This window comes from Phoxinus phoxinus, assembly GCF_949152265.1.
Source record: "Phoxinus phoxinus genome assembly, chromosome: 6".
Lineage (NCBI taxonomy): Eukaryota > Metazoa > Chordata > Actinopteri > Cypriniformes > Leuciscidae > Phoxinus > Phoxinus phoxinus.
Window position 1 is genome coordinate 27149659 of NC_136881.1, and position 144179 is coordinate 27293837.

The window sequence follows — 144179 nt, forward strand, 5'->3', positions numbered from 1 at the left end:
CTTTGTAATTTTCTGTACAGAGGTAGAGAGGTAGACAGACAGGCGTCTTATAATCATTGTGTAATATGAACCATCACAGCAGTGACCCTTCCACTGATGATGTAGTAACTTTCTGGAGCTTCTGATGTAGCATTATTATATTTAAAAAAACATTATAGTAAAATATTATTATAACCTTTTCACAACTCGAAAAAAGGCTTTTACAACCTAGTTGTTTTTGTCGGGTTGATAAGGTTGATAAAACTCTAACACAGATAAAATAATAATAATACTAACATTAACATAATCACACCTTTCCATTACAAAAATCACAGCTGACTACAAATCACTACTGTCACAAATTATTCAAAGACAACATCAAACAATCATATGTTTATTTAAAGAAGGTGAGAATATTGTTAGCCTCGTTTTATTCCAAAGCGAATAGGGACTTTTATTTTGAAGAGGGAAACTTTTATTTGAAAGAACATTGACATCCCTCACTTACACGACCTCGGTGTCCACTGGTTTGGGGAATCCATGAGATACATGACTAAAGATTACCATTTGTAAGCAATCTGTTCAAATGACGATAAACAGACGGTTTCAGAAAACTTGGTGAGATTTGATCGATGCTGTTTTCCATTCCAGATGGTCAGTTTTGTCTTGTCTGATTTCTATGATCGGTTTGAAATGTATTATGAAATGATGTGATCTATCTAATGTTAAGTGGATAACAGAGATCAGCTGCTCCGATAAAATAGCCTCTATATTATATGATATTGGTTACTACAGTTTTTCTTATCACTGTGAAATCATCATGAGCTAATATTGCATTTCCACATTGCCATAAGCTTTCAGAATGTATAATTTTGTTTAATCTGTAACGTTATATCTGTGGTGGCTATCTAATAGCAAGCTTACTATAACGTTAACTATTAAAATGTTAATCAATTAAAATGACCAAACAAACATTGCTTTTTAGCTTATGCTGTATAAATTGATCAGTAAACATTGGTCCCAAACTAGGCTAAGAGTGACATCTTAATTTAGTCTATAGGCCTATTTGCAACTTTGTTGTTTGCCATAATTGTTGTTTTGTTTTTTTGTTTATTTGTTTATTGATAGAGAATAATAAAGATAATAGAATATAATATAATTCAATTTGGCTAGTTACTTAATTTACTTAAGGTTAAACACTGCCTTTCAATGACCATTTATTGGGGGATAATAATAAAAAAAGCGTTTTTAAGAGTTTCAAGAAAAGAATTTCTCGTTTTTTAAGAATTTTTCATGGAAAATATATTTTGCATAGACTATGGTAAATTTTAATAAGGCTGTAATGTTCACCAATTGTAAGAAGGTAAGGTTTACATTTGAAAGCTATTCACATAGATATTCTTTGCTGTTTTTACAGAATGAGTTCTACTCAACAGGAAAAGGAAGATGGGTCCGACTAGAGTTTTTCCTATTCTTCATCATTCTGCTGTTCTTTTTCCTATACACAGTACAATGGCTTTGAGACATTCCCTTTGTAAGCGTACTGCAAAACTGTGCTATGCCTCCCTCCAACAGACGAGATCTGTTTCAGGTGAGACTGCCATAAGCCCTCACATTTCAAACTTGACTGACAGGGAGAAAAGACTACTGACCAAGCTTTATGATGGACTTATCGGGGGTCAAAGGGCAGCTCTCGCTGAATCGATAACCCTTGTAGAAACCCAGCACCCGAGGAAGAAAGAGTTAGCCCAGGTTCTGCTTCAAAGAGTGCTGGCCTTTCGTCAGGAGCAGGAGAGATGCAATGGTGGAAAGCCAGCGGCCTTCAGAGTCGGTCAGTAAGGTGATGTGAACTATAGGAGTGAAAATGAACTGTGTTCCTGTTTGCATGAATGCCCTCAATCCTCAATCACCTCTCTGTATGTGTGACATCAGGACTGTCTGGTCCCCCTGGTGCTGGGAAATCTTCATTCATTGAGGTTGTTGGGAAGATGCTGACAGGAAGAGAACATAAAGTGTCCGTTCTGGCTGTGGATCCTTCTTCATGCACAACTGGAGGTGAACAGGCACTCACTTTAGTAATTTAAAATGTAATTTTGTTTTCTATTTTAATATATAATTTATTCCTGTGATGGCATAGCTGAATTTTCAGAAGTCATTACTCCAGTCTTCAGTGTCACATGATTCTAATACGCTGATTTATTATCAATGGAAACATTGGACAGGATTATTTGAGAAAAAAAAAAAAAAAAAAAGAAAGAACAGTACGCATTTTAAATAGAAATCTTTTCTACCAATATACACTACTGTTCAAAAGTTTTTAATAAAAAAATAATCATTTACATTTTTAATAATTTTATTCTGCAAGGATGTGTTAAATTGATAAAAGTGATGGTAAAGATTTCTATTTTTAGGAAAGATTTATATTCTGAATAAACTCTGTTCTTTTTAACTTTTTATTCATCAATGAATTCTAAAAAAAAAGTATCTCAGATATAAAAAAAATATTAAGCAGCACAACTGTTTCCAACATTGATAATAACTGAGTATCAAATCAGCATATTATAATGATTTCTGAAGGATCATGTAACTGAAGACTGGAGTAATGCTGATTAAAATTCAGCTTTGGATCACAGAAATAAATTATATCTTAAAATCTATTAATATAGAAAACCATTAGGCCTATTTTAAATCGTAATAATATTTCACAATATAATGCAGGCTTGATGAGAAGTGACTTTCTTCAAAAAGCATAAAAAATAGTAATGTTTCCAAACTTTAATTCTAATCATTGCTAACCTTTAATGCAGGTTCACTGATGGGAGACAAAACACGAATGACAGAACTCTCCAGAGACATGAGCGCTTACATCCGACCATCTCCCACATCAGGAACCCTCGGTGGTGTGACGAGAACCACCAACGAAGCCATAGTCCTCTGTGAGGGTGCCGGCTATGACACTGTATTAGTGGAGACTGTAGGTAAGCCTTTGTTCCAGGTTTTCATAGTATTTTCAGTTTTGTGAAAAGCTCATCTTAAAAACAATGGTGTATGCAATGTAACTTTAAATGTTTACACAGGTGTTGGTCAGTCTGAGTTTGCTGTGGCTGACATGGTGGATATGTTTGTGCTGCTGATCCCACCAGCAGGGGGCGATGAACTACAGGTTTACACACTTCCTTTACTTGATCCCTGTTGCCATGATTTAAAATTTGAATATATATTTTTAATTTGAATTAAATTAAATTTGAATACATTTTAACTGTTATTTTTAGACCTGGGTAAATATTCTAAAATGTTTTTTTTTCTTGTAAATGAATAAAATCTTAATACTCAATTGGCATTTTATATAAAGAATTAGCCTGGGAAAACCCAGACCACTTCCGGCAAATTTAGATTTGCTCTGCAAGTGGGTCTGGCAAAGAGCCCATTGAAACCCATTTCCAATCCGTCGAAATCGCGGCACCAATCAGAAACGTTGGGGCGGGCTTTACACGATGACGACAGAGCAGAGACGGTGACGCAGATTTTGTACATTACAAAGATGGATGCCGCCGTGGAACATCACAACATCACTCGTTCGAATCAGGTATCGCGTCTGTTTCAAGCGATTTAAAATTGTCATTTTGGTTAACACAAACAGAATTTTTGAGAGTCTCGAGATGTTTCTCCGTCGCTCTGCCTACGTCATGTCATTCATCGCTCTGATTGGTTTTTAGTTCTATCCGACGTCCGTTGGTGACGCCCCTGTGGAAATGAATTGTCTATGGAGCTTTGCCAGACCCTTACTCAGTTACAACTGAGAGTGGTCTGGGTTTTCCCAGGCTAATAAAGAATTGGAGTCAAAAAAGTTAGAGAACCACTGCCATTGAACATTATCGGAGTTATCTGAACTGATTGTTTTATATTATAGGCGATTCTTATATTTTAAAGAAATTTGATTAAATTCTATTTTCAACAAGGGAATCAAAAGAGGAATTATTGAGATGGCTGACTTGGTGGTGGTTACAAAATCAGATGGTGAATTGGTTGCTCCCGCACGGAAGATACAGGCAGAATACACAAGTGCCCTGAAGTTACTTCGAAAGAAGTCCAAAGTCTGGAAACCAAAGGTGTGTGACTTTATAATCATGCTTTACATTCCTATCTTGCACATATACTACAAAAAAACAAACAATTGTAATTAATTTATTGTAATTAAATATAAGATGACCATCATATATGCAAGTCTTGTTTTGGAGTATACTAGAATCGTTTTTTTAAATGCTTGAACGTTCAAAAAATAAATAATTTTTCACATTACATTGTTGCAGCACCCCTCTTCCCAGTCTGTCACGCTCTGTTTATTTCTCATCTCTATGAAGCCCCTCCTTCCAAATGGCGCAATGTGCTCTTATTGGTTGGCTGGATCAGTGTGTTGTGATTGGTCAACTGCTTCGAGCGTGTTTCTGAAGTGTCACGGCCCTTACCACAAGTTTCAACACACTACTAACATAACTCCACCAGGCCTCTCCACTTTTCTTTTTTTTTTGCGTATACCTTGGGTGGGAATTATTTAAATAAGGAATTTGATGACGTGTATGTTCCCCGAAAGAAAACTTAAGACTACAATTAAGGCATTTCAGGGAGTTCAGAAATGAGCTTACTGGTATAGAGAAATAACTTCTGCTTTGTAACTTTACAGACCTTTTTACCGGTATACCGGTAATCTTTAAAGAAAATGGCCATTTAAAGATTTTTTCGAATACTTGTTTTAGTTCATTTTAGAATAAACAGCCAGCATATTTAAGGGAACGTTTGGAAAAATTCACATATACACTACAGTTAAAAAGTTTCAGGGTCAATAATAATGATAATAATACTTGAATTCAGCAAGGATGTACTAAATTGATCAAAAGTGAGAGTAAAAACCTTTACCTTGTTGCTAAAGATTTCAGGTTAAAAAATAAAAACTCTGTTTAACTTTCTATTCATTAAAGAATCCTGAAAAAATTTATCAGGGTTTTTTCCGTATCTTATTGACACACTCTTTTGGGTTTTATATGAATGACAAGAATCTAATCAACGTAGGTTTTTATATTAACCTCCTTTTATTTATTGGAAAGTTTTATATCCATAAATGTAAATATATAAAGAGTAAACCCTGCTTTTACACATTTCAAACAAGAATTGAAGTTGTACTTAAAATACAATTTCAACGTCTGTAAATAAGAAAGCTATGAAAACATCTAGAATTTGTACCATGTTTAATTCATTCATAATATGCTTTTCTTTTCTTTTTTTTCCTCTTGGCAAATCATTTTCAATAGATAAATCAGGCTTCTTTATATAATTTTTCTTGTTAACTATTGAACTATAACTTGTTTATTGTCTAAAAGTTTGTCTGTTTTTGTATCTTACGTTTGAAAAAATTAGCAATTAAAAAGAAAAAAATGTATCAGGGTTTCCACAAAAATATTAAGCAACTGTATTAAACTGTTGTCAACAATGCAAAATGTTTCTTGAGCACCAAATCATCATATTATAATAATTTCTGAAGGATCGTGTGACACTGAAGACTGGAGTAATGATGCTGAAAATTCACTTTTGCCATCAAAAGAATAAATAAAACTTTAAAATATATTAAAATGCAATACAGTTATATTTTAAAATGTTATATTTCACAATTTTGTGTTTTTATTGTATTTAAATCTAATAAATGCAGATTTTGGTTAACATTAGAGGCTTCTTTCAAAAACATTAAAAATCTCACAGACCCCAAACTATTAAATAGTAGTGTATATAGCCCTGCCTTTATATGATCACTTTTCCTTCTTCACCTCCCTCCTATTTAAGAATTACTTGCATGTTAAATGCATATTATTTATATATCTTCATTCTCTGTTCAAAAGAGCCCGTCCTGGCCAGTGGAGTAGTTCGTGTTGTCATTTCCCATCATGCTCTGCGTTGTCAAGTCTTTCCTCTTTGTCCCCTCACCCCCAGTATTACTTCTACCCAGAGGGCACAGAGCCAGCATAGGCAGCCCTTTGAATGGCCAAATGCTGCCTCATGCATTTGACTGATTAGAGGCCACCCACATGGATGAGAACCGCTAAAGCCTTTGTCTCCTCTGAGCAGCATGATTTCTGAGCTTCATCCCTGTAGAGGATGCGACAGTCATATTGATTTTTTTTCGCTCTCCTAAAGGTCATATATAGGTCTTTCACTGAAACAAGGATGGAGTGATGTGTGTGGGCGAACACCCTTTACATTTCTGCATTGTGGCTGCTCATATGTAAAACATCTTTACATATCTTTCTATTTAGTCTAAAGTTATCCACACCAACACATTTTATACTCTCTCTTTCCCATGTGTGGTCAGGTGGTCCGCATATCTTCTCAGACAGGGCAGGGTGTGTCTGAGCTGTGGGACACCATGCTACAGTTTCGGGATGCAGTGCTGAGCAGCGGGGAGCTTCAAGCCCGACGGCAAACTCAGCAGAAGGTGTGGTTGTGGAATCTGATCCAGGAGAACGCTCTACGCCACTTCCAGCAGCATCCAGCGGTGCGTGCCGAGCTCCCGGAGCTGGAACGAAGGGTCACGTGTGGAGATATCTCACCTGGTCTTGCTGCTGACCTCCTTCTGAAAGTCTTCTCCACCACACTGTAATGGAAGGCCTTTCCGTGGGAAAACTATAAGCCGAGGTGTATTGGAAAGGAAATGATCGAGTCTTGCAACCTTTGATTTCTAATTATCGTGTTTCACCTGGTTTTAAAGGATTTTAATAACTGATGACATTTGATAATTATTGTAGGTGAGATAACCATTGCTCATTGTCCCTGTATTATCTTGCAAAGGTGGGGAAATTGTATTTAAAGAAAAAGAAATTAAATGATTAAGAATTGTTACACCCTATGACCTGAAATATGTTACTTTTACAGAACTCAACAATAAAAGTATTTTCTTCTGCGACATTTGGAAGTGAATATTTATTTGATTTTTACTTGCCTGCAAACATTTACACTGATCGCATAAAATAAATACAATTATTAGAAAAAAAAGATGTCTTAATACATTAATAATTATATTAAACAAATATTAAATTCTTTTAGCTTTTTGTAAAAAAAAAAATAAAAAAATTGTATTCTAAAAAGCTATAATATAACAACACTGGTTGGAAAATGGCATTTGGTTAAATACATTAGGCTACTTTTTGGTTAATATGTATTTGTTCTTTGCACATTGACTTCGCAACAGTCGTGTTCAATACATTCCAGAAAACTAAATGTTTAAAGTCACCATGGAATCAAAATAGACGATTATTATTTTTGTAGAATATTGCAGTATGTAGCTATTATAAATGATGTATATGTACACATTATTTATGTGTCCTCGTAATCTTTAAACAATATAAATTCCGCTGTGTCTACTGGCATGAGGGCGGGGCACCTGTCACTCACGTGACAGCACAACAATAGCGAACCACAACCATCCAATCAATTCCTGAAGGACAAAATCAAGTCCCACCCAACATTTATTTTTTCTTTGAGAAGCCGTTTCTCTGAAGAAAAGACTATCACAGCTTAGGAGTACAAAATGTAAATAGAAGCCCTATAACTGTACATGGTTGCTATGTAAACTACTAACATTACTTGAGTAATGTTACAACTGATTGTTAAATGTTTCCCTGTAAAAAAAAAAAAAAAAAAAAAGATAATTACAAATATGCTGATGTTCACCTTTTATTAATCTTGGGGTGTTTGTTCTGAATCAACCAGAGGCAGGCCAGAGTTATTTTTACAATTACATTCTCTGCAAGTCAGCTAGAGCTATTGCTGATCTTACATCAGAGCTCCAGTGCATGCATTTAAATGAGCTCATACAGTAGAATGTTTTCCAGTAGTTGGTGTTCTCTTGGACTGACACTAGATGGACCTGTAGACCTGGAGAGATCTTTGTCCATTATGTAAATAAGCTCCTCTGCATGCCACTGCTGTTTGTCTCAACCTACAATAGTGTGTCGTTGGCCTGCCCCTTACAGACTCAGAATATGCTGACTGCGTTTCCAGTCTTGTTGATTCCTGTCCTGATGCTGTTCAACAACTGAGATTTACAAACTCATGCGAGAATATGCCATGTTGAACAACACTGCCATGTTGTAACCCAGCATTGTTCTGTTCAATAAATCCCAAGTTCATGTGACCTCATCTCATCGCTATTGTCCTGCAAGCTGTGAGTGTTTGCGTACAGACACGTTCTGCCTCCTGTGCACATGCTTTATAGTCATTATGCCTTGTGCTTCTGTCTTATGAGTCAGACTGGAATGCTTTGTGAATACTGATGAACTCCAAAGACCTGAGGGCCGCCCTCTCCATCAATCACGAATAAAAGCTCTTGGCCCTTCTCTGTGAGCGGAGATACTTTAGATCTGAGCGTCTGCACTGTACCCACAGAGTCCAGAACTGTGGTTTGTCTGGAGGAAACCTTCAGTCTATGATATCATGTTGCAGGCTAAACAGTGCTTATACATACACATTTAACATTTAGACAGATTGGTTTTGTGTGAGCACATGCAGGACCCAAAGTCTCTTATATGTGCTTGGAGCTTTATGCCCACCAAAGCTGCATTTTTTTTTTTTTAAATAGGCTACAGTAATATTTTAAAATATTATTAACATTTTTAAATAACTTTTCTAACAGATTTTATTTTTAACAGTGTAAAAATCATTACGATAAATGTAATGGTAGTGTTATATTTTAGTATATATATATATATATATATATATATATATATATATATATGTATCATTTAGTTTTTTGGATCACATGACTTTGTGACTTTGATAACTTGATGAAGTTATCAAATAGTACAAAGCAGTGAAGCAGTTTTGTTACAGTATTATCTTTTTTTCTAAAAAATTATATAATACCAAACTAATTAATAAGGTTTTCTTTTCAAAATGTTCATTATTTTGAGGATTGTGTTCTTCATTGGTCCCCAGAACAGTTGTATAACCATAACTTTGGGCTTTATGCCCCCTAAAAAAAAAAAAAAAATCAGAATACATTTTAATAATTTACTTTTACAATGCTTACGATAAAAGAGATTAAAAAAGGCTGAATTGTGGTTTTAATGTATTTTTGAATAAATTAATAGGGAAAAATAAATGTCATAAAGCAACATTTTGCTTGCAATGCAGTGTTGTGGAGGCATTCACAGCCAGGCATGCTGAGATAATGTTTGCATTCAAATGAAAAAGAATAACAAACTCAACAATGACATGCACTGCTATTTCAGCCCCATTTAAAAGAAATGTAACCTTAGCCCACCTATAAAGCAACAGTTGTTTGTAGTTACGCCAGTCTGATGCATTTCTGCTATTAGCCTCCCTAACATCTACACACATGTGCACAGCTGGCTGCCTCGCAGTCTCTCTAGTGACTGGTGAGAGTGTAAGGCATTTCCTTCAGGGCTGTGAGCTCGGTTTCTGCAAAACGATCCTATGAGTGACAAACTAATGGGACAAGACTGGAAGTGTGTGTGTGTGAGTGTGTGTGTGTGTGTGTTGGATACAAACTCCTGTTAGCACACTTAGACTAGAGCAGCCCTTTCAACTGCTACTGAAGTGATTTCAGCCCTGTTGCGATAAGCCTTTTGTATTTCCTGTGGCCATATCTGCAAATTACAGTATCATTCTGCAGGGTGCTGCGTATTGTTGTAGAATAAGTATTATATTTACAGTTTACCTCAAAGTGATAGTTTGCCCAAAAATGAAAATTCCAAACCTGTCATTCCAAGCCTGACTTTCTTTTCTTTTCTTTTCTTTTCTGTGGAACACAAAAGAAAATTTTGAAGGATATTTAAACTTACAATGAAAGTCAATGGGGTCCAAAAACAACATTGAGAAAAAAAAAAAAAAAGAGTGTTCTACAGACGAAGGAAATGCATGCAGGTTTGGATTGACATGAGCATGATTAAATTATGACAGTTTCATTTTTTTTGGTAAAATATCCCATTAAGACTGTAAGGGGTAAGCTTTTTTTATTATTTTTATTATGGAATGGCAAATGAACAATATAATATTATATTGTTTTTTGCGCGGAAATGGACAGCTCCCTAGGCTAGCACTCTTTTGAAAAGAAAAATTCTGCTTCAAAAATGAGAGAAGAGGAACTCAATTGACCTGTGGTAATGTATTTCAGTGAATAATTATTCTTAGCTACTATTGATGGTATCGAGTAGAGATGAATTCCTTTGAATAACTTGGTGAAAGGCAGGCTGCAGCCAGTGTTCGCTTAATGAATTCCACCTGGTCTCTGTCCCAAAATCAAGGTTTGATCAGGCCATGGTCCCACTGGTTATAGCCTACTATTGCCTTCACAATGTTGACGTCAAAATCAAGCTCTTTACATACAAATGTATTTTCTGGCAGTGCCGAGTGGCTTTTTTTCTGCCTACCCTCAAGCAGTAACTCAGCATGGCTTGTATTCTTGATGGTAATGGAGTGTCTCAAGATGGCAGGAAAATTCTCCTCAGGCCTCTAAAATTCAATCCTTTTTAATCCCAGGTCTAATTGCTCGCTTTGCCAGCCAAAGTGAATTCAGCTGCTGGCTGTCTGTGAGACCAACAGTCCCTCTAGAGCACAATGTAATAACATCATAGATTTACAGAAATTTTAAATTTAAACAAAAGACAGGAAAGTGGCAGCTTGCCTGTCAAAGAGGCCGACGGCCTTCATACTTGCGTTAAGACAAAGGGAAAAAAAGACATCAAGAGCCATGTGCCATCCGTCTCCCTTGCTGCATTGAACGTTATAGGAAAGAGTGGGTATTAATATGAAAGGAACAGACACACAAATAAAAACTCCATACACCTTTCTTAACTGAACAACTGGCCCCCTTTACCTGAATGTTGTGCCGTGGCTCTAGAAGGTATGTGCTGATACTCTCATAATTTTAGAACAATTATACGTTTTCCACATTAATAATATATATTATATTATTAAAAATATCATTAGTTCACATGCTTATTTGATGGTTAATTTAGTTGTGGCCCATTTTAGCTGATTTCCCCCATCAGTCTTTAGTAGGCCTGTAAGTGCTGTTGAATTGACTGAAATGTAAAAAGTAAATTGACTTACATTTGAAAACATTTATCATCAATGGGCTCCCAAGAGAATTTGTTGAGTTGTTGGGTGCTTTGTTTTACAATAAATTACATACAGCACAGTCCCACACAAACGTAGATTAGAACAGACCATTCTAAACCCCAGCAGAGGACATCCCTGGATTAGGTCCAGTGGCACCGCAAACCTGCTCAATCACTTCCATCTCAGATAGGGTTTTAATTATTCTTATTTCTTTTGATTATTTTAATTTCTTCTATGTAAAGCACTCTGAATTACCACTGCTTAGCTTTGCATTTACTGAATGAGCACTGTGCCACTGTTCGTCCGACTGTTTGCACTGTATTTTATTTTCTAAACTGTTTTAATTATTCTTATTTCTTTTATTATTTATGTAATTATTTAAATTGATTATATGTAAAGCACTTTTAATTACCACTGTGTATGAAATGTGCTATATAAATACACTTGCCTTGCCTAGATTATGAGCCAATTTCAGTGAGTAAAAGCGATTAATTGAAAGGATAGGCTCAAAAGAACGGTTCCTTTATCGTCACAAAGCAGACCAATCAGCCACACCTGGAGTCTGGGGATGAGTTCATTAAAACACTTGCACTACCAGCCGGTGACATAGCCAGAGTCCTTCCCAATTTCACAAGCGTTACATACTTTTGTTAAGAGCAGATCGCTTCGTTCTCATAGGCCTACTGACTTGTTCCATTTTCATCTTCTCAAAAAACAAAAACAAAATATGTCAAATCCGTGTCACAGATGCTTATTCCCACAAGAGAGAGAGAAATTGCGTTAAATACTGACAATTACCAGTGCACAGAATAATCTGGAGTGCTGTTCTTTTGCGTGCGGACAGCTGTATGTTTCCTTCCACATCTCTCTTCGATGAAATAGATTGTCCCCGTTTTCGATGGGGACGATGCAAGCGGCCTTATTGTGTGTACAATCACCGCAACGACGATTCGTCTGGCGTGATGACTTCGACAGGTATGATTCATATTTTAAATTAAGGTCTGGAAACTGTAGTATGCACTACACACTGTTGACACATGTGGGCTGCGTTAAGTCATATAGTAGCTGCCCTTTAATTAATCTTTGAATATGTGGTTCTGGTTTACAAACAATATCTATACGATCTGAATTGGTGCTTGTTGACTCGAGAACCGACTCATTGCAATTTAAACTGTTGAAACTCCGTTTCGGTTTGCTTTATCCATGGCTTTATCGTGTGTTTGATAAAGCGAAAGTTGCCTTAAAGGGATCGTTCACCCTAAAATGAAACTGTCATCCCTCAAGTTGTCTCAAACTTGTATGAATTACTTACTTCTGCTGAACACAAAAGAAGATATTTTAAAACATATAAACAAAACAGTTGATGGGGCCCCATTGACTTGAATAGTATGCCAAAAAATACTTTGGAAATGGGGCCCATCAACTGTTCGGTTTCTGACTTTAAAAAAAGATTCACATTTTTGTGTTAAGCCGAAGAAATAAATGCATACAGGTTTGGAACAACTTGAGGATGAGTAAATAATAAATAATTTTTGGGTGAACTATCCCTTTAATAGTGTATTAGCTGTAATGTTAGCTACTTGGTGATGGTTTTATCAACATGGGCAGGAATCAATGTTGTTTTTTAATAACTATTAGACTTGTATTAGTTGTAAATCATGTAATATATACAATAATGTAACTGCATCATCATGCCCAAGAATTGCCGATTCATTTTAACTGGTTCTTAAAAATAACTAAAGAAATTAATGGGATTAACTATAGGCCTATGGTCTACATGCATTCACAGTTGATTCTCACTTCATTTTATTAAACTGGCATTTTGATAAAATTAGCTTTTTTCTCATTTGTTTTCCCCTCTTATTAAAATGTTTTTCTTATTTCCCAACACCTTTGCTCATTGCTCTATCATTACGGCAGAGACAAATGGCTGATTGGTGAACAACTGTGTAACAATTGTGCACTTCAAATCTTTTTTTGTGTGTTTTATGCTCTACTTCACATTTATATCTTGCAGATCCAAAAGTGGCTCTTGCCAATGGAGATTCTCACACCACTGAGGACAATTATGCTTGTCTTGAGGAACTGGAGAGGATCAACAAAGAAATAGAGGCTGTAAGGAGTGAGGTGGAAAAAGAACAAAAAAGACTGTCACAGTATCAGACATCGCAGACCCTCACACAGACAGATAATGCAGGTCTTCGCTCTGAGAAATATTTAAGAACCACCAACAATCAGGCTAAAGACCAGAATGGAAACCATTTGAAATACAAAAAGCCTGTTTCCTCAAACAGTGGTTGTAAGTATGTGGTTGATCGTGCCAGACCTAAGACTGATCTGGAATATGACCCTTGTTCAAATTTCTCTGCAGACTTGCTATCCAGCAGCTCGGTAGACTGTAAGTTAAAGTCAACTGATAAAGTGGATATTGAACATTGCCTGAAGAATGACCGAACAGGAAAAAATGTTCAGCATATGTCCTCTCATTTTGACAACTCTGATGATGAAGGTACCTTGGTCATTGATATTCCACCATCAAATAATCAGGGAAAACGTAGGCCCAAACAGAAAGGCAAGAGTACAATGATTAAACCACTGCATTCACTTGAGGGGAATTGTGCAGCTAATAATGGCCAAACAAAACCCAGGCAGCACAAAGAAAAGGTTTCTTCTGATGGAATTCCAAGTCATGAAATTAAACATATTGTGAGTGACCAGGAGAAAGAAAGGACCTCAGTGAAACCTGTGATAACTCAGGAACAAGAGTCTTCTGAGGGGGAACTTGTCATCGATGTGTCACCTATTGAAGATGAACACAAGCTATCAAAGCAGTGTGGAATTATAACCAAGGAACTACTTGACTCACCCAAATTATGTCCTATTAGCGATGCCCCAGCTGAGGGTGGTAATGAGGCTAATGAAGGGCCCTTAAATAAACGGGTAACAATTGCAAAGCACTCTGTAAATGAAACCAAACCTTTTCTGGAGGATCTAAGAGAAGAACCTGTGACTGAACTAATTAACTTCACAAATCTCAAAATGGAAGCTTTTGTTACACAAAAAGAGCAAAACGTCCTGGATGACATTTCCACGTGTCTAGACAATCTGAGAAATGAGAGTGAGCGGATCAAATGCATTCAAGATGTTCCGATTTTTCCTGTTAGTTCAGTTTATGGAGATGAAGATTTTTCCTCACATTCTCCTGCGAGTCTAGGACAAAATGCAACTTTTAGGGCAGAACCACAAATCGACTGCATCTCAACTTATACTCAAAAGTCAGAAATTGTATCTTCTAAGATCCTCTCCCAAGAGCAAGCACAGCAGCGGTACTTCCCCATGGTCTCGTCTCAGTCCTTTCCTTCATCCTTACATAAGGTAGAAGAGCATGGATGCGGTACACTCACTCAAAGCCTGGCTGAAACATCTTGGCCAACTATTCAAAAAAGTCCCGTCAATACATTTGCTCAGAACATACCTACATATGTTTCAGAGATTGACACCAGAACTCTTTCAGCACCATCAACTAGTCAACTCAACCTGAAAACAAATGTGGCCTTTGAAAGATTTCCTACATCAGATGCATCATTCCCTGTTCCCTGTGACATGCCTCTTCTTCCACAGACCTTTGCATCTGCAGCGATGACGGGAAGTAATAATGAAGCCGTTGTAGTTGACTCTAGTTCTGATGAGGAGCTCAGGTATTCAGACCTAGATCTTTCAGAAACTGACCCAATGGAAGAGTGCTACAGAATCTTCATGGAAGCCAACCAAAATGAAGCTCCTGCTGTTCAATGTGATCCATCTGTAAGTAAATTCATCCAATATGTAATTTTGTATTTAGATCTACTGACGCGTGACCATATGCATTACTGTTTTAAAGTTTGGGATCATAACAAAGTATCTTATGCTTACCAAAGCTGCATATGTTTGATAAATTATACAATAAAAAAGTATATTGTGAAAATGCAGTATATTATGAAAAATTATTACAACTTTAAATAACAATTTATTCCTGTAATTGCAAAGGTAAATTATCTCCAGTCGTTAGTGCTACATTATCCTTTAAGAAACATTTATTATCATCAGTGTTGAAAAAAATGTGCTGCTTTATATTCAAAGAATCCAGAAAAATATTAAGTTCAAACGAACAGCATTTATTTCAAATGTAAATCTTATGTAACGTTGTAAATGTCATTTTGATCAATTGAATGCATCCTTGCCGAATAAAAGTATTAATTTTCTTTAAAAAAAAGAAATGAAAATCTTACTGACACCAAACCTTTGAGCAGTAGTGTACACACCTCATGTTTTTTTTAGGAAGAAGTATTAGAGAGCCAAGAAACTGAGATAAAGTCCAATCCAACAGCTGTGCTGAAGAGAAGGGTGGCACATGTGGCGAGGTTTGAGGTATGAGATGATTTATCCTCTTATTTTTAATATGAAAGTACATATTGTATTCCTTTGAAAACATTTACTTAATTTAACAAATGAATATTCCATCAGTAATTATTTGCTCTCCAAAGTAGTTCCAAACCAGTGTTATTTCTTCTTCTTTTGATGAACAAATAATGACTGAAGTTTAATTCAGAGTTCAACAAAGGTGTTTTCTGACTTCATCAATCCTCTTTATTCAACAGCCATCAACTACAAGTACAAGTAAAAGCAAGGCACAGATTATTGTCCCTCTTCGAGAGGGAGGCTCCCATTTGACCGTTCCCTCCAGAACTCAAATATGCCAAAGAAGAGCAGCCATTTTGACTACTGCCATAAAAGGGTGTCAGTCCCAAGTCATAAGTAGTGCTCCAAAAAAAGTTTATATACCCAATGTCATTCATTCAAACACCGTGCAAAACAGTAAGCATCATGTACAGTTTCTTTTATAAGATTGGTTATTCATATTTTAGGGAATTGTCATTAACTTCTGTTTTTTGTTTTTTTAATAGCCTTTAATAGTCTTGGTATCTTTCCGGTTGGTGCTGCTGTACAGCTGGGGACAAATCTGCACTTCATCGTACCTGAAGGAAATTGTGCTTTACCTCTGACACTGATTCCAACCACAATGTCCGTACAACGGACACCTCAGCCTTCCCCATCTGTTCAGTTTTCACAAACTCCACACATTCCACATATTCCACATACTCCACATCCTCCACAACCAGCCAACTACACACCAGCTAAGGTTTGCTTTGCACTTTACTCTACTAGTCTGTCCGTGTTTTTTTTGTAACCCTTTTCTATTGGCTATTTTTCTTTTGTAGTCTATTTGTGGGGTTAAAGTTGGCATGCAATGATATTTAACCATATATGTTTTAATTTACATCAAAAAGATCTGTCACTACTTTTATTTACTTTAAGATGAAGTAATAGGAAATTTCATGAATTTTGTAGGCAATGGGCATCAAAAGAAAGGCAAAAGTACATCACGAGGTTGGGGCAAAGGTACCACATGATGTCCGTCAACGCTACGTGAACCTCTTTGTGGAGGAGTTGCTGAGATCATCTGTGACGGTGCAAGATGCATTTGAGAAGGTCTGTGTTTGAGAGCTCCAATTTACACTTCTAATTAATTTAATTCTCTGATTTTTTTTTTTTTTTTTTTATGTTTTTCTTTCCCAACATATCTATTTAAATTCTCTAGGCTCTGGCAGAAGAAAAAATTGTTTATGACCGCAGTATCAATAAGCTCAAGTATCTAAGCATAGCCGTCAATGCACTTAAGAGACTTAAAAACCAAAACGTCTTGCCTGCCAAAGGTAGGTTTGGTATATTTATACATGATGTGCTTTTGTTCAAATTACTGCAGCCACTTTTGTTTACTGCACCTATCAGGTCACCCTCCTTATATGTACTTACAGCTCCCAGTGAGAGAGATCAGCATGTGTCTAGAGGCAATGTACCACTAAATACTCAAGCACTTCAGGGATCCGGTAAGAGCTGGCTCTCGTTTCAGGGTCAATCTAGAGTGTTCACCTCTGTCGCTATAATTATTTTATTTATTTATGTATTTATTTATTTCATTATAGGTGTAGTTTATTAAAATGCGCAGTAGGCAGTACTCCATCTTCATATGGTAACGTTTATATGTTGTTATAATTAAAACTAGATTTTTACATTTTCTAAATCCATGCAAAACATGGCTAGTATGCTTCTAGTCGTTGTTAGTAGTAGTGCTGTTGTTAATAATAAAATATTTATGAACACTGGGTCTATATATATATATATTATATATATATACATATATCTGTACACTGCCGTTCAAAAGTTTTGGGGTAAGATTAAATAAAAAAAAAATTCCGATAGAAGTCCCGTATGCACACACACGCATTATGTATTTGTTCAAAAACACCATCAAAAGAGAAATTTAAACTTAACTTTTTTTTTTTTTTTCTGTGAAACTTGGCAGTCATTACTCAAGTCTTCAGTTTCACATGATTTGTTTTTTCTAATATGCTAATTTGGTGCTCAAGTAAAATTTTCTTATTGTCAATGTTGAAAATTGATGCAGGTGATTTGACACTTTATGAGCAACTGAAGGAGCACGTTCTGTCTGAGGACATGTTGCAAGTAAACAACTTCCCTCGTAAACATCAGGATAAAGCTGACTTTGCTATCCAGTATGGAGATACCAAGAAGGGCATAAGCGACCGTGAGTAGACTTTCCAGTCACCGTAGGACTTTATTTTAGTGTTACAATCATGTTTAATTGCAACCAATATTTATTATATTGATGAAGCTATTAGGATTTGAAGCCTTTTAAATAATTAGGAATACAATGGTAACAGCTTTAAAGAGAATCTGCTGTCGATGTGGAGCGACGTTCTCTGTTGACAAAAGTGGAAAGCACACCCGCAGAGAGGAGTGTAACTACCATTATGGAAAAGTCATAGAGAATCGAGGTAAGAATGGCTTAGAATGTCTCTAAAAAATGTTTTTTTATTTTTTTCTATCAATATCTATTCAATATCTAATCTACTCTGTATGTCTTCTCTCATAGTGCCAGGAGGTGTTGAGACGCGCTACAGTTGTTGTGAGAATGCAGTTGGGTCACCTGGATGCCAAGTGTTCAATGTATTGTGATTCAAGAATTATACACATACTCATACAACTACGGCCACTCATATATTCGTGCTTTGTTGGAGGGGCTGAAAACATTTTTCTCTTCACTCCTCTATGCCATGATATTACCTTGAACTGAATTTTAAATGGCAATATTGTAGTGTTTCACCAAACATAATAATCCATTTTATTTCATTTACTAAAGTTCCACTGTATTTTCTAATGTACATGTTTACAGCTTCATGTCCATGATGCAGTAAGTCTTCGGGGCTTTGTTAGCAGTCTCCCTCAATCTTCGGTGGGCAAAACGTGTCCAGGAGTCTTTGCTATTGACACACAAACAGTAAGGGTTATGTATTAATCATAATTCAAATAAAACTAAACAAAAAAGAGCAGAGCGGTACATTAATGTGACCTTTTATTCATTTGAATTTGTGTGTTTTACCAGTGCTACACGACTCAAGGTCTGGAACTAGCAAGAGTGACTGTAGTCAACGGCAGTTTGCAAGTCATCTTTGACTCCTTTGTCAAGCCTGGTAATGATGTCATTGACTATAACACCAGGTGGGATGTTAATTTAATATGTTAATTTGTTTCACTGGAGCGAAACTGTGATATGTTGTAAGACATTACTTTTTATCCTGCGCAGATTCTCAGGCATCAGTGAGGATGACGTGATGGGTACCAGCTCATCTTTGCACGATGTACAAGCAGTGCTTTTGAGCTTTATTAATGCGGACACTATTCTGATTGGCCATGGCTTGGAGAATGACTTAGCTTCTCTCAAAGTGAGTTCTAACGCCATGCTCTCAAGATTTTTGGGCCATTTTTATAACTGGAATTACAATGTAACCTTTCAAAATTATGAACTAGGCATTGGCTTTTATCCAAGTTTTTTAGTTTTAATTGGAGCCTCTTAAGAATTACATTTTGGTTGTTCTGCCATCTTCAGATTATTCACAACAATGTGATTGACACGTCAGTGGTGTTTCCCCATCGTCTGGGTCTGCCACACAAAAGAGAACTTAACAGTCTGACCGCAGACTACATCCGGAGAATTATCCAAGAGAGTGGTATGTTGGCCTGTTAAACAAATTTGTAAGCAATGTCCATGATCACACCTCGCCGAATCAGAAACCGTAGCTTTTTACTGGACTCCAGCTGTATATTGTTTCATGGCACATTATCCAAACACTCAGAAGTAGGGATAGTGTACACAGGGATCATTCAGATGTGTTGATAACTCTTCCATGAAATTGCTGCTGGAGAAGTAATTGAGTCAGTACTGAAGGGAAATTGAGTACACCTACAAACATGACTGGTATATTCAATAGCACATGCTTGCTTGCTTAAAAAGAAAACAAACAAAAAATAAATTTCTCATTTGCCACAGTGGCGGGTCATGATACACGTGAGGATGCCACTGCATGCATGGAGCTCATGCTTTGGAGGGTGAAAGAAGACTCCAAAGTGAAGAGATGGTGACTTTCAATAAAGTTTATTCGTTTTTTTCTTTGTTCATTCAGGCCATGCACCAGTGTATCTGGTGCTTTTGCTTGCATATAAACCCATGTGGAGTGTTGGGTATTCACTGATTATTTTTTGTTTAATTAATATATAAATAGGTATATGATACATTTGTATTTGGCCATAAAACTGTTTTTTTTTTCTTCACACTATTGATTGTATATTTGTAACAATTTATAGGCAAATTAAGTTTTTTTTTGTGGACTTATAATGCACTGTGGGAGTACTGGGAATCTTTAAAATCTGGTAAGATGGAATGAAATTAAAGGCATTGACAAGAAATAACTATTGTTTGATTCTACTTTAATCATATATCCTAAAGTGTTGATTGGCATCCAGGTGTTTTTGTAATCATGTGTAATGGTAATTTCCCCCCATTTGAGCCAATAAGAGTCTGCTGCATATCAGAACCACATGCATCAAATCTAGTTAATCAGATGATGAGAAAGTAAGTGTCTCAGGAAGTCTTTTATTTTTAAAGCTTTTAAAAGTAAGACGTGTACGTTTAATTTCAGTGTTTACATACTTTCTCGTAATATGCAGAGAATTAGTAAAAAAAAAGGGATGGGAAATTCTCTGCCATACATGGGAAACATTGTTGTTTTTGAGATATTGCTGCTGCGTCATGTGCTTCAGCAACTGGACCAGCGCAATGTAACAAGAGCTGTGAGTTTATACAGCCAATAGCAGGTGGGTAGGCGGGGCATAATGTTTTAGAAACTTGTTTAGAAATTCAGTAGACAGTCAGGATTTTTCATTTGGTGAAGCTAGTAGTGGCACACAAATTGTCACACTTGAGTAAGTACATTTTCTTTTTCTTCATTATTCAAATGACTGAGAATTTTGGACTGTCAATCAATTATTTAAAAAAAATCACAACATATCAAAGTACTTTAATCCTTTGCTAGTTTACTTTTACAATCACTAGGACACATTTCTCAATAATTCAGTAACTTTTTCCCCAAAACTCTTCACACGTTGAGCATAACAGCAGATGTGAGCTATGTGGATACTTTTCCATTTCTTTGGCACATATACAGTGACAACATCTTTCAAATGGCGTGAATTCTTTTCTCACTAAGACACAACCACCAACAAAATTATATGTACCCAGGCCAATTAGCATGTTTACATACCGTTTTTTCCAAAAGTTCAAAACTGAATAGCAGTGCCGTTTGCTATATTTCTACAACAATACAATATTGCAAATTAAAAAAAATACACTCAAAACAAATAGATAGGCCTAGCTGAACACCTACTCTGGCGTTAGTCTTTACATTTCATTACGATCTAAACAAAAGGGGATACCTTAGAAATAATTGTGTAATGTAACATACTAAAGTGAATTTTAAACAGTAGAAAGGTGTCATACGTGTGTGGTAAAGAATAATAAATTGTATAATAAGTGATAACGTTTTTTGGGGGGGTGATGACCTTTGCTAGTATTATGAAAGACTGAGCTGATTTTGAGACATGTATAAGTGTTTTGGCAGGTTTGTGAAATTAACTGCTGTGCCAAGATGCCAAATGCGTCTCTATAGCACGCAGTGTGTTTATCGTGCAATTTATACGCGAAAATGAGTTTTTACGTGGATATGATACGCAGTTTTGCGCGTGCATATGATACGCACTTAATTTCGTGATATACACACGCACCCCACACCACTAATCCTACCCAAGCGTATAATACACACGCACCCTACCCCACCCTAAACCCAACCATGTGCTATCCATGCGTATACTATGCACGTAAAAACTCATTTTCGCGTATATATTACACGATAAACACACTGCGTGCTATATAGACGCATTTGGTGAGATCGGGTTGGTCTAGAACTGTGTGAAGAGTTTTTGATGCAGTGAGATTCAGGCAGATGAGCAATGATTGTCAGAGATCAAATTTTCAATGAGGAATAACAAATTTAAAATAAGGAACCAATGAATCAAATAAATATTAAAATTGTACTGCACTGAAAAAAACGAAGTAAAGTTTAGTTAATTTTTCTTTGGCAAGTTTTGGCACAAATATTTTTTTTTAAGTAAATTTCACACGCATATTTTTTTAATTTCACATATGGAATTAAGTAAACTCTACTTAAAGGGATAATTCACCCAAAAATGAAAATTCTGTCATCATTTACTCACCCTTAAGTTGTTTCAAATCTGTATGAGTTTCTTTCTTCTGTTGAACACAAAATAAGATATTTTGAAGAATGTTGAAGAATGCAGAATTTTCATTTTTAAGTTAACTTAAGTTAACTAAGTTAAGTGAAAGTAACAAAGAAAATAAGTAATTTTAACTTGGCCAGTAAAAGGTTGAGTAATTTCTATTTAATTGAAGTTTCCTTTGCAATACATTTCACTCAGACAATATAACATTGAATAAAACCACACTGTTTAAGTGTAAGCTTCTAAAACATCTAAGTAATTAATACAATAGTGATATTATGTGAGACACCAAATCTACATTTCACAAGTCAAGTGTGTGAACGCAGAGACCTCAATATTTGGTAGACAATACACAATGACGTTATCATTTTATGGATCGTTTTTGTGTTTGAATGCGTCATTTTGAGTAGAAAATGTAAATGTGTAAACATAATTATAAATCAAAACACTATCCGCACTAACTTTTGTTGATACCAATTCAGATAATAATTTGCCAGCTCCAATTCGTAATGCCAGTAATAGTAATTTCAAACCTGAAGTGCTGTTAGACCTGGCTTCAGTCTCTGACCCAAAATCAGAATCTCTTTAATTCATTCTGATGGGACTGAACCCTAGAAAAGAACTGAACTGAACAAGGCTACTGCTCTGAATTGACTTTTAAATGGCTCCTGGTGGAGTTTTACCTGCTTGTTTGACTCTTTCCACTCTTTTGACAGGTGTTTGAGGTCCGTGGCTGCAGTGAAAAGCCAGTGTGAGGGCTGGTGAAACAGTGGGCTGACATGCCCGGGAGCAGTGCCAGGGCGCTGTTGGTGCTGCCCGTTTGGGCTCATGCTGTACAAGCTGTGTGAGCGTGGCCCAACTGGCTGCTGGGAATGCCTCTGCGACAGCGCTGGACTACTGTAGCAGCATCCACATGAACACACTACTTTTGGCACAGAGCGAAAGAAACCAGATGCTCACCCTTACAGCCGGGAATGTAGCGGAATCTGTTTGCGTGGAGATTAATGATTAGTTTACGGAATATTTCATATTCATATGAGTATAATCAATGAAATATTTGTATGATTGGATTTATTTTATTCCAGCTTCTAACAAAAAACAAATATATGTTATTATGTTAGGATGATAAACTTATTTGAAAGTATCCATTACCTACAGAGTGGTTCACAGGGGCATAGCATATATTTAAATTTGTATATGTATCTCTCTCCCCCCCCCCCCTCCCCCCCAAAAAAAAATTTGTTTGACAAGGTCTTCCCTCAAAACTGAATTGATGGCTTGCTACCCAGTGTTTTAATTGTATGACAAATGACCATGTGGCACTATGCTAATTGATTGAAGACAGGAATTCAGTTGGGCTAATTGAATGGCACAGGAAAAAATCATTCAATCTAAAGTGTGATACGTTCCTCGAAAACTCACCGAAGGTTAATTAGTTTTTACCTTTAAATCAATAAAATCAATATGAAAGAAAATCCAACCTTAACCTTTTGGTTGTTTCTATTCACATGGTACGCAAAGTGGAAAGATACATTTTAGATGACCTTTTTTGGGGGGTGGCGCGATCCAGCGTTCAGTAAAAGATAATGTATCGAACAGAATGTGTGCAGAATCCTTGACTGTTAACTTTCAGCACAAAGCAACAAAAAATAAGGCAAAATGACCCCCCCCCCCCCCAAATGTATTTACCGCTCACCCCCAAATAAGGCACTGAAACATCAGAAAATTGGTAGCAATTTCAAACATTCCTTATTTGCTGTGAACCCAGCATCCAGCTGCTAGCATGCGGCCTGCTGAGTGGATATGAGATAAACCAGTGTCACAAAGTTAATTGCATTACTTAAAACTGCCGTTATCAACTAGATGGGCAAACTTATGATGGATATGGTCTTTGGACATAATTTTAACATGGTTGGTGTGATCGTAATATAATATTTATTTGATTCTCATTTGTGTAAATAAGCAGAAATTGTTCTCCCCTGTATACAAAGACATGTCTTGCTGTCATGATAGTGTAGTTAAAAAAAAAATCAAATGTGCATTTCAGAAAAAAAGGTGCACTCATCTCCAAAATAATTACATTTCTTGCAACAACAACAAAAAATAGTGCAATATTAATTGTCATTGTAAGTGCTTTTCTAAATTAATATTATTGTCAGGGAGGAGATTTTGCCATTTTGAGTGTGAGTTGTCATAAGAGCAGTGATATATATTAACATTATTTAAAAAAAGAAGATAACCTGTGGCTTAATTTTTTTTTCTTCCCATTCTTATTTTTTATTTATTAAGAAGTCAATCGAAACATCAGGTTGAAACAGATTCTGGATAAGACAAGTCAAGATTACTAGTAAAATAATTATCTTCCTTTTCCCCTGAAGAAAACTCAAGGTCCATAATATTTTAGGATGTATAGGGGCATTACATTGTAAACAATTTCTCCAAAAAAAGTGCACCAGAAGTTTAGTTTGTTTGTTAGTCATACCATATGTGTTAAGGACCATCAGTGACTCCATTTCTAGTAAAAATAGGTAACAAGATTACTAATAACCCAATCACATTTTAGCCAATGAGGTCATCAAATTGTTTTTGGAAAAGTCAATACAATAAAAATGAATTAGTAGTAGCCTACCGTAAATAGAATACCTGTTGCAAAATTGTCTGACTTCTCTAATAAAACAGCATTTTTTTTTATTGTAAACTACAAATATAAATCAGTCTGAAATTAAGATTGAACTAAAAACACATTGAAGATTAGTAGACAGGATATCAGTTCATTTAGCGATAAGCTATTTCCTCCATTGACATCCATTCCAAAAAAAAGAGCCTCTTGTCTCCTTTCCGGTGTACTATCGCACTACACCTTTTTTGGGTTCTCCTTGGGGGTTACACTCTAAGTGGCTGCCTGACCATCTGAACAGTAACATCATACAGAAAAATTGCAATCTATGCGGTCAGATAGTTGAAGTCTAACTGTGTTCTAGCTACTAGACAAACACTGCCCTTTTAAGACCACCTTGTCTGGAGAGGCCAGCTTGCCAAGGGCTTGTGTATAATCCCTCTTCCCAGTGAGTGTCCCCTGTCGCGCCTCCAGATTGTCAGGATTCCCACTGAGCTTCCGTGTGCAGCACCCCTGGTTTTATCCGACATGGGATCATGCTATGGGTGGCTGTGGCCTGTGTGCTCATCGATAGATGGGAAAATGAATGCATACGACAAATGTAAAAAGTATTCAGTCTGTGAGATTGAGAGCTTTTTTGCAACCCAGACTGATTGGAAAACATGCCTCTCACGACATTTCAGCAAAATATTACGTTGACTCTTGCATGTTTTGAGACGCATCAAAATAACCTAACCAATGGTGTTAACAAAAGCAAATGTGAAAAAAAAACATATTTGCTGAAGCAACCATGGCATGGTGTAGGTGATGCAAACATCAAAGTTATCTATTTGCAGATTATGCACTATGGTAAAAGTATTTTGAGATCATTAAATACTGTAGTATTGTGCAAAGAACTTCACAAAAACAAGTTTTTATTAATCAGAAGAATAAAAGTTGTTAGTGTTTTACTGCCACAAGTGTTTTTTTCAGTTGGAAACGGCAATACATGTAGTTTATCAAAAATGTAGGTAGAGGCAAGTTTTTTTTCCAGTGAGCCTTTGTTGCTTTTTTGATCTAAAGCTGATTCTGATGTGATGATCATTGATTTTACATCAAGTTCTGCAAAATTAAAGTCAACCAGTCGACCAGCCCTGCCTCAACACAGCAATTCTAGGTCTTTCCGTGCCCCTTCTCTGTTTGTTTTCTCATCCCCGACCTGAACGGGGATCTCTCTTCACTTGGCTTGCTGTGGCTCCCTAACGGCCTCAAATCCAGCCATCTGACAGGGGTGAAGTGAGGGAGCCTGGGAAATATTGATGTTAAGACAACTTGGGAAAAGAATGAGAAGGTAGAAGAGAGCAAGGCAAAGGAATGGAGTAAGCAAGAGAGAAGGGAGGGGGGGGTCTTCCTGCAGACAGGCACTCCTCTAAGCAGCTTTTCCTCTGGAGGCAGGGTTATGTGAGGTCACAGAGGGATTACACTTTTGGCAAACAGGAGGGAGCTCCTCTCACTCAGGCTTTTGCAGCAGCCAAAGACTGCAACTCCCCCATGACTCGAACCCGGCTGTAATAAAGCCAAGGCCGGCTTGAACCTACAAACAAAAAAGCCAACAGCCTATCGATTGCCTGCCGCCAACTTTCACACGCTTGTGTCGAAAGGTCGGCTCGGAGTAGACAGGCTCCAAGCAAGCCTGAGTAAAAAACCCTTTTCTGTTTCAAACTAGACACATCTTGGGTTTGAACACTACATTTTTTAAATAAGAATCCCTGACCCTATTATACAATTATTCAAGAGGATTACGGTTACTCTCTGCTTTTCTGTTTTCACTCACTCAGCTCGCTGGCAGAAATAGATACAGCCTTAAAATAAAAAATTGGATTTCTGTATTTAAGTGTCTGTATGACTAAATTAGCCGGTATCTGGCAGAGAGATACAGTGTGACCTCATCACCCTGGAGACCCACTTAATCAACTTTCCCTTTCCAGCAGAGGTCAAGCTAAGCAGAGGCTCTCGCTGGCCTCCAGCCCTGCTTTGATGTTAATTAAGATGCGATGGAACATGGAGAGGATTCATTAAAGCCGGAGTCAATCTAGTGGCACAAAGCTCCAACATGGTGGACTTAAACCACCTCGAAGGTGACATCCTCCAGACTCGGACGCACATCAAACCACAGCTTGTCGTTCGTCTCGGTATGGTGACCCGTGGTTCAACATGTGATTGGACGTTTGGAGTTACCTGCAAGGGTGTTGAGAGCATGGGAACGCATGCCCCACCTTGGTCATAGTAGCTTTTTAGTAAGTGATAATGTACAGTCAGTCAGCTGGTCATTCTTGTAAAATAAACATATATATAGTTTATTGAGTTGACAAATTGTTTTACCATTCTTTCTGTGTATTACATTTGGCAGACACTTACATTGGATTCAAGATATATAGGCTATACTTTTTTATCAGTTCATGCATTCTCAGGAAATCAAACCTATGACCTTGAGTTATTACCGCAATGCTCTATTGTTTGAGCTACATTAATTCAGCCTTGCAACATGGAATAATACTATAATAATAATATAAGACCTCTGCAGTCATTTTCATCATAATCAATTGAGAGTTAAGATGGCGCCAGTTGCGCAACAGTCGGGTTCCAGAATTAAAAAATACCATTTATTTTCACGGGGAATTTATTTTTAACAATAACTTATAGACAGACCAACTGTGATTGCTAATCAATGCTAAATGCATTTGAAGCTGTCAGTCTGCATTATTTCAACCTATTTTTAAATTATTTTAAAATAATGTTAAAATTCCTGGTAATACCTGGAAAAAACTACATTACCCATGATTCTGAAAAAATAAAAATAAAAAAATCAGAGAATTAAATGATGCTAAAAGAACTTAGCACTTGCCCACTCCCATGAAGGTAAACCCCATACGCTCTCAAACAATAACATTATGTAAAATTTATAAATTAGTAATGTTTTAATTTGGTTGTGTCATTTTCAATGCTTCATGGGATTAAAAAAAATGAAAGCTGTTAAATACACAACCTGTACCTTTGTCTTTCTTTCCAATTTTCCAAATTTGTAAAAAAAAACTTTTTTTCTTTTTTGTAATGTTGTGATTTACACCAATTGGTTTAAAGCTTATAACTCTTAAACAAAGATTTGTAACATCCCTATGGGAAAATATTTCCAGAGCCAAGGTTGCTGAAAATGTGGGCAGGTAGTTTAGCACTTTATAAGACTATATCGACCCTTTTACAGTTTATTCTGCAGACTTTTTTGAAATTTTTGCTATTCATTTGTCAAATGGAATTTATACCTTAAACGAACCTCATGACAGAGTGACTCATAATTAATCAATCAAACCTCTAGCTGTATACATGAACGTAAGGGAGGAAATCTGTACAGACTGCCTGCCTCCACCGGCATTATGGAACGAACCTGAAAGGGAGAGATGCCGTCCAAGGTGCTCCATAGCTCCGGGGCTAACAGTGATGAATGGAGCCCTTAATGTCAGCAAACACTTTATCTCTGCTTCATCTGTTTTCATTAGGCAGGACCAACCTTTGGCTTGGACGGAGCGCTCTAGCACTCCTAGGACTGCTGAAGGCAAAGTTAAGGTGGAGAGCGCTTTGCTTTTTTAGGCAGTCAACTTCTCTTTTGGATGCCAAGGGTTAAGAGTCATGATCCTGCTGGAATCATGAATTCAGGAAGACTTTGGGACCAAATAGGAAGTCTAAGAGGTATCTGGAGATATTTAAATGGGATATGTATGCAACATAATCAATGTAGAAACTTAGGTTGACAAGTTTATTTTTGAACTTGAATTTTAACCAATTTAACTCACAGCCAGAAGGAATAATGTAGTGGACAAAGTATTCTTGTAGTTTTAATAGAAAATTAATTTCCGTTACAAAAAAGAAGAAGTAATAATCAGGATCTGTTCAAAACAAAATGATCAGATACTAAATCATAATTATGAGGTAACATTTTTGGTTACACTTTATTTCGATAGTCCACTTTAGACATTCTACTAACTATAAGTAACTTTGCAACTACATGTCAACTAACTCTCATTAGTATACTTTTTTAATAAGCCATTGATCTTTGTTCATTTTATTTAAATTTAATCCTGACATAATTATGATTTTTATGTCATAGTTATGTCAATTTCGACTTATCGACAAATCCTGAGACAATTTTACCTTGCACTGATGTCACTCATTCTGTGCCACTTTAACTATATCTTTACTCTGTACCTGAATAGAACAATTGCAGGTTATGAAAGTTGGAGACATCAAAGTAAAACATGCATGCATTGATAAAATGGACAACAAGACCTTTAAGGTAATATGTGATGTAAGCTTTACTTTCAAATCCTGTTACATTTAGAACTGGCAATTTGAACAAAGAATGCAAAAACCAAGAAAACCGAAATACAAAAACAAAATAAAAAGTACAAATGATCTAATTACCAGTTATTGTCACAAACAACCCTGTACAGCCTTAAGAATGAAGTAATAAAAAAGCTTTATACAGCACATAACAAGTTTACTGGGTGCCAAAAAAAGAACAAAATGATACTTGAGCCTTATTGAGTTGTAGAGTACAGCAAGAGATAAAGCAAACATATTGTGCAGAATAACCCGCAAAGCTAAATGCAAAACGAGTTGGTCTTTTTTTTTTTTTTGACCAAAAAAAAAAAAAAAAAAAAAAAAAAGAGTAAGTGCTACAAACTAGAGATCAAGAGCAATTTCATGCATCTTTTGAAGTGCTAAAAAGGTAGTCAGTCTCGTTTGATGCGCAATGACGCTAAAACAAAAAAATGCTGCTCCTTGCGATTAGGCAAACAGAACGCCAAGTATTAAGTATTTATAAATACTGGAATTGGAACAGAGAGAGATCCCTCTTGCCCACACAACTTAGCATGAAAGAGCAGCAGCCATGTTCTTCTACACGATGATTACATGGTGTTCCAAGGCAGACGGACAAAAGGATGTTGTCCAATGGACATTCCATTTGAATTCATTCTATGAAAATGGGTCCTGAGGATCAGTTTCACTTCATCTCAGGCTCTCGGGCCACTCCTTGCCACCAAGTGGCACTAGAGCATAAACGATAATGGGTTGAGCAGGAGCTTTATTAACAAGCAAAGAAGCTCCACTTAAAGTACAACATACCACTAGACTGCATGCTGGGCATTTACATAAAGAAAATTAAAAGATATTATGAGAGCAAAAAATACAAGTAGGCCTATAAAGTAAGGATACTGTGTGGGGCCAAGAAAATATACCATATTTTAATGGCTATATTTCTAGCCTGCATTTCATTTATAAACTGGCCTTAAATATAGATATTTTCACTCAAATCCTCTCAATGGGCAAGTGAGAGCTGAACAAACATAACATTGGGAGTGAATAATTATCTCTTTGCGGTTCAAGGTTGACCTGCAAAGGTTCCTTTTGAAAGGTCAGCTTTATCCGAAACCTTTTGTTACCTGATGCAATTTATATCTAAATAGGCCACTTGTTTATCCATTATCTGCTATCATTGTGAATGTAGGTAGGAGTCCATTGTACATCTATGATGGACAACATTTAAATTATTAATCTAATCATGTTTGCTGGACAAAAACAGGGCCACAGTTTAGTCCTAAAGCATCTATAGTCAACGTATAAAGTATTTTAGGACCTCAAGCTTGGGCTTTGCACATGTTTTTCATGACAGGCTAAGTAGAATGGGTTTATATAGGCCGATATATTTACCAGGCTAACCAATATTTGGCCATATTGAGCTTATGGGCATCAGCTTATTAGTGTTTGGTTACTAAACCAAACACATGCTAAGTTACTCTTTTAGCACCAATTCAAGTTTCCTATATTCTAAATTCTTAAAATAGATCTGTCTATCCAGTAACTAAGCGAAAGTGCTCATCAAAAATCAATCTGTTACTGCAAATGCTACAGTTAATCTATTTAGAACATGAGTTTAACTGTACTTGAACCAAAACTGATCTAGGGAATATATTTATTCGGAGCTCACCAACATTATGGGCAGTGAATCCTATGAATGTTTTACATTTTAGAGCATTGAATATAATTGCGTTCGGATACTTTGTTTACAAAAGTGCAATTTTTCCAGCACTGTGCAAAACCGCTGTTAGAAATTTAGCCTGGCCCTTTGGTGTCCAGGGGGATTTTGAACTCAGCTGTCTGCATTACATATGACATACGACCCATCAAAATTGAGCAGTCAACCAACTGCTGTTTGGCAAATACCTACAGGTTTAGAATTTGTATTTTCAACCATTGTGGCAGACCAACAAAAAAACAAAAACAAAAAAACACAAAAAACAATTACTTAAATAGCATTGAGGCTGTCTGAAGAGGCAGAGGAACTAATTGGCATCAAGAACGTTTTTTTGTTGGATGTAAGTGCTTTTGTTTAAAACATTTCAAAAGTTTAAGTGCAATTAAAACTCAAAACACGGAGAGGGGAACACAGAATTATGGTACCATGTTTGCCCGCATATGGAAAGCCATGCTTCCACAAATCCTACTCATAATAATGGCTGCCTCCACATTGCACTTGAGAGCCATTTTCCAATGGGGTTCTCATAATAGCTTGTTAGTACAGGATATATATATATATATAGATTTATATATATATTTGCATTTTACATTTCAAAGGCTCTTTCAAAATAAAAGTTATAATAAAAAATAATAAAACAACTAGAAGAACACAATTGAAGACACAGAAGGCCACTGAGATACCATTGTTTTTCCATGAACTCACTTACCACCGTCCAGCTACCTCTGTATCACTTTAACATTAACCAACAAAAAGTACATTCATTCAAGTCATTTTGGAACATTTTTTTTTTACACACAAAATTACAAAAAAGCTCCAAAAAGCACCATTGAATCGGCCTTTGTGACAGAATAATCGGTTCTTTCCCAAAAACCTGTCACCTTATACATCTTGTTAAACGTAGGGGTGCGCATTATATACGTTAGCTATGCACAGGGCGCTTGACTGGTCACTTATATCTCATGCCTACTGGATACCGCCAGCCCACCTTGGTCAGCTATGGCACAATCTGCAGCGGACAATAGTAGGGTGAGGGATACTGAAGGGCTGCATCATGGGTTGACGACCACTGCGGTAGTGGTAATGATTGCTTTTGCCATTAGCGTGCCCTGAATGGCTTGTATTAAGAAATGCCATCAGCTGTGCCTCGCAGGTGTCATAAAGGGCCTGATGCTTGTTGCTGAGGCAAGATTAGCATTTGCTAATGGTCTCACCATTTAGCACAACCAGTCAATGCCAACAGGCGTGGGGGATAAGAGAAAAGAAAGACTACAAAACTATGTACAGCTTGATAAATTAACAAGTGCGTGGTCTGAGGCTTTGCTTTGGAAACAAGACTCAAAAGATAGCTATCCGTTTCATTGGTTTTTGTCGTGCCATATACTGTATACCCCAAGATATTTCATACTGAGCCCCTAAATGACTTCAAAAAACAATTGCAACACATAGCGAACATGCTGTCGGATTCCTAACAAAATGCACAAAAAAAGCTTAGCGCCTGCAAGCTTATATATTCTTTGTTTCCTTTCGCCCAATAAAACGAATACAAAACTTGTAATAGATAAAGCACTATTATCGGATTCCAGGTCATTCACAATTTGCAGAGGAAAACAACTGTTATAAGACCTCTTAAAAAAGAGCAACGATTGGATTGCGATAGAACAGAAAACGAAATGCTTTGAACGTGAATAGCATTTCCTTTGATAGATGGATGTTTTACTATCATTACTACTTTTCAGGGCAGCACTTCAGCCTGCCTGTGGAACAGTTAGTGATGTTGGTGACCGGTGATATGGGGAAACTCAGTGAAGCAGAAGAAGCAGGGACGAGGATGGTCAAATGGTCTTAGCTCTCTCTGTCAGTCCAAGGTATGCCAGGAAGGAGTGTTTAAGTGACGTGGGAGAGGGCGGTGACTGAGAGGATGAGTTGGACCAGAATGCCGAGAAGGGCGGTGAGGAGTTTGAGGGTGAGGGGCTGTGGAATGTGAAGCGCCGGGCCGTAAAGAGCGTGGTGAGGGGGATGAGGTGAGCCAGGTCACAGTTCCTGTACTGTTCCAAGTAGCGAGCCGCCAGTGTTGAGAACGTGCCGTTGGCCGAGAGGTAGCGCGCGGTTGGCGTGCCGTCTTGCTGCTTGCTGGTGATTGACAGGGCGACAGACTGCAAGGCTTGAGAGGCGGACAGGTTCATGAGCGGACTGGTGCTCCCGCTGTCCCCGCTCCCGCTGCTGCTCCCACCTCGCTCCAAAAGGCCCGGACGTGGCGTACCTGGCCGAGCCTCACCTTCCTCGGCGCTCCCCTCCCCGCCTTGGTGCTTTTTAACATGGCGGCTGTAGACGAACGGGTGAGTGGTGGTGAACGGGCACTGGGCGCAACCGAAGGTCTGTCTCGGCGCATGCTTGAGCCGCTTGTGGAGGTTGAGATTGTCCTTGCGTTTGCAGCTGTAGCTGCAGCGGTCGCAGTGGAAAGGCCGCTCGCCGGTGTGCACGCGCACATGCTCGATGAGCTTGTTGGCTGTTTTGGAGAGGTAGCCGCACTGCTCGCACTTGTAGTGGTTGCCCAGGCGGTGAGCACGTGTGTGCCTTTCCAGCTCTGCCTGATTGGCCCACACGGCTTGGCAGATGCGGCAGCGATACTCCATCTTGTAGTGCGTCTTCAGGTGGCCCTCCATGGCGGCTGGCCTGTTAGTGGAGTAGATGCAGAGAGGGCACCTGGTCAAAGAGACAGGAGGAGCAGGGTGTAGGACACAGAGGTGGGAGACATTTAATAATGCACCTCCCGAATGAGAAAACACACTCTGATCTCTTAAATGAAATGAAGAACACACAGAATGGACAAAGGGAAGGGATGAAGGAGGCATTTAGTGTGTCTTACCCTCTGTCGTGTATACAAGCTACAGTCTGTGTGTACACTGCTACGTGTTAGAAGGTGTGTGTGTGTGTGTGTGCGTATGGCAGTGTGGTTGCGGACAGGTTGGAACGGGAATCAGATGAAGGTAAATGAATAAATGAGTGGCACTTACATTTAAATAGCACCTTTCATCTGCTCAGGGCCCCAAAGCGCTTCACAAACCCTGCAGAACAGAATGACCTCAGAAAGCACACTGTGAAGGGCGCCTCTCTACCTCAACACTGAACTAGAGCGCTGTGAAACTCTCTCGCCCTGACTAAAAAAGCAGCTGGGCAGCCAGAATACAGTGAGACTCCCATCAGCTGACAGTGAGCAAAATTTATTTGATCACTACTGGAATTTGTGCTCTTATGTTTTGAATCTCTATTTGTGCAATGACTCTGGAGTTTGTCTATATACCTAAACTTAGTTTAGAATTTGTGAAAATTTTGTTGAATCGAGAGCAGCTGCATAGTGCATTATTTTGAGGGATAGTAAAAGTTAACAAATTAATAACAAACAGATTATTTTTTTACAGGCAGTAAAGACGAACCGTAAAGATACAGTAAAACAATGAGGAATTATATTTTCAGAGAGTAAGCAGACACTGCACCCAGTCCTGTTTTCCAGTTAAAATATCTAAACATACTTAAACCAAAATAAAATGAGTTGAGAAGCAATATGGCACTAGATCATTTTCAAGTTTTTTTGTTTTAAACATAAATGTAACAATTTTATGTAAAAGTGTATGCATCTAACAAAGGAATTGGCAGTAGGCTAACCGTAATATAATATATTCTCCATTAACTTATTGTAACTCACAAAAAAAGTATATTCTTTAAAGGTATTAGATTTCTTTTTTTGGAGAAATATATATATTTTTTCATTAAATTGGAGAACAATACCAAACATACTTAAATGTGTGCCAGAAGAAAGTATGACATCATACAACATAAACCACTGGGACACCCCAATTACAGACCAACATCTGTCTCAAAACGTTGAATTTTACCCAGAAAAGGGGTGTAAAAGTGTTGGTTAAAATAAACTGTTTGTGACCAAAAGCAATTTTATCTGAAAAACATGAAAGTCATATTGAGGACTGTCTCAAATTATTATTATTTTTATATCATAGCTCTATAATCTTACAGCATGTCTCATTTGGTATATTTTATTATTTCCTAAGCAATTTTTGGAGAAACGTTTGAAACAAGGTTGAAACTTCAACAAACCACAACTTAAAATTTGCCGGCGTTATGAAAAAGCAACCTCTGAGGAATAACATATTCCTATGGGGTGCATTTATTGCTGCTTTTCTTGGATTTTATATAGGATTATGTAAATAGTATAGAATTAGCAGAGAATCCCCAGAGACTACATGTCTAAGATAAGGACACTTAAGTACAGGTATTTATATACAAAAATATTCAGTCCAGTTCCAAACTATGACACCTTGTATGGAATATTCATAAGCAGACATTAATCCAGCCAACTGGAACCCTGCTGTGGGAGAAAGATCCCGTGAAAAAAAACATGCAGTGATTTGTAAGCAGTCAGCTGCTATACATATAATATAACATTAATGTCGACCACACACACACACTTAAACTCCAGAGTCATTGAACCATTACAGATTCAAAATCTAATTGTTGAAGATACTGACCAGGAAACACTTTCTGGATAAATTTAGAGCACAGAACATTTTTTGCTCAAATATTGGAAATACTTAAATGGAGGATTTATGTAATTGTTTTTCCAGCCTCTTATATGAGAGCTATCAAATAAAAAGAGAATAATAAACCACAGATTACATGCTGAGTCCCTTTCAAATAAGTTCCCCATTTGATACATTTTTAAATAAAAGTCAGAATATAAAAGGCCTGCCTTTATTCATCGTCATTATTATCTTAAAATCTCAATATTTAAAGGCGTACCATCTTTTCAAACTTTTAAAGGCACATTTGGAATAGAAAATGCTCAAATAACACTTCTGATCATGCGTTTTATCAGAAATGGCAAATAAGGCCGCTAGTATACACTGTCTGTCCCTCCATGTTAGAAAAGTTTTATTTTAGGTTTATTTTCCTCCTTTACCTGTGGCTTGTAATGGCTAAGCGCTCTAATGAGTGATAACTACAATCTAAAAAATGTGTCTAGCATGGGAAAGCATAGCCATAAATGACAAGATGAGGCAATGAAATCTGAAATACATGACCTTAAGACATGAATTATGTATGTCAAACAACTAGACAAGTACAACAGAAAATATCAAAGACTGGACTTTGTGTTTGTTCAGTTTCATAAAACAAAACAAAAAACCCAAACAAAACAAGATATCAACTAGGGGGTCAGTTCGTCTTGTAAGTGTTTGGAAATAGGGTGTCTATTTGCCTTCAGATGAGTATTCATTGTGTTTAAATGTGTTGTTGTAACTGTGGTGGCGGTTATGACAGGCTGAGAAAGAACAGTGTGAACTGTAGCCTAATGGTCTTGGCAGTGGAGCTGCTCAACAGATGGACTAGTGCTGACTGGCTTGTTGTGATTTCTTCTGATATATTTTCACATGCGGGCCCAGACCTTTTGCAGTAATGTCTACCACAGGCTTTCCAGAGGAAGGGGCTCGTTCATGAAAGTGCCTGTGATTTGTGTGCTTACCTATGTAGAATTAGCATCCCTGACTGTCAATAACACTTGCAAAGTGGAATTACAAATGATACATAAGCCCTACTTCCCAAACATTGATTAACAAGGGAAAAAAGAACAGGCTTTTATTATTCATCTAGTAAATTAAAGTGTGATTCACTAAATTTAAGGTTTTACACACCATGTTGTTCCAAACCCATGTTTTTATTCTCTTAAATAGAACACGAAAGATACATTTTCAGTAACACTTTCGTTTAGAGTCCTATTCTCACTATTAAATAGATGCTTATTAGCATGCATATTACTAGGATATTGGCTGTTTATTAGTACTTATAAAGCACATATTAATGCCTTTATTCTGCATGACTATATTCAACATCCCTTTATCTCACCCAATTCTTAAACTTAACAACTACCAATAAGCAGTAATTAGACAAAAGTCATAGTTAATAGTGAAATTTGGACCCTAAACTAAAGTGTGACCATATTTTCTTCTCTTTGCTACTGCAATGAATAGTCCTGGAACTTTTAAGCTTCAAAAAGGACACAAAAGAACCATAAAAGTGGTCCATATGACTAATGTGCTACATTATTCTATAGTCTTCTAAAGGTACGTGATGAACAGACAAATTTGTTATTCATGAAAAATCTTTTCCTTCAGTAGGCTGTTAACTTGAGAACTGCTACAACCAGATCATTGAGTCAGTGAGTTGAAACTGAACTGGATCAGTCAAAGGGCCGTAACACACCAAGTCAGCTGTCGGCTAACGTCAGGGCAGCGGTGTGTTCCATTCGGTGAGAGCTGATTGGCTATTCAGTTTAGCAAATAATTTAGTGCACGAGAATAAAACGAAAGTGATGCAAGTGAGCAAAGACGTCAAGACGGCACAGGCAGAAGGCTGTTCTAATTTTACATCATCTTACATGAGCATTCCAATATGTGAATATTTCCATAACAACATGAGCCACCTGGAATGAAGAAAGTGATCAGCATGATTGATATTCACAATGGTAAGCAAGCGCTGCTTTGATTAAGGTTTGTATATCTGCAGTATTGTTTTTCGGATTAGATTCCGTTATCTGATAAAATAATCTGTTATTCCCTTAAACGCAGTCGCAGAATACACATGCTAGTTGGTAGTCGGCTGTAGTCTTTGCAGTGTGTTCAAGCGCAGCTTTTTAGCCCAGACGCAGCCGACACAAGGTGACAACACAGTCGGCTTTCCTCTCCGCTAGCTTTTGACGCAGACTTGGTGTGTCACGGCTTAAAAATGATAATTATGATTATTTTTCCCCCCTTTTTTTTTAGATTAACCGATTCACTAGTTCTAATCTAGTGAATCGGTTCATCTAAAAATAAATAAATAACAGAAATATTAATTCAAATTTTTAACTGGGATTTAGACCACTATTTCTCTCATGAACTCTAGTGATTGAAAGGCTAGGGCGTGTATCAAAATTTTAGTGAATAACCACTGAAATTTTGTTCCTTACAAAAAGATAACATGCGACTCGGGCAGTGTATGGACAACTTATGATACTTTGTTATGCTGTTTTAGCATTCTTTTTGAAACCTGAAAGCTCCAGTCCCAATTAATTGCAACTGAATGGAAAAGAGCAAATTGGACTTTCTGCGAAATGCTCCTTTTGAGTTCCATGAAAGTAAATCATACAAGTTTGGAACAACATAAATTAATGGGAGAACTGTTGCTTTAAAAAAAGTATTAGCAGTAAAGTGAGGTTATAAGTAGTACATTGAAATATCTGACTAATTAGCATTGTGTACTGATATATGTTTTAGGCACATTCAGGAACTCTGTCTAGAACATGCTTCTACTTTACGTGGCTCCACGTAGAGGTTACCCTGAAGCACTGCTCGATGAACTTTGCTCATATCTGGTACAAGCTCTGTTGTGAATCCAGCCTGATCCTCGACCAGTGCTCCTGGATAGACTCGGTTTAAAACTGGGCTGTGTCCTGCCTGAGGGGGTAGGAGCTGAGGTAGGGTGGGAGCGGGGTTTTGTGAGGTTGCGGGGAGGGACGTGCTGTACTTGCTTTCCTTACTTGAGCCCTCCAGCGGGGACGGTGTGGCACTTCTTGTGCTCCAGGAGCTGCTCGGGGGTCTTCATGAACTTGTGGCAGACGTCGCACTCAAACATACGCGTGATCAGGTGGATCTGTAGGTGCCGCTCGTACATGGGCCGAGTTTTACACACAAAGTTGCAGAAAACACATTCAAATCCTGTGGGATAACAGCAAGGAAGAGAGAGAAAAGGCATGCCATTATCATCTCTAAACATTATCTTATATTGTGTCAGCATTAGACATTTAATCTATTTTATAGCTCAATGATTCTCTGAAGAATAGTTCACCCAAAAATGTAAATTCTCTCATCATTTACTCACCCTCAAGTTGTTTCAGACCGGTATAAACTACTTTCTTCTGCTGAACACAAAAGAAGATATTTTTAAGAATATGGGTAACCAAACAGTTGATGGGCCCCATTGACTTCCATTGCAGAAAAAACAAAATTCTATAGAAGTCAATGGGGCTCATCAACTGTTTGGTTACTGACATTCTTAAAAATATCTTCTTTTGGGTTCAACAGAAGAAAGAAATTCATATAGGATTGGAACAACATGAGGGTGAGTAAATGATGACAGAATTTACATTTTTTTGGGGAACTTTGCCTTTAAGGCAGGGGTTTTCAACATTCATAGACCCAGCGAACTACCAACTCAGAGACTGCGGGTAATAATAATAAAAAAGCTATATATTTTTTTATTAACACTTTATAACAACTTTCGTTAACATCCTTAACTTTTTAAAATATTTTCTATATGTACACTACCATTCAAAAGTTCGGGGTCAAAACAACTTTTTAAAAATGTTTTTGAAAGAAGTCTCCTCTAATGCTCACCAAGGCTGAATTCATTTGATCAAAAGTACAGTGTGGTGAGCAGGACGAATCAGGACGGTGGCGTGATTACTGATGAGCGACACCTGCGCGACGCACCGGTCTCATATCACTCACGGAGGAGCGGAAGCTTAAAAGGAGGAGCGACGAGGAACAGGCCTGGACTTTTGTTTTGTATTTGTTTATTTTGTTATACATTTTTTTTTAATGTTCGTCAGTTCCCGCCTCCTCCTTCCCATAACAACGAACTTGATTACATACAGTAAAACAAGTAATACTGTAAAATATTATACAAATTTAAAATAACTGCCTATTTTAATATATTTTAAAATGTATTTTATTCCTGTGATGCAAAGCTGAATTTTCAGCATCATTACTCCAGTCTTCAATTACATGATTCTTCAGAAATCATTCTAATATGCTGATTTGGTAATACACACTTCTTATTGTTATCAATGTTGAAAACAGTTGTGCTGTTTAATATTTTTGTGGAAACCAAGATACATTTTTTTTCAAGATTCTTTGATGAATAGAAAGTTCAAAAGAACAGCATTTATTTGTAATAGTCATGCTATATTGAAACATTTGATCAATTTATTGTCCTTACTGAAAAAAAGAAAAGAAAACATACTGACCCCAAACTTTTAAACAATATACTGTGAAAAAGTGAGCAATCAGCTGGTCAGGTGATCTCAACATGGTGACCACCATGAGGCGACCGGCTCCATGTATTTTTTTTTTTTTTTAATAAGGCTAATGATACGACAAGAGTGTACATAATTTAAAAAAAAATTCAGAAGAACACTTTAAAAAAAAAATACCTAACATGCCTGAGATCATCTTTCATTAGTTCTGGAATTAAATTAATTTGTGCAACTGATAAAAGTCTCACCTTTCTCTGCTTTTTCATCTGTTCCAGGGCCTGAGCTTGATTGGCTGCCCACAGAAGAAGGCGGAGCCAAAAGGCTTTTTAGTTCTTCGTTACCTTGGGCAACATCTCCACCTTCAGAGCTATTGAGGGAGTCGCTGAGGGCTGAGAGAGAGGAGGAAGTGCTCTTGGTCTCACTGAGTGGGCTTCTGGAATTGAGACCTGTGTGGGATGAAAAAAAAAAAGATATTGAGGGTCACTTCCTGAATACAAGACAAACTCCGTATTTGAATGACATGATGGTATCAAAGACTCGGCTTAGCTTAAGCCATCAGAGAATTAGGCAGGAACATCTTTTAACGCTCAAGGTTTGATAAAGAATTCTGTAATGAGTAAAGCAAAATGGAGAAAAATCCTGCAATTGATTGAGATCCACCCAGTGAGCCGGGCTGGAATATGTATGCCTACAGCAGTGCGGTATTAAGCCTTAAAAGTCAGGGGAGGTGGGCTCTCTTCCCTAAGAGGCACTCTTGTGGGTTTAGCCTGACTTCTGTATCCAAGCAGCCAGAACACTCAAGCCTGCGCTCTTATTGATCTACGCTGTGTCTGAGAGCAGCAGGGGAGGGGGGCTGCCTAGGTCAGGGCCGCCACAGCTAAGATGGCGGGAGCATATCAGGCCATGGCTCTCCCCTAGGGCTCTCAGAGCTCACGAAATGGCCGATACCAGCTCGTACACGCGCTTTGCTAACATGTTAAGACTTCCGTTCCTTTGAAAGAACACATGCGGAATACAGAGTAGGTGGTCATGTTTAATCTTTTGTCAGCTGCAATGACATCTTTGAATACAGATGCGCTGTGTGACTCGTATGCGTTATGAAGAGCAGGACTTCATCTCCGTGAGTGAACTCAACGGCCTCTATAAGGCTACTGTAAGAGGCAGACATGGCTTGAAATACCACAACGAATTAGAGTATGGGTTTAGCTGAACACCTGCTGTAAAAAGAGAAGCATGTGGATGTGCCAGGCGGGCACCTCAGTGACAGTCGCAACTCTCTGTCACCTTCCTCAGCAGGAGACAAAGAAGTGCAGGCTGGTAGGCGCTGACCTCAGGTCAGCCAATCTGCAGCAAGAGGTGTCTCTGGCAGGGCGCTAAATCACAATTGACAAACCAACTTGTTCTTTTGCTGTCACTCTCAGAGCTCACTGTCTTTACGAAAGTGGACTCGAGCTCCGTGGCGTGAGGGTGAGTGTGGGTGACGTGGCGGAGTTGGGCTACTTGGATGGTTAGTTGTGAGAGACTAGGGTTATCGATTTTTCAGCCTCCAGCCTCTGTGAGGCCCGGAGTCTAATAACACCAGGCCTCACAGTTAAATATAAACTCACACACCCACTCAAATGTGAACCCTCAGTCAGTTCCATGACCGAGACTAAAAACTAAACCCACGCAGAAACCTGATGATTGAGGTGTTTGTCTGTAATAACCCTTGTGGATTTCTGTCAACAACGTCCACCCAGTGATCACTAGCACCACCAAATGGAACTGAAAAAATAACCATGGTTTTCAAACAGGTTTTCCAGACACTCCAACCACTTCATCCACTTCGTAACCTGTTCAAATGTTCAGTCAAACTGGATTTCCTGCCGCAACCCAACATCTTGCAAGCTGACAAACAGATTTTGAGGTTAAGTCCATAATCTTGTAAAACAGAGCTAATGTAAATACTAAAATGTCTCATGATATGAAATGCTCCTGACACATAGGCCTAAAGACTACACATAAAAGTATTGCAAATGCAATAAAAAAAAATTAAAACGTGCAACATTATTCTAGTTGTGCGACAAATCTACTATCTTTTGTGAAAATGTCTGTGGTTTCATCAAATAACATCTAGCAAAGTGGCAATAGCTGATTACATCTTTACAGTGCAAGCTAATGTTTTCTGTATGCAACGAATGAGTCAGGCACAAAGGCCCTGTTTACACCTGGTATTAATATACGTTTTGGTTAATTTGGTCACAAGTAGATGAGGAAGACACATTCCCATTTACACCTGGTATTTAATCTGTCTCTTGTGTCCACTTTCGACCACTTCTGTAGTGATTTCTTCAAGGGGAGGGTTTAGGGCCGGGTGAAAGTATGGGCTTTTTCATATCTTTGGATCTAATGGACGAAATAAGCTTGCACAATTTACTTATAACGTGAAAGGAGATGGCAGAAAAAAATACGGAGAGCAGCTCATTTCTGCTCTGACAGCTGCAAGACCACGACGAACACTGTGAGTGCATGTAAGAAATAAGGAATGGTGAGAGAGCATTTGTGCTTGGTATGTTTTTCATCTTCTAACCAAACTTAGCTAATTTTCATCCAAAAAAAGTTTAAATCTCGTCTGGCTAGTGTGCTTCCTATAATGCTTACGCATTAGGTCAGTAGGTGGAGAGTAGCAACACAATCGACAACATGCGTTTACACTACGAAAGCAATCCAATCGAATGCGTTTTCGACTACCTCTGGAAGGGGTCGAAAGTATACAAACTCAAAACATTTTAGACCCCGTTTACATCTGTATTTAGTGCCGTCCACTTTTTATTGGATTGGCAAAAATGATTCTTAATACCAGGTGTAAAAACAGGGCCAAAGGTTCACAAAACAGTCTGAAACTTGCTTGTGGCTTAAAGCTCCCCTGTAGTAAATTTTATCCCTTAAATCTTTGATCACCAAAATGACATATTTAAAAAAAAAATCCTGTGAAAAATATTTCTTCATGCTTGAATGGAACTCTACACCCTTGCTTCATTTAGTATACACGGATCCATAAATATGCAAATTAGTCCCGCCTCCACTCATGACATCATACACCCGTTATATTGCTAAATGTACACGATTTTTCCTATCAACAGAAAAATATACCAAGATAACCTGCCATCTTTCGAGACTCCACTGCTAGTTCGCTGTTAATGATATGCTAATGCCCGCCGGCAGCCTGGCACGTTGATGTGATTGGTTACTAGATTGTTTGTGACGTCAGAAACCCCAGCAATTTCAAACTGCGTTTTTGGTTCACTGCAGTTTTAAGGAGCAAATACTCAGCAATTGTGTTGACTGATGACTTTGCACATGGTTTGTCTTAAAGCATATTAAAAACACTACATAGACATATAAACAACATTAAATACTTCATTTTCACCTCAGGGGGTCTTTAACAGTTTGAAACAGACTCAGTCAGTCAGTCAGTGAATTCTTCAAAACCATTTCACAAGCTGTGAATCAGTTCACAACTGATTCCTTTACAATGTCAATGCCACAAGTAATTTTTCGGTTATGTCAGATTCAAACTGTGTAATTTGTCAACAAAAAAGAAAAGAAAAAGAAAAGACATTTGGCTCCAAAATATTACATTTTAAGAGCCCATAACTCTCTTGTAATTTTCTTTGTCTGAAGTCCTATACTCAGAACATACCTAGTTACAACAACGTCAGCAGAATCATTTTCAGTTTCAAAAGAAAAATGCAAATATTATGATGTACTAGTGCCAAGGTTTACCAAATGTTTAAAACAAGATCAGAGAGTATGTTGGACACCCTGCAGAAAAGAACGGGCTGGTTTATCCTGGTTAGAACTGGTTAACCAGCATGGTCTTTCTGGAAAAGATGGTTGAGTACACACCAGAATCCAAAACACAAGATTTCAAAAGGTAATGTCTACAATGTAAGAATAGCGCGATCTTACCTGTGTGCCCTGCACTGATGTGAGCTTTCATCTCGGCCTCGTCCACACCCACATACTCACAGGTGCTACAGCAGAGAGAGAACATCCACTGCTCTTTGTCCACATGAAGAGACATATGACTAACAAACTGAGCGTTAAACTCTGTTTGGAAGCCGCAGACGTGGCAGCTGTAGTAGTAGGGGCAGTTTTTGAGCTCTGGGCCATCGTTGGTCACAGCGGTAACAATCTGCTCAGCATCTGTGTTCACCAGTTTGACTGAGTGGATGGTGAGGTGCTGGTTGAGGTTGGCTCTGCACTTAGCTGCGTATGGACACAAATGACACTTATACTTCCTCTCTTCTGAAAACAAAAGACAAACAGAAGAGCTCTTATAAAGCAAACAAACAGATAGATTGTACTTATGATGTTGATAGATGATTTTTATAAGGTGTCCCTATTCTAAGATCAGAAGTTCTCCACTCTTGAGGTTCACCATCCCTACAGGACTTTATATTTATTTATTTGTTTTGTAGTCCAAACTGATATGTATTTGGATGGACCGTGATCAGACTGCTCATTGATGCTCCTCGGGGACCTGCTGGATGTGATTGTTTAAGGATCAGGCGAGGCTGGTCATGGTTGTGTTGTGCTCCAGGGGAGCTTAGAGCTCAGGGAGACTTCCTTATAGCATAGTAATTACTTGGGTACTTTTCCCACCAGGACTAATCAGTAGCCTAATCTCTTTAAAGGAAGGGTAATCTAGTCCAGTGAACCTTATTTACTTACCTACGGCATTACTTGTCCTAATGACAACATACACTGTTGTTGGACACGTATGTGAAATTATAACATTCAACAAAGCTTGATTTTCAGCAACTCAAGCTAAACGTGGTTGTAAACCGGCATATGCCCTTAATTTGGTAAACTGGTAAAGGCTGTTAGCCAAGTAAGTTGTAGTTGTGATTACAAACGTAAATATAAATGTAGTACTAAAATTATCACTTGCTCACAGTGAAAGTCCTGCTGAAAACACCAGCTCATACCAGCATAGATGGTGGACCAGAAAAATGTAGCTGGAATAGTTGGTTAACCGGCTTAGCCAAACTGGTCGAACGTTGTTTGTGAGCGTGAATTCTCACCTGTGTGTAGGGAGAGATGTCTGGAGAGAGTCTGTTGGCGACCAAACACTTTGCCACATACAGGGCAGGGAAAGAGCTGTTCATTGAGTCTCCATTGGGTAAGTCCATTTCCTGGCTCACTACCGACCTTGTCTGGATCTGCATACATAAAAAAAAAATCCAACAGTTAGTTCTGGTTCTAAAAATCTAGTCCAACAGCACTGGGATGTTTCACTGTATCGCTCTGCTTGTCTGCACTCCGTGTGTTCCAGTTTAGACTACTGCTCTTGTGATACTTCTTAAGCGATTTATTTGGTCTCATTCCAGTTTGAAATCTTACAATGTTGTAGCTAAAATTGCTCGAGACATTGTAGCAGTGATTGCTCCAGACATCCTTGAGATCACAATACACATGCTATACGAGAATATTTACTTCCCTTTGAATTTGTCTGAAATTCTTGAAATATCCTACTCTTGTGAGAAATGGGGACTAGTAATTATTGCAGATACAACCGAGAAACCAAGAGACAAGGAGGTTGGCAAAAGGTCAGTGTGTGTTCTGCCACTGTGTTGGATAATATGTTGATGAGTCTATACATCCAGATCAGGGAGCCAACAAGGTGTTTTTTTATCTTGACATTGGACTGTGTGCTCCTTTTTCACCTTTCATTAGAAGAGCGAGAGAGAGAGAGAGAGAGAGAGAGAGAGAGAGAGAGAGAGAGAGAGAGAGAGAGAGAGAGCATGCCACACAAGTGGAGGAGACCAGCTGAATTAACCTTCTGATGAAGGTGGTTGGCTCGTCGTCAAATTAAAATGCAGCGCCACACCTTTTCTCTCCCTGGAAGGAGGGAGAGAGAGATAAATAAATGAATAGATAAATAAATATATAAACCAAAGAGAAATTCCGTCATCATGCAACACAGCCCCTTCAAATAATGTCTGGTGCAATCTGAACGCCTGCCTGGCCATTATTCTGTTTGGAATGAGAGGCAGAGAGGATGCCAAATGTTAAGCAATGTTTCTTTACAAGCCAAAACAAAACAGAAATATGTATACTTATTGTAAAAAAGTGTGCTATTTACATCAAAAAGGGTCTTGAATCATGTCAAGGTATTCAGAGATGCATGTTTTGGGTTTGTAGGTCATATCAATGACTCAAGGGTTTTTAAGTTCTGCGTGTACCGCAGCATTCTGATCCCTTCAATAAACATGCAAGGGGCTTTTGGATATGCAGCGGGTGTGTGCCCGTCCCTTTGGACTTGTGGTTTGCTCATAAATAGGCACATTTTTTACAAATGCTGTCATAAGCAATGCAGCCTCAGGATTGATGGGGGCATGGCGAGGAAAAGGGGGGCAAGTGGTTGGGGAGAAACGGCATTTTTTTGGCATATCAGAGAGGATTTAATGGTGGCAATTAAAGAGCAGATGCACTGGCCTTGGACGCAAGACCTGAAGGACATTTTCATGGGGCTGCTCGTATCTGCCAGAGACCAAACCAAAAGTCCTGACGGGAATAGTGTCTCAAAGTGGCCCAATGGGAGGGGTTGTCTGACTTGTCGGCACGTTTCCTCAAGAAGTCACAGGGAACGATGCTAAAAGTGCCCCTTTCCTCTTCACACCGATCTTGGTTGAAAGACACGTCTCAAGATAAATATATACGTCTACAGGGCAATCTAATGTCAGGGTGTCAATTTCATTGTTATCATGCACAGAGATGCCAAGGTTTTTATTGGTCCTAGAGCACCCGTTAAAACTAATGTAAGCCATCTATCCAATGTTAACTTCTGAAATCCATCATTATTTTAAAAGACATAAGGATAAGTGATGTCTTGCTTGCCTGCTCGCTTTTACTGCTGATGTATTACTTAACTCTTTTAAGCCAACAGAGGAAAGTAGGAAAAGTATGCCCCAGAAGAAACTTTTATTGCTCAGATGCTACTCTTTGGAGTTCTCAGTTATGTTTTAAATAAGTAACAATTTCTAAAATTCCTTAGGTGAAATAAAAACAGACAAAAAAGAGATGTATAGCACTTGTATAGCAATGTGAATAGTATAGCTCAGATAATTTGGCCTTGAAAGAATCTGATGAGAAATATTAGAAGAAAAAAGTCGAAGCCGTTTGCAGTGCTGCCACAAAGGTGAAAGCAAGACTACCTGCATTAGAAAAATTATTCAGTTAAAAAAAATAGGTTATAAGCTCTCTCTTTGGCTCCCTATACTCGAGTTTTCAATGTGATTAATAGGCTTTATGACAAACGTCACATGAAGTAACAGGAAAACAGGTCTCATTACATCCAATGAGAAAGTGTTAACGGCAGTACGAAATGACGGCGATATCTATGGACATGTAAGGTAATCAGTTAAACTAGCTAGTTCTTTTTATTGTTGGCCTTTTATTCAATTTAAATATGTAAATGTTAGCGATAAGAAAAATTATCAATCTGCATATGCGATGGACATTTTTGCTCGCTCCTTTGAAGACATCTTGAGTAAACCGACACATACAAAAGACCTGAACCGAAAGCAACGTGACATGTTTTACAGAATACAGAAGTTAGTTGAGCAAAATGCTTAAAGGGATAGTTCACCCAAATCAGAAAAATTCTGTCATCATTTACTCACTCTCAAGTCATTCCAAACCTGTATGACTTTCTTTTTCTGTGTAACACAAAAGAAGGTACTTTGAAAAATGAATGATCCAATAGATAGATTCAATCCAATATTTTTCAATATATCTTATTTTATGTTCCACAAATGTAAGAAAGTCATACAAACATTTTGAATCAAAATGCGTTGAATCAAAATTACAACAGAATTAGAATTTTTGCATAATTTATACTTAAATCTCCTTACACCTCAGACACCTTTGAGCACTTGTTGATATCAAACTTAATATTACCGGATGATGTTTTTACCATATTTTAATCTTAAAGATTCAACTTGATTAGTATTGCCACACTACCAGCGTGAATTAGCATCGCTAAACTGCATAATTAAATAACGATGCCATGTGTGTGCCGTCTCCCAGCCGTCCCCCGCGCTGACCTGCACTGCATAAGAGCTTTAATTAAAACTACAGTGGGTGTTTTGCCCTCTGCTTCAATCCATGAGCAAGTTTAGAAAAGGCAACACACAATCAGACACAGGGCACTGAATCAGCATCGTCACCCCGGGGCCCACGGTTCCACTGAGTCACACCGCTCATATGAACCTGCGCGTCTGACTCAAGTTCCACCAAGCGGCAGTGCGGCGTGATGTGATGCTGACAGCTCTGGTGTGACACAGAGCCTGGGGGCTGCCAGGGAAAAGATGGCACCTTCCCACAATGCCTCAGTGGGGGGACATGAGCGAACGGATGCCTGTGAAATGCTTATGACTCTCACCTAATGCCTTCATTTTCTTGTTGTTGATGCATTTTTCTCAATCTATCTCCCTACTTCCCGGTTGAAAATACCAGCATTGCTGGGAGCCAATATATGTGTTTTTGGAACGCAGGTGACAACCAGGCTTCTCGACAAGCTTAAAACATAAGTTACCCCAAAAATTTAAAGCGTCATTTATTCACCCTCATGTCTTAACAAACCTGAATGACTTTCTGCAGAAAACAAAGATATCTTACCGTTTAAAAGCTTGGGTTCAGTAAGCCTTTTTCCGATTACACTTTATCTTTTGGTGATGTAGTTACATAGTACTTACTCAAGTAGGTACTGAGTAATATGAATTAACTACATGTACTTACTATAGAGTTACAGTTTGGGTTAGGGTTTGGATGAGGGTTAGTTACTTGTAATCATGCATAATGTAGTACATGTACATGTAGTAACGTTTAACTACGTCACCTTAAAATAAAGTGTTACCCTTTTCTTTAAAGAAATTAATATTTTTATTTAGCAAGGATGCATTAAATTGACCAAAAGTGGGGAAAAAAACGTTATCCTAAAAAAAAAAAATTTAACAAATAATTGCAGCCTTAGTGAACATAAGAGACTAATTTAAAAAACATTTTAAAAATCATACAGCTACACAACTTTCAAACAGTAGTGTATTTTGAAACAAGATACTTTAAAGAATGTTTCAAATGTTTTTCGCCATATAATGAAATTCAATGACTTTCATAGTATTGACAAAAACCTTTGAGACATTCTTTAAAATATCTGTTCTAGGTGAGTAAATTATAATATAATTAACTATCCAGCTAGCTCTTCGTTCAGCCAGCTGGATGCAGGTTAGAATTCACAATCCTGACACAAAAAGGCATTGACGCTTAATTGAGACACTACAGCAACTACATCAATGCCTTGAAGTGGTTAATGATTTAATTAAAGTTATTAGAGAGAGATGAGACAGCCTCCGCAGTGATGCTGAAGATGACTTGGGGCAAGAGGCAAGGATAGAAGAGCATTGTTACGCACAAACACACACAAAATGACACAGACCCAATGAACTTAAGTATACCCGCAATTAAGTGAAAAATATCAAATTAAGATGTAAAAGCAGACAATGATGTTCATCTGATGCATATAAGTGCAACACAAAGGGGCTTTTTTATACAAAAATGATCAAATTGGGCATACAGACACACGCAAACAAACACTGATTAGGTTTATCTTTGGCATAAATACAAAACTATTTTAGAGCAATTCATTATTTTTCGACCACGGATTGTGCTGTTAAAAATAAAAAATTAGAGCTCTTTGTCTTAACTAAGGAGTGGGAGTTCCTACCCACACCGGGTCATAAGGTGTTAAGACTCTTAACAATGAAAACGCCAAAGAAAGATGGAGTAACAGAAAGAATTATAAAGAAAAAAGAGATGAAAAAAGATGGGCATGGGTCAGAGCCGCTCTTATGTGATTTGTGTACGTCTGCTTTGTGTCTGCGCGCAAGAATGAACGCATGTCTGAGTGTGTAGTGAATTAACTTTCACGCACCCTGGACACGAAAAACCCAATCATTTTTTCATTAACTGGTGTAGGGAATCGGGCCAGGCGAGCGCAAACTAATTACCCTTTGCCAGAGGGGCCAGTAGAGGGAGGCAGGGAGTGCCAGCTGCCCAGTGCAGCGGTCTCAAAGCTGGGTGGGAGCACGAGGGGCCTCTGTAGCCTCGCATTAGATGAGAGGGGCGGCTTGTGTGCATAGATCTATGTAGATGTGAGCAGGGTCCAAATTGAGCACCAAATCCACATAAAAATTACTTGTTGATGCGACAGTAGCTTTTGAAATCATATAGGGCCTACATCAAACTGTACAAATCAATGATACCAGACACATACAAATATTTACTAGAAACATGTTGGAATATAGATGTTTTGTTTATGAGTGGAATTATTGAATCAGTTTCATGAATCATGAGTTTCTTTCTCCAGTAGTTGTTGAATATATTTTGTGATTAGAGTTTTACATTGAACGTTTGCTGGTTCCCGCCTTCATCTTCCCAGAACGTGAAAATTTTTACAGTCATAAATATGCACAGGAAACACTGAATCCCAACAAACCCTAATAACCCTAACAAAAATAAAAACATGAAGAGATTTTTTTTTTATATACAGTGTCACGAGGGGATTTCGCACCGGAGGAACCTTTTCATAGTTCCTAGAACTATTTGCAGAAGTACCCGGATTTTGCCGTGTTCGCACCGCAGGAACTAGGGACGATTTTAGTTCTAGGAACTCCTTTTGGAGGAACTAAATTAGCTCCTAGCCTCCTACTTCAGATTAGGTTCTAAACCAGCACTATAGGAACTACCAGTGAAGTTAGTGTACGCTGATTGGCTGAAGGCATGCGAAACACCAGTGCCCGTCATTTAAAATAAAGCAGTGTACACCCACAGATTATAGCCTATTTATTTACTCCAGAAACTAACTCTACGAACATGGAAAACAGTGATAGATGGGCCTCTTAACCTTTAGGCTAAGGAGAAAATCCAACGCAACTTTGAGGGGACCGAGCCAAAAATCATTTTGTATTTCTGCTCAGCTAGCGACATTAGACATCAGCCACACGGCAAATACTTTTTCATATTCTGTCAACTTTCTTTGTGTAACAGATCTATCTAATAACGTATTAAACAGATCATAAACTAATGGAGAATGGGAGCGCTGGGTGTTCTTAGCGCCGTCAAAATAAAGGTCTGCCGCGCCGTCAAAATAAGTCACAACAACAAGTGCGGCTTACGTCACTTCACAGTTCCTACTGGCGGTGCGAATGCAACCAGGAAAATGTTCCTATGGGAACCTTTAGTTCTTGGAGAACCACCCTGGTGGCTAGTTCCTATAACTAAGTTTCTAGAACTACCCAGTGCGAAAGCCCTTATGGGCAGTAAGAAATATTTATGACCGGTTACTAGGTGTCAATTATGTACGCTGAATGAGTGAGGTGGCTGGTGCGGAGGAGAGGTTCTTACCTAGCTGGGCAACCCTGCTTGAAGATCCGGCTTCAGCTGGGGAAGAGCTCTTGGAGCGCGTGCTGAAAGGTGATTGTCTAAAGCGGTCGTCTAGGAAAGGGCTGTAAAATCACAAGCTACCATTAGATTCACTAAATGTGCAAAGCTAAATTATGGAAGCATAACAGGCGCACAACAGTAAACCTACCTGTGTATGCCGAATGATGCATTGTCTTTGTTTTCGTTTGCTTTACTTACTTTTTCTGAAAAAGAAAAACACAATGGAATTAAACTCAGAACCGGTTTTGTAATGTTGTACTTAAAAAAATAATTTACCACTAGTAGGAGTAAAAATGTTAATTTTCTTTAGTAAATATGTTTTTTTTTTTTTTTTTGTAGAACTATTTATTAATAAAGCTGACCAATAATCCATCCCTGATGAAAAAAAACAATCTTTGTTTTTGCTGGTAGACCAACATCCAGTTTCACCAATATTGCTATAAAATAGTTTGTTTCTAATAATAATATTTATTTGTTCATTTTAATCTTATAAGAATAATCTTATAATTCAATGATTTCAATAATTTTATAATAAAACAAATTGTACTTTATAGTCACAATTTCAGTTGATTTTATATTGTCAACCAGCCTAGACCAGTATAACATTCCAGTTTTCCAGTAAAATATACATTTACTTGAAACTGCATAAATATACTGAATATTGAACATATATTGAATTCTAATTTCCAACTGTTTTTTTCTTGTTTAAGAAAAAAAATCTAGCAAAACTTAGTGGGGTTTCATTTTTTTTAAGAACTCAATACATTTAAGATTATCTGAAAAGAAGTCTTAGTATATCACACAATTTCACAAATGTTCTTGTCTTTTCAGCAGGGATTGCAGTGGTTAGGTTTTAAAAAGACAAACTGCATTTAAAATATCAAAAGACAGAGGGCAAAAGAGAACAGTATCTCATGTCTGTCTGTCTATCTGCCTGTCTTTCTCTCTTCTGGTGGTCTGGTAATGACCTTGCTCCCTGGGTGGCACTTCCTAAGCCCCCTCTCCCTGACACCCTCTCGGTCACACGGCTCACAGAGGATGGAAGGGCTCTCTGCGTTGCCATGACGATGCTGCACAGGAGCAAGAGGGAGAGAGAGAGAGAGAAAGAGAGAGACAAGGGAAGTGTGTGCAACCGAGTGTGCTTGAGCCAGAATGTTTGAGAACAATCTGAGGGAGTCGAGGGTTGAGGGGTTATACATACACACTGTGCAGCTACACACCACTCCCAAGGGGTAGGGGGGGGGGAGGTGGTAGGGTGCGAATGGCGTGCGTGTGAGGTTTGTGCATGTATATATATATATATATATATATATATATATATATATATATATATATATGTGTGTGTATGTGTGTGTGGGGGGGGTGGGGGTGGTGAGTTTTTTGTGATCGGCTTCCGAGGTGCTAGATGGCATTTAAAGAGAGCCGTGGCTGGCAGCGAGGAGCGCTGGGGGCAGGTTTGTCTCTGCTAATCCTCAGAACGCTCTTGGAAGAAAAGCTCAATCCTGCCATCATTTAACACCACAAATATCCCTCTACTCTCTAGTGTGTCAGTGCAGCAATCAGAGAAGACGATGAAGAAGAAAACATGAAGACTGTTGCTGCAGAGAGCTCTTTTTAAAATGTACAGTCCACCCTGTTTTTTCTCTCATAGAGACTTACCAGACAATTTGAAAAGCAGCTCAGAGGCCATTTTGACTGATATGTCTTGGGAGAAGAGGTCATTTTGGGGGCGGGGCAAGGGATCTGGGAGGTTGACCATTGGTTCCTTCTTCTCACATGCCCCTGAAGTGCCAAAGCCCAGCAGATGAGAGGAGGGTGGGGCCAATTCTAGGGGTGGGTCCACTTCCATAGGCTCCGCCTTCACTATGACGTTCTGGATGCAAGCGTCTTTGTTATTCTCTGAAAACGCAAATTAAAAAGAAAGTTATTCCATTTGCAAATGACCATCATAACACTGATCTAATTAGCATTAAATGCTAAGAGATTTCAACAAGCAAAATTGTTAAACTTCAGCTTCAGACAAAGATTTCAAGTAATGAAAGCTTTTTGCAGAAGTGGCAGAACAATGAGTAGCCTATATTTGGCAACTGCATCACTGGTGCAGAGTCAGTGGCAGTCCTGAGGCGAGATCGGACATAAGGTGCTCGGGTGCCTCTGGATGCTCCTTGGAAAAAGTTACCACTAAGGTCTCAAGTCAATTTTGAACGAGACTGAGAAAAACAAAGAGCAACACAATCCCATGAAATTGTAGCCAATCCACCACAGGTGATAATATTTATTTATTTTAGTGTCCGTTTTCTATTGTAATATATTTAAAGATGTAATTTATTCCAGTAAAGTTGAGTTTTCAGCATTATTACTCTTAATGTCTTAGTCTTCAGTGTCACCTGATCCTTCAAAAATCATTCTAATATGATGACTTGGAACTAAAAAAAAAACATTTCTTATTAAATGTTGAAAACAGATCATTTTCATTTCATCAATGTCATTTTTATATTTCTTGGTCATAGAATGGGACATATATATATTTTTTTTATCATTACGTAAATAATGCATTCCATTTACTATGGAATTTTGACTCAACACAGTATTGTTTTATAATTTTTTTGCCAAAAATCATATATATTTTCTTGAAACTTTTATAAATTACTTCTACAAACAAACAAGAACAAAACACTAAACTTGGTTAAGGTATTTATCTGATAAAATATTTGGCAAAAAAGGAAAACAACAGATTTGGTAACACTGGTCCAATTCTCACTATTAGCTAGTTGCTTATTATCATGCATATTAATATGATTTGGGCTGATTATTATTACGTATAAAGCACATATTAATAATACCCTATTCTGCATGACCATATTCTTCATCCCTTAATCCTACCCAATACCTAAACTTAACAACTACCTTACTAACTATTAAAAAGCAGTAATTAGGAGTTTACTGAGGCAAATGTCATAGTAAATAGTGAGAATTGGACCCTAATCTAAAGTGTGACCACAGGTTTTATTTTACTAAGCTTGCTTGAAAAAGCATACACTGACTACAACATAATCAGTTATTACTATTTAATTGGTTATCTCTTGTTTTTGCATGTGTTCATAATTTCTTTGTCATTACGTGATGACATATCCCATAGAAAGTCCAATAGACATACAGTTAGGGAAGGACCTGTGCCATATAGGGTCTCTTTAATTGGACCAGTAAACACCCTGGCAATAGCATAGAAATGTCCTGTAATCACCCACATTTTCTGCATTATGCTAAACCAAGAAGCAAGATTTTGTAACATTTAAGCCCCCTGGCCTTAGGAAACGTAGACATCAAACCACTGTCATGTGCAACATATTTAAATTTGAGCCTGGTAGTCCGCATTGTGACTCATTTGATTTTTAAACTGCTACAGAGACAAGGGCATCATTGAGATAAGGCTTTTACCAAAGGCGGGTCAAGCTGAAGCAGATGTCTATAATTTGGCTTAAAAAAGGGGGTTTAAAATCTGGTCAAAATGACTCAGAATGTGTTTTTTTTTACTCACTGCTGAAGGCTAAGCCAAAGCCAAAAAGAAAGAGAACAAAACAAAGTACCTCCTTCAAATACAATCAATTCCTTGTCCATCTCTTAAAAAAAAAGAAAAAGAAGAAGATACGTAGTGCCAATCCAAAAAATGCTACATTTTGGCTGGCTACCTGGTGCTTTGTGTTTTGTTTTTGTACATTTGAAGTCATAAAGTGCAGTGGTTTCAATGAGGGTTGAACTTGACAGCATATTTACAAACTTCTAAAGGTTTCAAGAATTTCCTATGGTTAGTCAAAAAAAAAAAAAAACACGCAAGCGCCACGACAGGGCAAACAAGACAGACAGTCAGTGAGCTCATAGGAACTCCACAGTTCTTTTAATCAAAACCAGCTCTTGTAAACTCACTCAGCCTTTCTGATATAGAAAAACAAAGAGGTCTGCTCCCTGCGTTCGAATCTGAAAAAAGCAGGGTAGGAAAACGTTTAGCCTGTTCTTCTTATCAGATCAGACGCCTGACAGTATGTACAGCTGAGCGGTAGATGGCATATGCTTCTCAGGGTTGACCACACTGGATCAGACAGCTGGGGAGAGAGGCCGAGGGGGCATAATCATACGAAATTTGTCTGGCCGGAGACGAGGGAGCAAGAGATTGTGGGTAGGCCGGGTGACCTCCACCCCTCCTGTTAACAGCGAGCGTTATTGGGCAGGGTCTGTCGGAGTGTTGTTGTCTGGCTCTGACCTAGATAGTGTGTGAGTACAGTGTATGTTTACAGTGTCTGAGCGTGTGCAAGAGTGTGTATGGGTTTGTGAGTGTGTGAGTGTGTGTTTGGGGGGGGGGGGGGGGGGGGGGGGGTCAGTAGTGTGCCCAGGTGTCAGGAGCTGGAGGAGGCAATGGCACACGGGGACACTGACAACCACTAGCCCGTTAATCCCTTAATAAAGTGCCTGGAGCCAGATTGAGGACCGGGGTCATTTAGGGGACACGCAGTCTCACAACACACACACACAGCAATGCACTCTCGAACTGGGTTCAGTGACGTCAGTAACTACTTTCAAATGCCTTTGTTAACATGTACTGTACGTAGAAAGAGTGATGTAGAGAGCGGGTCACTAAGAGGAAGAGAGCACAACTCTAATCGGCAGTGTTTTGAAAGCATCGAAAATAGCCAGTGTGTTAGATATGCAAAATTATCATGAGTAAATAAATATGCAAATACAGAAAGGAAAATACAAACAAACACACACTGAAAGCGCACTAGTGCGGGGAGGTTAAACCAAGGCTGACCAGTGTCAACTATCTGTTTAGCCATCTGGTCTATCAAAGATTCCTGCCTGTTAAATCTCTCCTGTGAGCTCTGACAGTCTTACACCCAGTGCAGGTTCATGGAAAACAAATAGAAGACACATCGATTCGGTGGACAAGTGGTTAGCACATGTGCTTCAGACCTGTTGAGTTTGGCTGCTCATTTGCTTATTCCTCGACATCACAACGAAATTGGTGCAGTTTTAAATTAAGCCCTTAAAATCTCCAAAACTCATATTCTCCATGGATGTTTGCAGTTTCAACAACTGTACCACGTCTCTTTTGGTTGCACGGGATGTGAACACATTTGTTTTATTTCTTTGGTCAAGAAAAAGTCGGAGTGTACAATATGCGCTTGAATCCGAAGTAAAGGATGCTTTCCTTTTACATTTCACAGATGCACACTTCAATAAGCCAAAAGAGTGCAGGTTATGGTGTTTACATGCCAGGAGAAATCAGGGTAATGGGAAAAAATCTAACTGTGTCGATCGGTTTATGCTTAAGCCATTTATGACCCCAAGCCGATAAAGGAAAATGATTTAATGCATTTACATGACCACGTCCACGCGCATTGTAGGCTTAAGCATAATAGGTTTAAAGAATGTGTATGCAAATGCATGATTTCCTGTCTCTGACAACGAAAGATGGGGGAAGGAAAAATGAATACAAGGTATTTTATTTTTACATTTCATTATTATTACATTTCGGTAGTAGTACGTTTCTTACTTGAATGGAACTGATAGACCTATTATACCTGAACAATTACTGTTTTGTTTTATTTGCATCTTTGTTTTACTGTATTTGTCTTATTGTTTGTAATTTGATTATTATTAAAATATATATTATATATAGTGATCATGATATAAAATTACTCAAATACGAATTTGGTCATATTGCCATATCTGTCACCCCTAACTGATGCAGTTTTAAACTGTCTGTAGTTAAAAAAAAAAATCAGTATCAAGATGTTAGGTTAAAATTAATATGACTTCACATTTCTGTCACGTTCAAGGCAATGATCGCACGACACAGGAAATTCAATAACAAAGTCTTACTTGGAAACACCCAGGAGAATACAGGAATCAATCTCATACAACATTACCACAACACAAAAACAAACATACCGTACAAAGGACTGAGGACTAAAGGTCTTAAATACCAGTACACAGTTAACAAAGGAACTAAATGAATCACAGGTGAATGTAATCAGTCACTAAAGAAACTAACTAGCAAACAGAACTCAGGTAGAGCAGAACAGGGAGCCGAATGAAAAAAAAAAAACGAAACCAAAACCGAATAAAACTGTTACAATTTCCTTTAAGTCAGCTTTTTGCTATTACTCTTCATTTTAAATAATACTTTATTGTTCATTTTTACATGCAGTTTCTCAGTTAATTTGGGCTCAAGCTAACTGCTTCTATAATAAAAGTTATCAATAAAATTAGGAAAAGGAAAATGAGGAAAATGCTGCTAAAAATAGCTTTAGACAGCATTTAGCATGTCACACCACAGGACATGTAAACTTGAAAACAGGATTTCATGTCAACTACCTATAATTATATTGTGTCATCTTTCACCCACCAGTATTTCTACGTCAAACATTTCAGAGGCGTCATATAAAAAAGCGATGAAGGTTGGTGACAAAGACATGCGTCGCAGACTTCATCACCCTCATTTAGACAATGAAGGCATGAATCAACCATCGTTGGCACCGCATTCGTTTGGCATACTAAACAATTTGACAGCCTCAAAGCATTAGTCATTCAACACATGCAAACCCCACTTGTCACATGCACTTTGATGCACTGTACAGTAGCCTGAGAATATGAATTTGGAGATGAGACCGTGAGAGAGAGAAAGGGAATTGATGCACACAGAAGAGATGCAAATAGGGAAAGGAGGTGGAATCGTGATGAAGCAGATGAAAGAAAGATAGAAATTCGGGATTGGTTACAATGTTTGACAAGTGAACAGTCAATTAGGCAGTTTAGTCTTGAAAAGATTGCTTTAAATGTATTGCATTTTACAGTACCACTGGCCTTTAAGGCAGATTAGTTGGCTAGAGGTGCACAGAAAAGAAACGACGAGAGTTAAAGAGGAAGAAAGAGACTGAGAGGGTGAGACGGAGGTGGAGGAGGATAGAGAATGAGGTTGTCATTCTGCACTACGTCTCCTCTGGCCCGACGGAAAGGATGACCTGCTTAGACACGAGGTGAAAAGTTCAGTTGCTTCAAAGAGGTCCAGAGCAACCGCAACCCGCAAAGAGACAAGGGAGAGCTGATCCCAGACCAGCGGCCGAACAGCCTCTCAATAATTCAGCACATCATGATGCAACACTCACCTCAGCTCAGCCAGAGAGAGAAAGCAAGAGAGAATCAGTGCTCCACATGCCCCTGAAGAGGCTACTGGATGGATGCCGGGTTGTGCGTGATGCAGGAAATGGTCAAATGGTTGTGCAGGCTTCACAGTGATTTCATTTCATGTGGAGGTGTATCTTCACTCTAGATGGTGAAAAGACTGTCTTTTTGCAGTCGTAAAATACATGCGGGGTAATCTTTTAAGCTGGGGATGGGTAAAGGTGGTCTACTAGTCATGATTCAACAACCAAGTAGTCAATTGTTTGAGGGGTTTTCCTTTTTTGGTATGGAGCATTTAACGGTCATGGTTGAAGTGATGAATTTTGTAATGCAAGCTCTTTGAGAAGGTTTCACTGTGTCTATAGTTTGTTATGTTAGTTAGATGTTTGACAATTTGTATAGTAAAAGCCTCTTTAAGACATTGTGTTACTAAATGCATCTTTTTTATAGCCTCAAAGCACAACTTTAGTAACAAAACCAACAAATCCAACCTTCAACAAAAAATTTCATTATAATTACTGTTTGGATTTTGGACCTGCTGTAAGCAATGCTTTTTATTATTAAGCATAATCCGTAGGTATTCATGGTTTGAGATGATTATTATGAGATAAATCTAGCCCATTTGTAAAAAGGTTGAATATTTGCCAGTTACTCTGTTAGAGAGTTATTATATGTTGTTGCATTCAACATATGCCATTTCTTAATAATGAATGAACTATACATGCAAACGAATGTCTTTGGCCATTGTGTAACTGCTGATTTTTCAGTGTTTCATGCCACAACTTCCTTTAAATCAAATAGTCCAGAGGTTCTGAGACTTTTCAGGCCAAGTACCACCATACAGGCATCACCTAGTCACCATCAATGATGACCCTAAAAATATTTCAGCATTGGTCAATTAGAAATCTTTTCAGCATTGGTCAATATGAGATCTTTCATAATTGCATATTCTTACAAATAATCATCTCATCTTTTGACTGGCTCTTTGCAATGGAAGAGCCCTGAAAAAAAACATTTGCACATTTGTAAGTTTTGCAATCAAATTCAAACCCCCTAATACCTTATAATTAAATGTAATCTTTAAACTTTCTCCATCTATTTAGAAGCAATTGAACTGCTCTGTCTGGTTTCATTATTGATGTCCTGGTCAAAACAGTGCGGAATCCAGAGTTTTTCACAGAGTCAAAAGCAGACCGCTCTTTAAACTCACCAGCTCACAAACTTTAAGGTCAAACAATAATATTTCACCTTTTTGTCGATCGCCTCAGTTTTTGGCTGATCCCTATTTTTGCACAATAATAAAATAGACAATATACTGTGCAAATGTGTAGGGTCATGTTGTGTACTACCTGATGGCATTCCACCATTTGAGACCCATTGGACTCATCAATAAGGTGTTTTTCACATTCCTTTTTCAAACTACACTCCTAGATGCTGATTTTTCCAATGCTAAAAAAAAGATGTCGCTGTCAAAATACATTTCTTGAGCTCATTGGATTCCAGCTCAACTAATTCCAATTTTGAGGTGGGATTTGTGAGGTCATGGTCACTCATCAGCCTACCGCAATATCACTAGATGGCAAGGCTCCTGTTGTTTTACTGCTGAGCTCTGTATGATGCCTCTAATTGGCTTTCGGTATAATAACAAAGGCCAAGAACCTGGCAGAAAAGATGAAGAGATGACCAGGTCAAGAAACAATTCCCTTGAGAAAAAGCAGCAATTTTATGTATCTCTACCCGTAGGGACACATACAGGTTGCGTTGTGGAGGATGAGAGGATGGCAGTCCTCTCTTAGGTCCTGTGTGCCCCCCCGGTGCAGCACCACATCATGGTCCATCTGTTGAAACTCAGGAACCATCAGTGCAGAGGGACTAACACGGCAGTGGTAATTAGCCCCAGGATGCAAACAGCTACCATCAAACAGATGTGGGGGAAGTCGACACATTGTTAACTGGTTTTAATGGGGGGTGGGTGGGGGAGGTGACCTACTTTTAATCGTGTGATGCAACACCTCAAAAAGGGAAAGCTGCTATCTACACTGTTAACCCCCCCCCCCCCCCCCCCCACCCGCCAAAAACTTACTCATGTCTTGTCAGTGCTTCCATTCAAATCCACTTTAACTTTCTCCTTGTTTTTTGTCAATCACTAGTCAACCAGGATCCACCTTTCAGATGATGTGACCATGAATTTAACATGTGAACAATCCCCTTGGAGCAATCTGGGAATAAGTTTTGTGATGGTATTGCGCCTTGAAAACCAATCACATTGCAGCCTTGACATCATTGAATTTCTTTTGTGCAATAGTCATTCACTGTTTGCAGATACCATAAAAGGAATGAGAGGTGCCGTAAACTGAATCCCAAGGTTGCAAAATTGTCCGTGATTTCTCTTATTAAACAGCATTTCTTTCCAAAGTAAACTCTAAAAATAGATCAATCCAAAATTAATGTTTAATGGTAAACATGTTGAAGATTTGGCAATAGGCTTTTGATTAAAGGGGTGGTTGAGTATGATTTCACTTTTCTAACTTTAGTTAGTGTGTAATGTTGCTGTTTGAGCATAAACAAGATATTTGCTTTTAAAGAAAAGGACTACAACAAACGGCCGGTAGGGACTACACAACATTCCTTCCGGGTTAGTGACATCACCAACCCTAACATTTACATAAACCCCGCCCCCGGGAACACGCAGTACATGTTGAGCCGAGAAGAGGAAAAGTTGTTGTATAAGAGTACATTTGTGAGTCAGCTCAAACTTTATCATCCATCTTTTCACATGCAATAGAAAGTCACTCTGTGTGCATCTCACAACAGTTCCTATACGAGGCAGAAAATCCTAATTGAAACTCCACATCAGCAACATAAATTCATCAACTAACCATTCAGAGACGCCTTGTTGCATTCTACATGTTGTCACTTCTTCTTGAGTCTCTCCATCTTTGTCTGACTCTGTTTTAACATTAAAGGCAGAACAGTTTCTGTCATTTTAGTGTGTCTGCCTGAGGTAATCACAGCTGCTAACACACACAAGCTCTTGAAACCCCGCTCTCTGCAGTAGCTCATTTGCATTTAAAGGGCCAGGCATAAAACGGTGCGTTTTTGCAAACCCTCAAAAAGTGATAACTTTAACATGCTATATAAAAATATCTGTGGGGTATTTTGTGCTAAAACTTCACACACACTCTGGGGATATCAGATATTTATTTTACATCTTGTGAAAAGGGCATTTTACCACCCCTTTAATTAAATGATAAGCTTTTTCCCCACAAAAGCAGCATAGTGAAGCCTCTCTTCCATTGACATTTATTTTTAAATAATTCTGCGTACCAGTGTTATGCTTTTCTTGCTAACCTTGGGAGGCTTGCCTTAAAGCGGCTTTGATTTGGTCCGCCTGTTGAGTTGAGTATACATAGGACCCCAGTGGGTAGCCATTTGTAATACCCTATCAAACAAAAATGAATATGCATAAAAATGTGTCATTGAGTTATGTAGGGTAAAGACTAAGCTAGTAGGCTAATCAGCAGGTGGTGTGCTAAGCTAGAATGCAGAGCAGTTAGCTTGCAAAACCTAAGCTAACTAAAAAAAAATCTTCACAAAGAACGAGAAATTTCACAATCAAAACACAGGAGTATGGAGGGAAACATGGAAGAAAAAATAGATATCATGGCAATGAATTTGTTCCCTCATTTTAGTTAAATCATGGCCGTGTTGTCCTAATTCATTCTCTCACTTTTGTTAAATCATGGGCATGCTGTTCTTATTCTCTTGTTTTAGTGAATGAGAAAGCATGACCACATAGTACTAATTTGTTCTAATATGTACTCATTCGCATTCACATATCAGATCAGAAAAGCACTTATAATTGAAAAAAAAAAATATCATTTTGGATTAGGGAGAGCTTTATTATCCCAATAAGGCGGTATTTATTTAATAATTTTATTAAAAATAATAATTTACACTATGTTATTATTGCATACCGTTTAATGTACAACAAAACTGAGGTGCAAATAGTATCTGCCACTATTTATAAGTATAAATAGCATCTACCATTTACACTTATTGCAAATAAAATACTCCTATTTTTACAGTATAAATAGAAAATATCGCTATTTTGACTAAGTGTAAATAGCATATTGCTAAGAAAATATGCTATTTTTTACTAAGTGTAAATACCATGTATTGTTATTTGCCCTTAGTGCACTTGTCTTAGTGAAAATACCTGCTGCGGTGCTGCCTTCTTTTATATTTAGAACGATTTTTAGAACTAGCGATATATCTTTATAATAGTCCTTGGTGTGAATGTTAAAATGTAATTTTAATAAAAAAAAATAGACTTTTTAAAGTCTTCTAAAGTTGACCTCTAAAATATTGAAACAGGTTTAATTTGGTAATATCATGCCCGGGAAGCTAAATGTTCTACTTCTCGCTGCCATTTCAGCTGATATTCTACATTGCCGTCTGTTGTTTTTAGAACAATGCAATGGTGAGCAAGTCAAGTATAAACAGTGAGCGCAGAGAGTTGAATGCGCAGCCTGAGTTTGCGGAGATTCGCACAACAGTGCCAAGTGAAACTATACACAAACACTACAGTACACAACCCCCATTGCATTTCACGTAAAGCCATGTTAGATGGCCTTCAGAAGAGTGAGGGGGTTACTGAGACATCCTCGGTCAGCAGGGCAGTGTGCTTATGAGCAAATGAGCCAGACGGAGATGACCTTCCCCTAAATGACCTCTCAAGACTGCACCACTGCATCACACACAGAAGACCACAGACGATGTCATTGTTTCCATGGCATTGATCCCCAGCCTGCAGCTAGCGGAGCGCAGCTATTTAGATCCACTTGGTTGCATGTCTGCATGCCGCTGTGGCTGCGCTGAGAGAGATCTGTGAGGCCATGTCGTGTAAAACTGCTTCAGCTTGACAACAAACAGGCTAATTGGTCCCTGTTCCTGGCCTCTGGAGACAGAAAGAGAGAGAGAGAGAGGCTGAGGAAACACATCCTGGAGGTGGGGTGAGCGGGTAAGAGGCTCTTGCTCGTAGTAGTTCTAATGTGGGAAGTCACGGAGACCTCTCAATGAGCTTTACGCACACACACATACTGCTCAAAAACAACGTGAGTGAAGCATACTCTCTCGCTTTCTCACGTCTTAGTGTTTTCCATACTCGTATATGCTCGGTTCTCTAGTTCACACTTTCACTTTCACTCACTCTCAGGGGAAACGTGACCTGGGGCTGTGCAGTCAGGAAGCACACGTGTTAAAACCAGCTCTCTCTTGGCACGGCTGAGTCACGCTGAAGTGTAAGGCATCATGGGGAGGGAGCAGCAGCAGCTGGTGTGTGGTGCCCGTCAAATACGCTGCTTTAGAGTGAATCACTCCCTATCATCCTCTGTAATGGACTACTCTAGATCTCTCTCTCTCTCTCTTTGGCAAGTGCTTTTCTCACTCAGTTTCTGTTTGTTTCTCTCTTTCTCAAGCCCTTTTATTACCTTGCAATCACGTCTAAAACCCCATCTCTGTGTGATCTCACAATTATTGTTTCTCAAGACCTGATTTATAAAGAACGATAGGGTTACACAAAAAAGGAATTGGTCCGATTGGTTGCCGCCGAACCACGTCATAGCTCATTACCATAAAGTTGACCTGGCTTCAACTCTCCTCGCCGCTCTCACAGTCCAAGACGCGCCGCGCTGCCCTCGCCGCGCGTCGCTGATCATTGCATTTTTTTTTTTTTTTTTTTGCCTTTAATAAAAAACATTTAAGGGATAGTGCACCCAACAATTAGAATTACCCCATGTTTTACTAACCCTCAAGCCATCCTAGGTGTATATGACTTTCTTCTTTCAGACGAATACAATCGGAGATATATCAAAAAATATCCTGGCTCTTCCAAGCTTTATAACGGCAGTGAATGGAGGACGAGATTTTGTAGCCCAAAAAAGTGCATCCATCCATTATAAAAGTAATCCATACGGCTCCACAGGGTTAATAAAGGCTTTCTGAAGCGAAGAGATGTGTTTGTGTAATAAAAATATCCATATTTATAAACTAAAATAACTAACAGACGGCCGTATGCATCGATTTACGGCGGAAGAGTAACCCCTGACCTGACGCATGACGTATTGAAGAACGCGGAAGCTCAGAGTATAGCGCAAAACAAAACACCAGTTTTTTAAAGAGAAATGTCGAGGATTACGAGGATAGCGAAGAGGATAGAGAAGAGGAGCTTGAGTTTGAAGCTCAGTTCTATTTGTTTGAATCGCGAGAAGAGTCAAAGCTTACGCTACTCCTAAAATGCGTTAAGTGTTACTCTTTTCGTGTAAATCGACTTGCGTAGGCCGTCTGCCGGAAGCTAGTTATTTAAGTTTTTAAAGTTTTAAATATGGATATTTTTTGCTTCAGAAGGCCTTTATGACACCCTGGAGTTGTATGGATTACTTTTATGATGAATAGATGCATTTTTATGGACTTAAAACAAGGCCTGCCTGTCACCACCAATATAAAGCTTGGAAGAACAATGATATTTTTTATTATAACTCCGGTTGTGTTCGTCTAAAGGAACATAGTCATCTCTTCTCTGATGATGTTTACACTGGCAAGATTTGAGGTTTTACCCAAATTTATGTCACAATAGGGGAAAAAAAATCATGTCGATTTTAAGGCTATCAATATTAGGTGAGGGAATCTCTCATGATTCAATTCTGGATTCTGATTAATTGAGTGACTCAAATGATTCCTGAAACATTTACATTTTCTGTTATTGATTACTCTGCAGTACAAAGGCAAAACAGTGACTACAGATTTTGTCAAAATTGAGTTATGATAGGAATTAGGTCTCCAGTTAAAAATGTAACATGATTTGGATTCAATTTTGTTCAGTTCAGAATCATTATGCGTTGACTAATCCATTTAGTAACCCAGCTCAAAGTAATATAAAAAAATGAAATAGCACTTAATTTTTTGGAGCTTTGGCTTAGTGGTACATATGGTCTGACACAGTGCTCATGTGAGTGAAGCATGTTTAATTATGGCTGGCAACGCTATCATGTTTTATCATACACTCTGTACTTTGTTATCAATAAAGCATTTTTTCCACAAATAATCACTCCAAAACTTCCATCTTCCAGAGTCCATTTCAACCACATTTATACACAAAGTGTATGTGACAACAAAATACTTTTTAGTCCTGAACTTTTTTCAATCCCCTTGTATTGTAGAGTTCAAATAAAGATTGGACCAGCGGCCCAAAACAGCAATCAATGGGTTTATTTTGGCAGAGGACTGACCAGGATAAAAAGCACATTGACTGAACAACATGAAAAGGAATTGACCCTCTTCCTTCTGCCCAGAAAACATGAGTGGAATGGACAGCAGCAAGTCGGATAGGGAGGAAAAGAAAGAAAGAAAGAAAGAAAGAAAGAAAGAAAGAAAGAAAGAAAGAAAGAAAGAAAGAAAGAAAGAAAGAAAGAAAGAAAGAAAGAAAGAAAGAAATACAGACAAAACTAAAGACAAAACTAAAGACAAAATTTACCGACAAACAAGAGCAAATTTAAACGAATGCTGGATTTTATGATGACCTGACAGTGTTTTACATAATTTTACATAATTATTCTATAACCTTTGTTGTACTGTTGCATTAAGATTATTCTAAATATGACCCAAGCAATGTGTCAAAGGAAAGATACAGAGAATGTAAAGCACACACATCTCTCACACACACCCACTCACTCAATCCTCTGGCCTTTGAGTTTCCTCAACAGTATTCGTGAATTCAACCGCTGAAAAGGCATGCCTGAAAATACACACATGAGCACATGAACCAAAATGCATCTGCTGACCTGAGAGCTTCATAAGCAGTTCAGAAGCCACTTTGACGTTGATGTCCTGGCTGAGTAGGATTCTCTTCCCCAACATCGGACTCCCCTCCTCTCGCTGCTTGATGGCCCCTGGGGGTCCTTCTTGGCAGAAGCTGTAGCTGGGTCCTCTCTGAGAGCTCAGGGGCTCTTCCGCCTGGGGCTCCTCCTTGACATAGAATGAACCCTTTAGGGCCTCCTTCTGGTTCGCTGCTGTGGGGCAAAAAAAAAAAAGAGAAGCGAGGGTTTTGAGAACTACGCCCATGTTTTTGTTGATATTTTAATGTTAAATGTTAATGTTAAAGGATATCATCCTTTGAAAAAAACGGGACTATATTCCATGTCTTCTGAAGTCATGAGATAGCGTTCTGTAAAGAACAGACCCAAAAAGTGTGTTCTGTGGTAAAAATGAAACCATACAGGTTTGGACAAATATGAGGGTAAACAAATTATGACAGACATTTCCTTTTTTGGGCAACTCACCATTTAAAACAAGTTATCTGAACATTGTCATTTATTAGTTAGTCAAGTTTAAGCATCAATGCAGAAGATGATTTTAAGGTTTATATATATATATATAGGCTATATATATATATATATATATATATATATATATATATATATATAGGCTATATATATATATATATATATATATATATATATATATATATATATTCACTTGAATTAATAATCCTTTTTAGCAGTCTGTCTTTAGCTTCTCAGAAAGGATACCTTCTGAGAAGACAAGATAAATAGATTAAGAAGCAATAGGATAAATTGTCTTTTCGGATTTCATGGACATGATCTAGATTTGGCCCAGCAGAAACTATTTTTCAGGCATTTTTAAAATGAATATGGACTATGTTCTTTCTGAATCATCAAACAGTGGGAACATCTAACAGTGTGTTTAAGCTGACTGTCTGTAATTGTAAAGAAAATGATTAGTAGTGATATATTTCTTCTATATTTCTGGCCAGTTTAGATGAAAGTAAGACACATTTCTTTTCTCACTCAATATGCTATAAAAGTGGGACATTTCTAATCAGGCTTTAATGAATAATTAATATTAAGACATAGAGCCCCTTCTTATCAGTGCCAAGAACAGAACACAGGCCATTGGTTCTTTCTGACTCACTTTTATATATATATATATATATATATATATATATATATATATATATATATATATATATATATATACTCATCTAATGATATGTTCTTTCCCTAACATTATTGATAACCTTTTTGCTATTTTCTTTTTAACAAAAAAAAAAGTAATACATTTAGTCCATGCTAAAAACATGCACTACCGTTCAAAAGTCTGTAGTCAATAAGATGTTTTAAATGTTTTTAATCTTTATTTTTAATGTTTCTTTTATGATCACCAAGGCTGCATAATTAGATTTTAAAAAAATGCAGTAAAACAGACATCAATTAAATGCATCTTTGGTGAGAACTTCATTTCTTTCCAAATGTTTGTTCCAAAACAGTTGGGTTTAGGGGGGAAAACAATGAAATCCATACACCTATTATCCAAAACACCTGTACAAGGAATAATCAATCAGTCAAAGGTCAAATGAGTTTAAGTGAAGGGTTACAGTACAAAATGTGCACTGCGGTAAACCAGAAAGTGTTCATGGTGCATATAATGGATCAAACTAAAAGCCTTTGAATTTGCAATATGACTCGGTGTGCGCCTGTGCAGACTCCTTTTTGTTTCTATTTAGATTTTAATTAAAACATGATTTAGCAAATTCATTAAACATTTTCCTTGTGGATATTGTTGGCTGGTACCCACAATGCATGTGATTTCAGGTTTTAATATCCTTTTAGGGACATTTGTTCCTCAAAACACAACACAATCACACACACGCACATGCTTGTTTTGTATCTTCGTGGGGACTTTCCTTCGACTTTGATTGTTTTTATACTGAGCTGATGATACTTTCTATTGATTCAATATGTTATTTATCCTATAGAAAACAATTGTAGAACTAGTCTGTGTACTATAAAAGCCAGATGTGTTTTTAGGCCTCATGGTCTACGTGACTGTGACAAAGATCAGGCGTATCTAGGAAGTTCATGTGGCCACTGAGCAGTTTTTGCTTAGTGGGGGATTTTTAGTAAACCACAGGTGGCTGTGAAAGAATAAAACCACTATTATGAGGTGAAATACTGTCATGTCATGTGAAGGCTTCTCGACTCTGAGAGGGAGTAGATTGTCCTTGGAAAATGCTACAGTATATCATGCTTCTGATAAAGGGTTGACCATCAATTGGCAGGCTTCCACAATTAGTGAGAAAGGCAAGAGATGAAAGACTTAATTGTATGAAACAGGAAGGGTGAATCTTGCCAGAGAATTAAGTCAGTTGGTTACTGCGAAATAACAGATAAGAAAAAGGTAGAGACAACTTCAGATGTGGCGGCCATCATCTCGGATATGTTGCTTTGTTCATGAAAGTCTTATTTTGACGTCTGGAATTCTGCCTCTTGAGCTTCATTTGCAAGAAAATGAAGACATTTTTCCACAACACTATAACCTAATTTAACTTTTTTTATTTACATGCCATTAAATTACAGATTTCTGCTGCGTGACTGTTTCTAATACAACGGCTGAGGGAGGGATGTCAAATTTGACATCTTTGTCTCTTATGACCAATGTAATCTGTCTCTCAATATATTTTCTTCTTTTGGAAAGTCATAAAAATGCTGTCATGGGTTTTATATTTGCTGTTGTTTCCACTCACCAAGTTTACCCCAAATATGACGACTTCCGCTTTTGAGAACCTTGGAAATGTAAAAAGGGTCAATCTTTGAAGTTTTCCGTGTGGAGACCGTTGGCTGGTCCCCACAATGTAGCTGATTTCATGTACTATAATTGTGGGTGCGCGCACACGCACGTTTCAATTTTATAGAGAATTATTTTTTTTACTGTATATTCCATCCACTAACCCTACCCATTACAAAAAAACTTTTTGATTTTCAAAAAACATCACTTTTCCTCAAACAATGTCCCAACAAGGACAATGATTTCAGACTTGCCATCTTTGTGGCCATAACGTAGGGAATAATAGGGCCACACACACACACACACACACACACACACACGCACGCACGCACGCACACACACACACAATCTCCATTTACTGTACATGATTTGACACACATTCACAATATCATATTTGTTCTACTTATGTCTGATCTTCATATCACACTATCCTCTCCTGTTCTGTCAGTCTTTTCCACTTAAGCGCCTGCCCATTCTTTTCCCTCCCTCCCTCTCTCACTGTTCCTCCTTTCCTCTCTCACTGTTCCTCCTTTCATCTCCCTTACAGATCAGCAGTGATCACTCACCCCTTCTGTCTCTACCACACTCCCCTCAGCAGTCATCTGATCCCCCCCCCCCCCCAAATCCAAGTACATACACCATCCATAACAGCGCTGACCCTTCTCATCAATCTACACGAATTGACCACCGCCTCACTCCGATGACTCTGATTAATGGTGACGTGGAACTGCGACATCACCGAAGGTAAAGTCAGGTTAGGGGACAGGACACGACTATGAGCTAAAGATCGTCAGGAGCCATTGGGAGAGTTTGTGACCTTCACGTGAAGAGTGCAGGCGGTGAACGAGGTGGTGGCGGGGGTGGTGTATGTGGTGGCACCGGCTGGAAATGTCACCAGTCAGATGTCAGCGGACGGACTTAGCGTGGTCCGGTCAGCACCTGGAAGGGCATCCTCTAATTAAGAGCGTGTCGGGTCGCGTGTCCTATCAGACAGGGACAGTGCGTGCTGCACGCGCACATGCACCCTCTCTTTCGAAGACATGCAGAAAAGTACAAGCTGGAGACGTGAGCGCGGAGATACAAAGTCACACCACTCCGGTGACCTTTCGGTTTGCAGCTAAAAATAGAGCAAAATTTCCATTCGAATTCATGTTACAGTGAGCGTTGAATAATTTATCAGCTTAATCCGCCAGCCAAGTTTGTTTTTTTCCTCATAAGGCATGAATATCTCCAAAATACCAAAATTAAGCTCAACAAAAATGAGCACTTTCCGTTTACTGGCTGTTTTATTAGACTTTCATAAAGGGGTAATCCCAAGTGCCTATCTTGATATGTCAAATTCTGTTCTGTCATCACATCATCTTTGGCATAATTTTCTCTCATAAAGCTACTTTGGAGGTCTTGAGTGGAAGCTCCCATCTCTCTAGATCTATTCACACGGTCAAAGTATTTATGAACAGGTGTGACTCTCGAATTGTGATCATACAACAGCTTGCAGGAGAGGCTCAAATACTGTCTGTATGAACATAATAACTAAAGTCAAGCCCCTTTTCTATGATAACTGTGAACATGCTTGAACCATAGCGACAGTGACCAAAGGATGTATCAAAGATGTCAACTTCCATAAACCGGAAAGTCTCACAGCTGGGTCCAATCAGACATCAAACCTTTATGACTTTCTTTATTCTGCGGAACACAAAATAAGATATTTTGAAGAAAGTTAGTAACCAAACAGTTTTGGTTACCATTGACTTGCATTTTATGGGGGGAATACACTGTGACTGTCTGAGACAGCTATCTTCTTTTGTGTTCCACAGAAGAAAATCTGTAAAGATCTACTTTGTGCACCTTATCGGCGTTGTGTAGTATGTATGAGTGCTGTTTAACATGACTCTGACGATGACAGACAACAATAAAACTTGTGTGAGCACCATGGCGAGTCATGTAGTCTCTTAGTTCTGTAGTGTGAGCTTGTCCTCAGTTAGATGCAGAGTTACTTATAGTTAGTAGAATGTCTAAAGCCGGGGACACACTTAACGACTGTAAGGCTGATTACGACTGATCGTGCCCAAACGCAGCGAGTCAGGGACAGTCGCGTTCAGTCTGTGTTTACAATCTTCTCCAGCCGTTGGAAACACTGCAAGTGTGTTCAGTTCAGCCTTGGAATGTTTCAGCTAGTCGTTAAGTGTGTCCCTGGCATTAAGTGGACTCGACATAAAGTGTAACAAGAAAGTCATACAGGTTTGGGAAGGACAGTTTGGGTGAACTATTACCTTAAGTATTACAGAGCCCTTTTAGAATTAATTCGGCAATGTAACAAAGATTAAAAAAGTTTACACCAATCAAATTAAATAATAAAATTGATGAATTAATTAATTAATTGGTGAGGGAAACATAGCTTCAAGCGCTACAATGTGATCAACTGAACCAAATAAATGGCAATTAGAGCTGGATGATAAATGTAAAAAAAAAAGACCCAGATATTTCTGGTCTCTGGATGATACTAAATGTTTTGAAATTGCTTAATGACACATTTTGCTCAGGGTGATTTTTTCAGTGGAGCCATAATTTGTATGCCAGATTATATAATATACGGTATGATATACTGTAAAAAATCATGTTTTTTTACATGCATGTTTTTCAGATATTTCATTAAATTAGTTCATGGTTAATGTTTTATTTTAATAATTAATGTTTAATTATATCTCAATATTCACTAATATACCGTAATTTTAAAATGATAGTGAAAACCAATTACTGACGATTCATTCAAATGCATACAAAAGAACTTAAGACCTCAACAAATTAAATGTAAGACTTCATTAAGAAATTTCGTTCTTTGTTATGCCATTCAATTTTGAAAAGTGAATTCCAAGACACTTTTTAACATTTAAGTGAGTCACTTTGGTTATAGAATGGTTTTGTCACTTTCATCTATGTCCGAAATGAACGTAACCATATTTAGCGCTCTAAACAGCACTGGCAATCATATTCTGCTTCTGTCTGAATACAGCCTCTCTCTCACCGTCTCTCTCTCTCTCTCTCTCTCTCTCTCTCGCTGTGACTGGAGTGAAGCCCCCGGTCAGTGTTACATCAACACTGGGGCTATCTCTGCTCTCGCCGGTGAGTCTGTCATCTGCCGTTGCTGTCACCTGGCCTCATTTTTTATTTTTTTTTGCCTCCTCTCTGCGGGCTGATTCGTTTCTCTGCTGGGCGCTTGTCCAGTACCCTGTCACCTCTCACTCTGTTGCGGCGGCCCACTATTGGACCACTTCATTAGCTTTCCACCTCTGTCATGCAGCTCTGCTCCCAGCTCTGACAATTGGTCATCGCCCCTGCCGAGGATGGCTTAACGTGGCAGGTTAAGGGGCCAACAACAGCCAACAGTCTGCTACGGTAGAAAGGCTTTGCTACATGAAGCAGCAAGGGTGCAACTACACATCGCTGGACGCCGGATGCGGCAGGGGTCACTTGCGAAAGCAAGTGCCACATGGTGAATGTGAGAAATGGCAGGCAAACCTCCATGATGCTGGGACTTTGAGGAACAAATGAATGGAGAGCATACCAAAACAATGGGGATTGAAAGCAAACTCCAGTTTCCGCTCGTTCTTTGGATTCGCCAATCACAATCAACACCTCTCACAATTGTTTTAGGCAATTATTTGCCCATGACCAGAGTCACACACCCAGAGTCACTTTCTCGGAGAGAAAGAGACAATGTGTGAACTGTCATTATTGAATTAGGTCCAGCAAGCACGTGCAGGGGCCTGCATTTCAAAGCGCTTCCCCAGCTTTCATCTCCAAATCAAAATGTGTATCGCAACTGGATGGCTGACAGACGTGTCAGCGTGGAGGAAAATCAAAGCGGATTGGTCTGAAACTCAGAGGAGAACCAGGCAGTCCAAAAGAAATGATAGGCCAATTATGTCAGAGGTCAGTGAGAGTTCACCTCATGTGTGCGTGAGCATGTGTGTTTTGCCTGGGGAACTCTAAAAGCAGTAGTCTGCTATTTTACACTTCATTCTTCGTTTATCCATAGTTAATTCACTTCCCATTTTTGTTTCTTTTGTGTCACACACACACGCACCCACGCACGCACGCACGCACGCACGCACGCACGCACGCACGCACGCACACACACAAACACACACACAGAGTCATTAGCCTTTAAATATAAGCCACAGCCTTACATTTTACAAAAAAAAATTCTAAATTATATCTATAGTTTTAAAGACGGAGCTTAACAGCCTCATGAGAAGCAAAAAAAGGATGTATGTTCATTTGCAAAAAGGACATACCGTAGATTAGTGAGTGAATGAGTAACTTTTATAGATAAGTATATATCAAATCCAAATTATGCACATTGGAAAAAAAGCATCAAAGGGAATTAAACAGCACGTGCCCCTGACCAGGCAACTCATACAAAACTATGTACTTATGACAACTTGGTCTGAGCACATTTCCTGCAGCAGTTCTGTGACCACTGCCTTTCCCCCCCATAGAAATGCATTTGTTATTACTGTAAAGTGACTTCAAGTACAGATCAGACTAATCGATGATAACATTTTAACATGACAAGCGGTCTTAAAAACATGATTATTGCTCACAGCATCTGATGTTAAATCCAACTTGTCTTTGAATTGTCTTGAAATGTATTATTGAAAGGCAGTGAACATGTTACAAAAGCTGTGTTTTGATAGCTGGCTGCATCGGAGTTGCTTTAGAGGTGATGATTACGCGATGCAATTTTCAGCATCCTGACAGTTTCAGCACAACACATGAGAAGTGGCTCTTAGATCATCCTTGTTAAAGTACCACTGCACAAATTATTAAAGGTAAAACTAAAATTAGAAAAAAAAAATCTAGATAAACTACTTAACTTTAAGGACGATCTGACCCAGAAGTTTTGCTTCTGTAGAGGAGCATCCAGCCAACAAAGTGCAACAGTGAACTTCTAGAAGTGAAGATTTATCCATAGGGAAATTGATTTTTAATGATAACTTACAAATGTTTAAAGTCAGATCAACTGTGAGTTCAGAGGTTGATGGTACATGCTTTTGTTGAAGGCATCTGTTTGCATTATTTCAACTTCTTTGAAAAATAATTGTGTTTAACAGCGGAATTCGTAAGGAAAAACTACATTACCCGTGATGCTGTACAGAAAATGACACCAATCAGAGTTGCAAAAAGCAAACCCCACCAAAAGAGGTTCACTCCGATGAAGCACTGCAAATTACATAATTCAGTTAGTCTTCCTATGCTAGTTATCTATTTAAAATGTGTAATGAGATTAGGGTTAAATTCTCACTATTAACTAGTTGCTTATTATCATCCATATTACTAGCATATTGGCTGTTTATTAGAACTAAAGAACATATTAATGCTTTATTCTGCATGATGACCATATTCTACATCCCTTAATCGTACCCAATACCTAAACTTAACAAACGTACTAACTAATAAGCAGTACTTAGGGGTTTATAATTAGGGGTTTGTTATTACACTAAAGTGTGACCATTTATTCTATCGTACCAAACTCGAATTGAAATGCAACACCAAAAACGAGGTACGTACCACCAAACAGTGTAAATATATTTACGTATATGCATGTTTTGCAATAATCTTAAAAAGATATTGTTTCTACAGATATGATCAACAACTTTACTAGGTTTAAATTTCTCCATAATTTTTTATCTGATGATGTTGTCTTCAATGCTTCATGGGATTGTAGTTATTTCCCTCATTAGAGTCTTGTACTTTTGTCTTTATGTCAGATTTTATCTTCAAATAAATATTTGTAATGTTGTGATTCACCTTGTAGCTGGTGGACTTGGTTCATGGCTTTTAACACTTTAACAAAGACTTATGGGAAAAAAATTATTCTGGAACCTACACCGCTGAAAAGGTGGGCTGTAAATGCTCCATCTCCTACATGGAACATCTTGCCCCTTTCTAGCAGGATATGTCCACTATGTTTCAACTCTTAGCTTTGCAATGTTGAGGAGTCTATCTGGTCCTCTGGGTCCAGGAACACAGTGCCATGGGCGACAAGGGGTCAATGCAATGAACGCAGACTCTGCACGTTCCACCAAGACGGAGATGAAGTTAACTAAGCTGGAACAGTCCCTACGCATCCAGGCAAGAGGTCACACGATGGAGCTGAGGACGCTAATCATTTCCAATTACGGATTCCTTTTTAATTATGAATTATGCATGAATTTTTAATTAATCTAATGTTCCGATGGTTTTCATTTTTTTTCTGCGCCGAGATCTCAATCTAATTACTCTGCATTAAGCGAGGGAGCAGCGACCCTGTTGCCAACCTTCTGGGTAACCCTTGGTCAGCCCTCTCGGATCAATCTTGCAGCTGTCTCACAATTACCTATACTTTCAGCGACAACAACATGTATTTAATGGTCTAAAGTTTGGAGTTCTATTACATTAACAAGTGTAATTGTGAGTTTTGCATTTTAACAGCTAGATTTCACCTTTGCCCCCAAACAGCTTATTCATTTATAAAAATCAATATTAGCCTGAGCTTTAACAGATTATTATATTGTCTATAACACTCCTCATTTAGGTTTAATTCATTAAAGTCAGTTAGTTAATACATTAGGTAGCATGAAGTAACAATGAACTATACAGCATTGCAACAACAATGCAACATTTATTTATGTAGGTTAATGATGATAATAATAATGACAATAATTTATGTATATATTATATTTTTAATATTTCAGGTTGTATAAATTAACATTAACAAACACTACTGTTCCAAAGTTTAGCATCCTTAAGGTTTTTTAATGTCTTTGAAAGAGGTCTCTTATTTGATGAAAAATACAGTAAACAGTATGTAAAATATAATTGAAATTTAAAATAACTGCTTTCTATTTTGATATATTGTAAACTGTAATTCATTCCTGTGATGGCAAAGCTGAATTTTCGGCATCATTGCTCCAGTCTTCAGTGTCACATGATCCTTTAGAAATCATTCTAATATTGATTTGACTGATTTGGTGCTCAAGAAACCTAATTATTATCAATCTTGAAAACAGTTGTGCTGCTCAAATTTTTTTGTGGGAACCATGATACATTTTTTTCAGGATTCTTTTATGAATAGAAAAGTGCAAAATAAACACATTAGATTAGATTAGATGTACTGTCAATCTGGAACATATTTGTCTGTTAATTCTTTTCAATCTATAGAGAAGTATCCTCCGTATCAAGAAAAATGGCGCTGCATCAAAAAGTCACTGACTTATGTCTATCCTTGGATATTTTTTATGGTATCCTTTAAAAAAAACCCCACAGGATTAGGAAACAAGATGGTAGAGTACAGCAATAATAAATAGGCTCTCCATGGTAGAGTGGTAACTGGGGTTAAGAATTAATCATGCAGACACAGTCCTGCAGGATCTTGGCTTTGGATTCTCATCAAGCAAGCTGAATTCTACTTCTCGCCTTTGCCAACCCATATTATATTACCAATTCATTAATCCTAAATGCAAGAAATTATGGATAAATCAATCATAATCAAGCATATAATGCCATCACATTTTACATTGTGGTTGTGGTTAACTGTGATGTCTTACCTGAGAGCTTCATGAGGAGGTCCGTAGCCGTTTTGGTGGTGATATCTGGGCTGAAAAGCGAGGCAGCTGTAGGTCCAGGCCCTGGTGGACTGGATTTGAGCCCCGACAGATCCAGAGAACTACTGCTGCTACTGGGTCGCTCCCTACACAGAGCAAAGGGAGACATCACAGACAGATCCCTCTCTTGGGGTTCCTCCTTGATCTGGACGTGGTTCGAGGGTTCATTGGGGGAGGCCAGCAAACGACCGTCGGGTTGGCTCACAGCGGGAGACGTGGAAGCATCTGTGTTCATGACCTGGTCGCCACCGTCCCCCATGAGCAAGCCCTCGCCCTCCTCCGTGTCTGTGCCGGGTTCTTCTTTGACTTTGAGGTCGGGACGAGGGAAGTGCTGATGGCAACGCATGTGCAGCTTGAGGCTAAAGTGGCGGGAGGATGTGAAGGGGCAGAGCTCACACTGGAAGGTCTCCCCTCGGTCTTGGTGCTGATGGACCTGGGATGAGCAACAGGAGAAATTAGAAGAAAGTGTGGAAATGATGAGCAGGAAGCATAGCAAACATGAATCCTCATCTTCTCTATCAATTGATTTGAGTGACAGTGAGAATATACTTTTGATATTTTTTTTTAAATTATTTAAATAACATTTTTTATGTATTAAGCACATATGAGAAATAATGCAATATAACACTTCAAAAGCAAAGAAAAAAGACTGTGTCCAGTGTGAATGGCCTCTCGCTGCCTCTGATTACTGTGGGCTATAAGCCAATGATAGGCTTAGATTCAATGATATCAAAATAAATAATTTGTTGACTTCTAAAGCCATTTTTTTTAATGTCTATTCAATGTTTTCAATCTGCCGCAATAATATATTTCCTTTGAATGACCTTTAATTTAGGGACTTTTCTCTGCAAATATTTATAAATGTGATTAATTGCAATTAATTTTATTATTTGCCACATCATGTAATTAATTTGATTAAAAATATGAATTGACAGCCCTAATCATTTTGCATCATAAAAAAATGCATCGTAAAAAAAGATTCTGCACCTAGAGACGTTATGATATTTTGTCATGATTTATGGCACAAGCATTTCTGCTCTCAACGATTGAAGTCACCTTCATGTGGGATTTGAGATTGTCTTTACGAGCACAGCGAAAGGGACAGAGGGGACACTGGTGGCTTTTTAAGCCCGTGTGGATCACCATATGTCTCTTCCAGTAGCTCTTTCTCTTGATCACCAGACCGCATACCGGGCACTGAAAGGGCTTTCCTCCATCCTCAGGAGAACCTGCAAAAATAAATAAATAAATAATTAGAATTTATACTAAATGTCTTTATTCAGTCAAGTTGCAAACAAAGAAATGCTTATTCTAGTGCAGTATTCTAGTGTTTACATAGAATCATTAGCACATTATTAGATAGCCCTTTGGCATCAAATAGCATGTAGGCTAAATAGCCTTTCACTCTTGTCACCCTTGCATCTATTCGTGTGAATGAGATAAAAATTGTGAGTTATGATTACACCGATCAATGCCAAAGACTCCTCACAAAGGAAGCCAAACACAAGGATGTTTTTAGTAAGCCGATTATTGTTGTTGGCTCCATATCCGGTGTCCATTAGGGCTTAATTGGTCTTATTAGAAGCTGGCATGATTGCATTACAAATTCTATGAGGGCCTGTCAGGATGGCTTCATAAGTATTCCAGTCGTGTTCCTCGAAAAACATCTGGTAATCAGTGTTTGGTGAAATTACCGCGCTCAGGCATTCATTGACCCAGGGTGTAAAACTTCGAGACTGCCTATTTGCAACAATAAACCACCATCTGTGGCTCAACCTCTCCCGGCGAGATCACTGTGGAAACCACTCGTGAGGTAAAATGACTGAAGGTCTTTGGTATCAAGGGAGAGGAATAAGAGCCGTTAGGCGGTGTTACAAATTTTAATGTCCATTTGGTATTGTTTCATTACTGAATAGATCCTCTTCGTGTGACCATTTTACAGATATCACATACAAAAACACAAGCCAGGTGAACCTTAATTATGATTTTTATTGAGGTGTTCTTATTTCCTATTTAAAATGTATACTTTGTAATCTGTCATTTTATAGCCGTTTTACAACATATTTAACTCTCGTGATTGTGACTTTGACATTATTATCTGCGTCTGCAGCTCCTTTCAGTCAATCCTGATTCCAAGCCACATCAGTTCTAAAAATTAGTAAAAGATCAGCCATATCTCTTAGGCGCTCAACCCGGAGCCTGTGCTGAATGGAAACTCTGATGGTCGTGCCGGCTCTGGAGCCTGACCTAAATTCCGGGGGAATCTGCTGAGATGGTCTCCGACTGTTAGGGCTATGGGGAGCACACACACTGCCGGCCTCCGTTTGGCAGGCTGCACATCCGCGGGAGATGAGCTAGGTCTGAGAACGTGCCGCCAACTCCAGCAAACCCCCACTGTGCTAACAGACCTTTCCCAGATTCTCCAGCCAACCTCTTGCAGACGAAGCATGACCTTATGGCACTACTAAATCACCACACAGTGCATTCTTCAGTGGTGTAATAATCAAACATTTAGGCACTGTACGGTTAAGGAATTTTTAAATGTAAAAAAAAAATAAGATAGTAGGTTTAAGATGATTAATGATGATTCAGATTTGTCTCATCATGATACATTTTCACGGTTTACTTTACTGTAACTTATTTTCAGCATTTTGTGCAGTTAATAGTAGGAATAGTTCATATTTGGGAAAAAAAATTATCTTTTTTTTTCTTCTTCCCTGTTTTGATGTTCACATGCGATTTGTCTGTTCAGACTAATGCATAAAAATGCTAGACAGGCTGAATGAAAAGGCAAAATCACTCAGTAAAAGTAGTTGGTGCTTATAGAAAAGCAGCTGGTTTCTCCGGTTCAGATTTTTGATTTACAATTCGTGTTTCTTAAACAACACTAAATACAGAGACCAAGAGAATCGGTTCCAGATTATTCCTCTGCTATTCACTTTCACTTAGCAAAAATTATGTTTGTGAGTGCCACCAAGTCTTAGTTTTATGCAACAGCAGCGTCTCTAGGCATGTGACCAAAATGTATTGGTTGTCCAGTTTTCTTCGCAGTACGAAAAGAGATTAGAACACCTCTTCGTAAAAAAACAACAACAACAAAAAAACGTGTTGACAGCATGCAAATGTTCATTTTGGTTTGAACAGTCGGATTAACAGATGTTTTAAATAAAAATGTTTGTCGCACCAAATTTTTCCACAAAATATTCGCCATGTTGTGAACAGGCCCAAGTAGAGACGTGGGCCCAGCTGTCAGGCGTTCTCCCTTCCTGGTCCGAGGCACGAGGAGTGGTGTTTTGTGGGCATGGTGGCCAATTAGCTGTGACACATGCTTTCTGATATGGTGGGTGCTGGACATGGTGGGTGCTGGACTTGGTGGGTGAGGACACCATTGCAATTCTCATTGCATGAGACTGGTCTGATGTGGGAAGGTGAACTCTGCATTTAATAGCTTCAGGTGTGCCTCATCAGGAGAGCCTGGCTGCTGGGTGGCATGAGAGGAGGTAGCGTTCCATCGTAATGAATAAAACCTTAACCCTCTTCACAATAACTACAGGAATCAAATGTTTAGCTAGTGTGGTTTTTAGTGTGATTTATCCTACAAAACTATCCTGCAAATCCCTCTTAAAATTACAAAAGCACACCCTAACAAAATGGCATGTATCTATTTTAGGAACAAACTGTTACCTGCTTGACTGCTGGGCTTGGCCCTTCCCTTGGGGATTGTTGGCAGCAGAAGATCCATGGCCTGGGTTGGGGTGGGCACCTTCTGGTTCCTGTCTAACAGGGGCTTGACATCTTCGGAGGCTCCCAGTACTAAAGCCGACTCTTTCTTATCAGCTAGAAGGTTCCCTGCTGCTCGAGCAGCCACCTCCTTTAGCAGAGCTGCTGAGGAGGTCATGGAAACCAGAGAGAGAAAGGAGCCAGCTGAGGGTTGATGCTCTGATGAGCCCACCTGCTGCTGACTTCTTTCAGACACTTTCTTTGAGAGGGCAGCAAGCGTGGAGCTGGCTGACTGTGGACTGAAGGGTGAAGCAAACGGTTCAAAGCGCACCGCGTCATCAGAGCGAGTGCCCAGGGCTGCCATTGAGGAGGAGGTGACCGAAGAGGATGAGGAGGAGGAAGAGGAGGATGAAGACGCAGAAGTGGAGGATGCCACCGTGCTCTTGTCTTGGAGCACGGCGTTGGCGGCTGCCTTTAACTTTTGGATAGCCGAGTCTGGTGATAGGCTGCTGCCGCTGGGTGCCGAGCAACTAGCCGATGGCCATTTATCTGCAACGCCTACCCATACAAAGCCACTGCTGCCTGAGTTAGGGCCGTTGCTGGGGCCGTACGGGTCACAGGGCTCTTGCTTGACAGTTGCTACAGACGCGGGTGATGCAGAGTTCGAGTTACCGCTGTTGTTGCTGCTGTTAGCCAACCTCCTCGCCAAGGCACTCAGCTGTTGTGCGTGATGCGAAGACGCAGATAGTACCAAGCTGACCGGAGGTGACTCTGGTCCTCTGCCCATTCCGCGCCCGGTCAGCTCCCCTCCCTCTAGCTTCAGTGAGCCAGCCTCCAGGAGACGCCGTAGGTTGCTGCTGAGAGGCTTGCCCAGGGCCTGGCTGGAGTCTCCGTAAAGAGAGGACACCATTGAGGATAGCGTGTCCTGGGTCGAGAGGACCCCACTGTCCAGCCCCAGAAGCTCCAGGGAGGCCCGCTGAACTGGCGTCGGGCAGCCCAGGGAGCTCTCTGCTGAGGTGTCGTGGTCTGGTCGGGGAACATTATCCGGGGAAACCCGCAGCTCATCTTGCACATCACCGTAGGACGATTCAGAAGGGCTGTCTGAGGTATTTCCAAACCAGCTGTCCTCCTCCACTGACCCACCCTCTGGCCCTCCATCCTCTACCGTGTCCACATCTGTGAAACAGAAATAAACATGATTTATTCAAATGCTTTTTCATCAAGAGAACTGATAATATTCCATTATCTTTTTTTTTTTTTTTTACAAGCATCTTTTTAGATATATATATATATAATGGCACAATTATTATAAATGCTGGCAGTATTGTCCTTTCAGCTATCAATTGACCTTTTCCAACTGACTTTTCTCATTAGGACCCAAATGGATGGTTTAAAAAATATGTTCTGAAAATATGACCAATATTATACAATCAAGAGTTGTCCTGATGAGCATCTGAGGCATTCCTCACAAGGCACGCTGGAATAACATGCTTTCTAATCTTTTTTCAACCATATTTTTTTTCTAGGGTCTAAAGGAGTCTAGTAAAAGGGTTACCATGGTGACAGGCCCTTCCGGGAGGCTAGACGCAAAGATTAGGGTAATGGAGGTTACACAACTGGATTAATATTCATGAGCCTGCAGATACCACAAGGGAGCCAATAAGGATAGGGTTAAGGTCACCAAGGGTCATTAATATACACTTCATGTATCAATATTCATAAGCAAAACATTACAGCTTGCCAGACAAGGGCGAACAAAGAATGTGAATATTCCTGATACATATTAACAATCCCTCCACAAGAGCATGTCAGAAAGCAACAAGCCTAGATGAGGAAGGATGTCAAAACTTATCAAGTGAGGGTTTTTTTCTTTCCGTTCACTTGACCAAATTAAATCCTCACACTTCGGTGAGAGTGCGAGAGAACCAGTCCCGGAGACAGCAGAAAAAAGGGCTGGGGGCTTGTGACATCGGAATACGATCTGTAAAAAAATTCATTTGAGCATCTTTTCTTCGCCTTTTGCTAGCACACATAAAGGCTGGCCTCACCTTGCCGACCCCGACATAAGCCTGGCGAGTAAGCTTTCTGTTTACAGGGGAAAGAAAAAGCCGTTGCTTGGCAACGGTATCCCGTCGACCTGTAGGGATCATTACAGTGAACACACATCTGGCCAGCACTACTTACTTTGGTCCAGAGGGGTGGCAACCACCACGACCCCGTGCTACCATGCACCACGATACCAAGAATGCAGCAGAGCATGCTTTAAATAAAAATAAAATAAAAACCAGACAAACACACCTTGCTGTGCATGCCAGTGTGTGCAAGGATCCTTCTGATTTCCTGTACCTCATTGCTTAAGGTTTGAGCGCTTGAAGCACATCATTGGGGCGTCTCACTGACTGAGCTCTCAGTCACCTGAGCAAAACAGTGAAGTATGTGAGGCATGACCCATTTCCATGTGACACCAGGGACGACGGGCAGTAATGGCCATAATGTTGTTAGTGAGAAATGGTTAGATTGCTGACCAGAGGTCTCTGAGGCAGTGGCAGAAACTCGAACTGAACTCTGCACTCACCACGCTAGGTTAAGCTAGGTTGTGCTACGCCCCGCCACTTTTGTTCCTAGCTGCACTAGAGCGGCAGACGCAGGCAAGGCACTCCGTGGGCGGCCTGACATTTCCCAAGGTCACGGATCGGGCCCCAGTTCCGCATGGCTTTGTCTGAAACAACCCCCTGCCACTGAAATGCACACACGCACATACGCACTCGTATGTGGCTTGAAAAAGCGGAACAAAACCCTGGTAGTTAGCTGCAGCGGCAACAATGCTATCGCATAGCAACAAGCCTGACAGTTTGGGACAAGGGACAAGATACTGGCCGTCTGCCTTTGAGAGGTTCGTTTAATGGCATAATGGTGAGCATGAATTTGTGTGGCCAGAAAAACAGCTGCGGGATGCACTGTGGTCCAGATCTGTTATCAGTCACTCACACTGAGACTTGGTGCTCGTCTCTCTTGGGGCTAAACTGCGCTCATGATTGTTTGCTTCTGCGGACATGACCCTACAACCCTACAACCACAAGTGCTAAATGCAAATCATAACCTCAACAAAACACAGAAAGAAAGAAAATTGTTATATTCAGGCTCGGAAATTAACTTTTTAGCCTCCCAACCAGTCAGATTTCTCATAGCAAATTTATTACATATAAATCTATATATAAAATAAAATAATGATGCATGCTCTAGAATAATGTTTAAAACAGAAATGTTATTAAATAAAGGTTAAGATATACATGCTGCAATGTAATCTGCATGTAGCGTTATCACATTATTAAAAAAGGGGGGAAAACAGTTTGTTCATCATTTAAAAGCTGCAGGGAGGCTTAAAATCACTAGATTATAGATGACCAAGAAAACCACAATCTAAGTGTTAACAGGAATGTCCTTTGGACATAGTAACTGTAGTATAATCATTATTAGGGATGCATAAAAACTTTGGCCGATACCGATAATTATTTATATTTGAAAGCCGATAACCGATATATTGGTAGATACATCTAAATCCAAATTTGTATATACTTTTTGAGAGCCTGATTACAAAAACTAAAGTCTCACCATTAAATCCATGTCCCAAACACGCAATTATAATGATGATCTCATTATATGTAGCCTATATGACAGACTTGAGCTGCCCATTGCACTTAACCATATTTTCAGTTGTAGGAAAAAATCCATTATTTACTGCCATTAAAATATATATAAGATAACGATAACATTGAAAATGATAACATTTTTTCTGTAAATGTAAGGGACTTAATACTTGTTTAAATTGATTAAAGTCACAGTGAAGACTTTTACACTGTTGCAAAAATGTTTTATCTCAAATAAATGCGGTTATTTTGAACTTTCAACAAAGGATAAATAAATGTAAAATGTTTTCCACAAAAAATATTAAGAAGTACTACTCTATTCAACATAGATAATAATAAGAAATGTTTCTTGAGCATCAAATAAGCATATTCAGCTTTGCCATCACAGGAATAAATTACATTTTAAAATATATTCAAATAAAAAAAGTGATTTCAATTATATGGTAATAATATTTCTGTACTGTATTACTCTATTTTTGATTAAATAAACGCAACCTTGGAAACCTCAAAAACATTCAAAAATGTGTCAATTGGATGTACTGAAAAGAACTTTACAATTTCTCATTTTGTTTTCCAAAAATAAATAAAATACAATCCTTTTTAGAATGACATGAGTGTGAATTTTCTTTATCTGAATATGTATATTTTTTAACCATATTTATTCTATATATATATATATATATAATATTGTCCAGAATATTACACGTCATTCTCTGTAATTCAACTAGACTTGGAAAACATCTTAAGGACCTTGTAAATTATGTTGTGTTGTGTTCTTTACCACAATACAGAGATCTTGTGTAATTGTAGCCTATATTTTTCGATGTACTTGATCAATAGCCGTTGGTAGCTATACAGTTAATTCCACATCCACAACATATCAGCTGTGAGATACAAAAAGCTAAAAGGCAGAGGAGGACGCTGGGAGTGTTCTCTATTAGGGCCAGCAGCCACATGACTTGCGTAAGGTTGCCTACGAATACACTGAGGCTATTCTGCGACTCAGTCGGGCATAAAAATCAGCCTTCCTGACCCAGAGGTCGCAGAAAGGGCACAGAAAGGCTGTGCTGGGTGGGAGGGTGGCTTGCTTCAGCAGAGTGAAGGAGAGAGGGAGAGGCCATTAGTCGATTAAGCCAGGGTGGAGTCATCAATATTCCACAGATGCCAATGAAAAGACACACTCGCGCAGTCTCGCATGAGAGGCTCGGGTCGAATGGCTTTAACTCTATCAGAGATATTGCAGTGCCTCCACAGCGAGCGCTGCTATTGAATGTTACGAGCTAACTAACCACCACTTTGGCATCTATAGTTTCCCAGCATTCTCTGTGGATTGCAGAAGCAAGTGCCAGTGGCGTTCAAGGGGTGGGGGGCTGGGTTTTGTAGGGGAGATAAAAAGTGGTGGCGGTAATTAAGTGTCCGACTGGGCCCTGGCTGGGGTTGCCACGGCCGCAGGCGATGCTAATGAGCCCGTCCGCCGGTCAGTGCTACCTTATTAGCCGCCGGCCGACAATATGGTGGGAAGGACGCACTGCTACCGGCAACAGCCATACTGTGACTAACACAGAAACCAGAGGTGGGAAGTAATTCTGTTAATTAGGGGGCTCTCATGATGACCAGTCTACGCCTTTAAGAAAATGGGCAATCAGTCAAAGCAAAATTAAGATTCTGCAAATACAATCGTTTATCGATATGTCACAATTCATTTTCTCATGATATAGCATGATACTCAAGGTTCTCGTATCGATCCTTGTTCATTCATTTCAATTCCTACAGTTCAATTAAGTAAAAAGCAGGAAGTCTAAATAAGCATAAACTGGCAGCGTTTCTCGGCGCGGTCTGAACCACTTCTATGGTAATGGAGAAAAGAGAAGGGAACCGAACGAAAGATTAAAACTGACACCACAGATTTATTCTCTCTGTCACTGAAATGCTGAGTCTCTCTCTCAATTGCAATACAGTTATGATATCATGAAGCATCACTATGTATTGAATCGTGACCAATGTGTCACATTGTATACCCAACCCTAGTATCTAACTGATAACATAAGACATGAAATGTTAAGACATCAATCCCATCCCATAAAACAAGTCAAAACAACTAAACATTGTACATGTATGTGTGAGAGTTTGTATGAATATATTCTGTAGGAAAACAAAGTTTTTATTAACTAGGGCTGAGCATCTTCAACTACCTCACGATACAACATAGGCTACTTGTTGACAGTTAAATTGGATGTTTCGCAGAAGGGCGAAACATTCACGCCGCAGATTTCACAGGTTTTTCACACAAAAATTCACATGTGAACAATAGAATGCTGGTTGGTTTGAAACTGACCTCTGTTTAAGCAGTGTTTGTGCATCACTAAACTATTGACAGTGAACAATTGACCTTGTGCCTTTTACATTACTGCATTTCAAATGCAAAGTGAAGCTCTCCACACGGCTGAGATTATTTGTCCATGGACTGCCTTATATCTGTCATATTTGCTGACTCCTTGGAAATTATATATTGTAATAGCGAAAAGCAGATTACTCAAATTTAGAGTGAAAGCCTTACTTGCAACAGTCAAAATGAAAATTAAACAGATGAAAACACACTACAATGTATTTTAATAGTCCACTTTGGCATGACAATTACACTACATACAAAAAAATATTATACTTTATCATGTGACTTTCAATCCCATGTATTCGACACTCGTATTAAACAAATCAGTTGCCTACAGTATTCCACATTAGCACAGGCATTCATCAGCATGTACTAGCAAAGTATACTACATATTACCATCTGTGTTTTTCGCATGGCCTCAGCGGTCTGTGGGCATGATGGGCAGGGTGCCAGAGGTGAAACAGGAAGGAGATGTGTTCTTGGAAGAGACTGAGACAGTGTTGGCTTCCAGACCTCTGAAATTCCTCTTTGTAGATGAAGCGCCCTTTTGCACTCTTGTTTATTTCCCCCAACATCCATTTATAGACACAGAACAACCGAAAACACGTGCACACGCACCAAAAAAAAGACAGAGGCTGAACTAGTAATCTCAGAAGTACCATCAAAAAGTTGGAAGATCTAGGCGTTCATAGTCAACCGTGAGATGCTAATTAAAGGGATCCACCGCACATGTCGGTGATGTTTCTTTAAGGGCATAAAAGTGGGGCATGGAGCCCAGAGCTCAACGGGCTTGAAGATCTTATATTTACAGCAGGAAAACAAATCGCTGGAATGAAAGAAAAATGGGTGGCTCGCTGTGCCCGCACAGTCACAAAAACATAAGATAATAAGTAAGGTTCTGTGTACGTTCCATGGGGACAGGAAGCAGGGGTGGATTCAACTAGGTGCTATGACGCTTACAACACAATATGCTGTTGCTACAGCATTACTGCCGCCTACTCAGATAGACAGCATGCACACAGGTTAGAGCTGACAGGGAAACTCTCCAACTACTGTAAATCACACTTTGTCCCAGTAGCTCAGGCAAGGGATGCAGCCAAGCTTGACTAGCCAGCCACCCAGAAAGACGGAGAGAGAGAGAGAGAGAGAGAGAGAGAGAGAGAGAGAGAGAGAGAGAGAGAGAGAGAGAGAGAGAGAGAGAGAGAGAGAGAGAGAGAGAGAATTTGAGGGGGTGTGAGAGAGAGTGGAGGAGGTATGTGTGCGGCTGGGGGGGTTGAAGAAAAGGAATGGCTTTTTTACAGTGATACCGGGTTGACAGCAGCTTGGCAGTGGCGCCCACGGCACTGCCTGCTTGGATCCAAGCCTGTCACTCAAGACAAGGGCACTAATCAGGATTGGTCCCGGTTTCTTCCTGAAGAATGGGGGTGGCAGTTTTGCAGCCATTATAGCTGGAGAGGAGAGTGGGGGATAGAGCGGTGGCACAGCAGGAGAGGCTAACCTCATTTACATGCAGGTCCTGGAGGAGAGGGAGCTGATTCCTTTTCCAATCTCCATGTTAAACGGTGGCCGGGGCGGCCGATGGTTAGCGTTGCATTGTTCGGTCTTAGTGCTCTTTGTCACAGCGATAGCCATCTCGCTTTTCCGAAGGTAGAGACGTATGAGCGAGATAACGTCGACGACACCCACGTATGACTGAAAACGTGCTGTGTCAAAAGACTAAACGGGAACGGGAATAGTTGTTCACCTCTCCCCTTTCATTCACTTCACGTCAGTGTAACCAGGTGCTTCTACTTCAACCCTACAGTATCTAGGTGACAAATGATTGCAAAAAATATGATTACTATGACAACCATAACTGTGCCTTTGGAGACCACATCGAGCCAACATTTTGTGCCTAACCTTAGAGCTTCATTTAAAGGTCTCTGCATAGAAGACGACTAAATGACGACAAGGGTAAACTGCGCCTGCACGAGTGTAAGTGAGAGAGGAATAGTGAAAACACAGTCCACCGTGCGTGCCAAACGAGAACTTCTTTATAGAGAGTATTTGGGCTAATCTATAAAACCATAATGAAGAAATGCATAAATATATGCAGCTGAGCAAACAGTAGATTTATAGTCTGAATCAACACCATCCAGTAAAACAACTCATTCACACTACAGCACAGCCAATCAATAGATTCATAAAATGAGGACTGCACCGCTATTGAAATTGTACTTCTGATACTGATAGGCAAACAAAAACTGATAAAGGGCTGATTTAAAGATTATAAATATTACGGTAGATAAAAAAAAAATACTAACTGACACACCACTTACTCACAAATAACTGAAATAAAATGTTTAAGTTGACATACTAAAATTACGGGGGGGAAAAGAAAAAAAAGAAAGTTAGAAATATAAAAAAAAACAATACTAAAAAATTAAACTAAAGCTAAAGCTAAAATAAAAAATTTAATTCAAAATATTAATGTATACTATAATAGTATATGATACACAGAAGACACTGAAACACGCCAATATTTTTACAAATGGGTGGTTGCAATGAGTGCATGACAAAGAAATATCAACGACACAGTCTTTAAACACAAACTGAACATAAACCTGATACATATTTTGCCTAAATAAAATAAAGATAAAACACAAAGCGTTAAAATTAACCCTTTTAAATTAATTTTGGGCTGGCATAACATCATTATAGAGCACTGCAGGGATTCTCAAACTTTGTCAGTTGACAAACCCCTTTGACCTCAAATATTTATCTCAAGTATTCCCTGAGACTTTAAGTTAATATTTTAATAATTTAACTCTTTTCCCTTTCCCTTTTTTTTAAGTTGCCAGTCACCGCCAGCATTTTTGATCATTTTCACAAAAGTGTCATGGCCCCCATAAATATTTTGTTGAATTGATATAATATGAATATGCAATATATCAAAAGAAAGAACAGACCCTCTGCTTTAAAAAAAAAAAAAATCTAGCTTTATGCATTGCTTTTTTTAATAAAAATAAAACATTTTAAGCAAAAAGCTGAGAAAATCATGTTTTTGTCAAAGACTACGTCTGGATGGGATTCAGAACGATGATCAAAACATATGGAGTATATTGAGTCAATCAACACCCCTGATGTTTGCACAGTCCTATAAAGGGTTTTCACTACACGTCATCAATCCGGAAGTCGGCCATTTTGGAGGCACTGAACGTAAACAATGCCACTGAACTGATCTAAAATGATGTCCACACTGTGTATCACAACTGTCCAGATCCGATTTGTGTGTCCATGCAGAGGCAGTGTTGATTTATATTTAATGTTGATGACTGCATTATTTTCTATATGCATATGATTACATACTGTATGATATCACTTGTTTCTGCTTCTTCTTTGTCTGTATTTTGATCAGGAGATTCAGTCCTCTTTCAGAAGATGCCTTTCCGTCAATGGCAGGGAAAGAGTTAACAACACATAGACAAACATGTCTGTTAATGGTCACATGGAAAGCAGGTAAACAAATAGAATATTTCATCTTTTTAGTAAGCATTTATTTTTATTGTTTTAATTTTTTTTTCTTTTTTTTTCTTTAATTATTAGCTATTTACCAACCCCTGCAGTTCCCTCACAAACCCCAGCTTAGAAAACCCTGATACAGTATGAAAAATGGATAGGCCTAATCTTTATGAGATTTGCTAAAGATTACATTTAGCCATGTTATTACAGAACTAGTGTTTTTACGATTAACTTTAAGTGAGGTCATTTAAGTGTTAAAATAGAGATTAGCATGCATTAAATATATAATATGGGCCAATATTGATACATTAAAAAAGAAATTGATGATATGTTACTGATAAATTTTGCATCCCTACTAAAAACTATCATTACTTGCACACAGCAACTAACTTGCATGCATTCAAGCAATCTATTGCCTATTGTTAATAGACAGTGCTCTTTAAGGGTTACAAAACAAAATCATTAAAACTTGAACTAAACTAAAATTAAAAATAAAAACAATAAAAGCTTTTGTTTCACTTTGTACAAGCTGAAATGACAATGATATATGAAATGACAAAGCCACTCTTGACTGACTAGTCATGTAGCGGATGCTAATTTACCTTTGAAGGTATTTCCCAGGGTCAAGATGTTATACCACTAAAGGTCCAATTTTAGCATTTTTTTTTTCAATGTACAAACTTGCAACCCTTCAGTTGCCAACCCAGATTTTTAGCCACCAGGCTGTACCGCCTGCTCACTCAAAGCATTTGCTTATAGCATGTAACAAGCTTTAACAGTGAAAGAACAGGTAATACCTTAGCACCCCACCAACATCCAGCTAATGGACGGCTCCCCAGACCAATACTAAACAGCCACCGACCTCGTCATAACAACTAAACATGAATACCGGAACTTTGCATCAAGGTCGGGAGTAATCAAACATACTGTGAAGTCATCTACAAATGCGAAGGACATTTTTTACATGAGGGGCTGAGCAGGTCTCAGACACTCACCTGCGTTTTAAGCCTTGTAAATCAGCGTAAGACATAGTAGTGACAATAGCTTTCACAGAGATGACTTCACATCATGAATATAATATCTCGCCTTTGTAAAGCAGCCAAACACCTCTACACTTGCCGATGATATACCGTTTCCCTTGGAGGCTGTCAATACCTCAGGGTGCCACTACTCTGTGTCTGTTTCCTTCCTGGCACTTTTAATCTTCTCTGCTATAAAACAGTCCAGTCTCCAGAAAAAAAACCTTGGAGCACAGCTGCTAGTCCGATAGTTAAACTCATTAACATGCTTAAGTTCTATGTGCTGGACAGTGTAGTCTATCTTATAGACAGGATAGAGGTGAAGTTAGCCTTGTGCTCGAAGAATACCAAAAGTTCAAACCCTCATCAAGCACACTTTCCTGGGAATGGAGGGAAATAGAATTTGACAGAATTTGGAATATCAATATACTTTTCGCATTTAAAGTTTGCGTACTGAGCTCAACGAAATCCCGACAAGCCTATAAATATAACAAGTTCCGTTTCGTAAAAAATACATTGGTATCCCAATGTCTCTCGATGCTAATGATCACAATGATAGTAATTACCATCATTATTTTTGTTGTGTAATTACTATGATTATGATCGCCACGTAATTGTGAGTAAATTGTCTAGTTGAGTCAAACTTGGCAATTTTGCCACTTTGGCACTGCTTTCTGTGGAATCTGCCTGCCCAATCACAGCAAGAAAAAAAAAGCAAGTAGCCCTAATGGTAACAGAACTGATTGGGATTGGGGACAATCTATTAAAGCTGAACGCACTATATAATAAAGATGGCCATATTAAGTCCATTTCAAGGTAGAAAAAAATGGTCCACTCCATTATACTACTTTGCTTGGTATAAGCAACCTCAAGAAACTGTTTTGCTTCAAGAAACTGTTCATAATATTGTCTGCAAAGTTAAAAATAATCAATGACTAAAAACAAAAAAAGGCTGTTTATAGTCTGCTCTGTATGCGCACATTCTACTACACATGGCTTAAAGTCTCCCTGTAGTCAATCATATTATCCCTAAAACTCATCTTTGATCACTAAAATTACATATTTAGCTTAACGGTTTTTCCTTGAAAAAATCTTCATTCCTTAAAATAGCTTGAATGTAACTCTACACCCTTGCCTCATTTAGTATACGCGGTTCTATGAACAATGCAAATTAGCCCGCCTCCACTCACTCACACCAGCTCAGAGAGCGCCACATGTTAACTTGTCACAAACCTAGGCTGCATTTCCCAAAAGCATCGTGAGCCAAGTTGATCGTAGACAACATTGGTGGCAATGGTCTTCACGATCAACTTGGGCTTACGATGCTTTTGGGAAATGCAGCCCTGGTTTAGTTAAACGGTCGGAGTCATTTATATGAAGATTAAAAAAAAATTCTGCAGTCGCTAAAATAACGCGTCATCTGCAGCTTTACGTCTTCAGTGAGAGAGAGAAGCCACGCACACAGAGCTTAAAGGGCTAGAATGGATCACGTTTGGCTCTAGATAAAAATATCCGAGGATGTAGCGCCGATGCGCTGCTCTATTAGGTCAGGGGATGCTTGAGCCTTAATACATTTCTCCTAATTTGTTCATAATATAATTTGGCCACACTTTATATTAAAGGCACACTATGCAAGATTTGTCCCTTAATATAACAGCTTCGAAGTAATTTTGATGGTAAACAAACTCGTAGTAGGGCAAATCATCCCGATAGCAAAGCAGGGGGGACGCCGCTGGCAAAACCAGCAATGAAAGGTTTGAGAGGTGGCGCCCCGCCAAATCTTGCAAGAATCACGACTTGCTTTACGGCACGACGTCACAGACATCAACAACATATGAAGCAGCCTCTATGGAAGACACTAGCACGCATTTAAGACATGAATCATGGCGACGAAGAAAACGAAGAGGGGATCAGGCCGTGAGTGCAGAGACGGCTTTGCGTGAGTGGTATTTACGACAGTACCGTTAAATACAAGTACTCCTAGGGGTCGCTGTTTGACAAAAACAGAAACTGCATAGTATGCCTTTAAGTGGCCTTAACTATGTATTTAAACATTTGATACAATACTTATTAAATATGTACATGTCGGTGCATGATAATTACATTTAAAGTACTTCCATTAAATAAACTTTTGTTGTTACACTGTCAGTGTTGTGCCTGAACGCGTTCATTGAACGATAATTCATGAACTCGTTCATATTTTGGGCGAACGTGAACTGAACGTACTGTATTACTGCCTGATGAATGTTACTGTGAACTCGTTCATTCTGGTGTCGGTGAACGGCACGCTCTCTCAGTTTAACTTCGTTCAATAGGGTGCCAGATTTCTATAAAGCCTTCCAGGCAAAAACCGGCTAAAACACCCCATAAACGGGCCTTAATATGTAGCGGAAAAAACACCAGCCACCAGTGTCTACTGACTCTCTTGTTCGATCTCGTTCATCAAAATGAACAAATCTTTTTTCCGAGTCATTTCGTTCATTTAAGGGGCTTTAAATGTTATACTATTAACTGGCAAATTCCCCGAACACATCCACTTACGCAATCTTGATCATATTCTGAATTATTAAATCATTATAATGCAGTCAAAAATCGTTTACAGGGAACATAAATAATTACTTTACCTTCCGAGTCTTTCATTCATTTGTCACGTGACAGACGCAATGAATGGATTCATGAACGACTCATCACTAAAATCAAAACAAAAAGCAGAATGCAGGCGTTGCATGATCATTTAAACGAATTGTATGACAAGGTCGGTGAGGATGGGAAACATCTGACGCATAGCTTCAGTGTTAAAACTGATAACATAATTGCTGTGGTTCTATATGGACTGTGGCAATCATTTTGAAAAATAATTGCTCGCAGCAACATGAACTAGTTCATTTTTGAAACTGTGAACTATGAACTGAACTAGTTCATTTTAAAATTTGTGAACTGAACTTTGAACTAGTTCATGTAGAAAGTGAACTTTCCCAACATTGTAGTGTACACTGTTAACTTTACCCCTAACTGTAACCCAAAACCAAACCCTAACCCCTAATCCTAACCTTACCCGTACTCCTAAAACCCAACCATATCTCAAATAATTTTTTCAGAAATGTCCAGAATAGCATGTAGTTACACAGTACATTTTAAATACATAGTCTTGCAGGTATTTTATGTTACATAGTACATATTTAAGGCCCCCTAACATAAAGTGTGACCAATAATATAATACAATATAATAAAAAAAGCTGTATAACATGATACTATTTTAATATAATAATAACAACCCTGAATGTAATGTTTTCATGTTCTTTTTGCAGCATCAGCAGCAAATGAGAGGTAACATTTATCATGTTGACTTTTTTCACAAAAGTTGACAAAACAATTTGAATACGATTTTTTGACTAAATCATGCAGTCCTAGTCGTCAGTTTTCTGTGGCTCTAGAGTGATAAAGGCATGTGGTGTTTACTGCTCAGGCAACTGGCACTAAAAACGAACCACAATGAGCAAAGATGGCAGCAAGCAGGTCCAGCCAGCCGAGCAGCAGCCATTTAGATGAATGGGAATGCTAACGTATAACTTTCTCCAGGTATTATTGACCTCCTCGCTTCCAAGGCCTCGTCTAAGTTATGACGATTCAAAACCAGTTTTAAAAAATGACAGCGGCTTGCCTCTTCTCATTCCCTGTCAACTGAACAGACTGCTCTTTGATTCTGCCCAGTAAGCCTCATCTCATCTTAAGACAGACCCAGAGTACTGACTCATAAATCAAATCACAGTTTGGCATAGCTCTGCAGCCCGGGCCTGCATCGGACCTGTCTGTTCGATCCCTTGTGTGGTGTGGCCCAGTGTTAGCAGCCTGTTAAAGGTCTGTCCTGGAGGGGATGGATGCACTTGTGTGGTACAACAACACAGGAAAGTGCCTGGAGCTCTCCAGAAGCTCCCCTCACCCTTTCCCCAGATGAACCAGCGAGCTGTTCCTTATGAACCACTGCCAACAGAATGCCTGCTATGAGCTGGTTATTACTCAGTGCTGGGCCGCCACTAGCCAAAGGGCTGCTCTCCTAGCTGTAGATCTCCATGTTGTGACTTGTCAACATGCGGAAAATCGTTACCCAGCTCAGGCACTTTTATTCCACACGGGCTTTGATTGAGACTTGGGTGGGTAAAACATTGTGTTCGGAACTTCAGACTTTTTTCATTCACGGTCTATAGTGCTTCATGTAGCATACGGACAAAAGGTGTGTCGGATAGTTATGGGGAAAATATTACCAAGTGAGCATGTTGAATTTACTATGGGCTTAGAAAAAAAGATGGCTAGGTTCAGGGTACAAAAGTAAGGTTGTTGTTGTTTTTTCTGCTTACAATGTTTCCCAATGTTTTCAAACACAAAATAAATGTACAAAGTTATACATTTTAAATTTACATTATGCATCTAAATTTTAAACTTACACTAACCATTCAGACATTTTGGGGTCGGGAAGATTTTTTAAAAATATATTTTTGAAATAAGTATCTTGTGCTCACCAAGGCTGCATTCATTTGATAAAAAATATTGTAAAAACAGTTAAACTGTGAAATGTTATTACAATTTATATTAATGTTTTCCATTTTAATTTAATATATTTTTTAAAAATGTATTTATTCCTGTGATGGCAAAGCTAAATTTTCAGCATCATTATTCCAGTCTTCAGTGTCAGATCCTTTAGAAATCACTATAACATGCTGATTTTCTGCTCACAAAACATTTCTTATTCTTATCAGTGGTTGTGCTGTTTAATATTTTTGTGGAGACCGTGATACATTTTTTCAGGATTATTTAATGAATATTAAGGTTAAAAGAAAAGCACTGATTTGAATTAGAATTGTTATAACAACGTAAAAGTCGTTAACTATCACTTTTGATCAATTTAATGCATCCTTGCTGAATAAAAGTATTAATTTCTTTAAAGTAAAAAAAAAAACAAAAAAAACTTTTGAACGGCATGCTATTTAAAGAAAACATTTAAATTAAATATTAGATTTAAAATAAGATTTTAATTTTAAAATATTATTCATTTTCCACGCATATGAAATTCATTGAATATAATGAGAATCTGCATTCTGCAATACAAGCTGGAAATTATACAGTTAATATAATTATAAAAAAATAAAAAAAAGAATTCCTAAACACCAATTATGAAAAACATTACTGAGTGGCTTCTAATTTTAAACCTATTCTTACTGATGCTACCAAGACTATCAAAGTCATTCTTGTAATGTCAAAACCTCATCAAAGCATATGAATGATAAAAAAAAAAAAAGTAAGATATCTCTGCCCCAATAGAGTAAGTGATCCTGCCCATTGAGCTTTGAGCTTGGCTTTAAGGCCATGTGTCTGTTAGCTCTCAAAAATATACAATGCTAGGCGATACCAGGCTACTTCGTGGCTGGTCATTTCAAAGATGCAAATTCTTTAATAATACATTACACATGAATCTTCCACTTGATGAGCCTAGTCTGTTACAATCATCGAGCCGAGTACAAAAATTGTCTTATGTCACCATTCACCACAGTGCCTTTGACTGAGCACTCACGGCTAGACTACACCTGTGATGAAAGCCAGGCGATCCAGCTAGCCAAATTAATCTAAATGTTCTGGTTCAGCATGCCTGGCTGAAGCCCCTTTCTGTATAAGCACTTGTTCAGGAGAGCATCCACCACCCTTCCCCTGCCCTTTAATTCATTTCTGAGAGGAAAGCCTGTGTATCATTATTCGCTTGAGCTCAAATGGGCAGACACCGGTGAGAGAGCCTGATCAAGTTGGTGGGGCACAGTAAAGAAAGAAGAGGAGGAGGAGAAGGAGGGGGTATTCTTGGCAGATTTTTCCCTACAAATCAGATGCCAAGAGCGAAATGGAAACCTCCCCTCATTTTCCTTTCCCCTTAATCCAATGTTTTCAAGCCCAGGCCCAGCCAAGGTCATTATAATCATAGATGAGTGGAAAGGAGCCAGTGACCCACCATTACGGTAAGGTAGAGAGCCACCCAGTTGCACACACTCTGCCATCGGTCTGTAATGGAGAGCTGAAATCTGTGCAATGCTCCAATTCCTCCATTTGCAAATGCAGATAACCTTAAAGATCATGTGTGTATAATGGAAATGGCCGGCTCCCATAGGGAGACATTTTAGCTGATGGCAAAGGTCAGGGTGAAAGAATGATACGGGCTATATACTTGCTCAAAATGGAAGCCTGCGAGTAAGACAAAGAACAGCAGAAAAGGAGAAAAAGAGGTAACCTCAGTCGACCTCTACACCTCGGAGTGGAAATCCGACGAAAACTGCTTAACGAGGCAGGAGCGTTTTAACCTAGGCTCCCTGCTGGCGATTAATTTACGGGAAGTTTGGTGAACTGTGACCTGCGGTTTGAACAAAATATATGAATTCTGGGAAAAGGAGTCTGCGTCAGTGTTATAAAGGCCGTGGTTTTGTAATCCCAGTGGTTTTCATTGTAGCACTCAAGCCAAAGGTCACATTTAACTGTCAAGAAGATCATCTGACTGTATCAAGGCCTTAATGCCCTCTTGCAAGTCTTGACCCATGCACATTGTGACGCAAGCGCTCCTGAACTCAGAGATGTGTTCTTAAGAAAGGGAAGTGAAAGATACACTTGCAAAAGGATATGTCATAGCCTTTTACATTCGCAGAAAAGAAAAACACCAGATGCCAGGCACATTGAAAGAGCAAACAAGCCGTTTCAGCACAACAATTCCACTGTCCTGGACTTTTAACTTTTAAAGGAAGTATATAGCCTAGTAATCGTGAGCAAATGAGATAAATTTAGATCAAGAATTGTTCTGGTCATAAGCCTATCTGTCACAGGTGTTAAATCACAGTGAACGCAAACAGAAAGTAATGAAATGTGACATCACTCCTCCATGGCTGAATGAGAGGGCTGCGTGGGGCGCCGCCAAACTTCACATGAGCTTTTTGCTGAGTGCGTGATTTTGATACGACATTAATGGCAGTAGATATAACGTAGTTCATAAACACTGATGACTGAGACTCTGAGAGATTATAAATGTTATGAAAAGCAAAGCAGCAATTATATTGTTATTATAGTTTTATATAGCATTTCCTGAGTTTCAATTAAGAAACTTTTCCTCACTGTTGAATTTTGTAAAACACCCAAATAATTGCATCAATAATCCAACATAACTGCCAATGCCAAGTACATTTGGTTACACTGTTAAGTAGCATAATTCACTAAAACATAACAAAACATAACAAAAACATACTTCTTTGTTTTGAAGTAAAATCAAAGTAGGTCCAACTTTGAATTGAATTACTGGTGAAGAAAACCGAGTTACTCTTAGAACAGAGCAGACATTATTGAAATGCCTAAGTTAAATGGATGTAAACAAACATGTCATGGCATTAAGAAGAAAACATTTGCAATGCAATGCAGCTAATATTCAAGCAGAACATTCCAGAGAGCAAAATAAATCATTTCTGACTTTCAAAAAAGTCCCAAAAGGAGCCGTTTCGCTGGTGAATGGCAACACGCATAAAGATGCATTATGAGTGCTTGCTGTCGTGCACTTAAAGCGCCACCGTGCCACATTTCGCCAATTCCTCTGATCGATGTTTTCCACACTCTACACATCGTGTCCCCTCTAGCGGCCGGCACACGCAACTACAGCCGTTATTAGCGAGCTGATAAAAGCACAATGTTAACATCCAGCAACACAGGGTCAAATGAATAAATATTGCGAATAATTCCTAGCGCAACCCGTGCAAAGCAAAGTAACCCGTTAGGTTTCCGTCACGCGAGCTTCGAAGCGAGAGAAAAACGCGTTTTGCCTTTGTGCGTTATTGATCGCAGATTGTCTGCAATGAATGGCTGCATGAGGAAGGAAAAAACCCTGAACTTCAGGTGACCGACCATGGCTTTGACACAGGCAGCCTGCAGACATGAACCCCACTGAACTGGGAGGGGTGGAAGAAAATACCTCAGCTTAAAAAAATCCCGCTCGACAAACGAAAGAAAAAGTCGCGCACGCACACACACACTCACATACGACCGCGGAAGGCGGAAAGTTGGACGAACGTGTTTTAGGGAGCATTTTTAAGTTGCGGGCTGCTGCTAGATAGCGCTGGAGCTAAGTGAAGGCAGGGGCACGGATGGAAGGCTGAGTCTGGCTCTCAGTCTGATCCGACTGACCCTTCATTTTATTGCGGCCAGATCCTCAGATCCTCCCCTTTCCCTTCCGCGAGTCTCTGCCTCGCTCGCGCGGACACATATAAGAAAAGACGCGCGACCATAAGCGCCAAATAAGCAGCGATAACGCGAGCTTTACTGGCCGCAACCTTTAGGCGGAACGGGACCTTTATCGATTATCTGCAATTAAAGGCACCGCTAGTGCGCTCGCTCCGCTAGCCCCCTCATCGCCAACATGGCTGCCTAGCACAGACCTAAAAAAGGAGAAATAACCTCCGCCGTGCCTTTGTCTGTTTCACCTCTTTAACCCTAAACTACTGCGCAAAACACACGGAGACGCGCTAAAATCGCGCCGAACGAGAAAACGACTTACGTGAAGGCAGGCGCTTGGGTTGCTCCTGTTTCCTCCTTGGCATTTTCCCCCTTTTATCACATTCTCCTTCTTGTTTAGGGATAAGAAGAAAAAAGGTCTTTCCCCATTGAAATTTAGCGAGGGAGCCTGATGGCAGGGACTTGTCGTGCACCTGGCTGTCCTCGGTTAAGTGTATTGTTGGGAACAGGGAAGAGTAGAGGAGGAGGTGCTGTTGTTGTTGCCGTGTCTTGACTATGGCTGCTCTCTGTAAGTGTGTGTCTCCGAGCCCCTAACTAACACTAATGCAGGGATCAAAGGGCAGCAACAGCAGAGCACACACACACACACACATACACACTCACTCACACACACACACACTCGCGCGCACACGCACACACACACACTCACTCACTCTCTCACTCACAGAGAGAGGAGCTCGACCGACACAGCGACGAGAAAAGGGACAAGGTGCCCCCAAGCTTTCAGGGTGTATACTTGAATGACCACGAATGATTTTTTTATATTAATATATAAAATGGATTCTGACTGATGAATATTTAAATGGCTTGAAAAAAAATGCAAAAAAAAAAACGCTTTTTTTGAACGTGTAATATAAATGTAAAATATGATTTAAAATTAGTAGGCTAAACATATTTTTTATGTTTATAAATATTTTTTTCATAAATGCTTTTTATAAATGTTTGAATGAATCTGAGTTTACAGAAACCCCCAAATCAGAACAATTCGTTTTAAGTTTGATGTAATTCTACAAAAAAAAATAGTTTTTTAATTTACAGTAACACTTTAGGGTTCAGTTTGTTCTTTGTTGTCATTAGTTAACGTGTTGTGAACTTACGACGAAAAATGATTTTAATGTCTTTATTAAACTTATTTTTATTTTTATTTTTAATTTTTTACAATTACATATACTAAAATTTGAATCTGTTTAAATTATTTAATGAGCTAACATAACAAATGTATTGTTCATGTTATAGTTAATGCATTAACTAACATTCAATAATATGACCTTATTGTAAAGTGTTAGAACATTTTCGTCATATTTTCTCATTTTAAGATTTTTTTAAATTATTATAATGTTATTATACCTTAATTTATAAATGTTAAATGTCCTGGCTAGCAATTGAATAATATCAAATACTGTAACAAATGTTATTGTCCATTGTTAGTTCATGTTAGTTAATGCATTAACTAACATTGAATATGACCTTATTGTAAAGTGTTACCAGATTCACAATTAATAATACTTTCTAATTTAAAGATTTAAAAAATATATATTATTATGTTATCACCATTATACATTTATTTATACATTTATAAATGTCCTGGATAGCAATTGAATTATATAACAAATGTATAAAATGTCATTACTTGATAGTTAATGCATTATCTAACATAAACTAATGGGATTTTATTGTAATGTATTACTGAATTTACAATTAATTATAAAAAAAAAAAATATTCAATATTTTTTTTTATTGTATTATTATTATTATGTTATCATTATACTTTCATCTGTAAATGTTACATGTCCTGGCTAGCAGTTGAATTATATACTGAATCTGAGTTTCTGTACAATTAATTTAGTAATAAATAGGTTATTCATATTGGAATGTCATTTCATTCTTGTAAACAAAAATCAATCAAATCAAATAATACAAATAAAAGCTTAAATGTATTTTTTTCCCATTACACTTCATTATATGGTGACTTGATTAAAAACCAGACCCTCCTCCCTCCCCCATCAGACACACACACACACACACACACACACACACACACACACACACACACACACACACACACACACACACACACACAATACTCTGTTCTATGCATAGCACTGAAGCAGCCGGCTGTTCCCCACTCAGGGCTGGACTCCAGCAGGCTGCATGCTGTTGGACAAGTTCGTTCTTTCACACCTCTTTGGTGTTAGGAGGACTGTATCCTCCCTCATGCCATGCTGCCATCCTCCTCACAACCATCCACACGTGCAGCTCGTTACTGTGGCAATTAGCACAGGCCCAAAATTAGCCCACTTCGCCTCTGCACAGGTGACTGACACACACTTTGTAGCTTGCTCATTAGAATATGGCTGCCTCACCATTCCCCTGGCTCATTGTCACCCCTTTAAAGTCCACGTAGAGGCAATAGCCACGTATTATTGTTGAATTGTAAACTTTTGGACCTTGAGGTAGTGTTTACATGTATACCATGGTAAAAAGTGAGGAGAGGTCGATTATTCTCATAGGAGTCCAGTTTTATGTTTTCATTATTCAATTATTTGCATTTAGATCTCAATATTTGCTGGCCCAACTCGTTCCCATTTTAGTATATTTGATGTGTAATATAAGGAAACACATTTCATGGTAATCTTACCAAATCTCCCCTGCATGTGTGTGCGCTGCTTGTTATTGTTTAAGATTAGTTTAGTCTCCATGGCGAGGTCACGGTCTGTTCTGTAACCCCGCCGATGCCAGGCAGCTGAGGTAATGCGTGCACGCAGACAATCTGCTGATAGTAGTCATGGCAACAGCAGCATGACCTCACACTTGGTAGCAACCTAAAGGTCACCTAACAGACATCATGTTTTGATGGGAACTGTATCAACTGAACCTGACAATGACAAACATCTGCGAAAGAAAGGGGACCGTTTCCATTGACATATCTGTTTCCATTTGATGCTTTTTAACCCTTTCATTCACACTCCAGCGATATTTTTTACAAATTACCCAGAGACCTCAATTTATTCCGCATGTGGTTATAATGTTACAACCTTTTACATTCATATGCAATGCAGTTTATGGCATGTGAAAATACTATTTTGCTATAAAACATTCAATTACTTGCAAAAAGATATTTAGTTAGCCCCATACTGTCCATCTAATTATATTTATTGTACTGTATTGATAAGCATGATTGTTCTGCTGGTCTTTGAAAGCAACTCATTTTGTCTGTTGGCATTATTACTACTTATTAAAATGGCTCCCCTGCAGCAGTGCAGGCTGTTAGAGAGCTAAATGAATTTCAGGTGCTTCAGTAGCGGATAAAGGAGGTTGGATAAAGAGGTATATCTCTCCCCGAGGCCAAGCATAGTGGTGTGGGTTACCTCTTTTTCAACTCGTTGCTGCCTCTTTCTCTTTGTTAGGATGTTGCAAGATTGTGTTAGGAACACTGAGTGGAGCCGGTCATTAGAGGACTAGTGACATGACAGGATTGTGTGACGGGTGAGAGAGGAAGCTTGAATGACAGAGCTCGAATATTGTCTTAACTACTACTCCAGTACTACTAGGGTGGTTACTAAAAAATATTTTCTTAGCCCTCTGCCCTGCATATTCATAGACTTATGATGCCATGAAATAAATGTTGCTTTAAACATTTCACTTTGTAATCATTTGATGTTTTTGGATGTGATGACCTGTGTTTTGAAGTAGGGGCATTTTGGCGCCATTGAGGTGTTATTTTAAACCTTAGACAATAAACAGAACCCTTGATTCATTTAAAGATCGCCATAATGAAACAATACTGGATTTGAACACTCAGTAACAAAAATATGCTCTAAGAACATTTTGCTGCCGTTCCCATTAAGCTACGAAAACTTTATTTGTGAGTGTTCTCGGAACGTTCAAAACGTCCAGCTTCTATTAAAAAAAAACTGTTTTTGTGAAGATTATCATTTTGCAGGTATTATGGGAATGTTACTTTCTCTGAAACATCTGAGAAAAGTAGCAAGTTGTAATGTTTAAAAAACAACTAAAATGTTTCAGAAAAACTATCTTCATTCAGATTTCATCAAAAATATCTTCATTTGTGTTCCAAAGATGGACAAAAGTCTTACCAGTTTGGAACAACATCAGAGTGAGTAGGCTATTTTAATTTTTGGGTGAACTAACTCTTTAACATTATTAAAGACCAGAACATTTTGAACTTTGTTCTATTAGTGTTTCTGGAAGGATGTTTGATAATAACCTTGCCAGAATGTTAGCCAAATTTCTGAGAATGTTCCCTGTTAGCTGGGGTGGTAAAAAATACTTTAAAAACTCAGCTTTACAGATTTTATTGTGAACAAAGAGCAAGTTTAAATAAACTTGATGATTTTTAATATGGAAAAGAGCATTTGATCATATTTCGATAATTTACTATGTCTTCATTAGGATTATTTATGGCAAATAATCTGCATAACGGTGAAGTCACATTAGTGAAATGTGTGCAAAAAGGTACATTTTACATTGTCAAGAGTGTAGCGATGTATGAAGCACAGCTCACACAGAAATGACTTTCAAACCAAACACCTTTCTTTTGGTTAAAGGTACAATATGTAAGAACTTTGTAATAAAATATCCAAAAATCACTTGCACAGTGTGATTTCCTGCAGTTGTGTACTTACAATATCCCAAAAGTTCCCAAAGATTTTTAATTTCAGAGAAATTCCAATTTTAAATAATTGGCCGTCCCGGAATCCCTGTTCACTTGTCGCCTGTCAATGACGTAATATCCGCGTTATCCGTGGTTTCCGCTCGTTACTGCCATAGTAACCATGGCAACAGACGTGAACAACTGCGTTACCTCACAAATTTAATTAGTCTAATAAACTAACCTGTGAGTAGTAATTCAGCACTTGCGGGTAGTTCGATTGATTAATGTCCTTATTACTTTATATCCGCGAGGCACGCGGGACTCGCGTGTGGCGCTGGTCTCTTATTAGCAATCGCGCCCTGCTTCATACCACAGTCATGATAAAAACATCAATGCATTCACTCATCCATAAACATTATTAGATCCATCGGCTTGACGACAAGTTCCATAATTCCGCAGGAAATTTTGTGTCATCAAGCTACGCCTTTGTTGTTGTAAGAAGTTAGTGACCCCTAGCAGTGAAAAAAAATGCATATTGTATCTTTAACATTGAATTCATGTGAACCCTTTGCAAAATTTGTGTGTGAATATTTTTTGCCCTCACACAATATTCCCGTTCTGAAATGTCTGGATTTTGCACAAAGAGTTGCCAAACAACAATAAATGTGAACAGATCTTGAAGTTTTTTTGAGTTTTTGAAGCTCCAAAAAAGCGCATCCATCCATCATAAAATAATCCATATGGCTCCACGGGGTTAATATAGGCCTTCTGAAGCGAAGCGAAGAGTTTTTGTAAGAAAAATATCCACAACTTTATGAACTATAATCACTGTCTTCCAGTAACGGCCGTAAGCGAGTCTAGTTCCAGCGGAAGAGTGACCTCTGACTCAATACATGATGTATTGATGAACGCGGAAGCGCAGAGGATAGAAAAAAACAAAACACCAGTTACACATTAGAAGTCTAAAACGAGAATTTTTAAAGAGAAATGTTGGAGGAGCTTGAGTTTGTTGATCAGCCCTATTTGTTTGAATACGTCGGGTCAGAGGTCGGGTCGGAGGTCACTCTTCAGCCGGGACTCGCCTACTGCCGTTACTGGTTTATAAAGTTATAAATATGGATATTTTTTCTTACAAAAACTTTTATTTAACTTCAGAAGACCTTTATTAACCCAGTGTATTACTTTAATTATGGATGGATGCACTTTTTTGGGCTTCTATTCATTCCCATTATAAAGCTTGGAAGAGCCAGGATATATTTTTAATATAACTCTGATTGTGTTTGGCTGAAAGATGAAAGTCATATACACCTATAAATGGCTTGAGGGTGTGTAAATAATGGGGTAATTTTCATTTTTGGGTGAGCTAACCCTTTAAGGCATGACTTGTATGAACGCAAACATTTGAAAACGGGATTCAAGGTGCAAGTTTTTGAAACAATAACGTTATCGTCTCTCAAATTTGTGAAAACGGTGATGTCACGTGCATGCGTATTACGTGTTCAGTCTATAGGCACGTAGTATTTCTTTACAAAAAATGACATCACCAGCTACTGGCCAGCATTTTTAGTCGTTTTTGCGGATCTGTGTGAGCGGGGATCATTTTGACAACGTTGTTGTCTGTACGTTAATACACAAAGGAAAAACTTTTCTGCTTTTAGTATACATTCATTGTCGTGTATGACGTGATGACCCTTAGGCATGTAAATGCGTGATTTCTGTCAGAGCATTTTAAACATTTAAACATCAACGTTCATGCTGTAGTTTATCATGAAACCTAATTATCACAAATTATTTATATTTTTTTGTGTGTAGTTGCATTCAAAATACACTTGGCTCTAAAAACTAAGAGGGCACGTGCTTCTAGATTGTCTATTATTGCCACATGGGACACAAGGTCTTTCACACATAACACCAGTAAACACTTCTTGTATTAAAGTTATTCACAATTAGCCTGTGAACACAGTAGATCGTTGACTACAATTTAACATCAGTTATTTGGAGTGTAAGGTATGGCATAGCTCTAGGTCACCATCTTAAGTTTCTAGATGAAGAATTGTTGGTCTGTATTGACTCAAACTGCCTTTGAAATAGAGATTATTACAGCGGAAAGCTGGTGCCAGCGTTGTCCCCGGCATGCCACCTGTCTCCCTTCTCTCTCTTCTCACTCCCTCTTCCAGCTGTGTGACAGAAGCAGGTGGTTGCCCCTGTACTTGCTCTCTGACCTTTTGCACTGGAAAGGATACCTCACAAAAAAAGGCCACTCTTCCTCGTCCCGCTGACCATGTTCAAGGACGTTGATTTGTTTTGACTCAACCATAAACTGTTAATTATCTACTCAAGAAAAAAAAAAAGTTGATTCTGTTCCAATTTGGGGGATGTTTGCAGGCTTAGTTCACCCAAAAACTAAACTTCTGTCATCATTACTCATCCAAATAATTTTCAGTTATTTTTGGAACACAAATTAAGATATTTTTTATATTCTTGCATCATTTTCCCATTAAAAGTCCATGCAACCCAAATTGTTAGGCTTTAAAAAGGTCATAAAGACATTGTAAAAGTAATAATTTTTAATCCAAGTCTTCTAGGGACATAATCACTTTATATGAACAGATTTAATTTAGGCTTTTATTCACATATAAAGCACAGCAAATACGGTAAACGGAAGTTGAAATGTGCTTGTTTGAATCGCCAAAACCATGAGGTTTGTTCTTACACGTCAAGCAAGAACATTTGAGCTGCCATTGACCATATTCTCACGTGATGAGAGAATATAAAAAAAGATCTTAATTTGTGTTCTGAAGATGAACTTATGGGTTTGCAATAACATGAGGCTGAGTAAATGCTGACCGAATACATTTTTTGGGATAAACGCATAACTTTAAATACTACTTGATGGTTGATGAAGAACAAGATCTGCTCTGAGCCTTTCTCCTGATAAAGTGTGACAGAGTTAGCCCCTTTTTCTAGGCCTTTGACACTTTGCCACCTCAGCCCACTAGCATATTGCGTGCTGGAGCTAAGTGTCAAAAATGATGACCTTTATTTTTATGCATGTTGTCAGAATATTTAGAGCAAGACATTTTCTGTCTTTGAAAAGATAAACTTTCAAGATCACCAATATATATAATATTATAAATTGTATAATATTTCAAAATGCTTATATATATGGAACTTACATTGCATTTCAAGGTACACGTCATGCTTAAGGTTAATTGGTTATATTATATTTGTTATATATTATTATAGAAATAATAATTCTGAGATTCACCAGCACATCTAGGGATGAAACTAAGTTAATATCACAGTACTGCCCATCTAAAAATGACCTTTAATTTAGTCTAAGGCCTTTCTTTGACCTATTCCTGTTGCTCTTTAAATCTCTGTGACCAAGGATAATTTTATAAAAGACAATTAGTTTGAAGTAATTTATTCTACCTTATGGAGTGTGTAACCCTCATAGGCTTTAATTGCCTTAATTATTTGATTACTGTGCTGCATTTCATGCTTCTTTTGTCTTGGAAGCTTTTTTTCGGGTGGTTCTTCGCTCGACTGAAGACATTATACCTCAGCCCAAAAATCACCACTGATTACATGCTCAAACATTGTATGTTTGTGCATTTAGTGCATGTGTCAGGTGGTAGTACACCTTATTTTTACAGTATATGTGCATTTAGGGGGCAAAATTTGTTAAAAAGTGATTCTGTCATGACATCTCTCAGAGTGTTTGGTATGGTTATGGATAGGACAATATTTGGCAGAATAGATCTGCTACGCTGCTGCTGCTGTGGAGCAAGTTCGGGACTACTGCCCATACATACACGACACACTGCTGTGAGCAAGTATGTCATGCTGCTGCTGTACAAATAGCACATGAATTACTCATAGCAGATCTACAGGTGGAGCTGGGGAAGGTGGAGGGTTTCTGAAAGCGCTCTGCAACTGCTACGTAAATGCTGACCAAGTATTTGAAGGTTGAGCAGCGAGCTCATTGGTTGGTTTGCATGTGAATGATTTCTTTTTTTTTATTACTTACATGTTTAATGTTGTTGTTTATTTTAACAGAAGAACACCTTACTTAACAGAAAAAATAAATACAAGGAAGAATAACAAAGGTTGCTATACATTACATATAAACCTTTAGGAATAACAAATTTACATATAATCCTTTAGTCATTTCACCAGTACATTATATCTGTATACATTTATACACATACTTCCCATTCCCAATACAATCATCTAAGCATGTGAATGATTGCATGTGCTAGAAAAGCTGTACCTCGCACAAGCACAAGAACAATGTACTATTGCATTGTTGGCTATATGGATTACAAAGTAGCCTATGTAACGTAACCTTTACGAAGATGGATCAAAGAATGAGTTTCATCTAAATAAGCTATAGGGAAAATCCCCACTCGCCACTAGTTCACAACCCATTTTACTTCAGTCATGTGACTTTTTTCAGAGTGAAAAAGGATATTCATACATTAAATAAAATGTATGAGCTGAATTGGATGGGAGGAGTTTCAGAGGTGAACAATTACAGTTTTTTTTATAATATCATACGCTTATTAATCATTCACCATAAGACTATTAATGTGTATAAATAAAAGATATAGCTTCTGCTAATTTCATGTTAAATTTTAATTTAAGCATATGTCTGTTTATGGCCAGCTTTCAGTTCTCTCTCCCTTATTGCAATATTCTGTTCATACATTTCTTCTCTTTCTATCAGTTTCAATCAATCTTGTTATTTTCTGTACATTTTGATTACATTGGATGCTGGAAAGCCTCCCATCATTCTGTGGATCCACTAATACTGTAAGAAGCCCATGAAACACACACAACACTGACATTTAGCAGTTGAATGGAGGCTCTCTACAGGTAATTATTTTAGCATTTGCTATCCTTGCATCCCTCTGGCTTTACAGTGAATGTACTGCTGAAATGACATAAAATTAATAGTATTTGCAAAATAATGCTGGCATGACATTCTGAACAACTTAGTGCGCAGTGTTTTAGTAATGCATTGTTGTAGCGCCATCAATGCTGTGTGTGAATTATAGACTTTCCTACATTTTTTATCTGACCATTTCTCCAACACTTTTATGGAAGTCACTGAATGTTCTCGTTTTGCATATGGGAAATACTATCGGTTGAGCCTATGGTGATTACAGTTCTCTTTTGATCCACACAGTGTAACATGAGCCCTATGTGCTTTTGTGTGGCTATGGCTTTGTCTCTGATGGGATTTCTGCCCTCTCTCCATTTCCCTTTGTTTCTCTCCTTTTCTCTCCCTCTCTTCGAGGCTCCTCCTCCTCTTCATAGGACCCACCAATGAGAGACACTTGAGGTGCTGACCTTATCAGGTGGAGGTCAATGCCAGGTCAGGGATCTGTTGCTAGGCTACCATCAGATAAGTAGCGGGAAGACTGAGCACTGGGTTGCGCTGTCATTCAGTGCTTGTCATGTAATCTCATTCATTTGCTGACAATTGCCTGAACGTCACAGAAGGTTATCGAGCCTATCCTGTCATAATTAAACACATTAAAATATTAAACCAACAAAGCCAAGTGCTGGCAGCTCTTCTTGGCTTATGTGGTATCAAAGATGGCCAGCTGAACAGCATAAACATGAAGTTCTTAATTTAGATTTGGATGTGCTGGATTTGAAATGAATGCCATCTCTGAACCATGAAAATGAACTAGGCATGAAAATGAACCAGAAGACATGAGGGAATTGCACGTGATATTCCATCAAGCAGGTCAAATATTGCATCAGCATATAGATAAAAATGGTTGAAATCAAGATTTAAAGGAATAGTTCACCCAAAAAATGAAAAACGTTTTGACATTTGGTTTTCCGTGGAACACAAAGGGAGACATTTTGAGAAATTGCACTGGTTGTGCTTTAACTATTAATTACAACAAATGGGGAGGACTGAGGCGTTCAAGTTTCCAAACGGACTCTAAGCATGTTAAAGTATATCATTAAAGTGTGAAGATGAGGTGACTGAAAATGAGGTGTTGTTTACTGATAATCTTCTCCACAAGTTTAACTATCGCAATGAGATCACTGTATCAGTGGCTGTGTTTGAAATCGCCGCTATATAGGGAACTATTTGAGGGGACAGCCATTTGTAGTGGTGTCCGAAACCATGGATGTTATCGAGTGCACTCATTCAATCCCATAATGCACCGCATTGACAAGTGTACAACCGATGTACCCTCAACGCAAGAAAATACCCATAATGCACTGTGAGAGTCACACGCCGAGTGAATTCCCGCGTCTGACCTGAAGATGACGTCCGCAGCAGAATCATCCATCCATCCACTTTCCAAAACCGCTGGTCCAATGTGGCTACAGCGTAATATAATAAAGGTACAAGTTCCTTTTTAATTGATTATTAAATTGTTTAATTAAGGTTTATACGTAGTTTCCATGACAGAGTTCAAGATTAAACATTTAGTACTGGAGCTGCTATTTTGCTAAGTTTCAAATGATTATTAAACAGCAAGTACAAACTGTACACAAGCGGCACCCCTTCCATCGCGCTCAGTGTCCAAATTCACTCACTTATTCTCAGTCACAACTTCATGTGGACTATTATGGAGTAATGTAGGGAATAGTGAATGAGGGTAGGCTATAGGAGGCGATTTCGAACACAGCTAGTGAGTTGTACTTGAAAACCAAATTCATCTGATTTATGAATTAATCATTCAGACAGGTTTGGACTACTTTATCAACCTTTTTATTGAAAAACTGCATGAACTGTCAATATCGTGCCAATGAGAGTATATGGCAGATGACAATATGATCAGTTTGTCAATATTATCACTTTTTTAGTAAAAAGCTATACATTTAAGTCTTAAAATTTTTCATGCAAGCTATCGTATGCATTTATTAATTATATTTTCTCAAATTTGTATTTTCAGTAAAAAAAAATTACAACATGAGAATGAGTACAGTAAATAAAAAATAACATAATTTTAGGTGAACTCTCCCTTTAAAGAGGTCCTAAAAATATCCATCCTTGTCATTTTCAATGTCAAAACTATTTTTCTTATGCCATTGTGGCATGTGGTATTGTAGAGATATTTGTTCACATCTGACCCCATGTAAATGATGATGCACTATAGGCCTTCTAACATCATATCATCTCCGTAAGTCTCAGTAGTCTCTCTGTAGGTCTTCAACATGACAGACTCTTCTGTCACTGTCGCTCTGAGTCCGGCGGGTTAACGGCAGGTCAGAGGATTTGGTGATCAGTGGTTCACTGAGCCGTGAGCCCTGCTGGACAAGCGCTTTGATAAGGGGACTGCTGCTTCTGCGCTTGCCCACTTCTGAAGCTTGGGTGAGACTGGCACGTTCTGAAAGGCTAAGTCTCAATGTCTGGGCACTTGCCAGCTGACATTCCACTGAGAAAAACTAAGGGGGAGAGAGGAGAGAGAGAGAGGGGGGGGGGGGGGGGGGGGGCAGATTTATTGAGGCATCAAGACTTGCCTCAGGAATGTTCTGTAAAACGCCATTCCTGTGAAAGGAATAAAGAAAATAATGTCAGACATTGTGCTGAACTGTTTTCTTCTCTTATTTCTTGAAGCATTACAGTATGTATGTGCATATCACCTTGTTGAATATATCGCTGTATGACATAATTCAGGATCAAGCACAGCATGTCTTCACCCATTCTGATGAATATTCAGCTGTAAAGACCACTATTTGCCTGCCTCTGAGTCACAACTCCTCTGTGGTTGGGAACACTATGGTCAAAAGGCAGAGTGGGAGTTTGTGTATGTGTGTGTTTATGTGAGAAGAGAGAGAGAGAGAGAGAGAGAGAGAGAGAGAGACAGAGAGAAGAGATCCTCACCCGAGGAGAGAGTGTAGGATTTGAAAGGCTAGCTTCCTGGCAGCCGGGATTTTTATCTCTTTTTTAGAACAACCACTGAGGTGTTTAGAAAGGAGAAACCAGCATACCATCGCTATGTTAGACTCACGGCTATAAAAGCAGAGATTTGTCTTTCTCCTCAGGGCCTAATGCTGGTAATAATTGTTTTAAAACTGTCACAAGAAACTAGTATTCACTTATTGCCGTTATGACGCTAGATCTCTTAAAGGTATAGTTCACCCAAGAATGAAAATTCTTCACCTATGTCGTTTCAAACTTGAATAACACAAAAGAAGACATGTTAAAGAAGGTTTCATGCCCATACAGTGAAAGTCAGCGGGATCCAAAACAACATTGACAGTTATATGGATATTTTTGCACTCAATTTTTGTTTTGTTTTATGTTTTATGTTCCAAAAGAACAAAAAGCCATACAGATTTGGAAAAGTGTTATTTTAGTGTAATTTAATTTTTTTTAAGCTTTATTTTTATATTTGGAGTTTTTATTTTTATTAGATTTTTTAGTATATCAGTATTTGTTTATTTCCCCTTTTTTTTTTTTTGTGCTTCAGCCTAAACTCATTTCAGTTATTTTCAAAGGCAAAATTTCTAAAAGTTTTTATTTATATTGTGTTTTATTGCGGCTTCAGGTAGTTTTAGTTTAAGTTAACAATATTAACCCTGATTTGAAATGACATGAGGATTAATAAATCATGAACTCTTGCTATAAATACTTCAATTTGTTGTTCTCTGCTTTGCAAATTTGGCAACCCTCTACCTATACAACATGCTCTATACTACGTACATTTAAGAAAGAAGATGCTACGATATACTGTTTTTTTTTTTTTTTTTTTTTACAATAAACATTATTTATTTATTTGCAGAGTGCAAACCTGATGAACTAGCAAGACCGCCTGTGAAACTATATGTTACAGGATGCTAGCTGAACTCATCATGAAAGTAGAATGAGGGAGCTTTGTTCCAAATGTCACGATGCATATTTATAGATGTGAAGTGCTCCTTTTGTATATGCTCAGCTCCCCTGTCTTCCAGTCGCAAGCACTTCTCCCTACATCACTGTAATGACACATGCAATCAAACCACAGATACGCTTGTACAGTGACCCAGCCACTAGCATGGCCTTTTAGAAGAGAAAAAGAGAGATTTCAAGCAGCAGGGAAACCTGGTCCAGATTGTTAAAAAACAAACAAACCTTGACAAAGATTATGACTTTCTTACATTTAATGACATAAGTAAATTGAATTCAACAACTATGGCAAATGCAGGTGACATGTACGAGTACCAGGTATTGCTCAGCTTATCCAAAAGGGTTTTTCTTTATTAACTCTGCCTGGGATATCCTGGATGTGTTGTCTGGCTTTGGTCCCACTCTCCTAATGGAGCCATGCCTTTTGGGTGGGTTGTGAAGAGTTACTTCCATGCTCGGTTGAGGAGTTGGGTGCTGAAGGTGGGCGTATGTAGAGGTCTGAATCCTGAATCAGAATGTGCTGAACCACTGCTAGGCATCAGTCTTGAACATGAGAAGACTTTCTCTCCCTCTTCCTCTAACATGCACACAGATGAATACGCATTGCCCGCACAAACAGTTCAGCAGGAGTTCAGAGGTAATGTGTTACCATTTCATAGCCTAGATATACAGTGCATCTCATTGTATAGAATGACATAGTAATATAAACAACACAACTAAATGTTCTACTATTAACTGTGCTCTTGTTTATATTAAAACCTATTTGTAAAATAAAATAAATAAATATACTGTTTGAATAAATATTTATTCTTTACATTTTAACATTTACCAGAGTCATGTTGAAATATAGACAGTAAAAATGTTAGCACGCTATTATTTAGGTTATAAAACTGAAGGACAGCTATGGAAATTCCAAAGAGGTCAGAGATACAGTAAAGTTAGACAAATGCATAAATTGTGAAAAGCACCCTGCTACAAATTAAGCATTGCTGGTCATCACAATCTCAGAAAAAAGGTACAAAAGCTGGGACTGGTACTGTTTCAAAAGGTATCTTTAGAGTGCAAATTAGTCTCTCAAAGGTATTGGTAGCAAAAGTGTACATATTAGATTCATATGTTTGCTGGTTTGCTGGATCCCAGCATGGGATGCTGGTTATGTTGTCTTTGGATGCTGGTCCCAGCAAGACCAGAACAAAACTTGCTTATGTGTTACATATCACTTTTCTTAGTGTGTGTTCGTAGTGAACTAAAGACCAGGATAATTTAATTTGGATAAATTATTTAATAAAGAAAAATGCATGTTGCTGGTTACACGTTTACTGGTACACAGTAAAAATCTCAGTGTTAAACATACACTGCTCAGTTTTCTAATCTATAGAGAGTAAAAGTAACATTGAAGCAATGTTGCAGTTAGTGAAATAAAGAAGATTCACAACACAACTACAACTGACTTACAGCCACACAGCCTTTGAAATATACTGCAAATAAAATCAATATGTCACCAGAGGATGATTAAACAACTCCAAAAATAGCATACATATTCACTTATAACAAACCAGTTTGACTTTATTTCTTTCATTTCTTTCAAAAGTTTTTGAAGCCCTTTAGTTGGGCACTTGGCCATTGACTTTGGTTGAATTCATTAACTTTCAGCATTTGTTAAAAGTGCTTGTATGCTATCACTATTGTTAAAAATATTTCATGCACCTGACTAGCCTGGGTAACCCCGGACAAACTTCTGGCAAATTTGAGATTTGCTCTGCAAGTCCGTCTGGCCAAGAGCCCATTCAAGCCCATTTCCAATTTTTCCAAATCGAGACACCAATCACAAACGTTGATGCGGGCTTTACGCGATAAGGATCGCTCTGATTGGTTTTAGGTCTATCCAATTGCGCCCAGTGGCATTTAAGCGAGGTTGGTTAAGCCCGTTGGTGACACCCCTTTGGAAATGGGCTGTGAATCAATGAACCTTCCCCAGACCCACTCTCAGTTACAACTGAGAAGGGTCTGGTGTTAACCAGGCTAGCTCCTGACTGCAATGACATACCTTTTGCCAAGTGCACTGCTGGATTTTGACATGCAAGTTCCCAAATGAACATGAAAGTCTTTAAAAACAGCAACTTTCAGTTTTGAACTTTCATTATCAAGCTAACCATTGAAAGAGCTTTTCTCATAATGCCTGTTATTACAAAAGCTGCGTATAAGATTACTCTTTTATTGGAGATTTTACTTGGTTTTCATTATCTCTAAATGTTTCTGTTTTGAAATGTACACGTACACGAGCTTAACTGATTTTAACTGATTTGTGTACAGATCTTTTGAAACAGGAGACAATTCCCATGATGGAAATTGAAAAACGTTTTACCAGTTTACCAATGACATTAATACTGTTCATAACTAAAACAATGAAGATTTTCAGTTAAACTTTCAGCAGAGTGAGCAAAATAACTACAAAGTTATAATCATATAATTAAATCAATTATATGTTTTAATCTATATTGTTTTTCCTTTACATAATTAATGTTAAATATAGAGATATGCAAGCAAAAACAATGCTTGCCCCCAAAACACTGCTTGCATACAGACAGCTGGCCAATTCACACTCAACCCTTCAAGACCATGCGTGAACCAGCTTCACCAGCTCCGGTTTGATTGAGAACAGCATTAATGTGCTGGTCCACCAGATAAACCAGGACTATACATGCATAAACCAGCCTGGACCACCACTATACGCGCACTAACCAGCATAAACCAGCATGGAATCCAGAACAATATCCAGTATTACAGTGGATCCTGTTTAATTATCAAAAACTATAAAACAATAGAGATGCTGCATAGAAAAGCTTGTACCCCATAAACTCTTGCACAACCAAAAAAAAGGTATGTTGTAAAGCTTAGAATGGAGTAAATGTGCGCCTGTCAGCCATAATAAAGGGATAGTTCACCCCAAAACATTAAAATTAATGTGTTGTGTTTGTTTTGCATGCATGCTTTTTGAAGTGTCAACTTTAAGGGACCCACCTAATTGATTTATATGGATTATAGACTTTTATTTGTGTTCCATAGAAGAAAGTAGGCATACATCTGGGATGGCATGAGGGTGAGTATGAGATATATATTTTTACATTTTTGGGTGAAGCTTCCTATTAAGAGCAATCAAATTTCAGCGTAGAACATGTAGTTCAATAAAATGGGAACATTGGTTAAGGGTCTGAATACTTATGCAAGGCACTGCATATTAACCACGCTCAAAATGGCGGAGCGGACAGAGGAGCTAGACGAGTCTCATTAGCTTTAATGAGCAATTAGCTGTTTAATTAGCAATTACCACGTATACAGCAAGGCAGATATTGCTAATAGTTCACTGTGAACACTTGAGGACTGTCTGTCGCTCAAGGTTCAAATATTCAAAGGTAAAAATTACTTTGTCTTTATATCTCAAACGTTGTGAGATTACTCTTTTTTTTCTTTCAAAAGGTCTGCAGATATTTTTTTTTTCCAGAAACATGATAAGATTGAACCACTGTCAAATATGTCAAAGCAAATACATCTAACAAATTCTTAAATCTCATACATTCGCTTCAGCTCATTTCAAGAACTGTATATAAAAATGCGAATATAAGGCAGCTCTCCTAAATCATTTCAGCTAGGTATTTGACAAAGGTCTAAAGGCTGCAGCCAGAGCCTGGAATCGCATTGGATAACCTGGCCTGCAGCGGCTGCATGCACAGATATATATATAGTGGGCATGAATCTGGGTGTTAGAAGAGGTGAGTAGGTTCCACTGCTCATTTTTGATCAAGGCGACACTCCCCCCCCCATCATTTCCACACTATTACCCCCATGCAGTGCAGGGATTAGGGAGCGGGAAGGGGAGGAGAAAAACTACATGCCGGCAGCCAATCTGGATTTCATTTGAAAACTCCCTTGAGGTTTTTCCATTATCCCCCCTCCATATCCAACTTGACCCCGTAGAGAAAGCCCTGGTCCACAAAGGTCAGCCTAGTCTAGACTCTCCTCTCCTCGCCCCTCCATCCTCTTCCTCGGAAAAGCCTGCGGCAACCGAGAGATCCCCCCTCCCCTCGCATCTGACACCCCTCGGTCTGACCCACCCCCCAACCCTGTTGAAGCTGCCTCTGTAATCTTTTCATTTTTCCTCCACTCCCTCTCAGGTCTTTGGAGGCTTAGAAAGGTGAGGCGGGTTGTACCAGCAAATCAACTGTGCCACTGTCCATCTGAGCTCACCAGCGTCTTGAAGGCAGGGTGAAAACAGTCCCATCTGGCATAGCTGGGCAGCTATTACCAACGCGTTACTGTTTTCGGAGGAGCCGTGGGGTTATTCCAAGGCTCTTGGTGAGAGTGGATTGCCTGCTCTGAGTAAACGGGAAAGATTTTGTGTCCCTATATATTCAGTCAGCACTATACAATTAATGCACCATACACGTCAATGTACACAATATTTAGACGGACACTTTTGAAAGGTCGGTAAGGTTAAATTGTCTTCTGTGATGTAGAGTTGGACAGAAACATTCTTCGTCCTTTGCCAAGCAACAGGCAGAACTGTGAAGAAAAAAGCTTGTGAAATGCTTTCTGTATCTGTACCGCTTGTTTTTATTCAGTATCACTTAACAAGCCAAGCAATTCGCACTTTTCCAGTAAAGTCAAGTGTGTGTGTGTGCGCGTATGTCAGCTCTTTGTCATATCATTCTGTATTTATTTACCGCAGAATAGGCATGTATTGTGTGCTACTACTGGGAAATCTGGTAACTCGTTCGATTTTTTTCTTCTTAAATGAATGATTGCTTTGATAGAAAAACACATTAGATCACATTTCTCCTTCTTAACCCTCCTTAAGGATGTGAACTCAGACAACAAGGGAAAAAAATACTCATTGAATATTCATTAACTTGTGCCTAGGTGTGTACACGGCTCTTAACCACACTTGTTTATGACTTAAGGACTTGTAGCGCTGACCTTAGTTTAACACGGCACCAGATACCAAATTAACCTCTAGCCTCCTCAGGGCTACCAATGCCCTGCTAACAAGCAAACTGTCTGGATGCGCCAGAAGTGCTTTATGATTCTGTCTCTCAGGTGCATGGCCTCTTCCGCCTGTGAACAAAAGACAGGTTTTTCTTCCCCCATCTTTCTTTTTGGCTACTCAAGATATATATATATTTTCCCCTATGTGTTATAGTCACACCCCAACTAACAGGGAATGTCCTCGCAACATGTTGGCAAGGTTTTCTCAAAGTCATGAACAAATATTCTTCCATTGGTCTTTAATAATGTTCTCAAAACGTTAGCACAAAAACATTTATATATCGTTCATGGAATGCTTTTTTTTTTCTGAAACATTTTAGTTGGGAATTTTTAGTTGGGATTTTTAAAAATGTTATTGTTTTATGATAAAATAGAATGTTCCCTTAAAGGGTACACAACTGACACTTTGACGCTTCAAAAAGTTCAAATAGAGATTGTAAAAACTATATGAATTGAGTGGTTTAGTCCAAATTTTCTGAAGAGACTCGATCGCTTTATATGATGAACAGATTGAATTTAGGCTTTTATTCATATCAGTGGCGTAGCCAGAATTTAATTTTTTAGGGGTCCCATCTAAAAATGAGGGGGCCACAATATTATATATTAGGGATTGTCAGATACCACTTTTTTTCAGAACAAGTCCAATTACGGCACTTTTATTTTTAGCACGATACCTGTATTTTCATTGCATTTTTAACTTTTACAAATATTGGGCAGAGAAACCAAAATAAGTTGGCTTAGCAAATAGATATATCATTCAGTTATTTCCATGCCTAATTATGTCTGTCAAAATGTATTGTAGGAGCTACTGTTACTTTCACTGTTCATATTATCATATATTATCTTTAATTTAATAGCACAGTCAATATTTTGAGCTGTTCCAACAGGGCTCAACCAGTCAAGATAGTCTTTTGTTAGATTAACATTGAGGACGAAGCAAAGACAGCAGTAGGCTTATTAGGCTGCTGTCACTTTAAGAGCTGCTCATATCCAACATACGATTACACACACAATTGATTTTTAACTGTTTAAGTTAACTTAAAGTCGGCATGAAATCAAATTTTACAATTCATATTTCTATATCTAATGTTGTAGTGTTTATTATAAATGATTTATCTGTGCACTTCATTATTTTATTTTTTAATTCATGTACCCTTATAATCTTTAATCAAATACGTTACCCTTCCCTTCCCCCTCGAAACGACTTATCTTCTCTTCCGCTCTTATGGCGCGAGGGCGTGGCAACTCCCCTCAAACCGTTAGTCTGCCATGAGCGAGAGGTGGAGAGGAGGAGCGCTAAATTAAAACCCTGCCCTCTATAAAATATTCCGTTTCACTTGGAAATATGTCCCAACACTGGAGAAAAGTCGTTTGTAACTTCCGGTTCATGCCGACTTTAAGACATAACATTGAGGAAAAAGACAGCAGTAGGTTTATAGGCTGCTGTCACTTTAAGAGCTACTCATATCCAACACACTGTAACACACACGTTTTCTTTGTAACTGTTTAAGTTAACTTAAGGCATAGCAGACTATTCACAAGGATATATGCCTATACGGGCATTTTGACATAATTTTGTGTGAATTTGTCCGTTAAAGCTCAAAAAAACATGAAAGAGAACTTGATTTAATAGGCAATTTGTGTGCTGTCTAAAGCAGCTTTCAGGGAGCACACTTCGGATGCTTGCGCATAGAAAACTTCTGAAAACATAATTTGATTCTTGTACCGCCTTCCTGTAATAATGTAGGCAACCACTCGTTATACATAAATCATGTAACAGTTTATGTTTTTGAACAGACATGACAATGTAAATGAGGGGGCTTAGGCCCACCCTGGCCCCCCTCGTGGCTACGCTACTGATTCACATAAACATTGATCAGTGAACATAACCAAAAGCTCAACCGAACCTGCTTGACGCACGAGAACAAACCTCATTGGTTCTTGCGGAAGCTCAAACGTTCTGCGTAACACACGAGAATGAACATCATTGGATCTTGCACGTCAAGCAAACATGCTTGAGCTTTCGTTTACTACAACTGTTGATGACATGAGTTGATGAATGTTAATGTGAATAAATAAATGATAAATAAATTATCTGCTTATCATATGATATAAAGCCATCGTGTCTCTTCGGAAAATGTGGACTAAACCGCTTCATATACGGATTAGTTTTATTTACTCTCTATTAACCCTTTGAAGCGTCAATGTGGTAGTTGCATAGACAATGGACAGACAGAAATCGCTCAGATTTCATCAAAAAGATCTTAATTTGTGTTCATAAGAAAGGACTAGAATGACATGAGGTTGAGTAATTATTGACAGAACTTTCAGTTCGGGCGAACAATCCCTTTAACATTCGCATAACCGAAAAAAAAAGAAAAAAAAAAAAAAAAAAAATTAAAACACAAACATTTAGAAATAACGTATTCATAACATTATGGGAACATTAGCAAAACATTCTTACCATATTTTATTTTAACTGGGATCTCAGCTATCTCTACACAATTGGCTTACATTATTGGCTTACTCTATCTATCTATCTATCTATCTATCTATCTATCTATCTATCTATCTATCTATCTATCTATCTATCTATCTATCTATCTATCTATCTATCTATCTATCTATCTATCTATCTATCTATCTATCTATCTATCTATCTATCTATCTATCTATCTATCTATCTATCTATCTATCTATCTATCTGTCTGTCTGTCTGATACAAAAAAGCGAAGCTGCATTCTTCACTACCCCTGCCTCTGGATCGTTTTTCACATAGGTTTTTCACCTACGCATTCTTTATCAAAAGGAGATAATGGTTCCTCGGCGGCTTCCGTACGCTGGATTTTTTTCGAAGCCTCTGATTGGCTGCGGGGTGTAAACACCGTGGAAATAGAAAAAGCGCGTCAGTTCATTGGTCAACAGTCACTCAGTCGAAACGTGTGGCAAACGTTGTAAAACGAATTAGGTGAGTGACTAGTTTATCTTCTTTAAATAGACAATTCTACTTGACCTTTGCGTGGGTTTAAATTATGTACAGTACTGTAGCGCGTGACATGCACAATGAGTTCATTGTGTACCACATTGGATTGTAATGCTAGCAGGCTAAGTTAGCCGCTAATGCTAAATCAATGTACACCGGTATAATGACCAGATATTCCAAACAGCCCAAACCTCTGCAAACTTCAGCGGTTTAAATCATTTGTTGACTTGTTCATTAAAACATGCGTTTAGTAACGTTATAGACAGTAAGCTATAAACTGATGTTACGATGCTCTTCTTTTTACGGTGTTACACTCATCTTTGCTAACAATGCAGGCAGCGTACAATTTCGTGTATCGATGATAATGTAATGTCAGGTAACATTAGTGATTTATAATCTACATTTCTCTATGTTTTCAGTAAAAATGAGTCTCCGGAAGCAGACACCAAGCGATTTCCTCAAGCAGATCATTGGGAGACCAGTGGTGGTGAAGCTGAACTCTGGTGTTGATTACAGAGGTACAAGTAGAAACATGTCTTTGTTTTATATTTCTTTAACCAAGGCTGTATGTTTGGTTTAAAGTTGGTGGGGAGTGGACATCATGCAAGAAGGCAGGGGCAACTCTTAGATTAAAAAAAGTTAAACAGACCTTGATTATATTCAGAATGTTGTAGATAATAAAATGCCATTGTGTGCAGGTTAATCTAGCAATACAGGGGGAGAAAACAACACAATGACCCCATATCAGTGTCCTTTCTTATATCATTTCTGTTGCATCATATTAAATATGACTGCTGACATATCCTGTTCTTGATCTGAGGCTTTCAGTCTGAATTCTCCCTCTACTAGTTGTACAAAACCTTTACCCCCCCCCCCTTATTACAGTAGTTTAAACCATTTTGACTCGACAATATACAAAGGCCCCATGATGTTTCCAGTGATTTACTGAATGTTTTATTAGTTTTGGCTTATTGTAATGCTTATTTTGTCTTATTTTATGTCATCTTAAGCCCCCATGTTTTTTTTTTAGAACAATTGCTCTAGTAAGTGGTGGTCATAAATGATAAAAATGAGATTTTTCATCAAGGAATGCTACTCTACAAATAGCTGTCACAGACACTGCTTGACTTATCCATTTTTTTTATTTTATTTTTTACACTGTTACAGATATAGTCTTTAACTGTTTTAAAATCTTCTCTTAAAACCTACCTTTTTTCTTTAGCTTTTAATTAATTGTGAGCTTCTGTCATGAATGTGTGGTTTGCCCTTGTCTCTTTATCTTGTGTTTTGTTCAGCACTTTGGTCAGCCATGTTTGTGGTTTTTAAACGTACTATATAAATAAAAACAAACTTGATATACATCGACTCAATAAAATATTCAATTTTAATTCTTTAAAAATGTATGTGTGGTCAGATAAGTTTGACTTTTGACTTTTGGCACATATGGAAATATTTTTTTTCCTGTGCCACATCAACTCTGTTTAAACCTTTTCTAAACTGGAGCAGGTGCATAAGTGCACCAAGTCCTGCGCCTCTGATCTTCTGCCAAAATTCTCTAAAAAGGCACATTAAGTGACCTCATGTCTTGCCCACAGGAGTCCTGGCCTGCCTTGATGGCTACATGAATATCGCTGTGGAACAGACAGAGGAATATGTCAACGGCCAGCTGAAGAACAAGTACGGAGATGCATTTCTCAGAGGAAACAATGGTATGTAATATCTGTATGTTTTTCTCATTTCCTTTTTTGTTTTTATAGTGTTTCTGTTATTGAGAGCTACCTAAGCAGGCCCATTAATGCAGTTTCCAAATCTGTCTATGAGCACGTTCTCAAAACTTTCACTTTTATAGATGTTTTGTATATATACCAAAGTTCATTGTTTTCTTTGTCTTCTAGTGTTATACATCAGCACCCAGAAGAGGAAGATGTGAAGCCATTTTACTTCTTTCTTTATTCATTGTTAGATAAGTGACTTGTTTAATATTCATAGTTCTTTGTTGGCTAAAAATAATGTCTAAGTTTGTTTCATGTTTTGTAACACACAATGTGGTGTGCTGCAGAGTGGTGCAGTAAAAAATCATTTGTTTTTCAACAATAAATATTGTTTTCCTGATTTATCTGTTCCTGAGATGCTTCTATGTATATTTAAATAGTGATAATTCAGTCACAAGGAATTGTTGATTAGCACTTTCAAGACTGGAGGTTGATCAATGCACATTTATCTACATATTTCATATTCACTGCTGTTTCACATTTGGTCTACTCTGTTGCATGGTAATGTTTTTTGTTTTCAAATGAATCAATAGTTTTTGAACCCTGACCTGCTTCTGCTGGTGTCGTCTGCCCCTTTCTAACCTTTCCGTCTACATTAGGATGCCCTGATAAATTTACAAACAATCCTGGCACTGTGAAACTTCATTAGGCAAAGGTAAAATAATGATAAACGTATGATGATTCATTAGGTTCCAAATGAGCTGATTGGATTCACTAGTGCTTTATTTCCATGTGAGAGCTGTGTGCTTGGAACCTTATTTCTTTTCTCTGTGTATCCACATGTATGCTCTTTGCCCTCGTTTAGGAGACAAAAGGCTGCCAAGGTCGGCCCTGAAAGCAGGATGAAGGACACTGTATTGATTAAACCTTGTCCGTAACCGGAGTGAGCGGGGGCTTTCTAGCAGGAGCTTGGTATCATTATGGCGACCGCAGCAAATGCTTTCCTATTGTAATCAAAAACCAGAACCCCTCTCGCGACGCTACTCTGCGCTCAGAGATTAATTAGCTCTGTTCACGGTAATGACCCAATGACTAAAGAGTCTCTGTCTTATGAGGGCTGCTCTAATGACCTAGAGCAACAGCCTGCAACATTATAACTGGCAACAAATGCTGGCTTCAAAATCTGTGTTCAGGTTATCTCCATCATGTTCCAGTTATTGTATGGATGCACAATCATATATATTTCATTGCAGAATTATGGGTCATACTGGGAGCTCGGATATTAGAGGTTGTCTACATTTTAACTTTCACATAATGCTATTTTGCTTGTGAAAGGGTAGGCATGTTTGTACTATTAGGCTTTAGCTTTTATTAGACTGGATTGTTTCATTTGTTAATGTGAGTTTAAGGTCTGCAGCTCCACCAGCAGTTGGACCCTTACATTGCAGTGGAACAGAGATTTGCCTCAATTCTGAAATACTTCAGTGTACAGTAAAACATATTGTCTTTGATTTATGGTGTTATTGCCTGTTAAAAAAAGACAAACTGAATTATCAAAATCTTTTGTAATGCTGGTAATTAGTTTATTACAGGTTGAGCTTACACTACTGTTCAAATGTTTAGGACCAGTAAGATTTTTTTAAAGCATTTGTTATGTATCAGCAAGAATGCATAACATTGTTCAAAAGAGAAAGTACAGATCTTTACATATAAAAATTGTATTTGTGCAAAAAGAATTTTGTAAATAAACGCTGTTATCAAAAACATTCCATATAATAAAATCTAAGTAGCACAACTGTTTCTCGAGCATCAAATCAGCATATTAGAATGATTTATGAAGGATCATGTGATACTGAAGACATGGAGTAATGATTCCCGGAAAATTCAATTTCGACATTACAGGAATACATTTGTTTTAAAAATAGGCTATATTTAAATACAAACCTGTTATTTAAAAAAAACTTAATATTTCACAATAGTTCTGTTTTAATTGTTGTTTTGATCAAATAAATGCTGCATAATCTTATCTCAAATGTATCTTTATAATATGGATATAGTTACATATAGATAGTGGCTTTAAATATTTTGACTTTGTTTGGAAACAAACGTACACCTCGACTGTAACACAGAGTGGTTCAATCTGAGGAGGAATAAACCATTTCTCTCTAACCCCTTGAAATAATACAGAGGTTTCCAGTATTTACACAGCAAAGCCAACAGAGTGTATGTGTCTAAGGCAATGCCATACATCATCACAGTGTGTGAACCTGACTGAGCTGGAAAGACTCTGCTCTGCCAGAGAAGATAGAAATTAAGGGATCACCTTTCAGTCAATTCTTGCACACCATTTCAGACAACATACTGTTGGAGCATGTGTTACATGGGTTATCATTGTATGCAATTTTTTTGTTATAATATTTTATTTTTATAATTACTAAATTTATCTGAAACTTTTGACCATTACAGAAACTCATGTGCACAATATACAGTTGTCTATATTTAAGCTTATGTATATTTATATATTTCCCCACCCCCCCAAAATGTTTCAATAATGAAAGATACGGTCCAATGGCTTTATCCTTAAAGAATACGTGAGTCATTTAAGCTCATAGGTTGTTGTTCACAAGCATTCTACCACATGCAGACTCTTAATTTAGACTCCAATACTGTCAACCTTGGCCTGGAATGTGCTCCCTGACCTTATTATCTGAAAGGAACTGTTGTGGATGTTTGCAAGAGGGGGTTGAATGATTTATCCGGACTAACCTACAAATGGCAAAGTGAAGCTGCTTGGCTGGAAGAAGTGGCATTCATTTTGGGGAAAAATAAGCCCTGGGGGTATGTTGACCCTGACAGCAGCGCTTGCTAGTGTGTATATCGACCTCTTGTGGCTGTAAATTATACCTCTCTGATGAAAACTGATTACTTTAACTTATGGGATAAAGTGTGCTGGGAGTCTGTTCATTGATTTTGGAAAAGGTAGTCATTTCCCTGAATCGCTTAATGGTACAATATGTACAAATTCTGCATTAAAATATCCAAAAACCACTAGAACAGTGTTGTATATTTTATTGACTCGTGTACTTACATTATACCAAATGTTTCCAACAATGATTAAATGCAGAGAAATCCACAATTTTAACCAGTGACGACCCATGTCATTGCGTTGCCTGTCAATGGCATCATATCCACCCTACCCTCAGCTGTCGGTAGAAACTATGAACTGTCGGTAAAAAAACTGCGCTTTCTGAAAAAATGTGGAAGGAGTAGTTGTAGTGTCAAATCTGACGGTCTCTGGTAACGTCTAGCAAGCCACAGTTGTTTGTTTTGCACATTTGTGATGGACCACAATTATTCGTTATCATTTGCTTTGGGTTCTGTCGCCAAAGATAACCCTATAAAGCAAAAACGAGGACAACATAAGTAATATGATTGATGAGGACAACTCCCATGATCCCACGCTCTGTCACTGCATCATCAAGCTATGTCTTTATTGTTTGGAATAAGTGGCCTCTAGCAGTGAAACTTGCATACTGTGCATTTAAGAGAATATGGCCTCCATTTATGCCAATTAATGAAACATTCACACTATGGTACCTATACTGACAGTTTGCAGCACATTCTATTATTCAAATCACACACAGTATTCAAATATGTTCTTCAGATGTGTGTGTGTGTGTGTGTATGTGTTTAATCTAGACCTGTGGTTTTCAAAACCTTTTCAGGTTGGTGATACAGGCCTTTTATACATTTACAAGCTGCTTTTGTTCTTATTTCATTAAAACGAATTAAACTGATACTTTTAACCAATTAATCTAAATGAGCCATTAAGTCCAACCACTGAATCGAGTGATTTCCAACCAACCTTCAAAATTGGTTCATGATGTATGTCATCTGTATTTTATATATTATATATTTTGAAATAGCCTATGTTAGGCATAATATAATCAAACCTATAGATTCTCAAATAAAACATTTCTCATTGTTTGTGTTTTTTACGTTAGCTTGTGTTTTGCAAAGTGTATAACACAGTGTAGTTGTTAGCATACCGTTAACTAATTAGCCTGCTAGCTTAGCATATACCATAAGCAAATGCTTTTATATGTATCTATATGTATTATATATGTTTGTTTGTTTTTGAGCAGGGGGCTCGTTTTGAAGTGAACTTTATAATAAACAGCCAATATGCTTTAATTTAGGCTACATTGCAGCAGGGACATGATTTACTACTTGCAATTGCGTCTGTTTTCCTGGAACTATACAGTTTTTAATGTCTATATCTGTTAACAATACATTAGTCAATGTTTTGAATGTGAAAGGCTTCCGGTGTCGTCCGATACCAGATATTTTATTATTACAAAAACAGCATATTACATTATGCTGCTTGATATTTCAAACTGGTATTTGTTAATGTATTATACTTACACTGACTTGTAGTAATGTTTTACAGCAGTGCAAACAGTTTTACGGCAGTGCACTTTGTTATTCTTGTAGTTATTTACCTACAGTGGCTAATAAATTGAATGTTCTTGAAAAATTGTCACTGAAAATAGCTTGCTTCCGTGTTGCAAAATAAGATGGATGGATGATCTCAGAGTTAATAGTCTATTTCACTGGGTCTTTAAGCTTTTGGCTCATAAGCAAAAAGCTAATGAATAACATTCTCCTGCACAAGAAATGTCAGCTCACAACAGCAGACATCACCAGAGGTGTTCTGGCATTACGTTCATCGCCGCATCTTAGGACACGATAGGCAGTTGGGCCAGCCCATCTCCCTGTGCATTTCGAGTCTCGCATGAAATACAGACTAACCCTGCACTCAAGCAATTAGCCCCCTTCACAACACCATTTTGACTGCCAATTTGTCTACCATGGAACATAATGCAGAGAGTTGTTGGCAAGCGCCCAGCATGCTAATGGAATTGCCAGAGTGTTTTGTTTCTCTGCGAGTAACCACGGTGGCTTTGTGCTGTCAAGCCTCGGAGATAGCCAATGGTAATTGAGTGTGTCCTGTAGCTGTCACGTTTAGGAATCACTGGGCACCTTTGGCCTCGCACATTATGACATCAAGGGCACAACTGGGATTCATAGGAGAATGTGTGCAGATGGGACGGACAAAGGGGAGGATAAAGAGAAATAATATTAAATTAAAATCACCTTTAACAGCTGGCATTTTCCTTAATCTTTGTTTGATCTGAAATATTCAAGGGTTTCATTGGTATGAATTGTGACTAGAACAGAGGAGCACAGGATAGCTCCATCAATTTCTCTGCAAATCCATGCACTTTTATTTTATTTGTCCTGGAGTTAATTAGAGTCAAAGGGTACTCAAAGTGCTATAATAGTTCAGTCTGAAGCTGCTGCCACAAATATGTGCAAATGCCAAGTTGCATGCACTCTCGCTGCTGTCAATTACCGTCTCATAAATGTTTGGTTGACATTTTAAATTCACGCTCTCGTGCAACACCACTTAGCCATTGTATGTTCATAGTTACTAGGGAGATACTTTATTGATCCCTATGAGTAAGTTTAGTGCAAATCAGCAGCAAAAGCTAACGGAAACATCACAGCTATAGGCCTATGGATGTTTCAACCAATGATGCTCATACACTTAATGACTTTCAAAGTTGTCAGGTTGACTTTATTGTCAACGTTTCGAGTCAAAACACCTTTCACTCTGCAGGGCTTGGATTATAGGCATGGATATTTAACCTGCTATATATTTTAGAAAAATTCATATAGTGATCGTCACTCATGTGAACAAGCACCGATTTGCCCCCGAATTTAGGCTTTTGTTGGCAATCTCCATTAACTGTCAACGAGTGGGAAAATCAGGGCTAAAACTGTGTTGTGTGTGGGAGGCATAGGACACTTTTGGCCCTGTAGCATTTTAGAAGAAAAAAAAAGTCCCTAAAACACACTTTTCACACTCACACTAGTAATTTTGTTTGTCCACTAACAATTTCCAAAAGTTGAAATTCATGCATTCGTTCAGTTTTTTTTCCCCCATCATGAAAACAGTGTCATTTCTAAAATTGAGTCATTTCTATTTTGTTTAAAAGCCTTTTGTGGCGTAAATGACGGCGGTGAAAATTACAGTCTTGCTAAGGATAATTATAATGAAATGAAATGAAATGCCACACAATAAACACATTCTGTCCACAAGTGATAATTACCTGGCTATTCTTGTTTGTTTTTTTGTCCATAAATCTAATATTTCATCTCAAGCTCTGCACTGGCACGGTTGCTTCCTCGTACACTTCAGAAGAAGTCGGCAGACTTGTTTGGTTTAAATAATGCCACAGCTGTAAGTCAACCCTCATTTTTGAAGAATTTCTATAAACAATTTTCACAAAATAAATATTGCAATTGTTTCCACTATTGATTTAGATTATGGCAGTTTTAAACATGTGAAAATTCATTATGAATGATGGATTGTCATAGTCTGAGTTTAAACGGCTGGGACAAGGATACAACTATAAATAAAAGGCATTTAAAAAGTAGCATGAATTAATCATGAAGGCATAGTAAAACCATTTAAATATGATCTTCATATAACAAAAATATAATAAAAAATAACCCCCTAAGTGCCAAAGTTGAAGAAACACCTAGGCTATATACACAAACTGTTACAGGAAAATGACAAGAAAATAGTAGTGTGGCATGAGTGGCTGAAAACAAGATTGCCTAACCATTCAGACTCTCTCTCTATATATATATTTTTAAATCATTGATTCCAAAACAGACATTTTCCTGTTTACCAATTATTCCCTATATAGCCAATACTGCTCAAGGGTATAGTGAAGTCAGAGAGCAGAGTTATGACTGGGGAGTGTCACACACACACACACACAATCTCAATCGTGCCATCCCAGGAGACCATCCAGGGTATTTTCATAAACATAATTAGGCTGAATCAGTAAAGCATCGTCTTGCATGCCAATCGCAGCGTGTTTGCATCATGGCAGAGACACAAAGGCTATACCGAGATGAGATTGTACAGTTAGGAGCTGTTCGACTCAAAGTGACATGGCAGGTTGAGCACTTACGTCTGCTCTGCAGTGTCACTTTGAGAATTTTATCGACCGGGATGTCAGAGGAGAAGATAGCTGCTCGCTGCTCTTACTAAAATGGATGCTGTTAGCGAGCCACCAAAACTATGTCGCCATGGCATGCACACTTGGGAGGCGAGGACACTGATAAATCGCATCAATGAGAAATACATAGTGCTTTTAATGTGTAAATACGCATATTTTATTACACTGTATCATAGCCTTTTATTAGATATTTATATAAGAATGTCAGGTGCATTTGTTTGCATTTACCTTGGGCTCAATGGCAATGAAAAACCTAAAAACTGGATAACTATTCGGCAGGTTCCCACTTAAAAAGCCAGTCAGGTTCAGAGATGGTATTTCAAAATGTTCAGCAAATGGCAACACAGATGAAAGCATGGTAGAAGCTTGTATTTCATATTTTACAGGGACTAACTTTCTCATCATTAGCACTACAGAGACATAAAGAGATAAAGCGGATATTCATTCTCATATAATACAATATATATGATGCATTGATTGATGCCATATAATTAGTAATTCATCTGTATGATCTGCCCCTAAGAATGCTATACTGATCACTTGGAAAGGTTTGTAAGCCTGTAAAATATATCAGGATTAATGAAGATTTCACACGTTTACGCTGGCAGTTTAAAGTGTTGATAAATGTAGACTAAGGCTTTAGATCTGTGGAAAGAAACCTCAGTGATGGTTGGATGCAGTCCTCAAGATTCACTGCAGTGATTTTCACCAGTGACATCTCATATTGTTCTAGGAATAGCAAGCTGAAATACAGTAGCTCATCATTAGATAAGGAGGTCAACCTTGAAGATCTCTGCCACCAAGTGGTCAAACTGCACCATGCACTTTAGGCATAGCCTAATTCAGACTGCAGGCAATTGTGAATTATTATGGATAAATATTCAAAGATGTTGTGTTTTAATGTTTACAATTTTTCAAATTAAACGATTTTATCAGTAAATTCATGCCACAAGACTATTTTGTTTGATAGATTAAGTTTATTTTGGCAAGGGAGATAAATGTTTTTTTTTTTGGCCCAGGTATGAAATGGCCTAAATGTTTTGCTGTTCACAATTTTTCAGGGTTCACCCCATTTATTTATTTTTTTGTTTAATTAAATTTTGTGTTTCTATACAACAGTCATTTCCAATCGATCCTGGAATATGATTGGTTGAGAGGCGAAGAGGTCAAGAGGAGCGGTGATAAATTGGTGTGTTCATATCAAGTCGGACATAAGCTGGTGTTCACATTCTGTTAGAGAGATCCGTTTTGTCATTTTGTAATAACAGCAATTCCGACGTGACTTTAAAAAGCATCTTATGGTCCAGAAGCACTGGGATTTTTTTTTGTCGTTTGTACTCAGTTTACGAGTTCCAGGTAGATTGGCAGCTATTATTATGAGTGAATCATTGAATTATTGACTCAACGATTCGGTTAATTAAAACACTGATTCATTCAAGAAAGAAACATCAGTGTTGCTCAGAGACTCAGAGAGCTTTGGCTTCGTTTGGAACTTTTTTTTCGTTTGAGGAACAAATAGATCTCAATATTCTCAATATAATTTTTAAAAATATTGAAATGTTTATAAAGTTACAAAAAATAATCTTTGGTCAACAATGTTTAGGCCTTTTATTTAATGTAGCTAGCTGTTTAAAGGGATACTCCACTTTTTTTGGAAATAGGCTCATTTTACAGCTCCCCTAGAGTTAAACTGTTGAGTTTTACCGTTTTCGAATCCATTCAGCCGAACTCCGGTTCTGACGGTACCACTTTTAGCATAGCTTAGCATAGATCATTGATTCTGATGGGACCATTAGCATTTCTTTCCAAATGACCAACGAGTTTCAATATTTTTCCTATTTAAAACTAGACTCTTCTGTAGTTAAACCGTGTACTAAGATCGACGGAAAATTAAAAGTTGCGATTTTCCAAGCCTATATGGCTAGGAACTACTCTCATTCCGGCGTAAGAATCAAGGAACTGTGCGGCCGTACCATGGGTGCAGCAGCGTAATGATATGACGAAGCACCTGAAAATAGTCCCCAGCTCGGTAACTTCCAACATGACCGGGACTAAGTTTGTGTAGTTTTTAGGCGGCAAATTAGGTTTCCTGTGCGATTAGTCATGGTTCTGTGCGTAGTAAAGGGCTGTGATAGTAAGGCGAAGGTATATTCTACCGTAATGTTACACCGAATACCAACGAACAAAAAGAAACTAAAAAAATCAATGGTGCTCTGAACATTGATCTAAAACACCGATAGAATCTATCAAAAAATGGCGTGTTTGCTTAAAGCATTTTGGACCAGATGACTATAAAGAAAACACGGACAGTACGGTACAGCGTCTAAGGATACAGCCATCCCAACAATCTTCAATGTACAGACAGGTCCAAGTGCATCATCATCATCACCCATGGCTGTAAGTACCAGTGATGCGCGGGTCAATGTATAAACAACCCGCACCCGACCGACGTTTTCAACTAACCCGTCCGCAACTCGGACCGCAAAAAAAAAGAAAGAAAATATTGTACCCGACCCGCGTTTTTTTTTAAAGTAGCTATAAATGCTCATCGTAGCGTCATTGGGCCATAGACGGAACTAGGGGTGCGCATTTTTCTGAATGCTGTATGATCGCCTAGTGTTTTTTAATAAAGGCTGATTTATTCATTTATTTCGTTTCATTTTCTTAACAATTAAGATGCTGCATGTGTTTATCCAGTCTAATCAAAGTGTGCGTCTCTCCCCCGACTTTCCCAACAAAAACCCCGCCCCCTCTCAGCAAATACATAAAACTGACATTATATGCGTTTAAAAGTAGCCTATTAAAATGGCACAATGGCATTGCTCAGTTCAACGCGTTGGGAAATCGGGCATTTTGTCCCGTGTCAGCTTTTATTCAAAAGTTAATAACGCGCTCAACATTCAAAAGGTAAATAAGGATTTCCCACTGTCATCTCTGATGAGCTCGTGCGTCATCCTCGCGCAGTTATTCAGCCAATAAAGTGTACACCTATGTATTTCATAGAACGTTGAGTCTAGTACTATATAAATTACAAAGGTTTAATTGGCATCTTTATTTCAAACGACCCGACCGACCGCGACCCGAATATCATTACAAATATTTTTGGATAACTCGTAACTCATTTTGGATCAACCCGCGCATCACTGGAAGTACTGTATAACAATTTAACTTTTTGTAAAAGCACTGCCGTTGTTATCTTCCTGTGAAATGCAATCAGTGAGTGCTAGGTTTCCTCGATCATTCGTCTTGTACAGTATAACGTTAGTAGTTTTGTTGTAGAGTTCTGGTGAGGTAGCGTATAGTTAACCCTTGTATGGTGTTCGGGTCTGTTTAGATGTTCTCTAAATCGTCTCTCACAAATGTCTCCATGCTACAAGGCACGCTCCCTGTGCAAGCAGGTTGTCACGTTGGTTTGTTGCCGGCAAGTGCTTCGTCATATCATTACGCCGCTGCACCCATGGTACGGCCGCACAGTTCCTTGATTCTTACGCCGGAATGAGAGTAGTTCCTAGCCATATAGGCTTGGAAAATCGCAACTTTTAATTTTCCGTCGATCTTAGTACACGGTTTAACTACAGAAGAGTCAAGTTTTAAATAGGAAAAACATTGAAACTCGTTGGTCATTTGGAAAGAAATGCTAATGGTCCCATCAGAATCAATGATCTATGCTAAGCTATGCTAAAAGTGGTACCGTCAGAACCGGAGTTCGGCTGAATGGATTCGAAAACGGTAAAACTCAACAGTTTAACTCTGGGGGAGTTGTAAAATGAGCCTATTTCCAAAAAAAGTGGAGTATCCCTTTAAACTAAACTATTCACATACACAGCTTATTTATTTTGTTTTATTAACATGAACATTGTTAACACAACAATGGTGTTTCATGCACATCATAAGACAGAGCTCTTAAGGAACCTTTGACCTTATAATATTTTAATAGCATTTCTGGACAAAGCAGAGCAGTTGACACTGTAAAATCCAGTGATTCTAACTAACACTTTTTAGTTAACTTTACTTAATGTCTTAACTTAATTGTGAAAATCTAGTAATCTGTATTCACATACTATGCTTTGTTTACTCAAAAAATAAAAAAAAGTTATTTGCATTGACTCAATTCCCAAAGTCATCTTGAATGTTGAATTGTCAGTACAACTGAACAATTTGAGAGAACATCACATAAACTTCATAAATGTTATGTTGATTTTCCTAAAATGTTTTAGTCACCATTATGGCAATTAGTGTTCCCTTTGGTTGTGCACTTGGGAATTTCTTTTGTACTATTGCAATTATCTTCCCATTGATGCAGCAATGCAACAAGAAATCAGTTATATTTGGTTTTAAAGGAAAATAAGATATATATAGATATATGTGAATGAATGAATGATGTATAACATAACTATATGATTGTGTTGCTAACATGTATGCCCTAAACACCCTGTGAAACTTTGATTTGGGTTTATATAATCCCTCTATATTTGTGACAATCTTGCAATTGATCATGCTTGAGTCACGCAGACTTCAACATTCAGCATGCAAAACACATATGGTAACAATTATATTTGGTCCCACTTTATATTAAGAGGCTTTAACTACTATGTACTAACATTGAAATAAATAATTTTATACAATGGACTTATTGTGTACATATAGGCTATGTTTTTATATTGTACTTATATTTTAAAAATACCTGCTTTAATTACAGCGGTAATTAATTTATGTAATTACATTTGTAATTACACTGTTGACCCTTCCCTTACACCTTAAACCACCCTTAAACCTACCCATACCAGCACACCTGTCCCTAACCTTACCCGTATCACACCTCTATAGCAGAAAAGGTATTTTACAATACAACATGAACACAATAAGTACATTGTACTTATTTTTCTATGTAAGTACATAGTACTTAAATCCACTTAATATAAAGTGGGACCTTAGTTACTAGAACTCTTGTGTAAGTGAACTATACTAAGCATTCAGTACCACATACTATTCCTATTTCAATTTACTTGTTTTTTAAGGCAATCGGTTTGCAGGCATTTTAAGCAAGTCTAACTATAATTAGATTGATTGTACAATGCACTTTTTCACACGTCTGTTTAAATCAGTATGTTTCAATTGTTTACTAACCTCTTGAATAGATAAATGACACATATTATGGGATGTCCACTGTATATTATTAGGTCTATTACATTTTGTGGGAAATTGCAGTGTTTGTATTGCACATCTTTTTTTTCTTTCTTTTTTTTTATTAGTATCCATGTTCCATAAGAACGTTTAATACAAATAACTTCTCCTGCCTTTTGCAATGACAGCTCTTCTCTGATGACATGTTTGTTGGCAGGAGGGCGGGACAACCTAATTACATCCAATTATACCTCAATGGACAAAATTATGTCCCGTTTTAAAAAAATATATATTGTTCAATACAATAGGGAAGAAAACACTACTGCAACTCCCATTTCATGTCAACTTTAAGCATGAAATGCCATTTCTAATCGTTTTTATTTTATTTTATCTTAAAGATGTTTAAATTATGAAAATATATCCATGTCCAGCTTCACATTTTAGTTTCACAGTAGATTCTAGTATTTCTTAATTTAATAAAGGCCCTTGCCTGAGCATGATTAAGCGACACGAATGTATGATGCGATGGCGCTCTTGAATCAAAACATCTTGCGAAAATGTCAGTTGTCGGAATGCCACGCTTTTGGAACTCTGAGAGATTAACTTTTTAGAGACTGAATTGTCGTCGGATTGAAAGGCATCAAACTGTCAGAGCGCCTTCAACTACATGCAAACCTAACTTTGGAGAAAGCAATAACTAAGGCCGTGGTGAGAAAACAGCAAACAGAACGTAAGGAAGGAAAAGGACGAAGACCTAAAGTTAGCTGTTAGGCTGTTCACAAAGAGAAATACAGGCACAATTCGAAGAGATTTATTTGAAAGAGAAATCAAATAAATCATCCTGCATGAAAACTGTGCTTCATGAGGTTAAAGGGGACTGTAATTAAGACAAAGGGCAAGCATTCATCGGAGCCATAGATTCAAATATTCGAGGTTGGTGCACAACCTTTCAGATCTTGGAGCACGGAAAATACTGATGGGAAAGACCAGGAAAGAATGACCTGGATATGAAAGGGGTATTTTTTACCACAATCTCTTGTTTTCAAACACTCATGCCGCACATATAGAGGAAAACATCTACAGTATGTGGTCAAACATCTCTTCACACCACTCCCAAGCAGACATGCCATTGAAAAGCTTAACCTTATAGCCAGACTGAATAACATCACAGGATGTGAGTGACGCAATGAATATCCAGAACCTTTCACAAGCTTGGGTGAATACTGTATTAAGAGGAATACTGTATTAAGTTACAGCCCAATGCAACACAAAATGTAGTGAGATGGATCCCAGTACCTTTAAAGTCAAAGAGGAGTTATCTAGGATGGTGAAGCTTGACATTATCAAGAAGGTCGAAGGACCTAGCGACTGGTGTTCTGGTATGGTTCCGGTTCTTAAGCTTGATGTCACAGTCAGAATTTGTGCTGACCTGACAAAATTGAACAGTGCTGTTAGACGAGAGCAGTTTATTTTACCCTCAGTAGACCCAAACTAGGCAGTTAGGTGGAGAAAAAAAGAAAAATCTTCAAGTTAGATGCCAATTCTGGATTTTGGCTGAAGGTTACCAACAGTTACCTTCATTACGCCATTTGGGAGTTATTATTTTAAGAGGCTTCCATTTTGGATATCCAGTGCGCAGAGATGTTCCAGATGACAATGTTTCAGATTTTGGAATGATTGGATGGAATCACATGTCACATGGACGACACCCTCATATATGGAAGGTCTCCTCCTGAAGAACATTACATCAGACTCCATGCCGTATTAAAGAAGCCCCAGAGTGCTGGCCTAACACTTAACAAAAAGAAGTGCGATTTTTTGAGGGGCAGAAGTCAAGTTCCTAGGCCACAAGCTGTTCGCAGCTAGATTAAAGCCCAACCCAGACAAACTGGCTACGGTTCAAAATATGCTAGAGTCTACCAATGTGTATGAGGTGTGCAGATTTCTTGAAATGATGATCCAATTGGGGAAGTTCATTTCAGACCTGGCTGAGAAAACAAAGCCGTTGCGGGACCTCCTCTCACAGAGAAGTCTGGAGTTATTTGCATAAACTAAAAGTCGCAGAAACTAAAGTCGAGCAGATGCATCATCCTTTGGTCTGTGTCCAAATGCTGCATGGAGACCAAATTGCATATACATCTAGAGCATTAATTCCAACTGAGCAGAGATATGCTCAGATAGAGAAGGAGACTCTATCTCTTGTTTGGGCATGTAAACGTTTCAGGTGCTATCTCATTGGAAAGCATTTTTTTCTCTCAAGACGGACCATAAGCCACTTCAGAGCTTACTGGGGACAACACATCTGGATGACTTACCACCCATATTGCAAAGTTTCAGATTGAGACGTATGTGATTTTCCTACAAGATTAGCCAAGTTCCAGGGAAACCATTCACAACTCCAGAAACGCTGTCAAGGATGCCCTGAATGAGCGATGTAACGGTTGCTGACTCAACTCTAATGGAAGACACAAACACCTCGCCCAAATAGGGAAAAGCTCTGTTGTCGGCCGAGAACGGTGCAGGCCTTACTGGTTGGAAAGAGACATGATTTCCATCCTCGACAGATTGCTTCTACATGGGACAAGATTGATAATCCCTAACCCTCTCTAAAGTTAATTTCTTCTTCACATTCCTCAGGCACACCAAGGAATTGAAAAATGTCACCAAAGGGTAAGACAGTCTGTGTGGTGGCCCAGCCTGAGAACTGTGATGCAACAATGTGATGAATGTAGAAAAGCTCCATGACAGCTGTATAATATATATATATATCTTCTTTTTTTTTTTTACATTATGTTCTCCTTTGTTTAGTTTTTTTTTCTAAGGAAGTTAGGGTGGACTACCTGAGCACTCCTGGCACAGTGAGATGATTATTCAGCCTCTGTAATCAACGGCCATGAACTAAAGCTTTATTCACTTAGTGGAACAGACAAACGTCCCAACCTTGTGTAAGTTCCGTGTCGGGTGTGGGACTGACTTCCAGGTATGTGATCATTCTCAAATAAGTCTGGCAAATCAACTGTTTGCTAATTTTCTTTTTCAGGGTGGCGGAGTCGCACCAACCCCTGTCAGTTGCATCCAATATTTCCATGTGAGGTTTTTCAGACAAACGACCTTGGAGCCTACTGGCGGATCACTTTCCCAGTGATGGCTTGGTCCCTTATCCAAACAGTCTACTCAGGCTTTAGTGGTGAGTGGTGACAAAAATCTAGTTCTATGTCTTAATGTGCAAATTTCTAGTGTGAACATGTATGTATACTGTATTCAAACTGTTTCAGTTTGTCTGCAACTGGAGGTTTTGGTGTGAGAGGCAGCGGCAGAGTTGGTAAGCCTGTTCTCAGTCTTCTGCCCATTTACAATTATGCTGGACTGTAGCTGTTTGCAAGTGGTCTAGAGCGGTATTCAAGCAAGGCTTTGAGCTTTTTGACCATTTGTACCGCTCTTCCGGCTTCACCATTTCCTTGTGAACACCGTGGGCTGCTTGTTATGTTCTTTAAGTCATACTCCCTAAAATCTCCCGGAAGTCAGGGCTGCTATACTGCGGCCAATTGTCCGATATTAGTATCTCAGGAACCCCATTCCGTGCAAACACTGCTTCCAGATGTTCAATTATGGTTGATGCCAATTTGGCCACATCAACATCTCTTGAATAGTTAACAGTTAATAGGCACTTTGTCCCTTTAGTTCAAGCAAGTCTGTAGCCACTCTCTGCCATGGATACGGTGGAAAGTCTGTGGGTTGTAGTGGTTCTACAGCCGTCATGAAGCCTTTCTACATTCATCACATTGTTGCACCACAGTTCACAATAGTAAACTCAGGCCGGGCCACCACACAGACTGTCTTGCCCTTTGGTGACATTTTTAAATATTATGGTAATGTGAAAGAAAGCAAGACAAAATGTTGTAATAAAGGATGTTATTTAAGAAATAATTGTATTTTACATTAGAGAATTGTTTGGGGAAGGGGAGATGTAGTGATATCTGATTGGTGCGATCTATACTGAGTGAGCCACATCCCTAAGCAGGGGGGTATGTACTGTGCAAGTGTTCAATAAAGTTCAGTTACGTACCTGCTGTGGTGTATAATCAGTACGCTGCCTCGGCCCATTCAAGAACACATGAAGTTATTGTTATCATTAACAGACACACGCACATTCAATCGCTTCTGCTCTCATTTAAGTTCACACGGTTTCAATTATCAGCATCTATTATCAATTTCACCTGAAAAGTATGCACATTAGAGAAATATTGATTTGTTCTCATGCTTACATCATTTTTATTTATACAGAATATCAGTTCTATTCATTTTCCACTGAAGTATGTGATTTGGTCAGCTTGAAACAACGTAAAGAGCGCTGTGTGTCTGGTTTCTACTGGTGTACATGTGAGTCAGAGAGCGCTCATTCGCTCTAGATCTGTCAATCATATTATGTGACCATAGGTGTGTTCGACTTGAAGTGGAGCTGTATAGACTGAACGGTGTATGACATCAAAGTACAGTGAGAGCGATTCGAAAGCATACGGAGCCATCTGCTCTTTAATTGCTCTCGTGGTTCTTTCATGTCATACACCGATCGGTCTGCACAACCATAGATATGTGTACTGTACATAGTCAGTGCCACATTCGACTGCTCCAGACACGTCGATGATCGACCATTCCAAGATGGCAGATCATCGACGTGTCTGGAGCAGTCGAATGTGGCACTGACTACAGTACACATAGCTATGGTTGTGCAGACCAATCGGTCTGCAAAACGATTTTTTTATGTTGTGTGCCATCGTCTTCTTGTATTGTGTTAGTTTAGCAAAAGCATCAGGTGAAGTCTATTGCAGATATAGATTTTACTATGCGTATAATAGGTTTGCAGCAGTCAACTTGCTCCTGAGTGTTGACAGATCGGCTTTGACACATCCAATATGGCGGCCCATAGAAACAGCTGCTAATGAGGCATTCTTGTATATCTAAAAATGCATTCTCGGTCAGCGTCACCTGTCATTCAGGCGTGAATTAGCCAAAGGTAATCAATCGTTTCACATTCGGTGTGAAAGCACTGTTCGTCAATGAATCGCTTTGATTTATCACATCGTGCTAAGTGTGAAAGGGCCTTAAATCTGTTGGTTCACTGATCATTGTTGACATTGTAAATTGTGGCTGTTCCCTTTCGAGGGAACTCGAACTGCGTCGGTTACGACACTAGGGGAACGCCCTTCAGCGTAGCGCGTCTGAATTTATGAATGAAACCGAATCCAATCCTATTGGCGTTGCGTGATGACGTAGCGTGTGACGGCATAAGCGGATGTACACAAAAGCACGCCGGCACACAGAAATGTCAGCTTTTTACTATTCAGCAAGCGCTCTGTGTGTGTGTTGAACTAGCGAATCCTTTGAAAAGAGTATATATCCTATATTTCGTCTCATCATGGCAAGCGAACAGTTTTCTAAATGTGTGTTCCCATGCCCACGCTTTCTCACGGCTGGGGATACACACGAAATGTGTGTGTCTTGTCTGGGAAGGCAGCACGCTCAAGCAGCTCTCGAGGGGGCTGCTTGCGCTCACTGTGAGTCAATGTCAGTGAGAGTGCTGCGTTCTCGGTTGGCTTTGTTTTCCGAGGATGGCCAAATGCGTTCTCCCCGCGGTACGGGTCCCGCATCTGCCGAGGCAATGCGGCGCCTCGCATCGTGGGGATCGCAGAGAGATCTTTTAGATGACAGTGGGACTGCCGAGGCACTTTCCCACTCTTCGTCTGAGAGTTCAGGTTCCCCTATTCCCCGCTCGGGAGCCCGCCTCGCGGCTTCTCCCGCTCGGGATGATGCAGTTTTACACCTCTCTGATTCCGAGGAATTAGATGTGATTAATGTTGAGGAGGGGGATATAAGTGAAAGACATAATACTGTTCAGCCTGCACCCAGCTATGGTGAGTTAGTGGAGGTTTTAACACGGGCTGTGGCCAAGCTTGATATTTCTTGGCCACAGGAAAGGCAGGAAGCGCGTCCTAAAAGCAAGCTTGATGAGCGCTTCCTGCAGCCCCGCACGCAACCTTCACGCCGGTCTCTCCCTTTCTTCCCGGATTTACACAATGAGTTGTGTAAATCTTGGAACAGGCCATTTTCTGCGCGCCTGTCTAACCCCCCGATTTTAAACTACAGTAATATCGTGGGGGCTAGGGATAAGGGATACGGGATGATGCCTCGGGTTGAGGAAGCACTAGCTAGCTACCTTTCACCCGACCTTGCGTCATCCTTGAAGACACCAGCGCTGCCTTCTAAGCCTTGCCGCACCACATCAGCTTTGGTGGGCAGAGCGTATATGGCGGCAGGTCGGGCTGGTGCGAGCCTGCACACGATGGCTATTTTGCAGGCGTACCAAGCCGACCTGTTGAGGGACATGGACCAAGGCGAAGGTCCCTCGGTTGGGGATATTGCGGAGCTTCGCAGGGCCACAGATTTGTCCCTCCGGGTTACCAAGGAGACGGCCCGTGCCATCGGTCGCTCCATGTCAGCTCTGGTAACCACGGAGAGACATCTGTGGCTCAACCTGTCTGGCATTAAGGAGAAGGACAGGACCTTCCTCCTTGATGTGCCTGTTTCAACCTCGGGTCTGTTTGGAGAAGCCGTTAACGCCGTGGTTGACAGGTTTCAGGATGTTAAAAAGCAGGGCGAAGCTTTTAAACAATATCTCCCTCGCCGTTCAAGGTCCAGGAGGGCGGCTGCTAGAGAACAGCCACTGCCGTCTACCAGTTCCTCTCATCGCCAGGCACAGAAAGCGAGTGTCGCCTCTAGAGCTCCCCCTAAAAAAGCTTGGGACTCTAGACGTCGCTCGTACCCGCAGCCACCTGAGAGGGCGGATCTGAGGACCGTCCTTCAGTCCAGGAAGGCTAAGGGAAAGAGGTCCTAGCTCTTACGAGACCTCAAAGGGCCGCCCCCCCCGAGAGAGAGCGATTGTGGTCCCCTCTCTCGCTGGGCCCTCGGGAAGCTGGCGTCAGTATCCCGCCGTCTCTGACGCTTCGGGACACGCTAGCTCCCAGCGAGCACACACTGGTCTGTCTGCCCCGAGGGCTTGCAGTCAGTCAGTGTTCAGGTTCGCACACTGTGGGTCATTGTCGGTTCTCCCCTGCCGGTTCTCCGCTTCAGGGGGCCGTCAAAGACCTGCACAAAACACTGGACACCAGCCCCGAGGGGCTGGTTCCCTTGGTGAATTTTGCAGAGGCATGGCAAAACCTCGCGAACATTTCTCCTTGGGTCCTGCGCACTGTAAGAACTGGGTACAGACTGCAGTTCCGGGTCCGCCCACCAAAATTCAACGATGTGGTCTGGACTTCAGTGCACCCAGAGCAGGGTCTAGTGTTGGAACAGGAAGTTCACTCGCTGCTGGAAAAAGGGGCCATAGAGTGTGTTCCCCCACCAGTCAGGGAGTCCGGGTTCTACAGCCGGTACTTCATAGTTCCAAAGAAGGATGGAGGGTTGCGTCCAATTTTAGATCTGAGGCATCTGAATCGGTCTCTGAGGAGATTCAGGTTCAAGATGCTCACTATTCCCATCATCGTGAGTCAAATTCAATCCGAGGATTGGTTTGTCACGATAGATCTAAAGGACGCCTACTTCCACATCTCCATCCTTCCATCTCACAGGAAGTTCCTGAGGTTTGCTTTCGGGGGCGAAGCTTACCAATATCGGGTTCTTCCGTTCGGCCTAGCACTCTCCCCTCGCACTTTTACCAAGTGTATGGATGCAGCTCTAGCACCCCTGAGGCTCGAGGGCATCAGGGTGCTAAATTACATCGACGACTGGTTGATATTGGCCCAGTCGCGAGAGCTGGCGATTCGGCATCGAGATGTCGTCCTCGCCCGCATCCAGAGCCTGGGGTTAAGACTCAACACGAAAAAGAGCGTGTTGACACCAGCCCAGAGAACAACGTTCCTGGGAGTGGTGTGGGACTCGGTCACGATGCAGGCTCAGTTGTCTCCTGCTCGGATCGAGTCCATCCTGACCACAGTGTCCAGGATAAAGCTAGGCCAGGCCGTCACTGTCAAACACTTTCAGAGAGTGTTGGGTCTCATGGCAGCAGCGTCCAGCGTGATACCTTCTGGCCTGCTACACATGAGAGCCTTACAGTGGTGGTTGAGAACCAAGGGGTTTTCCCAAGGGGTTTTCTTGATAAGGGTTACGCGCAGATGCCTTCGTTCCCTGTCAATTTGGAAGAAGCCTTGGTTCCTGTCCCAGGGTCCCAATTTGGGAGCGTTATGTCGCCGAGTATCTATTTCGACAGACGCCTCCCTCACGGGCTGGGGCGCGGTCATGGACGGCCGTTTTACAAGAGGCCTCTGGCAGGACCATCATTCCTCTTGGCACATAAATTGCCTAGAAATGTTGGCGGTGTTCCGGGCTCTGAGGAGCTTCCTGCCAGACCTCCATGGTCGCCATGTCCTTGTGAGAACCGACAACACGTCGGTGGTGTCTTATTTGAACCGCCAGGGGGGTCTGAGGTCGCGCCCTCTGTGCAGACTGGCGCATCAGATCCTCCTGTGGTCCCAGCGGAGACTATCGTCTCTCAGGGCGATGTATGTCCCGGGGGACCAGAATCAGGGAGCAGACGTACTGTCGAGGCAGGGGCTGAGGCCCGGGGAATGGAGACTCCACCCCGAGACGGTGGAGTTGATATGCGAGAGGTTCGGCCCGGTGGAAGTGGACTTGTTTGCGTCTCGAGAGACGACACACTGTCCACTGTGGTTCTCCCTCACGCACCCAGCCCCACTGGGGCTGGATGCCATGGTACAGACGTGGCCGAGGCTACGTCTGTATGCTTTCCCCCCGATCGCTCTGCTCCCAGCAGTTCTGGAAAGGGTCCGTCGAGACGGAGTCAGTCTACTCTTAGTAGCCCCGTTTTGGCCGGCCCGAGTATGGTTCTCGGACATCATTTCACTCCTGGCAGGCCCGCCATGGCAGATCCCTCTGAGGAGGGACTTGCTGTCCCAGGCGGAGGGCTTAGTTCTCCACCCTCGACCCGAGCTGTGGAAACTGTGGGTCTGGCCCCTGAGGGGGCACAGTACCTAGAAGCCGGCCTGTCAGCTGGAGTGGTCGAAACCATATTAACTTCCAGAGCTCCCTCCACGAGGAAGTTATACGGCCTTAAGTGGAATGTTTTTTCCATTTGGTGCAGAGAGCGTGATTTGGACCCAGTTAACTGCCCAGTGGCTTCAGTACTGGAGTTTCTCCAAGACCGCTTTTCTGCCGGGCTTACCCCGTCCACACTCAAGGTTTATGTGGCTGCCATTGCGGCTTTCCACGCTCCTCTGAGTGATGGTCCTCTGGGGATGCATCACCTTGTCGTACGCTTCCTCCGTGGAGCCTGGAGGATGAGACCTGCGACTCGCACCAGGGTTCCCTCTTGGGACCTGGCAGTGGTTCTCGAAGGGCTGGCCGAGGCCCCCTTCGAACCACTGGAGTCGGCTGAGGCCAAGAACCTTTCGTTTAAGGTGGTCTTTTTGTTGGCCATTACTTCTCTGAGGAGGGTAGGAGATCTCCAGGCGCTCTCTATTTCCAATGGGTGCTTGGAGTTTGCTCCAGGCA

At 38.9% G+C, this 144179-nt stretch overlaps 4 protein-coding genes across 9 annotated transcripts; 3 read left to right on the forward strand and 1 right to left on the reverse strand.

The window, feature by feature from the left end:
• The first annotated feature begins 375 nt into the window (after positions 1 to 375).
• Positions 376 to 6928, forward strand: mmaa (metabolism of cobalamin associated A). The gene is made up of 7 exons (XM_079615915.1): positions 376 to 597; positions 1397 to 1810; positions 1912 to 2034; positions 2787 to 2957; positions 3057 to 3142; positions 3939 to 4088; positions 6338 to 6928. Exons 2-7 carry the CDS (start codon positions 1426 to 1428, stop codon positions 6623 to 6625), a joined length of 1203 nt encoding a protein of 400 aa, XP_079472041.1. The 5' UTR covers positions 376 to 597; positions 1397 to 1425; the 3' UTR covers positions 6626 to 6928.
• Positions 6929 to 11670: 4742 nt separating this feature from the next.
• On the forward strand, positions 11671 to 20202 carry LOC306999926 (uncharacterized protein). The gene is made up of 16 exons (XM_079615038.1): positions 11671 to 12081; positions 13124 to 14910; positions 15424 to 15513; positions 15744 to 15960; positions 16050 to 16285; positions 16495 to 16635; positions 16745 to 16859; positions 16962 to 17033; positions 17612 to 17752; positions 17889 to 18002; positions 18101 to 18174; positions 18401 to 18505; positions 18611 to 18726; positions 18812 to 18950; positions 19115 to 19235; positions 19556 to 20202. The coding sequence occupies exons 1-16, from the start codon at positions 11955 to 11957 to the stop codon at positions 19645 to 19647; spliced, it is 3687 nt and encodes a 1228-aa protein (XP_079471164.1). The 5' UTR covers positions 11671 to 11954; the 3' UTR covers positions 19648 to 20202.
• An 8953-nt stretch (positions 20203 to 29155) lies between these two features.
• znf827 (zinc finger protein 827) lies at positions 29156 to 99842 on the reverse strand. Of its 6 annotated transcripts, none has more exons than XM_079615908.1 (14): positions 99435 to 99842; positions 80280 to 81491; positions 77652 to 77824; positions 76539 to 77028; positions 66144 to 66371; positions 52783 to 53022; positions 51272 to 51326; positions 51085 to 51185; positions 44703 to 44840; positions 43585 to 43923; positions 39882 to 40079; positions 38137 to 38314; positions 33563 to 33613; positions 33083 to 33221 (listed from the first exon to the last, which is right to left on the reverse strand). In XM_079615908.1, the coding sequence occupies exons 1-13, from the start codon at positions 99475 to 99477 to the stop codon at positions 33565 to 33567; spliced, it is 3444 nt and encodes a 1147-aa protein (XP_079472034.1). In that variant the 5' UTR covers positions 99478 to 99842; the 3' UTR covers positions 33083 to 33221; positions 33563 to 33564. The 6 variants fall into 6 exon arrangements, with proteins under 6 accessions (XP_079472032.1, XP_079472030.1, XP_079472031.1 ...); XM_079615907.1 differs by having other exon boundaries at positions 33114 to 33251; XM_079615906.1 differs by lacking the exon at positions 33563 to 33613 and having other exon boundaries at positions 29156 to 33251; positions 77739 to 77824; positions 99435 to 99839.
• A 20733-nt stretch (positions 99843 to 120575) lies between these two features.
• Positions 120576 to 122794, forward strand: lsm6 (LSM6 homolog, U6 small nuclear RNA and mRNA degradation associated). The gene is made up of 4 exons (XM_079616132.1): positions 120576 to 120667; positions 121102 to 121200; positions 122278 to 122391; positions 122578 to 122794. The coding sequence occupies exons 2-4, from the start codon at positions 121107 to 121109 to the stop codon at positions 122610 to 122612; spliced, it is 243 nt and encodes an 80-aa protein (XP_079472258.1). The 5' UTR covers positions 120576 to 120667; positions 121102 to 121106; the 3' UTR covers positions 122613 to 122794.
• The last annotated feature ends 21385 nt before the right edge of the window (positions 122795 to 144179 follow it).

What these genes read in the sequence shown, in the direction of transcription:
- mmaa (XM_079615915.1), top strand. Translation starts at nt 1,426, where the DNA reads ATGGGTCCGACTAGAGTTTTTCCTATTCTTCATCATTCTGCTGTTCTT. An exon ending in GCCAGCGGCCTTCAGAGTCG is followed by an intron (nt 1,811 to 1,911) that starts GTCAGTAAGGTG and finishes GTGTGACATCAG; the next exon opens with GACTGTCTGGTCCCCCTGGT. An exon ending in TTCTTCATGCACAACTGGAG is followed by an intron (nt 2,035 to 2,786) that starts GTGAACAGGCAC and finishes CCTTTAATGCAG; the next exon opens with GTTCACTGATGGGAGACAAA.
- znf827 (XM_079615903.1), bottom strand. Translation starts at nt 99,477, where the DNA reads ATGCCAAGGAGGAAACAGGAGCAACCCAAGCGCCTGCCTTCAC. An exon ending in GCATCATTCGGCATACACAG is followed by an intron (nt 51,186 to 51,271) that starts GTAGGTTTACTG and finishes GTGATTTTACAG; the next exon opens with CCCTTTCCTAGACGACCGCT. An exon ending in GTCCCCGCTGGAGGGCTCAA is followed by an intron (nt 33,252 to 38,136) that starts GTAAGGAAAGCA and finishes CTCTTTGACCAG; the next exon opens with GTGCCCTCTCTGCATCTACT.
- LOC306999926 (XM_079615038.1), top strand. Translation starts at nt 11,955, where the DNA reads ATGTTTCCTTCCACATCTCTCTTCGATGAAATAGATTGTCCCCGTTTT. An exon ending in TCAAGCACTTCAGGGATCCG is followed by an intron (nt 17,034 to 17,611) that starts GTAAGAGCTGGC and finishes AAATTGATGCAG; the next exon opens with GTGATTTGACACTTTATGAG. An exon ending in AAAAGTCATAGAGAATCGAG is followed by an intron (nt 18,003 to 18,100) that starts GTAAGAATGGCT and finishes CTTCTCTCATAG; the next exon opens with TGCCAGGAGGTGTTGAGACG.
- lsm6 (XM_079616132.1), top strand. Translation starts at nt 121,107, where the DNA reads ATGAGTCTCCGGAAGCAGACACCAAGCGATTTCCTCAAGCAGATCATT. An exon ending in CTCTGGTGTTGATTACAGAG is followed by an intron (nt 121,201 to 122,277) that starts GTACAAGTAGAA and finishes TCTTGCCCACAG; the next exon opens with GAGTCCTGGCCTGCCTTGAT. An exon ending in ATTTCTCAGAGGAAACAATG is followed by an intron (nt 122,392 to 122,577) that starts GTATGTAATATC and finishes TTTGTCTTCTAG; the next exon opens with TGTTATACATCAGCACCCAG.